The following is a 133877-nucleotide window of genomic DNA, read 5'->3' as shown; positions in this document are numbered from 1 at the left end:
CTCCGGCTGATTCGGGATCCCAGGGGTCTCCCAGCGAATGTCTGGCCCCGGGCTCAGGAAACAGGGCTCACGCCCCTTCTCTCCACAGTGGAGCGAGGCTGCAGCGTGAGCAACCCTGGCCTTGGGCCCCGAGATATTCAATTACGGCTCTAAATCCGGGCTAACCAATCCGGGAAGCCTTGAAACTCAGCCAGACCAGACTGACAAAGGCGGACTGGCAGAGCCGAGGCACTTGGGGCCCGCGGAAGCCCAGCCGAAAGGAAGGGGTTGGCCCGAGATGGGATGCGATCATCGGGTGGGGCCCTCGGTGCTTAGCGACGCGCTCTACCTTCCCCGTATAGCTTCGGGTGGAGCTGGCCCAGTCTGGTGCTGTGGGACCCAATCTACATTCAACGAGTTGGAGAACCACTCTCCTCTTTGAGAGCGCTCACCCAAATTCCCTGGGAATGTCAGCGCTGTAACGGCGGAGGAGGCAAGAGGGAGGGCCTCTGGCCACAGGCCCCGGCTCCCGGCTTTTCAAAACAGTGAACTTGAAAGGACTGGGATTCTGCCGCTTCTGTCCAGGCCCCTTTCACCTGAGGGGGATGCCATCACCGAGGGGCGGGGGTGGTGGAGGTGGGGGTGGAGGTGACGGGGAGGCGGTCCGTGTCCAGGCTGTGGGCGGGATCTCAGAGCTGGGGCTTGTCCCCAGCCATGGAAAATAAGTACCCTCGACAACTGTGATCAGAACGGACCGCACACATTAAACTTAGATTCCGCAAAGCTTGGTTCAGAAGAGAAAAAAAAAGTTTAGTTCACCCAGTAGGAGCCCGACCCCTTCCACCCTTCCTCTGCCACCTCCTGGCTGTGACTCTTAAATAGGGGCCGTCCTTCGAACGGTAGTCAAAAAACGGGGGTGGGAGTGGGTGGCAGGTGAGATTAGACGTGAAGAATGGGGAAATTTGGGACCAGGACTGGGTTCCAGGAAGGAATGGGAAGCCTTCCTCGACTCCACAGAGGGTGGCTGGGCGACGGGACAGAAACGCCGGCGCCCAGTTGGAGACTTGGAGGCGCAGTTTTATTCCGTATCTGACCATCCGTGGGTCCTCAGTGAGTTCTGGCCGCTCCGCGGAAGAGCTGAGCCCGGGAGGCTTTGTTGCCCTGGACGAACAATGTGCGGGGCAGACCGCTCTGTGCCCAGGCAAGGAAGACTTCGAAAATAGTTACACGAAGAAAAAATCAAATTCATTTTTGCTTTGCCCTACTGAGTACAGCTTACCTATTAAATGGTCCCAAGGGAGATTGTGCCCGGATTAAAATTGACTTCCTGGGTTTCCATCCAGTGCCTCCCCATAAAACTGGGTCTCCCCTCCTCCTCTTGGAAAAAAGTGACCCCTTCCCGGGGAATCCCAGCCCCCAGGCCTCCAATTAGTGTGCCTCGCACCTGCTACACTCACTGTTCACGAGTGGAGAATCACACCCGACGGGAACTGTAACTCAAAAGTCCCTAAGCTGCGTCGCGGGAGGCGGTGAGTGCAGAGCGGTACAGGCAGCTGTTTGGCACCCTGGGGCCGGCTGCCGCAGACTGGCCCGCAGCTCCTGACCCAGCCTGTTCCGGAGCAGAAAAGACCGTTCTAGGATAGGAGAGGGTAAAGGCGAATTTGAGATCCTGTAGAACAGGGGAAGGAGATGAGAAGTGAAGAACAGTGGCCTTGGCATTGGAAACCTAGATCACAGTGGGGTAAGGGAATAGGTGCGTTTGCAACTCAAGGCTCAAGGCTTTGGCAGTCTAGACAAGCAAAGCAAGGGGGTGCCAAGAAAAAAAAAAGGGGGGAATCGGGCCTTAAGCGCCCCCAGTGAGGCCAGCTAATTGTCAACTGTGGGCTTCCAGAGGCTTCCCCAGTGCCAGATACCTCCCCTGCAAGTGGCTCATGGTCCTCTTAGGCATTGCTTCCCGGCGCTTCCGAAAATCCGACCTGTTGTCTTCTGGAGAGCACTGATTGCGCCCTCTGTTGGTGGTTGGGACTCCAGACCTTGCTTGCCCTCCCAGAGTCCAGACTTGGAGCAGTGCCCCTGCAAAAAACCCTAGATGTTCAGCAGAAGGGGCGCCGGACCTGTAGATTTTCCCACAGTCTGAACAGCGTATTCTGCTTACGCAGAAAGGTACTCTCCTAATAATTTTGAAGCTGGCAGGAGTGACAGTCTGGGAGGAGGGGAATCTACACAGTGAATTTTTTTTGAAGTTGTACTATTTTTTCTTTGTTGCTGATTTTTAGCTTTGTTAGTTTGCAGAGCTGTGGCAAAAACTAATTCAGTTGTCTTCCTCTCTTAAAGTGTTGCTGTTGGCAACACACTGTGCCTCAGTATTATTAGTGAGAACTGTAAGAATAGTTACCCACCACGGAGGGGGATTATGAAGAGAAGATGAATTAATATTTATTTGGCTCTTACACTGTTAATCTTAAAAATGATTTTAAATATCATGAAACACAGTTGATTATAAGTGTTGATTTGGGGGGTGGGGGGCATTGAATAGATGGAGTATCAGTTCTACAAACTGGGTGAGGTTCCTGTTTGGTAAATACACTAAAAGACTGCAAAGTACATTTCTACCTGATGTGACATGTGAAGCCAGCTGCAGTTCACATTGAACACTTCAGAGCCAGTGCTTGACACTCTAAACATTTTTTTAAAAACTAAACTTTTGTTCCATTAACATTATGCCACGTATGTCCAAAGAAACTTGATGAACTATACGTATGTAATGTAAAAGACAACTTAGGTATCTTCTCTTTTACATTTTTATAAGAATTGGAATGATACTGTGTTATTCCAAAGACTGCCCAGAAAATATTTTAGAAATAGAATTTCCGGGGATGAAGGAGGTCAAAAAGTACAAACTTTTAGTAATAAAATAAGTCTTGGGGATATGATGTATAACATAGTGACTATAGTTGATAATACCTATTGCATATTTGAAAGTTGCTAAGAGAGAACATCTTAAAAGTTCTTATCACAAGAAAGAAAATTTTATAACTAAGCAAGGTCACAGATGTTACTAAACTAATGCTGATCATTTCCCAACATATACAAATGTCAAATCATTATGTTGTGTATCTGAAACTAATATAATCTTATGTGTTAATTATACATCAATTTCTAAAAAAGAAATAGAACTTCCGTTTTTAAATAGTCAAGTAGTTGGAGTTACAAAGAAATGTTTCCACAAAGAAGAATGCCTTTAAAAGGGGGCAAATTTGTTTTAAACCATGTTGTTTGAATCTTTTCTTAATGCTGTGTCAAAATGATTACAGATGTTTTCATATATCTAATAATCATTATCTGTTAAATCATATGATCATCTCAATAGATGCAGAAAAAGCATTTGACAAAGTTCAACATCCATTTATGATAAAAACTCTCAGTAATGTGGGTATAGAGGGAATGTACCTCAACATAATGAGGACCATTTATGGCAAGACCACAGCAAACATCATACTCAACAATGAAAAGCTGAAAGCTCTTTCTCTAAGATTAGGAATGAAACAAGGATGCCCACTCTCATCACTTTCATTCAACATAGTGTTGGAAATCATAGCCAGAGCAATTAGGCAAGAAAAGGAAATAAAGGCATCCAGATCATAAAAGAAGTAGAATCGTCACTATCTGCAGATGACATCGTATTATATGCAGAAAATCCTAGACGCCACAAAACAAACAAACAAACAAAAAGCCTGTTAAAACTAATCATAAAACAGTAAAGTTGCAGGATAAAAATCAATAATCTAATCTCATTTAAAATTGCATCAAAAGAATAAAAAACCTTGGAATAAATTTAACCAAGGAGGTGAAAAACCTTTACACTGACACCTATAAAATGTTAAAGAAATTGAAGAAAACACAAATACATAGAAAGATAGTCCATGCTCATGATTGAAAGAATTAATATTGTTAAAATGTCCCAAAAGTGATCTACAGATTCAGTGCACACTCTATTAAAATTCCAGTGGCAGTTTTTACAGAAATAGAATAAACAATCCTAAAATTTGTGTGGAACCACAAAAGACCCCAATAGCCAAAGCAATCTTGAGAAAGAAGAACAAAGCTGAAGGCATCACACTCCCTGATTTCAGACTGTATTACAAAGCTATAGTAATCAAAATAGTGTGGTATTGGTATAAAAACAGACATGTAGATCAACAGAACAGACAGAGAGCCCAGAAATAAACCCACACATATATGGTAAATTAATTTACAACAACGGAGTCAAGAATATACAATGGGGGAGGGGACAGTCTCTTCAACAAATGGTGCTGGGAAAACTGGACAGTAACATGCAAAAGAATGAAACTGGACCAGTATCTTATACTATACACTAAAAGTAACTCAAAATGGATTAAAGACTTGTGTGTAAGACCTGAAACCTTAGAACTTCTAGAAGAAAACAAAGGCGGTAAAGGTGTCAATACTACCCAATACTACCTGTGCAACCCACAGCTTCAGTGTGATCCCTATCAAAATCCCAATGACATTTTTTGCAGAACTAGAAAAATCCATCCTCAAATTCGTATGGAATCTCAAGGGACTCCAAATAGCCAAAACAATCTTGAAAAAGAACAAAAGTGGAGAAATCACACTTCCTGATTTCAAAACTTATTACAAAGCCACAGTAATCAAAATAGTGTGGCACAAGCACAAAGGCAGACACATAGAGAGCCCAGAAATAAACCCTCACACGTATGGCCAAATCATTTTTGACAACGGTGCTAAGACAAGCCAATGGGTAAAGGATATCTTTTCAATGAATAGTGCTGAGAAAAGTGGATAGCTTCATGAAAAAAAAATGCACTTGAAAACTTACCTAACATGATATACAAAAATAAACCAAAATGGATCAAAGACCCAAACATAACAGCTAAAACTATAAAATGCTTAGAAGAAAACATAGGGGGAAAATTTCACAGTATTGGCTTTGGCAACAATTTCTTGGATATGACACCAAAGGCAGAGGCAACAAAAGGAAACACAGAAAAATTGGACTTCATGAAACTTAAAAACTTTTGTGCATCAAAGGACATTATCAATGGAGTAAAAATGCTACCCATAGAATGGGAGAAAATGTTTGTGAATATCTGATATCATATACATGATAAAGAATTAATACTCAGAACATATAAAGGACTCCAAAAACTCAACAAAAAAGCAAACAACTTGATTAAAAATGGGCAAATGACTTGAATAGACGTTTCTCCAAAGAAGATATACAAATGGCCAATAAGCACATAAGAAGATGCCTAACATCTTTAATGATTAGGGAAATGCAAGTCAAAACCACAATGAGATGCCACTTCACAATCATTAAGATGGCTACTATCCCCCAAGAAGAAAGTAACACATATTGACAAGTCTTACATACTGCTGGTGGGAATATAAAATGGTGCAGGATAATAGAGTACAACTTAACAAGGAGATTATTTTCATAGATATGGGCAGCTTTAAAGAAACCTAAGAGGGCATGGTAAAGAATCTGGGGGATAGCAGCAGCAGTTAGGGCCTTCAGAGGCAAGGGGAATGAGCAGTTCCAGTTTCTGTAATTGTAGAAGAGAGCACCCAACTAGAACTGTAGCCTTCGTTAGAGGAATAAGATATTGCCAACCCACAGATGAGCAAGAAGGAATCCTGGGAAACAAACATCCCTACTTCACTCTTTTTGTGATCCCTAATTCAACTGATGTTTCCGAGAGGGTGAAAACAACCAGAAGCCAGAGTGCCCGGGAGCCCATTCAGGCTATCCAAAAAGGTTACCCTGCCAGGGCAGAGCAGGGTGAAAAACACTGAATAGTGGCAAATGCAGAATGTCCAGCATAGACTACCCACCGCTCGCTAAAAATTAATAGACTTTACAACCTTAGACTAATTTTAGGTTTGAGTAGAAAGTGCAGAGTTCCCATATCCCCATCATCACTTCCACTAATTTCCCCTCTTGTTAACATCTTGCATTAGTGTGGTACATTTATTTCAATATTAGTACATTATTATTAACCAAAGACCATAGTTTACATTAGGGTTCATTCTAGGTGTTGCATATTCTACAGGTTTTGACAAATATATAGTGCTATATATCTACCTCTCTATTATGTATATATGATATTATATATTGATATGTGTGTATATATATATAAAACAAACATATACATAAACAAATATATGGCATATATCATCCATTTCTCCCTCCCTTCTGAACACCTGGCAACCACTGACTTTTTGCAGTCTCAACAATTTTGCCTTTTCCAGAATGGTGTAGAGTTGGAATCATACAGTATTCAGCTTTTTCAGATTGGCTTCTTTCACTTGGCAATGTGCATTTAAGATTCCTCCATGTCTTTTCACGGCTTGATAACTCGTTTATTTTTGTCATTGAATGATATTCCATTGTCTGGATGTACCACAGTTTATTTATCCATTTGCCCATTGAAGGACATTTTGGTTGCTTCCAAGTTGGTAATTATGAATAAAGCTGCTGTAAACATTCATGTGCAGGATTTTGAGTGGACAGAAATTTCCCTCTTACTTGAGTAAACACTAAACACCATGGAGTATGATTGCTGGATAATGTGATAAGAGTATGTGCAGTTTTATGACACTGCCAGAGTGGCTGTACCACTCTGCATTCCCACCAGCAATGAATGAAGTGTGTTGTTCCATGTCCTCAACATCATTTGGTGTTGTCAGCATTTTGAATTACAGCCGTTCTAATAGATGTGTAGTGGTATCTCACTATTTTAATTTGCAATTACCTAATGATATATGGTGTGGAGCATATTTTCATGTGTTTATTTGCCATCTGTATATCTTCTTTGGTAAGATGTAAGGTGTCCAGATTTTTTGCCCATGTTTTAATTGTGTTTGTTTTCTTACCGTTGGGTTTTAAGAGTTTTTTGCACATTTGGGTTACCAATACTTTGTCAGATATGTGCTTTGCAAATGTTTTCTCCCAGGCTGTGGCTTGGCTTTCATTTTCTTAACAGTGTATTTCACAAAGCAGTTTTTCACAAATTCAAGTGCTTAGCAAACTCCAGACAGGATAAATACTGTATGAGATTGCTTATATGTGGAATTTTAAAAAACCCCAATTAGTGAATATAACATAAAAGAATCAGACTCACAGATATAGAGCACAGGCTAGTGGTTACCAGTGTGTGGTGGGGGGCAATGTAGGGATGGGGGAGTGGGAGGTACAAACTATCCGGGTGTACGATAGGCTCAAGGATGTATTATACAACCCCGGTAATAGAGCCAATATTTTGTGATAACTATGTGGAAAGTAACCTTTAAAAATTGTATAAATTAAGAAAAAATTAATAAAAGTAAAAATTTAGAAGTCTGTACAATGCTACTCTTTATGTAAAAAAGAAGATTAAATAATATTTATAACGTGTGTTTGTTTTTGTAAAAAGACACTCTGGAAGAATGAAACAGAAACCGTTAAGAATGGTTACTTGAAGGGGGAAGGAAGAAACTGATGGTGAAAATAAGATAAACATACTTGTCTGAATACCTTTTTTTAAAATCTCATTTTTACTTTTGAAGTTGTAAATGTTTTACATATTTTAAATAACTTTAATATAAAAAGAAAAATCAAAGTCTACAATTGAAAACTAAAGCATATGAACCTATTTATTTAGCATATTTTATGGTAAACATTATGGAAAATAATTATCTCAGGTGACTTGCATACAGTATTCTGTATATCCCTCATGGTAAATATTCTAAAGACTAAAAGAACAGCAAATAAATGTTCAACTTCATTTAGCAATTTTATTGTTAGTAGCGGTATTAAATATTGCAATTTTGAAACTATTTTACGTATATTTTAGGATAAAGCAAATAGATAAATATGTTAAGGTTATTAAGATGTTCAATTATCCTGATAAAATATATAAAATATAAAATCAAAGAAGTTAACAGAGAAAACTACAATGTGTAATTTGAATTGGAACACTGAAAGTATCTTAAAGCAGTGATACCTAATGGAGTTCTCCCAGCACCTAATGGAGAAATGGCTGATTCCATGTCTGGAACTTGGGAAAGAAGTAAAAACTAAGCCTAGAACATCTTTTGTGCCAGAAGCAAGAAAGTGGTCACAGACAACTTTGGGAGCATGTCAAAAAGACACGGGAGTCGGCTTAAAAGGACTCCTCCTGGACACATTTTGGTACAGTTTGAACATAAGAAGAATGACTGTAACTGACTGTAAAATACTAAATAGATAAAAACCCTGAATCTATAGTTTAGAAAAAAAGACTGTAATTTTGTACTGTTGTAGATTAATATACTACCACCTTACTGTGAGAACTGGTAATTAAATGGAAATAATTGAGAATTTATCATGGCTTTCTAGAAGGAATCCTACTTTCCCAGTTGATGAGGGAAAGCTCCTTTCTAGATAAATACTCCCTTATAAATGTAGGAGTGGAAAAAATAGAAAAGCACCATTTGTAACCCCTGATGAAATAACTTATTCAAGCAAAGATCACTACGGATGCCAATTATTAGGTGAAAGTTTTTGAGAACATTCACAGTGTCAAAGAACCATGCAGATGACTTCCTAACTGCAAAGGGGAACACTTTACCTTCACAGGGAAGATCGGACAGTATCCACCTTAACCAAGTGATTACACTCAGCCTCAGTGACTTCATATTACATGCATTCTGATGTAAAGCAATGTGAAGCATATGGCACTTTTGAAGAATTAGTCCCCATATTTGAAAACTAGAATCTAATTTTTTAATTAAAAAAAAAACAAGGGGCTAGAGGAACAAGTTAAATGACAGCAAAGAAATAATAAGACAGATTCAGAAGTTAGGATATTCTATAAGACAACTAGCCTAGTCACTTCAAAGAATCAATTCTATGAAGAAAAAAAGACTGGATTGTTCTGGATTAAAAACAAAAGGGGAGAGAGAAGGACATAACAACAAAAAGCAGTAGCAGTATGTGGATCTTGGTTAGTTTATTTAATGCTATAAAAGATATTTAACTTGGGAAAGCTTGACTATGTAGATAATATTAGGAATTATTAACTCATTAGACATGATATTGTGGTTGTGTAAGATATATATTGATGACTTAGGGATGAATGGTCATGATGCCTGCAACTCACTTTCAACTAGTTCAGGAGAAAAAAAAGTAAGTAGACAAATAGATGGATAGATAAGACAGGGACTAGTAAAGCAAATGTGGCAAAATGTTAGGATCTGTTGAATCCTTGTGTTGAGTCTTTGGGTGTTTATTGTCCCTTTTTTCAGTTTTCCTGTGTGTTAGACAATTTTCAAAACAAAATTTAGAATTTCCATATTTTTTTTTACACAGTAACAGAAGACATTCCAGGCAGCAGCTCATTAATATAATCTCTTCTTTGTTCTCCCGTGGAAACAAAAGATTCTCAATTATATTTCAGAAGGCACACTAAGAAACATATCCAAACTTTATTGTCTCTTTATTCAAGTTTGGTTTTAACATTTTATTAAAAATTCTTGAATTTGTAAATAGTAAAACACTGTAACTTACTACTGACACAAGAATGACAATGTACTAGCAATAAAATCAAAGTAGAAGCTAAACTATTTAGAAGCAGTAGCAACTCCAGAATTCAAATTTAAACAGGCAGTTGTAGAGTTTAGTAAGGCGCAAAGCAGCCGCTCAGCCTGCAGTGATGCTGCCCCACCGGCAGATGGCGCTGCAGAGCGTCTCAGGTGCAGCAGGTAGCCCATTTACCAATGGCTGTCGCGATCTCTTAATCAGCTTGAACTGATGAGTTCATATTATAATTTATTTTATTAATTATATTTACTGCTTATTGCAGTTACTCTTAACTACTTACTAACTGGTACAGAAGTGTTTAAACAACTGGTTGAGCTGTACCAGTGCAAACCGGCTGAATGTCAGCGCTGTTTCCTCCTATTACGGCAGAAGCCACGAGGCTCCTGCCGGAGGGTAATCCCTGCACTGGGACTGTCAGTGCCACCCCCGCCCGCTCTCCAGGGCTTGTTTCATCACTAGTCCCCACTTTGCACTCTCAACCTTTCCTCCTTCACTTAACCCTTCTTCCAAACAACATGTTAAAACGCTCAAAACTTTAAAAAAAATTCCTCATTTTTACATATTCTGCTCTCTACATCTTTCTCTTTGCAACACAACCACACTTCTTGAAAATTATATCCTTTTCTCCACTTCCTTCTTCCAAATTATTCCTCAATCTTTTGACATCCGGGACATCTGATCTCACCTATCCCATGAAACTGCTCCCGCTAAGATCAGCAAGGCTCCTTGTTACTAAATCCAGTGGACACTTCATTCTTGTCATCACTTCTCAGCAGCATTCCATGTGGCGCCCTTCCTTCCTCCTTCCCCTGGCTTTCATCGCACCATACTTCCTAGGTTTTATCCTGTCTGCTGGTTCCTCTTTCCCTGCCCTCATTTATATATCTTCTCCACATTCCTCAGCCCTCTTCTCTTCTCATGTTAAACACTCTCTGGTGGATGATCTCAGCTACTCTCCTCCCACCCACATGCTAATGATGCCCAAATCTGCAGCCACACCTCTTCCTTCAAGCCCCTGAATTCTGGTTTCCATTCCCTTCCCCTGGATCTCTGCAAAAGCCTCTGGTCTCTCTTCCTCTTTTCAAGCCAGTCTCCATACTGCAACCAAAATGATCTAAGGCACAAATCTCTCCTTCTTGGTCTTAGGCTTAAAATTTTTCAGCATTCCTCTGGATAAAGTCTTCATCTTTAGCATGGCTGACAAAGCCCAGTGAGAGGTGGCCCAGCCCTACTTCTCCAACTTCACCTTTCCTCACTTGTCTGCCCCAGCCATGCTGAATGAGTCTTGCCAAACTGTCCTGTGCTTGTTCCTTGACTTTTGCTGTCTCCTCTGTGAGTGAGCCTGGCTAACTCCTGCTCTATCTTCAGGCCTCAGCTTGGATCTCTGTTCCTCTCAGAGGCTTCCTCTAACTCACAAAGACTGGCCCCTGTTGAGTGTTCCCATAGCAATTCTTTACCACAGACCACTGATTTTTTTTCAGCCTCACATAACTTGCTACAGCATCACAGCTTCCAGACCTGTCCTCCATTCCTTCCTGACCAGCATCACAAGACCCTTCTACGTGGAGCCACCACTAGCCCACGGAACCTTGTTCCACCCTTTCTCATGGCACTTATCACACTTTTTTGGTAATTATCTATTTAATTGCTTCCATTTTTCAATAAATTGTGACCATTTCTGTATCACTAACCACTGAGCAGCAACTGGCAAAATAGTAATTGTTTTAATTGTTCGACAAATATTCGATTGTCTAATGAATCCCTGGGGTGATTACATTTCTATCTACTTAGTTACAACAGTTCAATAGATTCATGTAAAGTAATTCCTTTATAATTTACACAGTGCTATGGAATTATATTATTATTAGTGTCTGGCTATTCTATTCTTGGAGGGTAAGGTCTATTCCTTACTCAACTTTGTTTTGTCCCAGAACTCAGCATATCTGACATTGTCTTCAACCAATTTTGTTGATTGTATCAATGATAATAAGAAATAAAGAATTAGAGGCCCAGATAATTGAACTACTCTGGACCACACACAGCTACCTTGTCCCAGAACCAGGACTGGAACTCAGTCTAGAAAAAGGGAAGCTCAGAAGGAAGTTGCTCAGCATCTAAATGGAATTCCAGCATGAAAGAGAAGCACTAGTTTCTCTCCATCAAGAAACAGAAGCTGTGGGAACTCTCAGAGCCTGAGACCTCCATGGTCAAGTATCTCCACAGTGGATGTGGCCCAGGTAGAGGGGTGTGAGGACAGGGGTCCTGGGTATTTCATTGAGGAGAGACTGGCCTCAATTTCCTTTGTCTTTTAGTCAGTTTCAACCTCAGCCTCAGGCACTGGTTTTGGGTTATTGTTTATCCTACCAAATCTGTTGCTAAGATAGTTCTTTCCCAGTGTTACTTTCCTACAGAGTGAGTCACTGACAGGGACCTGAGAAGAATCATTTCCAGTCTAGCTCCCTGGGGATGTTAGGGTTACCTCCTTCCAGATCTTCAGTGTAAAAACCCACCTCCTCAGCGCCAGGCCTCAACTCTCATCCCCACTCCCAGATCTCCTAAATGCCCCTGGAGAAACTCAACAAGAGATAAAGACAAGCAAAGAGAAGCAGCACAGAGGCAAGGGTACAAATAAAATTCTGATTTTTCTCACTTTTCTCCACTTTTTGAGACACTCCCAACGTCCCCAGTAGCAGTGCTACCTCCAACAGCAGAGAAGTCCCCTGAGCTTCCCTGATCATCATGAATCCTCACAGGACACTGAGCTGGGGTTCCCTTTCTTCCATCAGAAGACACAGCCCTGCGGCTAAAAAGACTAAGATGGGAGACAGGTGGGTTTTTCTCTCCACTGAAACTTTTTTACAGCACATTTTTGACAATCTTCATGCACGTTCACATGCCAGTAGTATTTAAACTTTGCACTGGAGTGCAAATTCCCAGACTATGTCCTCACTGGGACCAATGACAGGGGAGCTGGAGGGAATGTGTGGCCCAAACATCTCAGCCTCTTTTGATCCTGGGGTGACAGGGTCTCTGCTGGAATTACAGACACTGGCTGGGGGCCCCAGAATCAAAGTGGGATGCTTGAGAATAAAGACAGGAAGCTGGCATCCTGCTTCTCCTCACCCCTACACCTAACGGCTAACCTATCAAACAACTTTTTGCTACTGCCCAACCCAGACGACACTGTGGCAGCCAATAAACCAAAGCCTATTCTCTCTCTTTTCTCCAAGAATTAAATCTAGGAGTTCAACTGCTTGCTTGACAACGGAGAAGTACAGTCAGGCCTAAGATACCCTGACTCATAAGAGAGCTGATCTCTGCTGAGATTTGCCTGACATGGCAAGACAGCTCAGACCCTGCACTGGGTCTCCCTGGCTCGTCCCAAGCCAGGGTAAGTGGGATTCAGGAGACCGGTTCTGTGTGCTTCCCTATGAATCTAGTACACCCTGAGTGTATACAGGCTTTTAAATAATGAAACTTAACACTTAAAGGGCTCCTGATCAAATCGTAAATGTGCACGCTACTTGTTTGCCAGTAATTAAGACTATTCGTGCACATTTAATTAACATTTTCACAAGCCTTTAGTCTTAATTAAATATTTCCATCAACAGGAGATTCTAGAATTATATTGCATGAGACCTAAGGATTTGGAGAACATTATACACCCTTCTTAATCCAACAAGTAGGGTGCCTGATAACGGGATCTTGATCATGGCCAGGCTGTCTATTCAGGTCAGGCATCTTTATATGTTCAGTGTGTAGCATAAGTCCAGACACACAGTCAGCCCTCAATAAATATTTGTTGACTTCGAATAAATCCTGTGAAAATCTCACTTGGAGACATCAGCTGTAACAACTCTTCACTGCTTCTTCTCCCAGAAGCTCCTGGTATAACCCAGGTCTGGCAGCAGGGGGCGCACTGGCTGCTGCTCCAGTCCCAGAGGGCCTGGCACAAACTCTCAAAGGGGGCTGGATTTAGAACAGGCCTCAAAAGCCTGAAGTGACCCCCAGCTTCCCCATGTTGATGATGGGGTTCCTAAGGTACAAGTAGGAGAGTGAGCAGAGGAAGCAGGTTTCAGACCTTAGAACCCACTGAATCAGCTCCTAAGAGAACACTTCCTTTGTAAAGAGAATGCTTGGAAAAAGAAGGGAGAAGAGCAGAGAAGCCTCCCACAGCTGCTTTCACCTCAGTCCATCTGGGGAAGGGGCTACAAAGCAGACAATCTTTATTCATAACTGGGGCGGCAGATGGGAGAGACCCCAGGTCAGTCCAAAAGCAAAGATATTAGGGGTGGGGGGAGGATGGAGCAGGACAAGGACTCAGCACTCATCCTCGCCCAGCAGGGCGTATGGGTTTCGGGCGGCCAGGCTGGACCCTGGAGCTGAGGTTGGGGTGTCCTCATCCCCTTCCCCCTCCTCATCCGCATCCCGGTCCTCCTCTCCCTCCTCCTCACAGGAGCTGCTCAGCTCTTCCTCTTCCTCCTCCTCCTCGTCACCTGCTGGCCCCACCCTGCCCTGCAAAACCACCAGCTCCATGGTCTCTGGATGGGACTCCCAGGTGCCTGGGGAACCAAAACAAGAAAAAGAATGGAGGAGAGTTTTGAGCAAGAAACTAACACCAGGAAAAGATGGGGAAGAGGCAAAGACTACGAATAACAATAACTTTTATAGCTGCTGGCATTCATCTGTTCACTCATTCATTCAGCCTCTCATGTGCTGGGCACCAAACAGAAGTTCTGCACACGTTAACTCCAGTCTCGACCCCCACCTTGCTGGGGGCAGCTACCACTCTGGTTTTGCAGATCAGGAAGTAGTCTCAGAGATGCTTAGTAACATCCAACTGGCCAATGGGTGCAGAATCCGGAATCCTCGCTCTGTGTGGCCACAAATCTCACACCCTTTTGCCTGCGCTAGAGCAGGGGCTGGGGAAGGACACTGGCTGACTGACCTTTCTGCTCGCTGTAGCCCGGCGGGTGAAAACACAGGCTGAGACGGCCATCCAATGCCAGCCGCAGGAGGCTGTTGGCCGCTCTGTACACATCATTTCGGGCCGCCTTGGCTGTCTTGTAACCACGTTTCTCTGCCCAAGCTGGAGAGAAAAAAGGATAATGGGGAGGGAAGCCCATCAACTGGGCCCAGTCACCATCACCCCACTACCCTAATACAGTCTTTCCAGTTTCCCCCAGAACATTCCAGGCCAAGATCTTGCTGGCCCTGAGACAGAAGTCTAGGGGTGAGTGGCCAGCCACCTGGTTGATGGCAGGACTTCTGCGGAGAGAGGGGAGGGGAGGGGAGAAGCCAGGCATACGGAACCCACCTTCACAGATGTCCCAGGCACACCAGGGGTGTTCTGCGGAGGGGTCCTCAGCCTCTGGATGGCGCAGGTGGAGCAGGGCCTGCACAGGGATTCGGGAGGCCAGGTAGCCCACGGCCGTGTATGGCTCCTGGATCTGGGCGATGGGGTAGATCCCCGCCAGGACCTGAGGGGAGACAAGAGCGCTCAGCACCTTCCTGGCCTCCAGGCTTCTCGCCACAGCTGCCCACTCTGCCCTCGTACCTGCAACTGCCTGGGCAGAAGGGAGGGGAAGGTGAGGCCTGGACAGTCACAGAGCTTCACGGAGGGGGTGAGGAAGTAGGTCTGAAAGTACCGGGTATGGCCCGGGGTTCTGGAGACGCTCACGACCTTCCGCCCCACCAGCCCGTTGATCAGCGAGGACTTGCCCACGTTGGGGAAACCTGAAGAAGACAAGGAAAATTAACATCTGACAGATCCTAACTTTGGGACAGGCAGGATGCAGTACTGTAGCTGAAGATGAAAGGGAAACCAGGGCGCAGGAGGAATAAAGGAAGCCGTATAACATTTCAAGTTACAGATCAGGCTGTGGACTCCCAGGGCCAAATCCTGGCCTCCCTGCTTAGCCAAGCTTTGTGACCTCAAGGCAATTTACTTAATTTTCTGAATCTCTGTTTTTGCATTTTACAGAGCGGATACCTCCAGCCTCAGAGTGGTCAGGGTGAAATGAGAAACTAATACAATTGTGTGGCTATGCCTGCGGTAGACTGAGTGCCCGATACCAGTGAGACACATGTCCCATGATTATCAAAACTTCTCCAAGAAGGAGACTGGAAGCCCAGGGGCTCACTGCACTCTCCTCATGACACCACCTTCATTCTGGCTGACTTCAGCATCTGCACAGATCTCCCGGGCAGCACTCTGGCCTCTCAGTGCCAGAATCTCCCTTCCAAAGGTTTGTCAACCCCACCTCTGTGCTCTGAGCCGGACCTGACACTTCACACTTTACAAACCTCAACTGCAAGCACCCCTCTCTCTGCCCTGACATCCATCTTTCCAGCTCTCTTATTCTGGTTCCTCCATTCCAATAAATCTGACCCTGACTAACACAGATACAGCATTCAATAATCAGCCCATGGCCTCTCTTCCCTTCTTACCCAACTTAGATTCCATGATCCAGCTGGACGGCCAGTCCCCTTAATAGACCTTCAACTCCCTGGCCCCGCCTCTCCCCTTTTTAGTCACCCGGCAAAACCCCAACCCTGTAAAATGCAATTCTGTCCACTCAGCACCTGCTCCCGGGCAGCTGACTAAGCCTGGGCAAAGATGCACCACGGTGCTGACTGTGCTGCGTTTACAACCAGCTCGAGTACAGCTGGCCCTCGGGATCCACAGGGAATTGGTTCCAGCAGCCCCTGAGGATACCAAAATCCATGGATGCTCAAGTCCCTTATATAAAATGGTGCAGTACAGTCGGCCCTCCGTACCCACGGGTTCCGTGACCGTGTCTCCTTTCAGAAGGGGAAGGGGAAACAACTCTCTTTTGACAACCCCTACCGGCCCTATCCCTCTGTTCCCTTTATAGTAAAACTCAAAGACTTATCTATTTTTTGTCACCACTTCTTCCTGCCATCTTTGTGACTATGAACTACAGCAGACGGTGCAGTTCTGCCATGTCGGTGCCGGTCTCTTGGGGCCACCCTAATCTATCTTTCTCTCCTCCACTTCCCTGAAACCACTGATCACCCTGCCCAGCTGCTGAGCAAGTCTGTTCTTATCTCACTCAACCCGTCAGCAACATTTGACACAGCTGAGCCCTCCCTGCCTCTCCAAATTTTTTATCACTTTTTAAAACTGAAGTATAGTTGATTTACAATACTGTGTTAGTTTCAGGTTTACAGCAAAGTGATTCAATTATATACATACATGTATGTATCTTTTTTCTTTTCCATTATAGTTTATTATAAAATACTGAATATAGTTCCCTACGCTATACAGTAAGTCCCTGTTGTTTTCCTCTCTAAACCTTTTTCATTTGACTTCTGGGACACTCCTGGCTTTGCCCTCCTTTGCCCAGCCTCTAAATGGCTTGGCCTTCTCTCCGCCTACCTCCTCTCCCATATCTCATCCAAGCCTCTGGCTTTAAATATCATTTATATTCACTAGTGGCTCCCCAAATTTAAATCTTGCCCGAATTCAAATCTCCAGTCCTCTCCCCTAAGCTCCAGGCTCCTATACCCACTGCCTGGTCAACATCTCCACTTGAGATATATAAAAAGAATCTCAGATTTAATTTCTGATTCCTTTCCCCAATCCCTCCAAACCTGCTCCTCTCCCAGTCTTCCTATCTCAGTATTCCCAGCTGCTCAGTACAAAACCCTGGAAGTCCTCCTTTATTCCTCACTTTCTCTTAGGCCCCAAGTGCAACCCATCAGCAACCTCGTTCTCTAACTTCAAAATATATTCTGATTCTGACCTGTCTCCCCACCTCCACCTCGACCACTCTGCTCTGAGCAAGTCTTCTTTCTCTCTAGTCTGGGACAGCCTCTGACCACACTCCCTCTGCTTCCTGTCCTGCCCAGCCCCACCATTCTCTTCTCAGCAGACACAGCAAACTTCTAAAACAAGAAATCAGATCCTGTCATTCCCCTGCTCAGAACTCACCACTGGCTTCTCATCAGACTTGGAATAAAATCCAAAACACCTTCTCATAGACCTTACATGATGTGGCCCCTGAGCTTTCTGACCTCATCCTCGATTCTCTTTCGGGGCTCCCATTCCCCAGTCCCCCTGGCACTCTGGCTAGCCCCACAATCACCAAGCTCGTTCCCACCTCAAGACCCCTTGGCCTGGAAGGAACTCTCCTCACGTCTCCAAATGGCCACTTCAGCTCAGCATCCAGGCTCTCCTCAGGGGGGCTTTCCCTGAGGACCTCTCCTGTCCCAGTCACTATTCCCTAAATACAGGATTTCAGATCACGCATCAATTTACTCCCAAGAAAACAAGCTCCGTGAGAGGAGGGACTTTTCTGTCATTTTCACAGCAACGTACTCCATCCCTAGAACAGCACCTGGTGCTGGGTAAGTATCTGTCCGATGGGTAAGTGAATGAGAGCTGGAGGGAAATCCAAACTCAGCGCTGCCTGGGCCACAGCAACGCTCTCCCCATTCCACCACCCTGAACCCAGACAGGTCAGTGCAGTGGCTACCGAGAGAGGCACAGGGGAGAGGCACAGGGCCCCTGTGTGGGAGAGCTGGGCTCAGACGCCAGGGGAGGCAAAGCTGGGGGGAAATGGCTGGAAAGGGGAGCCATCCGTCAGCAGTCAGGCAGGTTTTTGTCAAGACAAAAAGGAGACTGAAAGATAAGTCAGGAACATTTCCAAGGAGCTAAACTACTCTGCTTTCCCTAATTTCTCTTGGACTGGGCCTTTTTTTGGTTCCAATTATCACCTCGCTTACCACACCTTTGTCCAAGTCACTTCTCACCTGTCCTACCTCAAAAGAAAAGGGGCCCTGGCCCTAATTTTCTGTTCCTTTCTCCCCAACCAAGAGCACAGACAAAGCTCTTAATTAAGGGAAGATTCTCACAGACAGGAGACCTAAAGAGTTAAGACCCAGACAGAAGCTGATACTTGCTAAGCTCCTACTACAACTTAAGGATTACTCTACTCTGGACTAAGTACAGAACTGAAACAGTCACCATGTAAATCGCTTAGAATAATACCTGGTACACAGCAAGCATCATGTAAATGTTAAACTTTTAATAATTATTATTATTACTTTTATCATTGTTTGCCAAGTTTTGTTAGGCCCTCTGTATACTTCCTTCCAGTCCTCACATCCATTCTTTTAACTGAGCATCACTGTCCTCATTTTTTAAATCAAAGTCACTAGACTGAGAGTGGAGAAATAACTTGCTCGAGATCAACAAACTGAGAGAAGAGGTGGCATTTAACTCCACCATGCAGCAATCCTGCCACCACAGCATAAGACCCTGGAGCCTAACAGGACCTGACACCTGCCCTCTTTTCCAAATACTGAAATTCCGTGCCCCCAGAAGGCCGCCACACGTGGGCCACTGCTTCCTTACCCACACAGCCGATGGTCACCACCCCGTCCTTGTAGCGCTCTCGTGTGGGGCCTGTTGGCTCCATGGCTGAGTCAGTCTGCTGCTCCACCAGGACGGCCGGCCCGTCCTCCTCTTCCTCCTCCTCCCCGGAGCCATTGCCCCAGGTGGCCCCAGCCACATCCCGGGCAATCTTCTCCCGCCAGCTGCTCAGGTCCACTGCATAAGGAAGGAGAAGAAGGTTCTCTCCAGGGCCACTGTGTACAATGGCGCAGACCAGTGGTGCCCTCTGGAGTTGGACACCATGGCCGACTCTCCCCAGCCTTCACCTGACCCCACCGTGGAATCACGTGCATTTGAGTTTCTGACTCAAAAGAATGAAGGCAGCAAACCACTGGGGCTCCTGCCTACCCGCTGCCTCTCTTGTCCCACTAAGTCAGGCTGCTCTCTCTTCTGTCCTTCCCTGTGGTCTCTTGCCTGAGTCCAAAAGAGAGGGACTGACTCCGGGAAAGGTGAGCAAAGTGAACCAAGGCCTTCATCTCCCCCTGGGCCTCCGACAGCTCCCCTCTAAGGGGCACATACCTTTCCCGGCAGTGATGGCTTCACAGGCTCTCAGTAGCTGCTCTGGCCCCAGGGCCCGAGTCCATCCTCTCCCCCGCCTCCGACTCTTCTTCAAGACTGAGATCAGAGGGCACAAAAGCATAAGCACACCCCATGGGCTTTATGCACCCTCTCTGTCCTGCCACCCTCAGGCCCAAGATCAGGTTCCCCTTTGTCCCTGCCACCCACCTCTCCCACTCCCACATTGTCCTCTTCATTGCCCACTCACCGCTGCTAGGGTCCTGTGGGGTGCGAGGGTCCCGAGGAAAAGAGGTGAAAAGGACAATGTGGAGCTGGGGATAGTGTTGGTGGAAATAATGCTTCCAGGCAACCACAAGGGCTGGTGGGGCCAGATCCACCTTGTTCAGGACCAGCACCAGGGCCAGCCCAAGCTCTCCAGTCACATACTCATAAAGTGCTGGTGGGAAATTCACAACCTGGAACAGGGATGGTAAGAGGAGGGAGTGATAAGAGGTCAACCCAGGGTTCTCTGCCTCCAGCTCCCCATTCACCAGGCACAGCTTTGGAGATGAGACCCTGGTGGTAGCAGATCCTGGGGCAACAAGGACAAATCAGCCAAACTGAACTAGGAGGACAAGCTGGGGTAAGTAACACCTATGCATTGGTCTCTAGGGGCTTAGCACAGGGCCTAATTAGGGACGGAAATGAGCTAAAAACAAGATGAAGAAATAGTGACCCCTAGCACACTGGGGTGAAGGCTGGGATCACACACAGGGATGGGAGTTGGGATAGAAATTAATATCTATTTTCATATTTAGACAACTGTCTACATGTGTACGCAGGCATATGTACATGCAAGCCATGTGTGTGCGTGTTTGTATTGAGCAAGAGTGGCTGCGTAAGAAAGCATGTGTATGCATGCATGTCTAGGAGCACACAGGCGTGTATGTCATTAAGGCCCTCCAACCTAAATGTCTGCACAAACCTCAGACCTCCTTTTCTCCCACTGGAGAACAACAGCAAGTGGCAAAGCCAAGTTCACACAGGGGCTGTCCAGCAGCACAGTCTAGAGCCTTAACCACACCCTAGCATCCCAGCTGAGGCTGAGTTCTGTAGTGACCCATGTGGCAGGCCAGGGGGTTAAACCCCAGCTGTCTTCATAGAATCCCCTGGAGCTTGACACTAGGAGCTCTATTAGCTCTGAAGGGCTAGGAAACAGCCCACTCTTCCATCAAAAAAATATAGGAGAGTGGAGTCAATTGACCAGGAGAGGAGTGATAGGCTGTGACATGGATGAATAAAAATTGAGTTCTTGACTGAAGACATCAGCATGGGGTAGAGGAGACCAGAAAGGAAGAGATTACCTTTCTGGCTCCCAACTCCTGCCTCTGCCCTTTACCCATCAAGAATCTTCCTCCCTCCTCCCCTTCGCACACCCTCATCCCCAGGACTCACTGGATGTCGGATATCAGTAATTAGCAGAACAATGTCAGACATCTCTAACACTCGCCACAGCTGCCTCCATGTCTGAAAAGACAAGGTCAGAGGAAGAGAACCTGAGCTCAGAGTCACTCTCCCGCCTGACCCCAGACCAATTTGACCATGGGTCACCATGCCCCACTCCTGTCCCCACTGTATTCTCACCTCCAGATTGTGCTCGAAGTAGCTGAGCTTCTCAGAGGTGTAAGCCCCGTGAATCTTCCCAAGATACTCCTGGAAGCTCCTTTCCTCCTGGCTCATCAGTTGCTCCTTGGACATCTCATAGTTCCAAGGAGGACGTCGGGGAAAGTCCAGGACTAGGAAATCAAGAAAAAGCCCAAATAAGTCTGAGAATAGTTTCAGGACTCATAGGTGCATCCCAGACCCCTTCCTCCCAGTCAGCTCTTACTCTTCCAAACTCCTTCCCTCAGCCCATTGCCTGTCCCAAGCAACCTGGTGTTGGGCTCTCACTCACCGGAACCTGGCTGATAGACCTCCCGGATGTCCAGCTCCAGCAGCTCAGCACTGACAGGCTGCAGCACTTGCTCCCGGGCTGCTCTCTTTCTCCGCTCCACCTCCTCGCGGCTGTCTCGCTCAAAATGCAGCCGGTATCTAACAGGACGGGACCAGCAGGTAACTTCGCAAAGCTTTCTCTCCCGTTCAAGTCTCCCCTCTGAGTCAGCCCTCCCCCAAATCTCCTTCACGCGGTGGTAGGCCTTCCTCTAAGTTTCGCCATTCTGAAAGTCAAACTCTCTCCAGCCTCTCCGGAAGGGAAGACTGTGATCCGCTCCGGTGACCCAGCGGCCCGTGAAGAACCGCAGCATCCCAGTCCCACCATCTCCTGTTTCAAGCCTCCAACAGCAGGAGCCTGCTTTCCCCCAACGCTCTAACTTCCGGGTAGGCGGGGAAGCCCGGGACAGAGCCCCCCGCCCACTCTCACCGATTTGGGTCATAGCCTCGCGGCCCCAGCCCCTGGGAAGGCTGCTGGTTGAGCCTGCGGATGTGATGGGTCACAGACTCTCCATCTGAGGTGTCGGTCTGCTCCTCCCGCCGCTCCCGGCTCCCGCTGCGGCTGTTGGAACTGGATCGCAGCCCATCTTGAAGCCCTGCGGGGAGGAGTCGGTGACGCCAGTGCTGGCCAGCTCTCAGGGGCTATAAGACCCCTTTCCTCGGTCGGCCTGGCTCCTCCTCACATCACCTCACTTCTTTTGAAGCCGGGTCCTCCCAGCTACCCTACCCAAGACCCTCCCGGATGTGCGTGGAGGGAGGCATTCCTCCTCCAGGGATCTGCGGGGATGGCGCCCCATTCGAGCAGGAGGGATTCCCCTCCCCCAACTCTCCATCCTTCCCCACCCCTTCCAGAGGTAGTGGGCTGGGGTGAAGGAATCCCCTCCGCGGTCGCCCACGCGCGTCGGCGCGCGGCCACCACCCCCTCCTACGCCTCCCAGAGGTGAGGCGGGCACACCCCTCCTTCCAGATGTGCGGGAGTCCGAGCCCCGCCCCCTCCTCTAGCTCCCGCACTGACCTCGCTTCCGCTCCCGCTTGTCCTGCAACTGCTTCTTCTTCTGCTTGACGCTGAAAGGCTTCTTCCTCGGCATGGCCCGGACCAGTCACCTGGCCCGCCCTCCGCCGAGCTCCCGCCGCCTCAACTGACTCCCCCGGGGGCTGCCCCCGCCGCAAGGGCCCGGGACCCTGGAGGGGGCGGGGCCGTAAGGTGACGTCAGCGGGCGGGCCCAGCCGATGCGCCCCGGCGGCCGGGGTGCAAGGCAACCGAGAGGGAAATATAGTCACTTCCCTCTGAGAGCGAGGCGGGAGGATGATGCTGGGTGGGCTACCCGCACGTGAGAGCCAGTAGCACCGAGAGGGCGCAGCGGCGGCGAAGAAGAAGGCGCGCGTGGGAGGATCGGGCTAACTTCGTCACGGACGCTACCAACTCGCGTTCGGAGGAGGGGGGAAGCGTGTCATCACTACCTTGCGCGCTTGGGAGAAGCTACCACTCACCTGGAGGGGGCGGTGGAGCGGAGGGCGGGCCCTACCAACGTGGGGAGAAAGGGGCGTGGACCCGCAGAAGCTACTTTACCAACCCTCGCTGGACCTTAGAGGAAAGCCGCGACTGCGCGTCCGGCGAAGGAAGCCGAGGTGCTGGGCTACCCTGGCGGCAGGGTCAGAGGTCTTGAGGGGCGGATGGAGGTCTGGAGAGCCCTGGGCAACGCCCTGCGTGGACCGAAATTCCTTGTGAGGACGATGATAAGGAGCAGGTTTTCAGTTCATAAGTGCAAGCGCTGGTGAGGCGGGAAACCCAGGTGGGACAAGGATTTTTGGAGGGAGGTCATAGGGCACGAAGTTGTGCCTGCAGCTGTTACCATAGAAACCGGGGACCGGATGTGGCGATCTTAGGATGCGACAGCTCTCTCTTATCAGGCCTTCTGGCCCGAGAGCCTTTCAACTCTATGGCACACTATGAGGAGCCGGCTGTGGGGTTTTTTTCAGCGAGAAGAGAAGCGAGCAACTTTCTCAAAGCATTTATAGAAACGCGGCAAAGAAAACGTCTGAGATTGCCACCATGCCTGGCAGAGACCGAGGGAGGCGGCTGATTTGAGAACGAGCCGCACAAATGGTCCCCGCAGCCTTCCGGAAGTGAAATGGCGGGAGTCTCAGCCTCACTGTCCATCGCCCCCCCCGGAAGCGGAAACGGAATCCCAGCGTGCCCCTTCCTCACTGCCCTCCAAATCCCGCTGCAGCCATTGCCGCAACCACGATGCCGAAACGAAAGAAGCAGAATCAGCAGCAGCAGCAGCCGCAGCAACAGCCTCCACTACCAGAGCAGGAAGAGATTGGAGACGAGGAGGATGGGAGTCCCATCGGTGAGGAGCCCGGGAGGGGTGTGCACATGCCTGTCAGCCGGTCGAGTCATGGGGTTAGGGGCTGAAAAGGTGCGGGGGAGGGGACTCCAACGGAAGGAGGAAGGGCGCACGCGCTGGGGCGGGGGCGGGGGGAGGACTGTCTGGGATGGAGCATACTAAATGAGTTCTCTTACTTGACCCCTCAACTTCAAACTGGCCCCTAAACCTTTCTAAAGAAGGCAGGGAAGAAGATAAAGAGCTTGTGTGCGCAGCCACAAAACGACAAGGGAGAGGGTCAATAGAGAGGTTCCAGGTTGCAGTGACTGAGATGACAATTTGTGAACGGACTTTCACAGGGAAGGTGGAAGTGTAGTTTTCCTTAAACTACTCGGTGGCGGGGTGAGGGAGAAAGCTATCTGATTGGTCAGCAGTTAAAGAGAGGGATTAGATGGCCTCTGGAATCTCTTGGGATCTTTTGGTTAGCAACAATGTAATAGAAAAAGTTTGTAGTTACCCTTCCCTCCCTTGACTGAGTCTCCACTTTGCAAACCTTGAAGAGCTTTGCAGATAGGTGGGGTGAGAACTTGTAACACTGCTGAGAATATACCTGGCTTTACTGGTTAGATTAAGAAATGAGTAATAGAAAGAAACAGGATCATCAGTCCTTTAATCCATTCTGATGACCGTATTTTCATGTCTACTCTTAGGACCACCCAGCCTTCTGGGCCCTCCCCCCATGGCCAATGGAAAGCCTGGCGACCCCAAGTCAGGTGAGGAGGAAGGGGCCCTGATCCTTTGATTAGGTCCTGGAGAAGGGAGCAAGGGAGGGGCTAAAACCTAAAAAGGAATTAAAATTTAAAAATCAGGGATTTTGTACGTAAATGAATGGAGAGATGTTGTGTATTGATAGATTGGAATACTCATTGTTGTAAAAATGCCAGTTCTTCTCAAATTGATCTATAGATTCAGTGCACTCCCGGTTATAATCCCTACAATGTTTTGGTAAAAATAAACATTCTACATTATAATATGGAAATGCAAAGGATCAGAGTGAGACTGCAAAGACTGTCTTGAAATGGAAGGGCTTACCCTGAATGTCAAGACTTACTGTAAAGCCACAGCAGTTATGACGGTGTGATATTGGCACAACAATGGACATGTCAACAGAACAACATAAAGAGTTCAGTAACAGGCCCGCACATAAATGGCCACCTCGCTTATGATGAAAATGGAACTGAAATAGTGGTCTTTTCAGTAAATGATGCTGGATTAATTAGATATTTGTGGGGAAAAAAAGAGAAATTTGATGTCCTGTTCATACCATATATGAATGTCAATTCCAAGTGGACTGTAGATCTAAGTATAAAAGATAAAGAAATTATCCTAGAAAACAAATATATTTCATGATCTTAAAGTAGATTAGAGTTCTTAGACAAGAGACACACACACTAACCGTAAAGGAAAGATAGACTGAACTACATTAGAAAATATGAACTTCTGTTAATCAAATGACACTAGTAAGAAGTTAATAAGAAGCCCTAGTGTAGAAGAGACTTGCAATAAATATAGCCTTTAAATAAAGAGCTCAAATCTAGAATTTATAAAGAACTCACTGACAATGGGCAACTCTGGAACTCTCTGGAAAAATGGGCAAAAGACCAGAACAGCTACCTCATAAAAACTGAGATCTAAATAGCCAAAAACATGAACAAGAACTCAACATCATTAGTCGTCAAATAAATGCAAGATAAAAACACATAACTTTGAAACTGAACCCCTTGTATACTGTTGGTGGGATTGTAAAATGGTGCAACCACTATGGAAAACAGTATGGAGATTCTTCAAAAATTTAAAAACAGAACTACGATATAATCCAGCAATTCCACCTCTGGGTTTTTATTCAAAAGAGTGGAAAGCAGAATCTTGAAGAGGGATTTGCACACCCATGTTCTTAGCAGCACTACTCACCATAGAGATGGAGGCCAACCAAATGTCCATTGATGGATGAGTGGGTAACAAAATGTGATATAATCCTACAATGGAATATGAGTCAGCCCCCAAAAAGGAAGAAAGTCCTGTCATGTGCTACAGCACAGATGAACCTTGAGGCCATTATGCTAAGTGAAATGAGCCAGTCACAAAAAGGCAAGTACTGTATGGTTTCACTGATGTGAGGTATCTAAAGTAGTTAAAATCATAGAAGCAGGAAGTACAATGGTGGCTGCCAGGGGCTGGGTGAAGAGGGGAAAAGTGAGTTGTTTAGTAGCTATAAACTTCCAGTTTTGCAAGATGAAAAAGTTCTGGAGATGTGTTTCCCAACCATGTGAATCTACTTAATGCTATGGAGATGTACACTTCAAAATAGTTAAGGTGGCAAATTTTTCATTATGTGTTTTAACCACAATTAAAAAAAAAAACACTTTTCACGCCAGAATGACAAAAATGAAAAAGATCAACATTACCAAGTGTTGTCAAGGAACTACCAGTTGTATGGAACAACTGCTCGTGGGAGCATGAATTGGTACGACCACCACTTTGGGGGAAAAAAAGGTTTGACTTTCTTAAACTTGAGCATACACATACTCAAGGACCCAGTACTCCCTTTACTGTGTATACACTCAACAGAAATGCATATGTGAGTGTAACAAAAACATGTATAAAGATGTTCATAGCAGCATTTTTCATTATAGCCCCACACTGGAATCCACCCACATGTGCACCATCAGTAGAATGGATAAATAAGTTGTGTGTACACTCAATAGGATACTACACTGCAATGAAAATGAAGGAACTCCTGCTACAGGTGACCTGGGTGAATTTCATAAACACGATGTTGAGTGAAAGGAACCAGACGCAGGAAGAATGCACACTGTATGATTCCATTTATGCAGAGTTCAAAAACAGGCAAAAACTAACCTATGGTGCTAGAAGTCAGGATACTTGTTTCTTTTGGGGAAGAAGGTGGAATGGTAGGGAAGGAGGGCCGCAAGAGGGTAGGGCTTCTAAAGTGTTAATAAGGCTCTGTTCTTTCTCCAGCCTGTGTTAGTGGACACTCAGGTGTGTTTACTTTGGTGATAATTGAGTTGTGCACTTAAAATTGTGTATCTTTTTGTATGTATGTTGTACTTCAATAAAAAGTTTTTAAAAAAATATGAAGGCTTCATTATCTGAGTTTAGCTGGTCATTGATCACTTTTCCGTGTTCCTCTCTCTCTTTCTCTCTCTCTCTCCCTTTCCAGCTCTTCACAGAGGTCCTCCGGGATCAAGGGGACCAATAATCCCACCGCTGCTGAGTCTCCCACCTCCTCCCCGGGGCAGAGGTCCAATTCGGGGAGGCCTAGGCCCCAGGTCTGGCCCATACGGTCGTGGTTGGTGGGGAGTCAATGCTGAACCTCCTTTTCCTGGACCAGGCCATGGAGGTCCCTCCAGGGGAGGCTTTCACAAAGAGCAGAGAAACCCTCGAAGGCTCAAAAGCTGGTCTCTTATCAAGAATACCTGCCCACCCAAGGATGGACCCCAGGTTATGGAAGGTGAGGTCCATTTTCTTTATGCCTGCACACATTTACTAGCCATCACTCCCAGAGTGACCCAGTGCCCAGGATGCCCGTGACTCTTCTCCTCTGGGCTGTCCTTTGTCTTTTTGAAGTAGGAGTAGCCCTGAATGTTTTTTCTCCCAGGAGAAAGACTACCATTCCATAATATCTGGAAATGGTAATGAGTAGGAAATCTGTCTTCTCTGCTTTTTGTCACAATTTTTTTCTTCTCAGTAGCATTTTAAATTGCCTAATTTTCACTTGTTCACAGACAAATCCGACCGCCCTGTCTGCCGACACTTTGCCAAAAAGGGCCACTGTCGATACGAGGACCTCTGTGCCTTCTACCACCCAGGCGTCAATGGACCTCCTCTGTGAGATTGTGCCTTCCCATCCAGGCTGGAAGGAGCCCTCTGACCTAGCGGCCATACACTTCCCTGGGGCCCTGAGATGGCTACTGTGAGGTGGTTCCACTCACTACCCTCAGTCAGTGACGCCCACCCCCATCGCCACCTCCCCAACTTGGGGTCCAGAGTTGTTCCATCGCTGGTGCGCGGTGTGCACTCTTCTGATCCCGCTTCCAGAGACTCGTCTTCAGGACCCCATCTTCGTTCCATTCAACTGCCTCCTGGATCCTTTTCCCCCTCGCCGACTGACTGCGGAACAGGAAACCTCTTTGGTGCTGTTTCTTGTGCATCTGTCTGCCCAGCCCCCGGGATTGCCCTGGATTCCTGAGAGCCCTGGAGCAGTTTCCTGCCAATCCCTTCTTCTAGCTACTTGTTTGAAGTTCTTTTTACGTGACAGCCCCTACCCGCAATGTTGTCAGCTGCTCCGTGACACTCACCAGGTCATCTGACCTGGAGTCAAGTGTGAATGGCTTGTCCAGAGTTACTCCCCGAGAGGCCACTCTCCCTGCTTCTGGATTTCGTAGTTTCTGCGTCAGTAGCATGATCCCCACCGCTATGGTCTGTGATCACTGTGCTTTGTGAAACTGTGCATCCCCCGTAGCCTTTCTCGGTGTCTGTGGCATTTTTGTGACTTCCCAACACTAGAGTAAGTTTTTCTGCCAAAACAAGTGGGGCCGTCGGTGCCCTCTAGACTTCCCCACCTCCCAACATGGGAGAATTGTGAAACTTCACACAAGACTGCCTCCCTGGTCCTGCTCGTTCCTCTCCTGGTGTCGGTTTCTCTGGGTTTGACACAGGCCCGAGAGATGTCCTCCAAAGCCTCAGATGGGCCTACCCTGTCTCCTCTCCAGCCCGTTTTAGTTAAACTACTTCATTGTGAGGCCACCAGCCCTTTCGTTTGAATTCTGTGAATCTCCACCTGGCCTACCTGTGGGTGGAACTTGGATAGTACTGTCGCCCTCTTCCAACCTTCTTCCCCTGCATCCCTGGCACTGGTTGTTTTCTGTGAAAACGGCAGTGAACAGGCTCAGTTTTGAACTGTCCCTGAGGAAATGGGTCAGGAGTTGTGTGGGCAAGAGGGAGGGGTGAGAGCTGTCGGAGAACTGAGAATGAATTTTTTTTTAACATTTTTTACATTAGTAATAAACACAGTGGAAACAAACATTTTCTTTAATCCCTGTGTTCCAGTCATCTCTGGAAATGCAGATGAGGCTGTGCTTGGAGTCAGTTTATTCTTCATTGAGTTCGTATGCAGTGGTGATAGAAGTTTCTTCCAGTCTGAAGGAACCCATAGGGTCCCATTATCCTATGGGCATCAACTGGAGCAGGCTGCATTACGTTCAAGGGTGAAGTTTTGTTGGAGAAAGGCAAGGCCAGGTATCCATGGAGTAATTTTTAAACATTTTACCCGTGTTTATGGTTTGATGTTTATGGAGTGTTAACAACAAAGCAATATGTCGACAGATATTTGTAGAGCGCCAGTTGGCCAGGCAGTATGCCAGGCACCAGAGATAACAGAGCCAAAACCAGTGAATTTAAGATCTACAGTGGGAGGCATGTTCATCAAGAAATCACAACTTCATGTGAAGCACTTGTCCAAAGTGCAATGAAGAAGCAAGACCTGGTGGGAGAGTATGTAATAAAGGCAGTCTGGGAAGATGGCAATGGGGACAAACTGAGGACAAGCAGGAGGTGAGGTGGGAGAGCATCGTCCAGGCAGAGGTGTTAAGAGGACGTGGGAAGAGTGGGAGGTGAGGCAGGAGGAAGAGGACCTTGACCTCTCGGCCTTGCAGGATGTAAGGGTCTTTTGGAAGTGGCAGTTAGAAGGTTACTTGAGTAGCCTGAATGAGTCGTGCTGGTGGTGTCTTGGGTAGCAGAGTGGGGAGAAAAGTGGACATTTGGAAATAAGGGATCAAAATGAAAGTATTTTAGGTTTCTCTGGTTCATTCTGGCTTGCATAACCAAGTACCCATTTAAACAGAAAGGTATTAGGAGAAAACAGAATGCCTCTAATTGTTTTGGAATGGTTGAGTCTGAGCTGCCTTTTAAGACATTCAAGGAGAGCAATTAAGTAGTTGGGTATACAGGCTTGGTACTCAGATCAAACTGGAGACAGGGGAGGATATAGCTCAGTGGTAGAGTGCATGCTTAGCATGCATGAGGTCCTGGGTTCAATTCCCAGTACCTCCATTAAATAAATCGAATTACCTCCCCCCAGAACAAACATGAACTCCCTACAGAATTGTTACATTAAAAATAAAAAAACTGGAGACATAAAGCTGAGTTATCTGCATGTAGGTAGTGGTTGAAGCCATGAGCATGGATATATTCATTCACTCTAAATACTAAACACCTACTGTGCCCCTGTTTATATCAGCTTTAAGTTCAGTTGTAACAGAAACCAAAATAAGTCTTAAAGCAAGATAGACGTTTATTATTCAAGTCAAGAGGTCATACAACACTTCTGTGACAATCATGCCACCACAAGGTCCTCAGGTATTCAGAATGCCTCCTCCCCCCAGCCCTCAGCTCCATGATTCTTGGGGTCAGACCCTCCTAGTCACAGTCTGAAGTGAAGCTCTAGCTTGTTTATTTATCCTCCAAGCCTCAGGATGAAGGAAGGGCAGAGGAAATTACCAAACTAACCTACAGCTCATCAACATGTTACTGGCCATAACTTAGTCCTGTGGCCAATACCTAGCTGCCAGTGAGGCTTGAAAAGTACTCTTTATCAGGCAGCCACGTGTGAAGCAAACAATTGGCTTTTCAGTGCCAATGTGTAAAAACATTAGGGTAGGATGAAATCCTCAACCAGCACCTCCCTGCTAAACCTTGGGCATGCAATAAGAGAATAAGACAGTAAATGTGTCAATGCCCTCCAGCCAGAGACCAAACAGGAACCATCTATAGTTAAACAAAGGTGGGTCTGTCACCTGCAGAGATCTCATTAAGAGAGGATTAGGAATGATAGGATTATGGGTTTATGTTAGGTGATTTGGGGGAAGATTCAGGGAAATGGGGAATCTGGGTTTATAACCTGCAGAGATCTCATTAAGAGGGAGGGATGACAAGATTAGGGTTTGTGTTAGGTGATTTGGGGGAAGATTCAAGGAAGTGGGGAGTTGGTCTATATTGGGTGCTTACAGGCAGGGGGTGCATTTCTATGTACGTTTTAATAGTCATCCTTTGGTATCTATCATCCTTTGGAACTCCCTCATATGCCAAAATCCAAAGATGCTCAAGTCTCGTATATAAAATGGCATAGTATCTGCAGATAACCCACACACACGTTCTCTCCTATAATACTGAATACAATGTAAATGCTATGTAACTAGTTATAAATACAATGTAGATGCAAGGTAAATAGTTGCTGGTCTGCAGCAAATTTAAGTTTTGCATTTCGGAATTTTCTGGATATATTTTTTCCCCTAGCATTTCAATCCTAGGTTAGTTGAATCCGAAAATGTGGCAGCTGTAGATACGGAGTCTCATCCAGAGAGGAGGAATGAAACATGGCAAAAAAGCAGCCAGGACTCATTTTGGCTGAGAGGGACCTATTTAGCATTTATGTTTTGTTTAGTGACCTTGTTTTTTGTCTGCGCTTTGACAAGGTTATAGAATTTGTCTTAACCTCATCACAGTCACAGATTGGCCTTGTCTGACATTGGTGTTCTGTGAGGTTATGTTCAATGTGAGAACATCACAGCCTTGATGTGAGGGCCAGGTCAGCTCTTAGCAACACCAAGGCCTAACTGTTAGTGTCAGGCCAGTTCCCAGTTGTCAGGGGCTGTTCTTCCTCAAAGGTAAGCAAATGAATAATCACAGGTTGTGATTAGTGATATAAAGAACATAATGGGGCACTAGAGAGAGGATAATTGTTGGGGGCTACGTAAGATGTGGTTAGGATAGACCTCGCCAAGGAGTCTGTAGCTGAAATCACCTGAGGAGAGTGTCAAATGGGAAGACAAGAGGGCCTAAGAATTAGCCTAGAGGAAAGCTGATATTTAATGGCCAAAGGAAGAAAGACAAGGATGAGCCTGACAAGGAGACTAAGGCGGGATGGCTAGAGAGGCAGGGAGAGATCTTTAGAGTGTGGCATATTCTGGTTGCTAGCTCCATGCCGGGTACCATGCTAAGTTCTTCCCATTCACTGTCTTATTTAAGCCTTACATTCATCCAGTGAATACTCAGTGCCTATTCTGGGCCAGGCCCTGGGATGTATCAGTGAAAAAGACCAAATTCGGGCCCATATAGTGCTTCAGTCTATTGGGGATAATAGGCAATAAATTAGCTCTACCACTGGGCTCTATTACCCAGTAATATAATCTTAAGACATAAATGCTGTGAAGAAAAACAGTGAGGGAAGAGGCTAGAGAGTGACAGAAGGAAGAAAACAGGTCATTACTACAACAGATAGGGCTTTGAGGAGGTAATGTGAATAAAGGCAGAAATTAAATGAAGAGGCTATCATATGAATATCTGGAGGAAGTGCATTCCAGGCATAGGGAACAACAAGGGCAAAGGCCTTGAGGCAGGAATAAGTTTGAGAGGTTGAAGTAAAAATAGAAGGCCAGTGTGTCTAGCCAGTAGGAGATGAGATCAGAAAGTTCAACTAGAGATCTCGGAAAGGATGCCGGGTAAACAGTTGGATTCATGAGCCTGGAGTTTAGGGCAGAAGTTGGGATCAATAAGAGACATTTGGGAATCTTCACCAGTTATGGATGGTATTTAAAGGCATGAGACAAAGAAGAGTGTCAAAGATTGAGGCTGGAGGCACTTGAGCATTTAGACTTCAAGGGGGAGAAGTCAGGAAAGGAGAGAGAGGGAGCAGACAATGAGATGGAAAGCAAACCTGGAGAGAACTGTGCCCTTGAAGAAAGCAAAAAGGGGAGGGAGTGACCATCAGTCAAATGCTGCTGGGGAGTGAGTAGGATAAGGACAGAGAACTGGCCCCGAACTGTTAACCTTGGCAAGAGTGGATTCAGGCAATGGTAGGGACAAAAGCATAGACTAGTAGTTTAAGGAGAGAATGGCAGATAACAAGGCTATCGGGAACGCCTTGCTTACACACCTATTCAGTGGTAGAGTTAGAAGTGAACCCAAATCTTGATTGTGTTGGTGATTTAATGGCTGTATACATGTCAAAACTTATCAAAGTGTACACTTGGAAGTTTATTGCCTATTTGTGCAGTTTATCATATCTCAATTATACTTCAGAATAGCTGTTATCAAAAAAAGGGGGGAGTGAACCCAAGGTCCACCGCATCGTGATTTCTGTTGGGCTAGAGTTCCTCCTCGTTTTCAACTCTACACCTCAGGGTTTTGTGACACATCTGAACACTAAACCGACAAGGCCTCTTCCTGAGTTGGTGGACTCCGCCTTTCTGTCGCTAACCAGACGTAAGGGGCAGGCAGAAGGTAGCGTTCAGCTTGAAAAAAAAAAAAGGATGCCTTCACCCTTTCGAACTAGTCGGAAATTACTACGTTCAGTACTTAGTCACGGCATCGCGGAGTTCTCAGATCCTCATAAACTCTGCTGATGCGACCGGACTAGGCGGACTCCGGTCACGCCCCTTCATTGAAGGCCACGCCCCCACTGGCAGCAGGCACGCCCCCAAGATGACGGTGCGGCGCCCACGTGCACCGCCTGGGGGCGGGGTCAACTGCGTCTAGAGCCCGCCTGGTTCCGGGCCCCACGCTGCCGGAAGCGGAAATAGCACCCGGCGCAGCTTGAGTTGCAGTAACTGCCACCGCGATGCCGAAGGCGCCCAAACAACAGCCGCCGGAGCCCGAGTGGATCGGGGACGGAGAGAGCACGACCCCGACAGGTGAGGCTGGTAGGCAGGAAGGGAAGAAGAGACGAAAAAGAAGAGATGGAAGTGTCCGCGTGTTTTAGGAGAGAGTCACGGGGTGCGAGACTGACCCGGCCGTGCGGGGGCTACTGCGCATGCGTGCCAAGGACTGGGACGAGTTTTCCCTGGCCGGAGTGCTTTTGAGGTGCGGCCGAAAGGAAAGGTGCCGGGGTGTCGCGCACGAGCTTCAGTGAGCCTGGGCAAGAGTCTAGGAAGAGCATATGGTACGGAAGGAGAGATAGGGAGCAATGGAGTTGTTTTTTTGGAGGTACCGTGGTTTGAACCTAGGACCTCGCGCATGCTTAGCACACGCTCTACCACTGGGCTCTACCCCCACCCCAGTAAACACCTGTTTTTGACTGTGCAGTGTATCTATGGTGCTTTAGGAAGAGAAGGAAAAACTATGAAGGGCTCTACCCCCACCCCAGTAAACACCTGTTTTTGACTGTGCAGTGTATCTATGGTGCTTTAGGAAGAGAAGGAAAAACTATGAAGACATCCTCCCAGACTTGAAGGTACTTCAAGAGGGAGATAAAATGGACACAAATAAGCATAGCAGGTATACAGTGACTAATTTTACATATATTGGATGCCCACTGTATACCCGGTACTGTGCAGAAGAACTGGAAACTTAGAGATGAAAGATAAGCCTTGCTTATCTAGAAAGGGCAGGTCTAGTGGAGGGGACAGAGCACTAATTGGAGGCTGACCGAGTGCAATGAATGTGCTTGAGAATGTCAAGGAACTGGAGAAGAGAGGAGCAACATCTGCTCGGATAGGGTGGGGGTGTCATCCAAGCCTCCCAGGAATTTGTGATAGCTGAGTTCATTCTTGAAGGATCAGTATGAGTTAGCAAGGGGAAGAATATTCCAAGCAAGCAGAGGATGCAGTTAGTGCAGAAGTGGAGATGTAGTTGAGCCTGGCTGGTTCCCCGTATTTTGTGACTGGTGTGATGGTGTTTGAAAGATGTGCAGGAGACAGATGATGAAAGTCTTTATACACTATTCCAAGGAGCTTAATCCTAAAGACGGTAAGAAAGAGGACCCATTGAAGTGTATAAGAAATGATTAGGTAGGGAGACCATTTAGGAGGCTCTGGTAATGATCCAGGTGAGAATGGTAAGAGAGTAAGCGAAGGCAGTGAAGACTCAGAGTTATGAAGGAAGTGGCATTGACTAGAACTACATAAAGGGAGAGGAATTAAGGATGACACTCAACTCAGTGCTGTTAGTTGAAAGCAGTAGTAGGCTGTAGAGCGGGGAGCGGGAAGAGATAAGATCAGCTTTTGAATGCTGAGTTGGAGATTTCTGGGGAATTTCTAAGAGGAGATGGCAAGGAGAGTTCGGTGCTTGTGGAGAGAGCTCTAGACTAGAAGTAAAGACGCGGGTGAGTGTAGTTGAGGTGCTGAATACAGGGCAAGTGTAAGCGGATTGAAGCAAAAAGAGGTAGAGGGTGGGAACCCCAAAGAACCTCAACAGTTAATGGAAGAAAGGTGAGAAAGGAGGCTGAGATAAGACTGAGAAAGGCAAGCAGCCTCTTCTCCGAAACTGGAGGCAGATCAGCAGCAGCAGGATCCCTGATGTTAAGTAACAGCAGGAGAGGAGACTTAAAAGGATGAGAAGGTACGTAAGTGTCAGGGCGGAGATTGTAAGGTTGAGGAAAATGCTTTATTTGGTTTTGAACTTAGGAGCTGCTTAAGTGATATACTGAAAGGAGGAGTCATTAGAGGAGGAGAAGTGGAGGATACTTTAGCCACACTTACTCTTTTCCTGTTCCTTGGTGATAATCCTCTCTTACACTGGAACCTGTACACAGGCTTCTCTTCCTTTGGTCAGGTGGTGTGGTTGCCTTAGTCTTTGGAGAGAAATTAGTGTCTGAGTCACTTCTCAGTGTTGTCAGGGTGAGCTGACCATGTCATTCCTTTTTATGTACTACAGTGGATTCTCCCTCTTAATGGTTTTAGACTTAGGCTCCTTGTAATAGTGCATAAAGCCTTTCATTATTTCTGCTGCACGTCTTTTCAGTTCCATCATGCTAGTCACCCAATACAGGGACCAGATTTTGAAATGTGTTCAGGATGGAGGATGCAGATTAAGCAAAGACAGGTGTAAGCATACCTGAGAGTTAACCAAGGAGCAGGGAAAGACCAGTGTCCAGAACACAGGTATGAGTAAGGAAACAGAGGTACAGCAGAAAAGATAAGATGGGCCCTTTTAGTCTGTGAGGCCCTGAATTATAGGGATTTTCATTTGTTATCTCCAGTTTTAGGCATTGTAGATGCTCGGTGTCTGAATAAATGATTACTGTGGACTACATGGGATTCTGGTCTGAGAATACTTAATGTGGTAGATAGCAGAAGGCCTTTGTTTTGGCGATTTTGAGGGGGGGAATGATCACAGGAGTGCTTTTGGATAGAATTGGATAGCAGTGGATGGGTGGGATGGTTTGGGAGGTGAATGTGATAGTGGATCGGCTTGGGCATGATGAGAAATCACAAGGCTGCTGGCTGCCTCCCAGTCAAATGTGTGTGGGAGAGGGAGTTAGATATGGTCCCTTCTTCAGGGAAACAGGGGTGGACAGAATGGAGAAGCTGAAATTTGTTCAGTCAGTAAACTTCTGTCGACTTCCCACATTGCTCCCTGGGAACATGAGCTAAATGGTCCCTCTCTAGGATGGAAGACAGACACCCAGTTGAGTGTGACACAGTGCGATTTGTGCTTGAGGTGTGAGCAGAGCAAGTGCGCCACAGACCCAGATATTTATCGACTTACCAGAAAGCTCTGTTTCCATGGTCTGCAGGTCCCCAAAATGACACACCCAGACTGAATTCGTAATATTTTTGTTCTACCTTTCTCCCCCATAGATGGTAGGGGTGGGGAGAGGTCCTTCTCTTCCAGTATATCCTGAGTTAATAACTGGTACCACTAGCCCAGCTAATTCTGCCAGCTAAAAACATAGGAGTCGTCTCTAAATACCCCTTCTTACTGCCCACCTCTGCCGTCACTCTCTGGATTCTCCTTCTCTGCCTCCCACTGCCACCCTAGACCAAGCCACCATTGTCTGTCCTGTGGGGCAGTGCAAATGTCTAGGGAGTGATAGTTGAGCTAGGAAAACAGTAAAATGGGGTGGAGGCCACTGAGAGCTTGTTAGATGAGATCAGGCTGCTTTGGAATTTGCAGATCATCATTCACAACATCTGCTTAACCTTCTAGACAAAGTGGTGAAGAAAGGGAAGAAGGACAAGAAGACGAAAAAGACGGTAAGGCAATGAGGGGTGAGAGGTGACTATGGGTGTTTCTGAGCAGAAGGTGGCCCTATGAAGGCAGTGGGGGTCTGAGGGAGGGGAAGGGGTCGTGTCAGCAGAGCAAGCAAGGTGGGTCTGGAGTGGCAGGTCCCTGGGCTCATGTGAGGCAGCAAAGGGCTTGGTTGGTCTCTGAGCTGTGTTTACCCAGATCTTAACTCCCTTTGTAGTTCTTTGAAGAGCTGGCAGTAGAAGACAGACAGGCTGGGGAAGAAGAGAAGGTGCTCAAGGAGAAGGAGCAGCAGCAGCAGCAGCAGCAGCAGCAGCAGCAGGTACCAGTGTCCGGACCTACCAATCCACCCGGGCATCTTAGGTCCCCAACCCCTCCGCAGCCCACGTCAGTTGGCTGGGCTGATAGGGAACTCTCTCCAGGGCAGAAATACAGCAGCAGCCTGGCCTTCATTCTCTCATTCTGTTTTGCGTTCAGCAGCAAAAAAAGAAACGAGACACCCGAAAAGGCCGGCGGAAGAAGGATGTGGATGACGATGGAGAAGAGAAGGAGCTCATGGAGCGTCTTAAGAAGCTCTCAGTGCCGGCCAGTGACGAGGAGGATGAGGGTAAATGCCCTGAGGGAAATGGGTACTGGAATCCCTGAGTCATGAAGGGTCACAGACTTCATTCCTTGCTCTTGAAGTTGGATTAGATAGAGGAGCTGGATGTAATTCTCTTTCCTGTCTCATCTTCTCCCTTGTTGTTTCAGTACCTGCCCCGGTTCCCCGAGGAGGGAAGAAAACCAAGGTAAGCCATCTATCTGTATGGTAGACAGAGACTCCAGGCGTGCAGCCTTGACCATCCTGCTGACTTCTCCGGCCCTTTCATTCTCCAGGGTGGTAATGTTTTTGCAGCCCTGATTCAGGATCAGAGTGAGGAAGAGGAGGAGGAAGAAAAACATCCTCCTAAGCCGGCCAAGCCAGAGAAGAATCGGATCAATAAGGTGAAAGCGGTGGCTCTGCCGGTCACTCCCACCCCAGGTGGCACCTTCTAGCCACCGTGTGGTCATTCCCTGCCTGCTTTTCCTGCTTTTAAACTAGCTCTCCTAGGTCTGCCTTGCTTATACTGTCAAAATCAGCTTTTTAAAATACTTTTCATCACTGAGAAATCTACAGTGGTGCTTTCAAACTCAGAATCTAAAACAAAAGCCTTCAAGTCTTTGCTCTTCCACTTGGACCCCTCAGCAGGGTTACAGGACTCTTCATATACCTTTCAGATCAGCCTGATCACATCTTGGCATCCAGTTTGACTGTGTGTTGAAGCCTTTGTTCTTTATGGTGTCTCTTCCCTTTTCCCTAGAATGCCTTGTCCAAGCCCATGTCCATTAACTCTTCTCGAGATTCACCCTCTCCAGGAAACCTCCAGTGTTAGGGCTGCCCGCTCACGTGGCTCACTTGACTAACTCACAGTTCCCTAAGCTGTGCTGATACTCTCTAGTCGTCTGTTCCCTATCTAGTCTCCAGCTGGAGGCTAGCGTTTCTCTGGGTCTCATTTTCTCCCTGGCAGACTCAGTATCGTTAACTACTACTCCTAGACTCCATAGAAATGCCTGTTAAGCTACAGGCTCGCAGATTAATTTGTGTCTGTGTCTTCCCCAGGCTGTATCTCAGGAACAACAGCCAGGGCTCAAGAGCAGAAAGGGAAAGGAGGAGAAGTCAAAGGGGAAGGCCAAGGTAAGGGAGTACTGGCAGGAGGAGGGTCTGGGTCTTAGGAATCAGAGCATTTCATCAGACCTGCTGTATTTTCCCGAATAGCCTCGAAATAAATTTGCTGCTCTCGACAATGAGGAGGAGGAGGATGAAGAGGAAATAACAAAAGAAAAGGAGCCTCCCGGGCAAGAGAAGGAGAAGGCCAAGAAGGCAGAGCAAGTGTGTATTTTGGTGTCAGGGGAAGGTGGGCTGGGGGACTCGGGCTCTGTGGCCCTTGGGATGGGGCAGGATCTGGGGGTGCACCTACTGTCCAGAGCAGGGGTTGGCAAATTTCTATAAATGGCCACATAGTAAATATTTTTGACTTTTTAGGCTACATACCGTCTCTGGTGCATATTCTTCTTTTACGTTTTTGGAGAAACCCTTCAAAAATGTAAAAACTATTCTTAGCTCAAGGGCCATAATTTGCAACTCCTGATCCAGAAAGAAAAGGACCTGGGCCTTTGCCTCAGACAGTCTGGGTTCTGGCTCTGCCACTCACCGACTGTGTGACCTTGAGTGCATCCTTCTACCTCCTTGGGTCTCAGTTATCTCATCTGTGTGAACTAGTGATCTCTGAGCTCCCCTGTACTGCTAGCACTTGCCAGTTCTGTGATTTTGCTGGATTTCTCAGTGGATGTATATTAGGGCTTCCAAGTCTTTTTTTGGAGGTTACCATTTAGGCCACAGAAACTCATCTGATACATGAGGAAAAAGAGCCTGTTCCAGTTATTCTCCCTTCAGTTACATTGTATTGGCCATTTCACGTTGTTACCTGTCATACACACACACATACATACACACTGATCTCGTCTGTCTTGTATGTTTCCTGGGGGCAGAAATGGAGAATAAAGAGTGGCAAGGAGACCAGGGTGGGTATGAGGATGAGAGTGGGTCTGCCAAGATATTTCAGGACTCTGGGTGGAAAAAGACAGCTGGCTGTGGAACTGGGGGTAGATGATGTGAAGTCTGAGTTCTGGAAGGGATCCCTTGTGTTTTACTATCCCTGGTTCTCACAGGGCTCCGAGGAAGAAGGAGAAGAAGAGGAGGAAGGGGAGTCCAAGGCTGATGATCCCTACGCTCACCTTAGCAAGAAAGAGAAGAAAAAGCTGAAGAAACAGGTGAGACCTTGGGTTCTTAGTGATTAAAGGTAGGAGAATTTGATTTTTTTTTTTAAATTGTAATGCTTCAGGTAAGGGACGGGTGAATTAGGGGACAAGAAGAGAGCTTTGGGTGCTCCTTCAAGTAAAACAGTTGGAGTAAGGAAAGGATTATGTTCTGTGAGTCTTGGCTTGGTGTCTGATGACACAGGGCTGTATCATGGTGATGGGATACTGGCAGACAGTGGCCTCAAAAGTGATTTTTTCCCTTTCTTCTCAGATGGAGTATGAGCGCCAGGTGGCTTCATTAAAAGCAGCCAATGCTGCTGAAAATGACTTCTCTGTGTCGCAAGCAGAGGTATCCTCCCGCCAGGCTATGTTAGAAAATGCATCTGACATCAAGGTAGGTTCTGAGGGGGCCCCTCCTGCCAGTTGGCCCAGGAACCTGCCACTTCTCTCCCCTTTGCCTGAGTGGCTGTGGCAGCCGAGGAAGTGGGTATGGGAAGAAAGCTTGGAAGTGTTTTCCATACCTTAAGTTCTGCCAGCTTGAGGGAGAAGATAGTTCCCTTCCCTTGGAGGGAAATAGGGTGGGGCAGGCTGGACCGACTTAGGGTTTGGAGACTCCTGCTAGAGGCAGTGCTTGGGACCGGTGTGGTGAGAGGAGGGGTATTATGCTGGCAGTCAGGGTTTGTCGGAGGCTCCCCTGCAGGAAGAAAGCTGCAGTTGCTGTGTGGAAGGGAGAGTTCTCATGTGCTCCTTCCTTCCCTGACCACTGCAGCTGGAGAAGTTCAGCATCTCAGCCCATGGCAAGGAGCTATTCGTCAACGCTGACCTGTACATTGTCGCTGGCCGCCGTTACGGGCTGGTGGGACCCAATGGGTGAGGAGAGGTGGGGCAGGGGATACGTGAAGAGAAGGGCTGGAAGGAGAGGTAGACCTCCTTCGGGTCTCTGGTGGCCTGGTCCTGAAAGCTGTCATTCCCCAGCAAGGGCAAGACCACCCTCCTGAAGCACATCGCCAACCGAGCCCTGAGCATCCCTCCCAACATCGATGTGCTGCTGTGCGAGCAGGGTGAGCCCTGGTGGGAAGGCGGTGAAACCCAGGGGCTTGACAAGGGGCTGCTGGGGTAAATGAGCCAAACAAGGCTAGAAGAAACCATGGTTGTGGAGTTGGAAAGGTTACGCGGAGAGACTGGGAACTGGGAAACAGGTGCTAAAGAAGTTGGGAGAAGAGAGGAGAGACTGGAACGGGTTTTATTCAGGACAAGAGTGGAGAGCCAGGCAGGGCCAGGCAAAGCAGAAGGGAAGAGGGAATAGGAGCCTTGGCCCTCGAGATGCCCTGACTCCTCCCCCGGCCCCCAGAGGTGGTAGCGGATGAGACACCAGCTGTGCAGGCTGTTCTTCGAGCTGACACCAAGCGGCTGAAGCTGCTGGAAGAGGAGCGGCGGCTTCAGGGACAGCTGGAGCAGGGTGATGACATGGCTGCCGAGAGGCTGGAAAAGGTAGAGGAGATGGCGCAGGGGACACGGCTGAGACTGGGGTCCCGGGACTTCCAAACATGTGTCCTCTTCCCCTTCCTCCCAGGTCTATGAGGAGTTGCGGGCTACTGGGGCGGCTGCTGCAGAGGCCAAAGCCCGCCGGATCCTGGCTGGTCTGGGCTTCGACCCTGAAATGCAGAATCGGCCCACACAGAAGTTCTCGGGGGGCTGGCGCATGCGTGTCTCCCTGGCCAGGTGGGCTTCCCTCTTCACCATCCTCCCTTCCAGCCTTCATCCACCAGGGTCCTTCCCTTTCTGTTCTTCCAAGGCCGTAAGGAGGTTCAAGGCCAACTTCTCTCTCCTTCATCATCCACGTTGTCAGACTCAGGGATTTTCCCTCTACCTGGGAGTATATTCTCAACTGTCTCCCAAAGGGGAACTGCTCTAAGAGGCTGGGAAGGAGTGGTCGTGGTCTCAGGCTCCACTCAGCAGAGGCTTGTCTGGGCACTCTGAGCAAGGACCTTCCTCATCCACGTTGTCAGACTCAGGGATTTTCCCTCTACCTGGGAGTATATTCTCAACTGTCTCCCAAAGGGGAACTGCTCTAAGAGGCTGGGAAGGAGTGGTCGTGGTCTCAGGCTCCACTCAGCAGAGGCTTGTCTGGGCACTCTGAGCAAGGACCTTCCTCCCCCTAACCCCACAGTCTGCTGCCCCACCCTCTAGGGCACTGTTCATGGAGCCCACGCTGCTGATGTTGGACGAGCCCACCAACCACCTGGACCTCAATGCTGTTATTTGGCTCAACAAGTGAGTTGCCCTTGATTACAGTCTTTGCATCTTTGGTTCCCATCCTGCCCTTGACAGCTCTCATACCAGCTTTCCTTCTTTTCTTGCCCCTGTCGTCTGTCTCGTTTCCCTAACTTAATCCTAATTTAGCCACTGTAACATTTCCACACTCTTCTCTAAATCCCAGCTACCTCCAGGGCTGGCGGAAGACGCTGCTCATCGTCTCCCATGACCAGGGCTTCTTGGATGATGTCTGCACCGACATCATCCATCTCGATGCCCAGCGGCTCCATTACTATAGGGGCAATTACAGTAAGTGGGGTTGTGTGCGGACCTGGTGGGAGGAAAGGGATGGTGCCTTGAGAAAGGCCTGAGAGGGAGGGCCCATAGGGACGCGGTGATAAGCTGAACCTTTCAGAATTCTAGACAGTGACGCCCACCCCCCTTGTCCCTCGTCCTAGTTCTCCCTCTGCTGGGGAGAGGGACAGCCATTGATGCCCGTCCTCCCTGTTGCCCCAGTGACCTTCAAGAAGATGTACCAGCAGAAGCAGAAGGAACTGCTGAAGCAGTATGAGAAGCAGGAGAAAAAGCTGAAGGAGCTGAAGGCGGGCGGCAAGTCCACCAAGCAGGCGGTGAGCGCCTGGGTCTTCCGGGCGGGGGCCCTCCTGAGGAGGAGGCCGAGGGAGCGGGCCTCTGGGGCCCGGCCTGCCTTTCGAGGCGCTCCCTTCCCCTTCCTCCCCAGGAAAAGCAAACAAAGGAGGCGCTGACGAGAAAGCAGCAGAAGTGTCGGCGGAAAAACCAGGATGAGGAGTCACAGGAGGCCCCCGAGCTCCTGAAGCGCCCCAAGGAGTACACCGTGCGCTTCACCTTCCCGGACCCGCCGCCGCTCAGCCCGCCGGTGCTGGGCCTGCACGGTGAGCCGCCGCCGCCGCCGCCGCCCCCCGCCCCCGCCGGCCTCGCGGGCTCTGAGGGGAAAGTGAAAGGCTGCTCCTGCTTTCTCAGGTGTGACGTTCGGCTATGAGGGGCAGAAGCCGCTCTTTAAGAATCTGGATTTTGGCATCGACATGGACTCGAGGAGTGAGTTGGCGGGGGAGGTTCAGGCCGCAGAGCGGGAGCCCCGGGGACCTCAGCCCTCTGACCGCCTGTCTCCCCCACCTGCCCGGCAGTCTGCATCGTGGGCCCTAACGGCGTGGGGAAGAGCACCCTGCTGCTGCTGCTGACCGGCAAGCTGATGCCCGTGAGTCCCGCGGCGGGAGTGTGGCCGCTCCCCGGAGGCTGGACTCGGGGAGCCCCCTCCACCACGTGAGGGGTGGTTCATTTCCTTAAGGGGTGCGGCAGAGGCAAGCAGTTCAGATCAGCCAGAGAAGAGCCAGGACGGTTGGGGCCAGTGCAGGGGCTCCCTACACCCCACCACATGTGTTTTGGTCACACAAGAAATGCATGTCCATTCCAGAAGTGTTAGAAGTTACGTAAGCCAGGGAAAAATGTGGAGGTAACCGCTGTTAACTTTGGTGGCTTGCTTTCTCCTTTTTCCTTTACAAGTTTATATATTTATTTTAAACAAAAGTGGCTACTATGTGAATTGTTTTTTAGCCAGCTTTTTCCAGATGATACACATCATTTTTCCACATTGGTAATTGTGTGGGTGAATTCATTTTTTATGGATCTATATAATTTCTTTGATATCAGTCATTTAGAGTATTTCTGATTTTCCACTAAAGGACAATAGTGCAGCAAATAGTCTTACTGTATCTGTTCATGAACTTAGTTTTTCCTTATAATAAATTCCTTAGAATTGCTTTGGGGACTTTGGTGGTGTATGTGGTGCTTAGGCAGGTTGTAGCTGTCTACACCCTCCAGAAAAGTGTTGAGAGGGCCTGCAGAGAGCAGCTGCTCAGAAAGGTGTTCCTGCATCCTCACACACAGTGTCCCTCCCTCCCCATCCGAGGTGGAACCCTGAAAACGTGCAGTTCCTGAGTCTCACAGGAAGGGTGGGAGGGGGTGGTTCTTTGGTGGTGGTCAGTCTCTCCTGGTTCTCAATCTCTGCCTTTTGTTTCCCCTTCTTTATTCTCTTGCTTCTGATTTCCTGGGCGTGTCTTTGTCGCATTAGGAAGAACACCCATGTCCCCTTTTTCACCTGGCTTGTTCCCAGCCCAATCCTGGGATTTGTCTCCCGTTCAGAAAAGCTGGGGCCAGAGCTGCAGCACCCTTCCCTTCTCCTTATCTTCCCACTTGCTTTTTCCTTGCAGACTCGTGGGGAAATGAGAAAGAACCACCGCCTGGTGAGTTGGCTTTGGGAATTAGGGAGTCAGAGGCTGACAGAGGAAGTGTGACTTTGACTGACCACCCCCTTCTTGTCTCGGGCAGAAAATCGGCTTCTTCAACCAGCAGTATGCGGAGCAGCTGCGCATGGAGGAGACGCCCACGGAGTACCTGCAGCGGGGCTTCAACCTGCCCTACCAGGATGCCCGCAAGTGCCTGGGCCGCTTTGGCCTTGAGAGTCACGCCCACACCATCCAGATCTGCAAACTCTCTGGTACCAGGGGTCCCTCCTTAATGTTCATATCTGTAGGCTGCACTCAGAGGCAGGAGGGAAGAGGAGCCAGGACTCGGGGGACCTCAGCGCTCACACAGACACACATTCGGGGTTTACCTGCAGAGGTGTCAAATGGTAAAAGGGGCGACGGGTCTCCTTTTCCTTTGCTGCAGGCGGGCAGAAGGCCCGGGTTGTGTTTGCGGAGCTGGCCTGTCGGGAGCCCGATGTCCTCATCTTGGTGAGTGAGCAGAACTGTGGGGCGGGGTGAGGGTGTCAGACAGGAGAGGGAGGAGTCGGAACGCTCAGTCATGGGATGCCGCCTCCTCGTAGGACGAGCCCACCAATAACCTGGACATCGAGTCTATCGACGCCCTGGGGGAGGCCATCAATGAGTACAAGGGTGGTAAGTCAGCACAGGGCGCGCCCTCCTCCTCCTCCCCTTGGGGACCAGCTGTGGTGTCCTTTGGTCAGGACTCCCTCGCCTCAGCTTCTCATTCCCCTCTTCCTCCTTTCTTCCTGCCCTCCTTCCTCACCCTCGTTCTTCAAAGCTGTGATCGTCGTCAGCCATGATGCACGACTCATCACCGAAACCAACTGCCAGCTGTGGGTGGTGGAGGAGCAGAGTGTCAGCCAGATCGACGGTGACTTCGAAGATTACAAGCGGGAGGTGTTGGAGGCCCTGGGTGAAGTCATGGTCAGCCGACCCCGGGAGTGAGCTCCCCGTCTTGGAAGTCCCCTCGCCTCCCTGGCTCTCCTCGGAAGCCTGCCTCTGACCCAGCGGCCACTCGGGCACATGAAGAAGGAGCGTGATCTTGATGTGACCAGGATACCACTTTGACTGCTTCTTTTTCTCTGAAAGACTTGTCTGTTCTTCTCTTCAGATAACTGAGCTGGCCTTGGCCTTGAACTCCTTCTGTACAGACAGAGGTGACCTTCGTTACCATGGGGTTCCATCCAGCCAGGCTTACGTGGCCAGTTGTCTAAGACTCTGTCCTCACTCAGAAGCCTGTCTCTGGTCCACCTCAAAGCTTCAGGCCCCACTGCCACCCCGGTCTGTGAGTGGTGCTGCTCTTTTCTGGTGGATTCAATGCTGACTTAACTGATAAACTGCTGTTGCCGCTCAGAGCCAGAGGGAAGTTCTGAGGCCTGTGCTGTGACCCAGGATTTGGTGCCTGCAGCCTCTAGTCTGGCTGGGGACTTGGGGGCAGGAAAGGAATGCTGCTGAACTCAAATCTCCCTTTACAAGAGGGAGAAATAAAGGAAAGGAGTTGCCGCCACCCTGTCACTGTTTGGAGATTCATGGGACCTGACACTGTTCTTAGTCTGGATTTGCTTTATTCAGTTTTCTGGCAGCATTTAGTACCCCCTCTCCCCACCAGGACGGGAGGCTGTGACCCGCAGTCTCCCGCCTTGGACACTTGGGTTTCTCACTGTCCGAATTCTGCCCTGTGGTCAGGGAGCAGAGTGCTGATCCCCCTAGAAGTTACTATATCAGCCAACATGTACAGCCCCGTGGGGTGTGAAGAAGGGAAAAGACAAGGTCTGCCTTCATGAGTAGTCTAGCTAGAGAAGACTTGGAAGATGAGATGAGTGTATAATGTGATGTGACTAAGGGCCGAATGTGTGGTGCTCTCGGTGTTAAGTGGCCACGCATTCACAGAAGGAAAGATGATCCAGAACTTGGTTATTTGGTGGGATCGCTTGAGGGTGGACCCTGAAAAATAATGAGGATTTGAATAATGAGGAAGAGGGAGCCATTTTTGGAACCTAGGGAGAGAACAGATCTAAGCCTTGGAAGGAAGAGAAGACTGGGAGTTGAGAGAGCATGGCTGGTGTGGCTGCTTATTAGAGCAGGGTCGGAGGGCAGGGGTTGGGAAGTCACACCCCAGTGGCAAGTGGTTGGTGGTGATATTTGGGTAGTGATGGGTGAGGTGGACCAGAAAAACTTGTAGGATGGGCACCCTAATTTGTGCTGATGAGGTAGTAAATCCTGAATTAGGACAAGGGAGAGGGATGGAAAGGAGAGGACAAGTGGGAAGGGCCAGGTGTGGGAGCTGGAGAGAGAATAATCAGATGCTTCCAATTCTAGGGAGACTATCAGGAACCATTCAAGACTTACTGAGTTGGGACATCAAATTTGGAGAAATTATTTTCTGGCCAGATAACACCAGATGTCGAGTACGAGGTTTATATCGAAAGTGAAGGTTTGATGTGGAGATAGTTGTAGAGGCACTGTTGGGTATATTAGAAATAAAGGGATGCCCCTCTTACAGAATTTGAGGGAAAAAAATCAGGGTCTTGTGCCAAGTAAGAATTAATCTCCTCCATTCCATGAAATAGGTCTGTCATTGAGTAGTGGGAGCGGGCTTGAAGCCCACTGTTAATGGTGTGGCCTCGGACTCAGCCTCTTGGTACCTGTTTCCTCATCTGTAACAGGAAGGTGATAAAAAGTACCTACCTCATGAGGTTATTAAGGGATTAGACATGTAATTATTTGTGAAGTGCTTCTTTTTTTTTTAAACTTTTGTTGCCATGTATTTCATGTTACACTTTACACTTGGCACTGAAAATTCTCAGTTCACTAGTCTAGATGAGATGATATATAAAATATATAGGAATGTTATAAAATGAATACCAGAATTTCACATTTCAAGTTTTTGATCGCTAGCTTCACTAGATACTTCAGGTGCTCCAAAATAACTTCTCTCCATGTACACAAATTTTATTTCTTCTCTCACTGTGTATAGTTATAGACCGAGATAGGGGCAAAAGGATGCCGCTTCTCCAAAAAGAGCAGCATGGAAATGGGATGCAAAAGGAAAAAAACAACACATTTACATGGTTATTGAAAAATGGGGTTTCACTAACAAATATTTTTATTCATGAACAACCTTTATCATCCATGAATCATGCAGTAATGTCATACATAATGAGCAGCATAGAAATGTTTTTAGAAGTGAGTGAGTCTTGTTCACACCTTCCTAATGAGGAAACAGTCTCAGAGACGCTAACCTGGTCGTGGTCTCCCTGCCTGAGGGGGTGTTCCCGGGGCGGTGGCCCTTGTTTTCTGACTCTAGAGCCCTGGGCATTCTCCCTCCTCTGTAGAAAGTGGGCAAGAAGGATGTTTGAGGGCAGTGGTTCCCAAAGTGCTGGACCTGCAGCAGCAGCAGCATCGCCTGGAGTTTGTTACAAGAGCAAAGACAGGAACTGAGGGGTGCCTCTGGAGCACACCAAAGGGAACGGGGTCCTCGGAGAGAAACGGTGGAGGGATGGCTCCTCAAAGGAAGTAACAGTGAAAGCCGAGGCGCGGAGGTGAAGAAGGAACCAACTAGATGAGCGGGAAAGAAGAGCCTTGGTGGAAGGGACCAGATGTGCAAAGGCTCAGAAGCTGGAAGGAGCTTGACTAGGACAAGGAACATGGCCTGAGCTTAGAGCTTAAGCAGGGGCTGGGACACATGGCCTTATAAACCTTGGTAGGGACTTGGGATGTTGTTCTAGGAGCAATAGGAGGCCATCGGTGTTTACCCAGGAGTGTGAATTGACCTGGTTTTCTTTTTTTTTTTTAACTTTTTTTTAATGAGTTATAGTCATTTTACAATGTTGTGTCAAACTCCAGCGTAGAGCAGTTTCTCAGTTATACAGGAACATACATATATTCATTGTCACATTTTTTTTCACTGAGCTACCACAAGATCTTGTATATATTTCCCTGTGCTATACAGTATAATCTTGTTTATCTATTCTACATATGCCTATCAGTATCTACAAATTTTGAACTCCCAGTCTATCCCTCCCACCCCTCTCCCCTGACCTGGTTTTCATTTTGGCAAAATTGCTTTGGCTGCTGCACAAAGAATGGTGGGTATGGGGAGACAGAGGGGATGGCAGGAGAGGAGTTAGATACTCCCTCGGGAAAGAAGAGATACCCTCCTGCCTCTAAGAAAGGGAGAGATAATGTAGACTCTGCTCTTTTCAGGTGAAGAGAAGGGGAAATTGTGCTCACATTGGATGGGGTTCATTTTCTCAGGAGGTTTGGTGCCAGAGAATCAAGAAGAGTTAGGAAGTTTGCCAAGCACCAGTGAGTATATTGAGTCAGTGCTAATAATTTGTAGTGGGCCAAGATGGTAGGATTTCATGATTTTTTAGTGTTAGGTTACTGTCTGGGAGCAGAAGTGGGAGAAATAGAATAATGGTGATTCAGAACTGGAGATGGAACTGGTGAGCTTGGGGAGGGGTTGACAGAATGTCGAGAGTTGGAAGGGTATTTGGGGAGCAGGGAGTGGAAATGGGATAAGAAAGGAAGAACAGACCAGCTGAAATGGAGGTTCCTGCAGGATTTGGTGAAGAAACAGAATGGGTCAGTGGGTTGGTGAAATGGATGAGATGCTCAACCTGTCTCTCTCCCTGCCAAAAAGAAAAGAAAAAAAAAATCGTAAGTAACAGTAACTTTGGATTTTCATAGAGAATTTGAAAGAAAAATGGCTGAACATGTGTTAAAGCAGAAAAAAAGTAAGCTCTCTCGACAGGTTCTTGTGGCCTGTTGTAGGAGATGGAGAGATGGTGAGAAGCAGGCAACGGATGGAACCAGAAGGAAAGAAACGCAAGTTAAAGAATTTTTCATTTTTTCCCAATAGAGCCGGCTACTTCATTGCTACTTCACTTCTTAGCTTGGCCCTTAGATTATGTCCTCTTCTTGGGTTCTCTTCGAGTGCAAAGAGCAGAGTAGGCTAAGTGACTGAACACCCTCTTTTCTGAGAAGGGGCAAAGTTGGAGGATAAAATTAACCCTGACGATTTTACTTCTTGTGGGGCTTGTGAAATTTAGGAAGTTGCTGCCCTCTTGTGGCCAATCCTGGAAACAGCCAAGAAACGCGTTCTAGAGCAGTGTTTCCCAGATCACCACCACCTGGGAACCTGATAGAACTGCAAAATCTCAGAATTCATCCCAGGCCTACTGAATCAGGAAATTTGCTGAATCCCACCCCCGGTCTGCCCTTTAACAAACCCTTCAGATGATTCTGATGAACGCTATTCTCAGCCCCCGCCCCAACATCCCCATTCTCCCTTTCCCTCCAAAATGTAATTTCCAATTACAAGAATAGCAGAACTTCCTATTTGTTCATCCTCTCCAACCATGTTCTGGCCTCCAAAACCTGTCTTCCCCAGGAAACCGCCTCCATCAATAAGCTCTCAGTACCTGTCCTTAAGATCTAAAAATCATCTTGAGCCTCCATCTCCGAGCAGCAGGCCCATCGCTCTACTCTGCAGAGCCACTTTTTCAGGGAACAGCAGTCTACACTCTCCCCTTTCTTGTTTCTCCACTGGAGCTGCTTTTAAAAGGAACCACCTTTTTTTCCTTCCTTCCTTCCTTGCTTCCCTCCCTCCCCAGAAACTGCTCTTGGGTTTCTCCTTCACCCACTCCCTGTGCTCCTCCCTTCTACCCACCCTCACTTAAATTCCTCCCCTAAGCTGCTCTGCAAGGCCAGTAGGGTCGGCTAGAATGGATGTGCCTGCACCTCCAGCAAACTCTGAGCTCTGCGACCCCCAACATCCCACCACCCGGGGTCCACCCTGCACCCTATGGTATCTTATATTGGAGTACTCCTCCGGTATTCCACTTCATACCAGCAAAGGATTGGAAACCACATTCCTAAAGGTTTGTATTAATGGATCTTCAAAGACAGCTGATAATGGCTGGATTTTTAACAAAAAGTCCAAACACACCAAGGATTAAATAAGCTGCTTCTCTTTCCACTGTTTATTATTAATGTACAAAATATACAAAACCAAAAGAAAAAGAAAATACTCATCCTCAAATCCATTGTGGCTCTAACCCAAGACCCTGCACAAAACCCAACCAATCCACTGTTTTCATAGAAAACAACTGATGCCGAGACAGGTGAAGGAGAGGGCTGGGAGAGGGGAAGTCATTTTAGCGAATCCCCAGGAGGATTCAGAGGTGGCTGACAGGGCGAGGGAGCTGGAGGCCTCACACTGACGGGTTCCAGGTGGGGGCCAGGAGCGCACTAGCTCCCGGAGGCAGTGCATGTAGTGTGACTGTCAGGCCCAGCATGCCGGGCTTCAGTTGATGAAAAGCTGGTCTCACTGAAGTGTTTTACAAAGTTTCCATAATGAGCTGTAGGCTAGGGTGGACGACCACCAATGGCCTCACCTACGCCTGCTAAAACTTCCACTGGACGAGGCGTGAATTTGCCGTCATTGAACCTAGCAGACCCACGACGGGTGTTCACAGATTGCAGTCTGTCTTGAGGAAAAACTCAGAATGTAAAGCCTGTGTCGGGGAGGAGTGGGGATGATGTGTGTTCCAGAACTCAAATCCAGCCTGATTGAGCCCTCTCAGTGCAGTGGGATATCCAATACCCCGTGTACCATCTCCCCACCCCAAGAGGAATAATGAACTTGGCTGGGGTGATTTCATAAGTGCAGCTGATGCCGTGTTGGAGTTCTCTGTGCACGTGGAGGACCCACACTAGTAGAGCAGAGGTGTTCTCCCCGATAACCAGCTTTAGGTTCTCAGGCACGAAGGGGAAGACTGGAAAGGGGCTTGGGGTACAGGGCAAATCTCCTCAAAAAGTGAAGCCAACTGGGTCTCCTCTTCAGCAGTCCAGGGTACAGGATGTGTCCAGTCTCTCCTCCCCAGACTGGAGGAGAGTATGTACAGCGATGCGCACCAGTGATCAGAAAACCCCCAGGAACCCAGGCAGGTGGGCACTGAGGGGGCCGGCTCCTCCACAGCTGGGGAAAGGGGGAAATGGGCCTCACAGAAGCCATAAAAGGGTGGAAGGAGCAAGGCTGCAGTCCACAGGGGGTGTGGGTGGGCAGGTGGGCAGTCTCTAGGGCAGGGGGGGCCCATTGACACCCGGGTGGTAGAAGGCACAGTTGTTTTCATAGCGGCAGTTGCCTTTCATCATGAAATGTCGACAAACGGGTCGGTTTGACATGTCTGTGGGAACAAGGGTGGAATAGTTAAGATAGGAAAGGGCTAAGAGGTCAATGTCACCCTCACCCCACCAGTCCAAGGCATCTTGAGACCTAGTCTTGGGGACTTGAGGGGAGGGCAAAAGGAAGGAACTGCCATGCATGCTGGGAACTGGGACCAAGGTGACCTTATGTTCTGCCTGGCACACCCAGGGTAGTGATGCTCCCCAGAAGCTTGTGTGGGACACCAAAAGCAGTATAGGGGACAGGGAGCATACTCACCTCCTCCGTGGCTGTGGCCTCCATCATGCCCTCGGTGGCCCCCTCCTCCATGGCCAGGGCCATCATGGCCACGGTGCTCATGAGGGGGTGGCCCTCGGTGGTCGTGGCCTCGGTGACCAGGGACATCGTGAGGCCGATGGCCATGGGGCCCTCCATGTCCAGGGCCTTCATGGGGCCGATGTCCACCACTTCCACCCATGCCACCGCCAGGGCCTTCATGGGGGCGATGGCCACTGCCACCGCCCATGCCACCGCCAGGGCCTTCGTGGGGGCGATGTCCCCCACCCCCACCCATACTACCACCAGGGCCTTCATGGGGGCGATGCCCACCGCCCATGCCACTGCCAGGGCCCTCATGGGGACGATGTCCACTGCCACTGTTCATGCCCCCACCAGGGCCTTCATGGGGACGATGCCCTCCGCCTCCAACCATGCCTCCACCAGGGCCCCCTCGTCCATTTGGGGGTCCTCCTCCGGAGCGACCTCCTCTGGCCCCTCGGAATGGAGGAGGGGGAGGAGGAGGTTCATTTCCTCCTCGGCCACCACGGCCTCTATGGTATGGTCCAGGACCAGGTCCTGGACCCCCCCGCATCGGGCCACCCCGCATGGGGTCGCCTGGGCCATCCCAGAAGGGATCGCCCCCCCGGGGAGGGGGTGGGGGACCCAGGAGACGTGGACCCACTGGCCCACCAGGGCCCCCAGGGCCTCCGTGGGGACCTATTGGGGAAAAAAAAGGAGAGAGTATCAGCCACCTGTTCCAGCTGGGGACTGCCACCTCCCACCCTAAGCCATCTCCCAGCTTTTGGTCGATCCTGTACTATTTATTACCAGGTCGAAATTAAGCAGATAAGCCCACTGCAACCTCTCAGTCACCACCTACCTGGCATAGGTCCCCCGGGTCCAGGGGGGAAGTGCTGCATGCCTTTGGGGCCCCCCGGGCCTCCTGGTGGGAAACCATTGGCTATCGGACCAGGGCCTAAGAGTCCATGTGGCACTGTTAACAAAAAAAGGAGTGAAGTGGTCAGCAAGAGGATTCGAGAAAGGCAGCATGACGCCTCCCTGCTCAGGTGTGCCCAGCGGACCCCCTCAGACCAACCTGGCAGAGCTGGGCTCTCTGTCCATCTTCCCCTCCCACGGCTTGCCGCCTAGCGCCAATACCCCTGCTTCCCCCAATTCCACCGCAGGCTTCCTCTCCCAGGCCCCGGGGCTGGCCCTGGTGATTACCCAGCATCTGCTTGATCTTGTCTGAGTAGTCCGGCTGCTTCAGCAGTTCCTCTGAGGGATGACTGTTAGGGCTACCCTGTAAGGCAAGGTCATTAGGGAGTAAGGTAAACAGAGAACAAGGGTAACAACTAGCAGAGAACGGGGAGCCCAAAGAGGAAGAAGTGAGAAGGAGAGGAGGATGGAGGTGAAAAAAAATGGAGATGGCGGAAAAGAGGAAGGTGGCTGGTACCATGATGGAGGTGAGGATCTCCTGGACGTTGATGCCTCCTCCTCCAGGACCCTGGGGACTCTTCCCAGCACCCATGCTTCCCATAAGATTGGCCAGAACAGGAGGCAACTTGGAACCACCTGCCCCATCAGGTGAGCCACCAGCGCCCCCAGGCTCCAAGGTCTCAACATAGGGGGTCTCATCCATGGAACACTCCTGAAAGAACAGGAGAATAATCAGGACCAACTGAAAGAATAAAGAGAGTCTCACATCAGAGGCATTAAAATCACCACATAGTGCTCACTCACCTCATCCAGGGGAATGAGTTTTGGGGGGACAGGCTCGTAGGGCTCAGGATCAGGCTCATGAGGACTGTTAGGACAGCCGCAGGCAAAAGAAAAAAGAATGACAGGTGATTTATTCAAGCCCTCAACTTACAACCTAATCTCCCCCACTTCCTAATTACTCCAGGGCACATTCCCCTCACGGGCTCAATGCCCCCAGGAGTGAACCCCATTTTTGCTTACCTTTCCTTGTTCAGGAAGAGCTCCTGAAGGATCCCCTTCTCCCGCTCAGCCTGGATGTACCGCTCCTGGCTGTTGCTTCCAGGGGTGACGAGCGGCGAGGGCAGAACCAGGGGCCGGGGGCACACCCAGGGCACCTTCTCCTCCATGTTGTCATGGCTTAGACGCCGGGCCGTCTCAAACGCATGCCGGTCTGACAGTATCTCTCGCTTAGCCGCCTCCCCGAAGTCCTTGATCTTGTTCACATTCACTGGGCAAGGAGAAAAGGCAAGAGGGAAAGTAAGACCACCCACGCCCCTTTCAACTCTCCATACCCCACCTATTACACAGGAAACTCGAACTCTAACCTCGCTCAGTTTCGTCCAGTTCAAAATAGAAATACTCTCTCAGTCTGCCCTCCTCAGGCCACGTCACAGTTTTCCTCTTCCTGCCTTTCCGGGTCAGCTGGCTGGGATCTCCAGGACTCTCCACTGGCTTTGCATCCAGAGGTCCTGGCTCCAAAGAGGCTGTGAGCAAGAGAGGTTTCAGCCCAGATTCTTCCTTTCAGAAAACCCCCAAACCTGAACCAGTTTCTAGGCTCACCCGTATCCATGAGCTCTGGGACCTCAACAGGGGGGACCGGGGTCCCTGGACGTTCTGTGTCCATAGCCTCACAAGGAGGCGCTGGCTCTGGGGAAGAAGGTTTGGCTGTGCTGGGTTCTGTGCTCGTTTTCCCTTCAAAAGGGCTCGGCTATCATGAAAGAAAAAGAAGTTAATGAGCAGACAGGAAAGCCAGGGTCGAGGCAAGGCAACTAGTCCAGGGTCATAGGCAGGCTCTGCCAACAGTTCCCACAAAGACTCTGTCTCTAACTAGGCTCCACCACCACCCGTCTACATCTGAGACACAACTCCCGTCCCCGCCAAGTGCTCCTGGCGGCTGGGCCCCTCCTTCATCTGTACGTTTCCTACCTGGTCACTGGCACCTGCCCTCCCAGCACCCATACCTTGGCAGCCGTGGGTGACAGCACCTTCTTCTTCTTCTTAATTTTGATGCCTGGAACAGGGGCTGAATTGAGCGCATCCAGAAAGCCCAGGCCCTCCATGGCTACAAAAGGGAAAAGCATAAAGTGAAATCATCAGACCTCCTCCCTCATCCTATTCCTCTAGACAAAGTCTGGGCAGAAAATGGGCTAGCAGAGACCCTGCCTCAATTCTGGGCACAGTAAGCTCAGGGGACCAGGAAGCATGTGTGGGAGGATTCACACAAGCTATTCGAGTCGTTACTCGAGCTCTCTTTTAAAGGCAGGCAAGCCATGGCTTTGGATGTGAATTGGAGCTTCAGGTCACTGACAAAGCCAGCCTCCCTGAACACGGCAGCTGAGCCTGCCAGCTGGGAGTGCCCCAGCCGGTCACCAGAGAGCAGACCTCCCTACTTCATCTCTAAAGTTACTCCTAGTAATCCTATGGACTCCTATGAAGGGAGGTCCGGAGGTACAAACACTGAAGGACACCAAAAAAATCACATGAAAATGGAGAACATTTCATTCCCATGAAAAGAGTCTGCTCCCCCCACTGGAGACTCACGCTGTGGTGGGATGATTTTCACTTTAATCTCTTTGGTGGCATTGGGTGTCGTGTTGAGTGGCTTGTATTTCTTCTCTGCAGGGGGGGCTGCATCTCCTGGGGTGGCGGCGGAACTACAGGACAGGGAACTGTCAGCGACATCTGACTCGCCCCCCCCCCCACATCCGCAGACATGGCCCCCTCAGAAGCCCAGAATGGCGACCATACCTCTGACGCTTGAGGGGGATGGGCTTGAGGTTGTATTTGTCAGAAACCACCACCGCACTGGCGTTCTTCTTCACGGGCACCAGAGACGGGGTCTCCAGCTCCAGGCCTGGGAGAAAGACATGGTGTTGGGGCCGGACTCACTCTGCACTCTTTGGACTTTTCCTCCCGTGATCTTCATCTAGCCTTAAAAACCTCGACAATTCACCCACTAGTCTTCCCACTTCTCCAGATTTACGGTACCAGTAAGTCCAACTATTCCACACCAAGGCCAGGGCGAGCACCGACCCACAGACCCTCGGCGACCAGACCCAGCCTTACCGGTGGAACGGAACTTGGCGTGACTGGGCGCCGTGGTTCGGAGAGACTTGGGCTTCTCTCGCTTCTTCTCCGGGGCCTCCTCAGCCCGGGTCTCAGCCTTCACCTCAGTCAGCGGTCGCTCAGGAGGGGTCGTTCGATTCTTCCCCTCTTCTTTCCGTTTCTTCTTATCTTTCTCTGTTGTGGAGAAACAGAGCAGAAAAGGATTTTATTCAGGTAAAGAGAAAGACTGTCAGAGGTAAAGTAGGCTGGAGGCATGCAAGGCCACATCCCAGTGGGGAAGAAAGAAAAAGGAGGGCTAAAGGACCAAGTTGCTCACCCGCAGGCTGGGTGCTACTCTGGGAGCGGATGACAGCCATCCAGTCGCTGACAAGGACTGAGGCCAATTTCCGGAGCTCTGTAGGTGAGAAAAAGGGGAAAGGCCTAAATAATTTATTATTCTTCCAGTCATCGAAAATAGACATGTTGGAAAATACACCGTGAAAATCTGTGTAATGGAAAAAGGAACCCAGACTTTTAAGAACATGAGATAAGCTCAAAGTCCAAACTCTTAAAAATAAAACACTGAATCACAGAACTGTCCTCTACTCAGACAACTTTCAACCCTGATGCCATCACAACACTAGGGGGGCAAAAAGAACGAACATTTATTAAAATATGTTGTAAAAACTACATTAGCTACTTTACATATCTCTCGTGTAATTCTTACTACAAGCTGAAGATATTTAATCTCCCTTTACAGACACAGAAGCATGGAGATGAGAGTCACAAAACTAGAAGGTGGCAGAATGAACCTAGTGCCTACGCCCTTCCCCTAACTGCTTACTGAAAGAATAGAAACTAAAATCAGAGAAAGGCAGACGGGGTTCAAGCATCTGAAGGACTACTAGATTTAAAAAGAAACTCTATTATTCTATGTTGTCCTAAAGGCAAATGACGCAAAATTTCAAAGAGGCAGATTTAGATCCTCTTTAAAAAAGATTTTTCCAGGTTATAAGGTTATAGGTTATCCTACAAATTATTATTAAAGATGCTCTGAGGTGTCACAAAAATAGTTAAGTGCTTCATTATATAAAAGGACCTAAAAGCTGAGAAGTAATACAACTAAAAGAATGGGAAGCTAGGGAATGTTCTTCACTTAACCAGTACTGAGTTACAGCAAAATCAGGATCCTTTATTTTGGAAAATATTCCCAGTGTTTTCTCCTCCAGCTAAAGGAACTGCAGATAGGCTTGCCCAGGCCTGGATGCTCCCTCCACACCAAACGGCCAAAGCTTCGTTCCGAAGGGACCCCGCACCCCACTCCCTTCTGACAGAGAGCAAGCCTGTATTCTGATTAGGGGTTCAGCTCAGCTACAGTACTGCTCACTTGTGGGAAACTAGTGTCTTGTGCTCCTGGTTTATACCTTGGGTATAAAATCTTTGGGTTAATTCTTGGGTATAAACCCTTTCCTTCTCTAAAGAAAAGCCTGTGACTTCCTGGAGCCAGGCTTTGCCTTCAAGCCAGAACTGTATAGCCCTTGCCAGCAGCTCCAAAACTCTGTCTTAGAAAAGAAAACAATCTGTTGCTATTGAAGCTACGGCGTCCTCCAGGGGTCAGGGTTCTGCCCACGCCCTCCACCAGGGTGTTGCCTGGTAGAACTAGCATACCTGTTGTTAGGAAAATAGGTATTGGGGTTCCCAGAACAGAAGTAAACGATGACAAGACATCCTAGATGACTCGGTTTCCCCCAGAGAATTTTAAGTGTACGCCTTTTACACCAAGAGGTCTGGAGAATCAGCCTCCAGTTAAAGTATGGTCCTTTCTCTTACATTCAACAGTACAGACACGGACAAGTCCCATTCAGAATTGAGAACAGCAAAGGGGATAGGTTAGAGGAACTAAATTTTTAAAAGAAAGAGAAAGGCAAGGTCAGGTAGAAAGAGGAAGGCAGGAGTGAAGGAATAATCCCAGGATGGGGAGAGAAACAAAGGTAACTGACTGGAAGTGACTGAAGAAGGCGCAGGACAGAGAGGAAAGGACTGGCCCTACCTTCATCCTCACTCGACTTGCTCAGCTGCTTCACCAGTTTGGCTGTGTTGTTCTACAAGACACGGGGAGAGGGAGGAAGGTCAGTGCCAGGGGAGAGCCAGCCCTCGCAGAGCTAACAACCCTCCCAGGCTCATTCACAGTCTCTTCACAGTCCCGTAACACTGACAGTCTTTACCTCTTACAAAGCCTAAGGGGACACATTCTTACTCCTTAAAACAACCCAGTTAGGTAGGTTACTCCCATTTTTCAGATGAAAACATTGAAGCTCAGATATGTGAACTGCCCCACATCCCATACCTATTAAAGGAGATAAATTCAAACCCAATCTTCTGATTTCAAATTCCTCCTTTTTTCTACCATTCCACCTCACAGGCCCAAGATTGTAGCCACATGAAAGTTGGTATGAGATTTTCATCTTTTAGGTTAAACCAAAAAGGAAGAACCAGGACTGCAAAGGCTGAAGGTACCTGCTTGAGATGATCAACAGTGAGTGGCAGGTGCTGCAGGGTCAGCAGAATTTGCTGCAAGAGGGGAATGTTGTTGGTTGTCTTTGAATACGTCAGCCAATTGTTAAGCAGCTTGTAACCACCAACATCAATAAACCTGCAGGCAGGCAGGGAGGAGGATCTGTAATGCCCTTCTGGGGTCTTAGGAGTACACCCCCACACTCCAAGTCCCCCCACGATGACCCAGGAACCCAGTGCCTCACCTCCCCCACCTTCCAAGTACATCCTCCCATCCCAGCCACCCAGGGCCCCACTTACTTGACCAGTATTTCTGGTGAACGGGTCTGCAGGAGAATGTTCAAGTAAGTGCATCGACTCACCATCTTTCGTGCTTCCTTCATCAGACTATAAGAGATGAAGTAAGGTCAGAAATGAAGCAGCCGGAGAGCATCTCTTCTCTGAGCAGAAGAGCCTCTAATCTGTGGGAGTGCCTGAAGGTCCCTGACGATTTGGGCCTTCACTACAGAGTAGGAGGGTCACACAGGTCCCAGGAGGATGGGTTGGATCGGGAGTGACACAGAAACCCACAGAAGGATGGAAGACAACCAAGGAGATGGACTGAAGTCTGCTATCTGGGGAGATAAGCATCACTGCTTCCCTGACACCCAGGAAACAAGCCCTACCCTTCAATCACTGCCTCTCTGTATTCTGATCAGGCCTGCCTTAGTCATGTGCCTCTCCTGGAAAACTTGAGGAGCCCTGAAGGAAACTGACATCTGGGGGCATGTAGTGACCCAAAACTTTTGTCACCTGGCTCCCCTGCTTCCTTTCTTCCCTGGGAACCATTGATCTCCAAATATCCAGATCCCATTATGGCCAGGGGCGGAGGGATCAACTAGTTTTAAAATAATTGAGTTTTTTCTGTTTTTTCTTATCAGTCACGGGGGGGGAAAGAGGGGTGGGAAGGGATAAATTGGGAGTTCAAGATCTGCAGTTACACATTACTATATATAAATAAACAAGCTTCTACTGTATAGTACAGGGAACTATATTCAATATCTTATAACCTATAATGAAAAAGAACGTGAATATGTATATATATATGTATATGTATGACTAAAACATTATGCTGTACATAAGAAGTTGACACAACATTGTAAACTGACTATACTTCAATTAAAAAAATAAAATTAAATATAAAATAAAATAATTGATTTGAATCCTATTCCACTGACACTCCCTTTCCTCCCAAGGAACTGAGCTCACTGCTGTCTGCCTTAATTACAGTCATATTACAACATACAAGATCCTCTACTCACAGTGAATTCAAAGGGCACACTCACCTGAAGATCTTCGAAATCCCATCCACACTCTTGACTTCCCCATCTCGGTTAAGGAAGCTATCCAGGCCCTTGAGAAGCTCTTTGGGGTCTATGGGACCCGAACCCATGATCAAGGCTTCTAAGATGAAAGGACAAAACAAACCCACAGATTAATGGGTGGCAAGGACAGTTCCAGCTGCCCTCTAATAAAGCGCATCTCTACATCTGTCAGATTACTAGTGACTGATTATTCAACCTATATTCCACTACACACACCATTTTCTAGGAAAAATCCACAAACCACTGTCACTCCTAAGAAAACAGCCCTGGCAAGGGAAGGCTGGTGTTAAACACGACGGAAGGGGAAGACAACTAGGTGGGAGGACTGAGGCAGCCTCTTCTCTCACACCTAGCTACAGCCTTCCTAGGAGCCCAACTTCACTAGGCTGTATCAGGGCTAAGATCCACATTCCCAAAACAGATGCTCAACTCTCCAAGGCATTTTTGCTTATTAGGTCCTGTTTCTCCTTAGCTGCTGATGAATCTGCCTTAAAGAAAAAAAAAAACTATAGCTCGATAAGAGTTGGGCCAATCGTGAGTGCTTGGGCTAAGTGTCTTCTAAGAGTCAATTCCTTTCTATCTTAGTCCATAGTCAATCCCCACAAGTGGCAGGATATGTCCTGCTTGCACCCGAGTCAATTGGCTAAAGATGTAGGAGAAAGAGAAGGAAACAAAACTCGAAAACAGAACCCCTCCCCAATGTGAGTTACGGCATAGTTCCCAGAAAGAGACAAATGGATGCAAAGAAAATCAAGTAGGTCCTCCTAAGCCCTGAATAGAATGTCACTCATTACAAACACTGCACAAGTTTTCACTCTTTCAAAGTTAAGGGTAAGACTGGTTTATGGTTTCAAAAGCAAAGATGTAAATCTGACCCCTATCCCAGACCTAAATCACACCACCACCCAAGATCCCCAAGGAAAGCCTGAAATTAATAATCATGGAACCAAAAAGAATGAACAGATAAAACCAGAAGCTGGGAAAATGCCATTAAATTTTAAGTAGCTACTTTAGCCCAGGTTAGGAGTTAATTAAAAGCTAAACACAGCTGTTACAGGACAGAGACATGTGACGCAATGTCTAGGACAAAACCCAAGTTCAAGACAGGTAATTAGAATCAATATGGTTCTGATTAGGATTTTTATCCACAATGCCTCTGAACAGTGGCTTCTAGGAAGCAGAAAAGAAAGCCAGCTTAGTAATATCGACCTTTGGGAAATAAGATGCACACTGGGCAGGAAGGAGGCAAGGGGTAAAGAGCCCCCTTCACCCCACATCTAGCACAGAAATAACAGGCCTGAGCCCAGCAGAAGGGTGGGAAAAGCAGTGTTTTACAAAGATGACTGTATTTTCTGCAGAAAAGGAAACAGGTTTCTTACAAGATCGTGTCAATTACTTCTATCTGTTCTCAAACCAAAAGAGAAAAACAAGCATACCAATCTCAGCCTTTTAATCATCCCAACAAGGTCAATACACTTCTACATTCACAGGTCCTAACAGCCCAGGGAAGAGGAGGTGGGGGGAGGGGAGGGAGGAAACTGGGTTCGTGGGCTGAATGCTGAGAGGTGAGCAAACGTGAGTTAACTGTGCTGTTGCTGCTGCCCTGGAATCTCCACGAGCACAGGCAGAACCTGAGGTCAGAGGAAAAAACATTCAAGTCAAATACCAGAAAATGAGAAGTCCATGGGCCAAATCCACTTAAATGAGGTGACTCTTTCAAAGAGACAGACTTGGGGATAAAGGAATTTGCCCCCTGTAGTAAGACACCATAAAGAGAGAACAAAGGGATACATAAAACAGATTTCCCACCTGCTGCAGACTGGAAAAGCAATGAACAAATCCAGAGGAACAACATATATCACCAGCAACCAAAATATATGCAATGTGACAAAAAGCCTTCAATTAAACTAACTTCACTTCAAACCAGTGCCCCCTAAATACAGCTGGCCCCACAGAGCTGAATTACAGCACCTTGGAGAAGTCCCTCTTGCATATCCACCTACCAGTTAAGCCAGCAGGCCTGCTACCCCTACTTCCTTCAGAAACAAAAACTGTCCCTTGAGCTCAAATGTTCCTTTGCTTAACAGGGTGGGAGATGAGAGAACCATTTTTAGAGAGAAAAGAAACCAGCGAGTACTTAGCTAAACTCGGTCCAGTGCCTTCTGCTGGGAATGGGACCCAGGGACAACTTTTTAATTCCCATTCACAGCAAACCAGAATAAAAGACATTAATAGTCGAGGGAAGCTCGCAGACAAAGAAATGTTAAATATTCATTTTCCACTACATTCCTATTATTTATATTCTGTAAATATAATTAACAAAACTAAATTTTGTCTCATGAGCACCAATCATGGGGTAAAACACTACTGGGTTTCCTCATGATGGCTTTCCTCCAGTGCAGTTTTCACGCCTTTAAAATTAAGGACCCCAAGTGTCTTACAACCTAATTTCCTTATTCTGAAGTCAGTACATTTGGAAAGAAGTTCCAAAGCACTCAAGTGGAAAGGAATGAAGAGCCCAAATTCCTGGCACAGGCCCACAGCAGAAAAGGCAAATGAGCTGACCAGGGAGGGAGGGGCAGTGACCAAGTGTCTGGAGCCTGGAAGGAAAGCTTGAGGAAGCTTTCTGGATCCAAAACAATCCAAGGCATGGTATGTTTTAACTTCCTTGAAGGAAGAACGTACAGAAGCTGGGGGCTGAGGTGGGGAGGAACATTTTTTCCACTTTGTCCTAAGCTGGACTCTCCTTAGGGAGGATGCTGCCAGCAGAGACGTGCACTGACAGAAGGCACGGGTGGGGGGGGGGATCTTCTACCTCTCCTATCAGAGAGAAAATTAAGTCCAGAGGTGACACCAACTCCTGCCTCCAACATGAATTTGACTTGAGGGTTATTCAATTAAATAAGATGAAAAATGCCTAGCTTAACCAGTTATTCCATACCCATCACCAATGAAACAGAACTGAACTGGTTCAGGACAAAAACTCTATACAAGTTTAAAAACAATCACAAGAGTCTTCTAACAAGAGGGAGGAGCCAAAGTTTACCTTAACTTACAGGCCTTGGCACATCTGGAAATGAAATGCTTTGTAACTACCCCCTTATGTTCCCCTCCCTCTCCTCAGTAATTGAAGCACTTCCTACACCAACTCAACAGTGGTTTGAATTATGTCTCTCAGGTGATTCACAAGCCCCCATCCCTCAAAATCATTCTCAAAACCTGATAAGCAGATGCCCTCCCCCAAAGATTATTTGCCTTCCAATAAGGGTGTAAAATCCACTCCCCCCCCCCCGCCCCCCCACCCCCCACCATAGGACAGGATCCCAGGATAGAACTCTGGCCACAAACTACAAGGATCAGGTTCTCCGAGGTTCTCTGGATGGATGTGGTTTCCCTAGAAGACCTTTGTTCCCATCTCCCATGTTAAAGTAGATCTTCTTTATTAATCCCCTGCTCACTAGAAATCAGGAACCCCAGTGGGTAGAATGTTCAGCTCCCAAGGAAGGTATGCTGCGAAGGCACAGGGCAAACTGCTTAAAAGATAAAAAACTTGTGGTCAATAGGACATGTGGAAGATTCCCTCCCAACCAATCCAGAAGCTTAAGTAATTTGAAAATCTGGACCCAGTAGAAAACTAGCCCTGAAGTCTCCCCAAGTCCCCACAGAACAGCTGCACAAAATGGCTTTCCAATTCTGCCCAGAATTGCTATGCTTCAGGGCAGGACTTTAAAAAATGAAAAGTACCTGGAGTCTAATTAAGATGTGACTTTGAGAAAATTGGAGGAAGAAAGGTAAGAAAGGGACAGGACACCCAAAACCACCCTCAGGTAGGGCATGGCTCTCGAACATGCACCAACTGCTACAGCACTGTACAAGTTGAAAAACGAAGAGAACATTATTTTCCCATTGTCTTTAAGAAATTTCTTTTAGAAGGGAAGGAAAAGAAATTCAAAAAGGGTGACTCTTTGGAAAAAAGAAATGAAGGTCGTGAAATGTAATACTAGAAAGGTTTTGCTTACCAGAAACCGTAGCTTGATTCCCCCTGCCTCGAGTTTACAACTGCCGCCTCCTTTCCTAAAGTCACTTCTCATCCTAGTACCAATGTACAGGAGCTAAGCAACTGGAGAACGTGATACAGCACTGCACACAAAGAGGTGACCCCCAAAGCCAGAGGCGGGAATAAGGGCGATTTAGAAGAAAGTCCTCAAGTACCCACTCTCCGCCAGTCTCATTATACAAACTGCAGGAGGCCCAAGGACTGGTTCCTGAACAGAAATGGCACAGTTCACTGTCGTTAGGCCCCAGTTGTCTATTCCAGTTACTCTTTCACAAGCTCTTGTGTCTTTCCCCAGTTATCTTCCAACACACACAGACGGACACACACTCACACACACACTCCACCCAAAAGCTTCCAGCCTTAAAGTACAGCTGTTTCACTGGTTTTCCACCCCTGGCAACTGAAGCGGGAAAACTTCCAAGCAGTTGTGATGAATGAAAGGTGAAAATTAAAGTAACAGGCTCTGGATTGTTACACATAAAAACTAGAGGTGCCCAAGGAGACGGACAGCTTCAAGACCTAATTCCTATAAGCTTTTTTCCTTTTAAGATAAAGGTTGTAAAAGACTGTAAAGAAAATAAGGAAAATGGCTTTTCCTGTCTAGCAGCAGCGTGCACAGGGAGTCCAGAAGGCATCTGCTCAGGGGTGGAGTTTCAAGAGGGTGGAGAGGAAGAAAGCTGATTACATCACCTTTCAATGCTGCTCCTCCCCCTTGACCAAGTTTCTAGGGCGGCCCTAAGCTCCGGATGGCAAAAGGGGGAGAAAAACAACAAAGAAGCAGGGACGCCATTTTGTAATGGAGAAGAGGACTCCAACTTACAAAGCTATCCTCTGCCGGTAACTTTCTACATTAAGAAAAATCCCTTTTTAGTAAAACAAAAACAAAAACAAAACAAAAACCAGACCCCGATCTTGAATCGTCTTTGATCTACTTTGAATCAGTAAGAGCCGTTGTGAAAATAAAAGCAATTAAAATATTAAAAAGAACAATTTTCTGCGGCTAAGAACTGAATTTGCAATCGAGGTTCAATCTGCTACCATCGACCACCCCCATCCTCCCTATAAAGGGAAAGGGGGAGGACTTGGACCCCTCTCAACAAATAGGGTTGAGGTGGGAGGACAGGAAAAAAATGGGTCAAGACACAACCTGCAACGCCGCTTGGAAGACAAAGGACAAAGAAAGTCGCCATATTGAAGCAGGGAAGAAAAAAATTCCTTTTAACGACACAAATCTTTTAGAAAGCTAGCATTCAATTGCACTAAATGGCTTTTAAAATTATACTCCTGAATTCCACATTTCCCCAAACTTTCCACCCTCTACTTAACTGTATTTCCCCCCACCAAAAAGTATCAAGTTAAAATGTTAATCACTTCTTTTGCTTTTAAATAACCTATGCAATCTGCAACAATTACAAGACATTTTTTACCTCCCCAACTAGTATTATCTTGTATGTATTGGCACTAAGATTATATTTTGCCCTGAATTAAGTGTCTTGCAATCTTTATTCCTAGATTGCCACCTATATTAACCACACAAATATATCCCAAGCAAATTACATTAAAATTGAGAGGAGTTAACAATCATTTAAAAGTCATAGCCAACTACTATTTCTCTGCCCATTTCCTTACCCTGCAATCTTTATGTACAGATTGCTTATTACTCTGGCAAATTGAAAGGTGCCCTGCTTGTCTCACACACAAAGAAGTGGGACTTCTGGGCCACAAGATCCACCATCTTTTGTATGTGAGCTCATTAACCCTTTTGAAGACTGCTAACAAGAGGAAGGTAGCCGTTCCTCCTTATAATAAGCAAACACTTATGGCTTTGGCAGTCTGGAAAATTGACTGGATTACCAAGGGTTAACCATCAAAATCCTAACTTGCTGGCCCTCCCTCCACCCTCTCCTCGTCTGCACCAGGGCAGGGAAGAGGTAGGTGGTAGGGGAGAGAACACCACTGTTTAGACCCAAAGGCCCTTTTTAATGGAGATCAAGTGACCGGATTGGTCCTTCTCCAGTTCTCTATTTGTTCTATGGTCTCATTTCTTCCTCTCATTATTTTTGGTTTCACAACGGGAAACGTTGATTTCTTGTTGCAAGGCTGGTTTTTGAAAATTCGACACTTACTATCCAATTTTTTTGCGACGTCAGCACCTCGGGCTCAGGGGGGGAGGGGGTTAAAATTTTGGAGAAAAAAAATAAAACAACCAACCAGGACCCAAAACTCAATTATTTGGGGGGCCTCATTGGATCAAAAAGTCTCTTTAAAAAAATAAAGGCCAACTCAGTATTCATTTCTCCCCCCACCCAACTCCATTTAGGGAGGGGGGGTCGTAGAAAAAAAAGTTCTGAGTGGATTCAAAAAAGTAAACGCTGGATGAGTGAATTTGGGTGGGTTTGGGAAGGGTGGGTGGTTGATTATTTTTGAAGTTATGTGGTGACGGTCCTTCGGCCACAGATTTCAAGTCCCAAGCAGCGTGGGCTGGTGGGGTGGACAAGATAGGTGGGAAGGGGCAGAAGACACAAGTGGTTGGGCTGGTGGCTGCTGTTTTCCCTTTCCCCCCTCAGGATCCTTTCAAGGGCTTAGATGTTGCTGCGGCTTGTTTCTTTTTTCCTCGTGGCCGGCCTGTCTTTCTCCGAGAAAATTCAAACCTGGGATGAAAGAACACAAAGGAGAAAGATATAATCAGCACGGGTTGCTCTTAACACCCAGAAGTACCACTTCTGTTGTTCCCAAACACCTCCACGTCCCACCCCGAACACAGCCGCTTTATACAAGTCATGGCTCTTAGCTGAGCCCATGTCTAACCCGTCTCCTAGGCCAACTCTCGGAGCAAAATTTTACCCTCTAACCGACAAAATACCGAAACTTACCTCTAAACGAACCCCAGAATGGCGGCTGTCCGCTCGGGCGGAGTCTTTTATACCCGGACGCCGCCCAACGCGCCCAAACGTGCTAGTGAAACGCCCTTGTCGAGAGACGTTGTGCGCGAGGCGTGAATTCATTGGTCAACCAGAAAGACAACTCGCCAGCTAATTGGCTACCCTGCCTTCCCCTTCGCTCAGCCCCTTCCCCCATGCACCTTCTTCCGCCTCCTTCCTGGCCCCCCAAAGCGTGCGCGTGACCGGCGGTCTAGCACCTCCCTTTCCTCTGCTTCCACCACTTCCGCCTTCGAGAACAGTTCTCACCCTGGGTTGGTAGAATCGGACGGGCGCATGCGCAGTGAGAAGATCTCGGTCAAAATCGAGTTCAAAATTGCATAAAATACAAACTCTAAGAATGGGATCTAAGAGTCGTAGTGACTGGTTCAGAGAAAACGTAATTTTGAGGCCGAATTCGATTGTGACGCAGTTTAAATTGGCTTCTCCCTCTGCCCGCCCCCCCTTCACGCTTCCGTCCTGACGCAGATGCGCAGCCGCCCTCCGCACTGCAGGCCCGTCCTTGGCCCTACCCTAGGCAGCTTCCTGGCGCATGCGCAGTCGCTTCTCCGGCCTTTTCCTGCTTTGTGCGTACGTCAGGATGGCTGCCTCGGTATTGAACGTGTTCCTGAGGCGCCTTCCTAGCATTTCGCCCTTCAGAGGTGCCTACGGAGTTCAGGTAACTCCTTGGAGCACATTTTGTAATACCCCAAACTTAGTTGTGCCTTTTCTAGGTCGTCGCTGCACTGCTGGGAATCCAGGAGCGGAAACCTTCCCAAGTGCTTACGCCTTGGCTGTCAAGGCAACGCTGTGCTTCCACCACCCTCCCCAGTCCTCTCTCATTTCTCAATACGCGCATTTCCTAATCTCAAGTGAAGGGCAGAGACAGGGTAGGATGGCATTCGCTTCCCAAGTCTCTATCTTGGCTGAATGATTAGGCGATGGAACGAGCTCCTTGATCCTGCGCAACCAACTCTAAATTATACAGATGGTGTCTAAATCTGCGATGCCCAGGAGTGTCCTTGGATTGAGGAATGCTAACTTCTGCCAGCCCTGCTATCTCCCAGTGAAGCCAAGATACATTTTCACAACCTGGGGACCAGTTTCTCGACCCTTTTTTTAATCTCAGTCAATTCCTTATCAGAGCATACATGAGAGTTTTAACTTTGTATTGTTTCCCTCCAGCCTCACGTACTCACCACCCTGGAGGTTCTTGGTAGGGCAGGTTCTTGGTGGGGCAGGGTGAGATGGAAAGGCTTGTCCAGCTGCCACTCCCTAAAGTGGGACTGAAGAGTGGTGGCAGGGGTCATCACAGAGTTAATTACAGGCCTGGTAGCGTTAGGACTCAACGTTTCTATGGAATGTTGACCTTCAACTTTTTATAAGGCTGGGTAACTCAGTGATTCAGGTTTGGACTGACTTGGAGACTCACCTATCCTTTGCATCCCCTTGCTGCCACACATCTTAACCCCAAGAAGGCAGACATTTTCCTTTTCTTCCACAAGCCTCAGTTCATCCTAGAAAGCATAAGTACGTCATGTGTCAGGTTTTTTAGCTGTCTTCTCAAATAAGTTTGCTTCCCAGTCATCTATCCTAGTTACAACGTTACCTTTTTTTTTTTCAGGATACAGATGGAGGTAGGGAGAGTGCTGGTTGATATCACTTTAATCCCCCCAAAATGCTACCTTCCAAATATATTCCATAAACAGTAGGTGTGCATTCCCCTTCTCCTTGAAGTGTAGGCAAACAAAACAGGTCATGTCCTTGAACTCATTGTCTTATTCCCCACCTCCTTTTATAGGTTCTGCTCCAGACTCTTTGCACCAAAGCCCCGGCTGAGGACGATTCTTTGCCCCCAGTATCCGTGTCCCCTTATAAGGATGAACCGTGGAAATATCTGGACTCAGAAGGTAGTTAGAAATGGGGAAGGGGAGGGTCAGGTGAGATCTGAAACAAGTGGACGGAGACACCGCCACCAGCCCCACCCAGGATTAATTTGGGTGGTCTTTCATTTCAGAATACCAGAACCGCTATGGTTCTCGCCCCGTCTGGGCTGACTACCGTCGCAACCACAAAGGTGGAGTACCCCCACAGCGGACTCGAAAGATGTGTATTGTGAGTCTCTGAGAGTGGCATACAGATGGGATGTGGAGTGGGCCTGGAGGTCATAATGAAAGTGGCAGCAGCACGTTTTCTGACAGGGCTTTGAACATCTTCACTTGGCAGTTTCTTCTCTCCACAGCGTGGAAATAAAGTTGCTGGGAATCCCTGCCCCATCTGCCGGGATCAGAAGTTGCATGTTGACTTTAGGGTAAGGAAAATCTTTTCTCCAGGATAAAGACTTGGAACCTTTTTTCAGTGCTAAAGAGATTACCTTAGGTGCCCCACTGTTCATATCCTGGTGCCCCGAAAGTCCATTTTGTATCCTCTTTCTAGCAGTATAAAAACATTCCGCCTTCCAGCCTTTTGTCCTCTACTGTGGATTGTACTAAAAAGCGTCATCCTTTGCCTGTGAAATTTACAGTCTAAATTGGCAAGCAAGAGAAATGCCCGTTTCTAATGGGAGAGCAATGCCCCAAAATTCATTTATATCCATACCAGTTATTAGCAAGTAGATTAGACTAGTTTTTTTCCTGAGGTTTTCTTTATTTTGTTGTGTTGATGTTTGGTGGCATGTGGAGACTTGTGGCCGGAGAGCAGATAATGAAGCAAGGTATAGACCAGTTATTTTTTCAAAAAACCTTCATGGTGAGGACTGCCTTTAGAACCTAACCCTTGCAGAATGGACTTCTATGTGAGTCTCAGTAACAGAATGTAGGAGGTGCATGTGAAATGGTTGAAAGGTCAGGAAAGGGGAAAAGTTTGCAACAATGTGTTCAGTAAAGGGAAGGGGCTAAAACTGGGACATGAGGGGAGCACTGGGAGAAACACAGAGGGGTCAGGGTCCTCGTATGGATGTGCAGGGATTGTGTACTGTCAGTCTCTAAATATCTTACTGCCTTTTCTTTTCTGTCTCATGTTTCTACAGAATGTCAAGCTCTTGGAACAGTTCGTCTGCGCCCACACGGGTATCATCTTCCATGCTCCATATACAGGTTAGCCCCTCGTCACCAGAGTAGCTTTTCCTTGCAGCGCTTCTTATATTTACTTTGTAAGTCAGACAATGGGTATTTGGTTGCTCTTGCTAGTGGCATAGAAACGTGATGGTACCTTTTAGAAATCTTGGTCTAATGGGGATACTCATGCTAAAACAGTTACATGTGGACAAAAGATACAGGCAGTACCAACATAAGCAAACTAAGTGTAGCTTTTAAAGACAAACGGTGGTGATTGTTTTCTTTCTATAGGGTCTCTTCACTTTTACAGACGACTTTATCGTAAATTGATTGTCACATAAGTTCTTTTATACGATTGACAATTAAATCAGATTCCCCAAATCTGGGGTTGTAAGCTTACTAATTCAAGATTACATCTATTCTCTCATGGCCACAGGCCATGTTTGGCTCACTGACATGTCCGTTTATTTTCATTTTGTCTACAACTGCTTCCAGGCCACAATGGCCAGGTCGAGGAGCTGAGACAGACTGTAACATATACCTAAAATATATGCCACAGTGCCAACAGTATATGGTCCTATACAGAAACATTTTTTCAACCCTAGCTCTAAAGCAAGATAAATTTGCAAAGAAAAATCAGAATCCACCTTTTTGGGGGTAGTAGCTTGATAAGTGGAGTTTGGTTTATCAAGGAATTTTATAGCCAAGCTGTAAAAGGCTGAAGGGACTGCTTTGCTACTTTCTCAGATCGACTTTCCCAGATCTGAAATCCTTTCTTCCTTTATTGAATCTTTCTCTGTGGCTTGTCCAACTCAACCTTTTAACTAACCACACTTGCCCTTTGAATCCCTGTCTTAAAGCCTTTACCATTAACTGGCTTCTCTACAGTGGCTAAACCCTCCTAAGTCTTCATCCTGGTTCTCAGAGAGAGAAGGGTCTTCCCACTGGGCAGATGGGGAAACTGAGGACCATATGGAAGGGCCAGGGGAATGGGGGTCACTGGGTAGAGCCAGGTCTTCCAAGTCCAATCCTCTATCACCCTATAGAAGCACTTGTGATCCTTATTTACTGGGACTTATAAAATGAGCCCCAAATTATTTTTTTTCTCTGCACAGGGGTCTGTATGAGGCAACACAAGAATTTGACCAAGGCCATCCAGAAAGCCAGAGATTGTGGTGAGCATGAAAAGGGGCCCAGGGCAGTTTGTTAGGCATGAGGAAAGTGATTTAGGGCTGGAGGGTGGATATAAATGCTCCCACTTATCTGAGAAGGTAGCACCCGATACGTTCTTCTCAAGAATTTCTTCTTTTGTTACTCCGTCCCTTGTTCCCTCTCCTGAATCTCTTACTTCATCATTGTCCTGTCCCCTTGTTCCTCCAGTGCCACGACCAGATTATAGGAGGAACTTTGTATAAATTTCTGACCCTGGACTCCATGACACCTTTGCACAAATTAGGAAAAGGTACCCCTCCGTTAGGGCAGATGCAGTGTCATAGCCCTGATGGAGGTCCAGACCACCTGGCAGGCAAGAACCCAGGCAGCGTGTCAGCCCACACTTGCCCCTTGGCTAGTTGCCTTTGTGCATCAGAACACATGCATCAGTGTGCCAGTGGCTCTGACTGTTTTCTCCCTCCTTGGCTTTCTCTCTTTTGAAAAAATCCCCCAGGTCTCCTCAGGTACCACATTCCCCAGGTTGAACCTCGGGACCTTGACTTCAGTACCTCTCATGGAGCTGTGAGTGCTACTCCGCCAGCCCCAACTCTGGTTTCAGGTGACCCCTGGTACCCATGGTACAGCTGGAAACAGCCATCAGAGAGAGAGCTGTCCCGCCTTCGCCGGCTCTACCAGGGCCACCTCCGAGAAGCAAGTGGCCCTCCACCTGAGTCAATGCCCAAAGTGCCCCTTACAGCCCCAGCTGAAGCATCCTCCACTGAGCAGGCTGGCCCCCAGAGTGCTTTGTAGGCGCTGTAGACTGAGATGGGAGCTGGAGGGGGGGGGAGGTCCCTAATACAATATTTCACCCTGAAGAGTTGTGTCTACTCTGTGGCCAACAGCAGGCCCAGAGCCAGAGAAAGAAAATGATTGTTGGTGAAAGAGATAAAATACATCTGAGGCTGAGGGAGGGCAGTACAGAAGTATATGGGGAACCCCAGGCCCTCTATATTGTAAATAGATGGGCTAGCCATTCCGTTGCTGTTTCATACCTGTGCCAGCTGAGTTTTTCCACAATAAAGCTGTACCTTGTCTCTGGACTGAATTTCAGATGAATGCTTTGGGAGCGGGGCAGTGGATGCTTCCGTGGGAAAAGGAATGGTCAGGCTTGAGCCAGGTCTGCCAGTGGATGCTTGGGACCAGATGCCACCTGGATGAACAGTTGTGCCATTCTATCATGATCACTGTGGCCCCTTGTACCTGGTGCACCGTGTCCCCATCATCCCCAGCTGTTCACTGAGGGGCTAAAGGGTTGGAGAATAAGACACTAGGCCAAAGAAAAATGCGTTGCCATGGCTCCCACTGTCGTGGGAGGCAGGAATGGGGTGAGTGGCATTGCTGTGTGACAGCTGGTTTGGCAAGAAGAACGGGGGTCTCCGGGGTCAGCTGCCAGGACCTGGCGGGGGGGCGGGGCGACCCCTTAGGGATCCGCGGGCGCGGCAGGGGAAATATTGCGAAGGGCGGGGCGGAGTGGCGAGGGAGGAGCGGAAGTGACGTCGCGCGGGGCGGGTACGGCCGCGCACAATGGGCCATGGAGTTCCCGTTCGATGTGGACGCGCTGCTCCCGGAGCGGATCACGGTGCTGGACCAACACCTACGGCCCCCGGCCCGCCGACCCGGAACCACAACGCCGGCCCGGTGACATCTCAAGCCCGCCCCACGGCCCTTCTTTCCCGGTTCCTCTCGAAACCTGGTCCAGGCACCACGCCCCCTTCTCATTGACTAGTGACCGCTCCTTTTACGGTCCTGGCTCCCCTTTTTGGTGACCTTTGATCCTAGTTCTAGTGGGGATGATGGGTTTGATTCTGTGACCTTTCACTCCTTGGCCCAGTATGTGGTCCCAACCAAAGGATGTGGTTGACCTCCCCTTCCTGCTTCTCCACGATAACCTCATGGGAGGAGGGAGTGTACCACACTGAAAGGAGGTGTGTCAAAAGTTGGGGTGCCAAAAGAGTAGGGTGGGAAATCCAACTGGAAGACTCCAAGGTAAAGGCAGAGAGCCTGAAGTACTGAACTGGGATTGGGGTTATGGCCCAGGTTCCCAAGGAATGACTGCCCAGCACACTTTCGTACAGTGAGTATCTGACTCTTTGTCTCCTCTCTTTCTGTAGTGTTGACCTGCAGCAGCAAATTATGACTATTGTAGATGAACTGGGCAAGGCTTCTGCTAAGGTACTGGAGAGTTTACACGGGGTAAAGGGGAGGCCTGTCTGGGGACAGTTGGTAAGGGAGGCCTGGTTCCTCTGGGAGGGACTTGTAGAAAGTCTGTGTTTAAATTCCCGGCAGGCCCAGCATCTTCCTGCTCCCATCACCAGTGCATCAAGGATGCAGAGTAACCGCCACGTTATGTATGTACTGAAAGATACTTCAGCTCGACCGTGAGTGCCAAATGCTCTTCCGCCTTGTACTTAATTCCTCCCTCCTCCAGCCCCTCTCTCTTTTCTGACTCTACCTCTTCCAGATAACTGCTCATTACTGTTCATTATTTTCTTTTCCTACAGGGCAGGAAAAGGAGCCATTGTTGGCTTCCTTAAAGTTGGATACAAGAAACTCTTTGTACTGGTGAGTGTTACTGAAAACTGAGAGTTAATCTGCCTTGGTTCCTGAGAACAAAAGTACTGAAGGTTGGAAGGTGACAGCAATGTCTGGATCCTAAAAGATATTTGTTGTTCCTTTACCTTTTAGGATGATCGTGAGGCTCACAATGAGGTAGAACCACTGTGCATCTTGGACTTTTACATCCACGAGTCACTTCAGCGCCACGGCCATGGGCGAGAACTCTTCCAGTATATGCTACAGGTATCGCTCATCTCTTCACCAGTTCATGCAAAATGGAGAGCAAAGGCCCCTTGTCCTGAGTCCTCCTGGAGGCCCTGCCTTCCACCCTCCCGCCCCCTCAGGCGACTGGGTTCCTGTTGGCATGCTTTGCCCACACCTCCTCCTCCCCTGAGTCTCCTGTTCCCTGCAGAAGGAGCGAGTTGAACCACACCAACTGGCCATTGACCGACCTTCACAGAAGCTGTTGAAGTTCTTGAATAAACACTACAATCTGGAGACCACAGTCCCACAGGTTAGAGGTTTCAGAGAATAGGTCCCCACTGAGCATTCCCATTTACTATGTTTCTTATTTGAGGGCAAACAAGTGGCATCTTCCGAGCACTCCTTATTCTCCACCATATAGGATTCTTTATACGTGTGTATGTGTTTGTGGTACCATCTTTTATCCTGCAGCTGTTTCACTCTCATCTTTTTTGATTCTTCATCATGGGCTGTTTTGTACATATAAAATTATGTTTGTGCCCCAAACACAGCCAGCTCATTTTCATCTTGTTTTCACCCAGGCCATTACTTAGTCAACCAACATTTATTAAGGGCTCAGAATAATACACATTCCCTGTCCTCAGGGAGATTCGGCCAGTTTAGGGGAAAGGTGGTTTGTTTATAAGCAGATGCAGTAGAATGTTGCTAATGCTATACATCCATTCAACATATATTTGTTGAGCACCTGGCACTGATCTGGGCTCTAGGAATACTTTACTCAATAGAACAAGTAAGCGTCTCTGTCCTTATGGATGGAGCTTCTATTCTAGTTGGGGAGACAAACAAACATAATAAGCCAGTATATACTATGGTTGATGATAAGTGCTCTAGGAGAATGAGAGCAAGTTAGAGGGCTTGGGAGGGCCACGGTGAGGGTAGGAGTGTGGGGGATTGCAGATTTAAATGGGATTAGTGGGAAAGGCCTCACTGAGAAAGTGTCACTTGGGCAATAACTTAAAGAGGTGAGAATAAAAGCCAAGTAATATCTGGAGAGGGAGCATCCCAGGTAGAGAGAATGGCTAGTACAAAGGCCATAAGGTGGGAGTGTTCCTGGAAAATTGGCTGGTGTGGCCAGAGCAGCGTGAGTGAGTGGGTGCGATCAGAGCAGGAGCAGGGGAGGAAAGAAACTTAGGGCCCTATAGGCTACTGCAGAGACTTTGGCTTTTACTCTTAAGTGAAAAAAGGAAAGCCATCATAGGTGTTTGAGCAGAGGGGTAATATGATGTAATTGACTTTTAACCAGATCACTTTGCCTGTTAAGAATAGACAGTAGGGGAGGTAAGGGTACAAGCAAGCAGACCCAGTTAGGAAGCAGCCATCCTGATGAAAAATGGTGGTGGCTCAGACCAAAATGGTAGCAGTAAAGGTGGTAAGGAGTGGTCAAATTGTAAGTATTTTGAAGTTAAAGCAAATAAGATTTCTTGATAGACTGTGGAGAAAGAGAGAGAGAGAGAGTTAAGAATGATCCTAAAGTTGTTGGCCTGAGCACTTGGAAGGATGGAGTTGCATTAACTGAGATGGTAGGTGGAGCAGCTTTTGGGGGCAGTAGTAGGAGTCCATCTTGAATATGTTAATCAGAGATGCCTGTGATGAGTCCAGGTTGAGTAGACAGCAGGGTACTTCCCTGGAGTTCAGAGAAGAGGTTTGGGGCAGAGAGTTTTCAGCACACATAGGTAGGGTATTGAAAAGGGTGAGACAGGATGAGATTGCCACAGAATGAGTATCAATAGAGAAGTGATCCAAGGACGTGAGCCCTTGGGCACTCTTTTAAGAAATCGGGGGAGTTCGAAGTTTGTTGATACTGACAGGCATATGTAGAATAGATAAACAATATTATACTGCATAGCACAGGGAAATATATACAAGATCTTGTGGTAGCTCACAGGGGAAAAGAATGCGACAATGAATATATGGATGTTCATGTATAACTGAAAAATTGTGCTCTACACTGGAAATTGACACAACATTGTAAACTGACTATAACTCAATAAAAAAAAAATGTTAAAAAAAAATTAGGGAAGAAAAGAACCAGCAAATGCCACCAAGGAGTGGCTTGTGAAGTAGATACAAACTTACAAGTGACCTGCAAGGCCAGTGAAGAAAATGTTTCCAGGAGAAAGGAATGGCTTACCAAGTCACATACGGCTGGTCAGTGAGGTAAGAAGAGGTCTGAGAAGGGACTGTTGAACTTATTTGCCCGAGGCCACTGGTCATCCTGACGAGTGGTTTCAGTGCAGTGGTGGGTGGAAGCCTGGATGAAGTGGGTTTAGGAGATTGAGAAGCTTGGGACTGGAGACAGCAAGAATAGGCCACTCTTTTAAATGCTGGTTTAAGGCAAACAGAAATAAAGCAAGAGCTAGAGGGGAATGTAGATCAAGAGAGGGTTGATTCTTTTCAGTTGCATAAGAATGAACAGCATAAGAATGACTCAGTAGAGAGAAAAGCTGACAATATCAGAGAAGGTGGGGGAGAATTGCTGAAGCAGTGTCATTGAGTGGGCTTGGGATTGGGTTGACAAGTGAGCCTTGGATAGGAGCACAGACAGTTAATCCATTATAATGTGATTTGATTGATGTGCTTACAGACGAGGCATAAGGAGATGGTGGTGCGTGTTCCATTGGCTAAAGAAAGGCTTGATTTAAGCTTAATCTTGAAAGGTGAGTGTTGTCAGGCAGATAGAAATGGGCAGGCTAAAGTGCTTTCCATGTAGGAACCAGCATGAGCCAAGTCAGGGGGGTATTAATCTACCTTTCAGGGCAATGCAAGCAGTTTTGTGTGGCTGGAGTGCTGGGCATATGCTTGTTGGGGAGGATGAAGGTAGATTGATAGACGTCCCAGCAGATTCAACACAGGAGATAGACGGGGTCTCCTTGGAATGTCCTCCCAGAATAGGACATAATTTTTCCATTAAGAGGCAGCAGAGAGCAACAGAAGGAACACAGTAACTGGCATCAAATGCATTGCCCAGGTAACATGTAAAAGCAGGGCAGTTTAGAGTGTAAATAATAATGACTGATGTTTCATGAGCTCTGTGTGGTATCTGCATACATCATCTCTGTTAATTCCTTGTACATTTCTTTGCGGTAGTTGCTATTATTGACCCCATTTTTAGATTTCTGTAGATTGGTGACTTGACTAAGTGCACACAGCTAATAAGTGTTAGAACTTAAATTTGAACCCATAGCCCACTTGAATGACTACACTGTATTTCTGGTTGAAATGCCACAGCTAGAATCATGAGTCTGGGGCTTCAGGCCCATTTCTGCCACTTGCAGCCACTTGGCTTTGGGCAGGCCATGTCTCCACGCGTATATATTTCCAGTTCTCTTGGGTATATACCTAAGAATAGAATTGCTGGGTGCTGTGGTAATTCTGTGTTTAACTTTTTGGGGAACTGAGAAACTTTTTCCACAATGCACATTTTACATCTCCATCAGCAATGTATGAGGGCTTCAGAACCTCGACATCCTCACCAAGATTTGTTTGTTTGTTTTTTTCTTTGTATAACAGCATTAATAATGGTTGTGAAGTTGTTCTTTTTGTGGTTTTGGTTTGCATTTCCCTAATGACTAATGATGTTGAGCATCTTTTCAAGTGCTTAATTGGCCATTTGTATATCTTCTTTGGAGAGACATTTGTTCAAGTCCTGTGCCCATTTTTAAATTGTGGTTTTTGTCTGTTCTTGAGTTGGAAGAGTTCTTAATATAGTCTAGATACAATACACTTACCAGATGGGTGATTTGTAAATATTTTCTCCTGTTTTGTGAGTTTTCTTTTCATTATCTTGTTAGTGCCTTTTGAAGCACAAAAGTTTTTACTTTGGATGAAGTCCAATTTATTTATTTTATATTACTTGTGCTTTTGGTGTCATATTTCAGAAACCATGCCCAAGATCATCAAGACTTTCCCTAGTGTTGCTTTCTAAGAGTTTCATAGTGTTAACTCTTACATTTAGGTCTTTGATCTATTTTTAGTTATTTTTTGGTGTGTGGTGGAGGTAGAAGTCCAAATTCAATGTCTTGCATGTAGATATCCAGTTGTCTAAGCACCAGCTGTTGAAGAGACTATACTTTCCCTATTGAATGGTTTTGGCACCCTTCTTGCAGATCAGTTGACCATAGACACATTGGACTGTATTTATTTATTTTTGGACTCTATTTATTCCATTGGTCTATATGTCTATCCTATGTCTCTACCATACTGTTTTGATTACTGTAGCTTTGTAGTAAGTTTTTAAATCAGAAAATATGAATCCTCCGATTATGGTATTCTTTCTCAAGATTATTTTGGCTATTCAAGGTCCTTCGCAATTCAACTTCAGGATCAGCCTGTCAGGGTCTGAGTTTTTGCCTGTCTGTCCACAGGGACAGGAAGACTGGTTTTTGTTCCTCCCACTGTGGCTTTTCCAGCACAGGGCTCTGTACCCAGGTGTGTGCAAAGTGGCTAAATGGACAACTGTATTTTGCTTGTTTCGTCTTACAGGTGAACAACTTTGTGATCTTCGAAGGCTTCTTTGCGCATCAGCATCGTAAGTTCTCTCGCCTTGTGCGTATTGGTCAAACACTTGGGGTGAGGGAAAAGAAAAAAGTGGATTCTTGCTCCCACCGGTCCCTCACTGAGGGGCACCGCCGCTTCCTTCCTCACAGGGCCCCCTGCTACCTCTCTGAGGGCATCTCGACACTCTCGTGCTGCTGCGGTCGATCTTATGCCCGCTGGTAAAGCTGCATTGAACGGGTGGATCTGTAGTGCGGTGATGTCCATGGGGAGCACAGTGCGATCTGTGGACAATTTGGGAAAATTCTAAAGCAACCCAAGTCTCCAGCAATCAGTACCCGTTTCCTTTGCCTTCATGGGAGCTCAGTGCATCTTATACTTGGCAAGACTTTTAACTAAGCAAGTTCATTGGGGGCCTGCTTGACAGTTGATAACCCATGTCATGTTCCTTTGTAAGCCCCTCAGGCTTCTGTCAGCCAGACAGGCAGGAACGTGCAGTCAGCCCCTCCGTTTCCAGTCATAGAAGAGTGACATGAAGGGTCCAAAGTTTAAATAATTACGTTTAGAAGGTAACACTCAGAATTTATAACATTTCCAACCAAATAATGAAATTGATCTAGAGAAACCAAACCTAGGAGGTACCGAAATGCTGCTAGGTTCCCCCCTCCATCCTCCCACACACACCCTCCCTGCCTGGCTGTGCCCCACTCCTTCCTCCTCCTCAAGATGGAGGGACACAGCCTTCTGCTGGCTGTGCCCTGCCTGTTTACGCAGAAGGGCCCCTTTCCTACAGACTAGCTCTCACCTCCTCTGTAGTCAGGGAAGGGAATAACCACCACTGCTGTTACCACTGGTTTTCGTCTACCAGTGTCGGGCATGGAGAGGCAGTTCATATCCATGACCTGCTTTGATTTCCAAGGCTCCCCCATCTAGCTCCTGCTGACCAAAGGCTGTGAGCGGGAGAGAGAGCCAACCAGGACGGTGAGGACTCAGGTCCACAGGGGTGGGACCCTAAAACTTAAGTGGATCCACTGGGAAGTCTCTCATTTGCCACACATGATGAAGAAAGACTCTCTTGAGAGGGAAAGAGAGGGGCAAGCAGAGAAATGAGGTGACAGGCTGAGCTTAGACAATCCATTAGCCTCCCATTTACACTGGTCACTCCTTTCCAGATGTCTGTGTTTCTTCCTCATCCTTTTATTTTTTCCTAATAAAACTTAAATCTCTTCCCATCTTTGTACCTAAAGGAGAGGTTCTGCCCCACCCCAACCTCCCCTGACCTCTTCAGAGCAACTTCTGATTAATCAAGGGCTTTGTCCATCTCATCTAGAGGGACCTGGGGTCCTCGTTGGCCCAGCTGGGACCATTCCACTGCCCCAGAATCCCAGGGGGGCCTGACAGCACCCACTGACAGTAAGAGCTCACCTCCCCTGGCTGTCCTTCCCCTGCATCTCCCAGGCCCCAGAGTCTCCCCCGATCTCTCCGTCCTAACTGCATTTGGCCTCCTCCTTCTGGTTCTCCTCAAAAGTACTCCAGCATTCCCCCCAAATCCCCTTTCGGTGTGATGGCACTGCCCTAGAGCTGCTGTCTGCGGTGGAGCTGAACTCTCCTTTCCCAGGAGGAACTGTGGTGTTGGGGAACAGGTTCGGGGTCGTGGGGGCAGTAGCTGGGAGGAGGGGTGCAAAGGATGTCTCCTGATGCTTGTCTTGCCTGTGTCCTCTCCACTGCCAGCTCCAGCGAGGAAGCTGCCACCCAAGAGAGCAGAGGGAGACATAAAGCCATACTCTTCTAGTGACCGAGAGTGTAAGACCGGGATAGGGTGTCTGGGCCTGGGGGGGGCCTTCGCCCAGGGGAAGGATTCATTCTCTCGAAAGGCTCTGATTTCTCTTTTTTCCTCCCCTAATCTTTTGCCTTCATGACCCTCTTCCCTTTCCCTTTTCTTCTCCCTCTCTCCCTCTCTCTCTCGCTCTTTTTTCTCCATCTCCCAGTTCTGAAGGTAGCAGTGGAACCTCCTTGGCCCCTAAACCGGGCCCCTCGCCGTGCAACGCCTCCAGCCCACCCACCCCCTCGCTCCAGCAGCCTGGGAAACTCACCAGAACGGGGTCCCCTCCGCCCCTTTGTGCCAGAGCAGGAGCTGCTGCGTTCCCTGCGTCTCTGCCCCCCACACCCCACCGCCCGCCTGCTGCTCGCCACAGACCCCGGGGGCAGCCCGGCCCAACGTCGCCGCACCAGGTAATAGGAGCCACAGGGTTAGGGAACCTCACGATTGTTAGGGTTAGGGTTAGGGTTAGGGCAATTTCAATCCATCAGAGACCTGAAGCAATAGGACAGGAGGATTGGAGAGTCCTGAAACCTTTCGAGAAGAATATATTAGAAAGTATGTGGGCGTGGCCTGGAACTTACAGTGAAGGTGCAGAATAGGACTGTCTGGGGTCTGGGAACCCTGGTTTAAGTGCGAGTTGGGAGGAAGGGTCAGAAGAAGCCAGATCCATTGGGCAGGGGGAACTGAGCCTCTAAGATTGGGGAAATCGTGGTTTGGCGCTTGCTGGGAGGGGGCAATATCTCTGGCACAGTTTCGGGAGCCACAGCCCCAGGTCAGCGTCTTGTGTGGCAGGAGCTCATCCTGGCAGGCAGAGAGTGGGCCTCTCCTTAATTCTCTCCCCGGCTTTCTCTTCACCTCTGACCTCTTTCTGTTTTTCTCTCTCCCCCATTTTCCCTCTCCCCTTCTCCTGTCCATAACATCCTTCCACAGCTCCCTTCCCCGCTCTGATGAGAGTCGATACTGACAGACAACTAACCCCTCCCCTCCCTGGGGTACCTGGTGAGGGCAGAGACCCCTCTCCCTGAGAACCCCGAATGTGCTCTCCCATGCCTCCCCAGCATCTAGAGGAACCTGACAGCCCTTAGGATTCCCTCTTCCCCTTCCTTAGACAACTGGGTTGTTAGGGTCCCAGATGGCCTAATACTTTGTAGATTTTCTTACCATAGAAAGCACTCTTTCTCTCCTAACTTGGGCTCTGAACACCCTCCCACGGACAGCCTGATTCGCTGCCAGACCTCTTGGTTGGGCGGCTCATACTAATTATCCAGAGAAGCACACTCTTGCTCTTGCTTGCTGTCAGATTCTAGAACACCATGGAAGGTCCAAGGGCCGCCTCTGCCAAGGAAACCTTTTAAAGAGTCTTGTCCATGGAATAAATCCCACAGTCCCTCTACACTGTCTGCTGGTAGCTCTAATACTGCTCTCTCCTGCCGACCACACCTACCCTGTCGGCCTGCTGAGCAACCAGTGAATGAGCTCTGCTTCAGAGCAGTGCAGTCGAGCAGGACAGGGACTTCCCAGCTCCCCAGAAGGATCCACTCAGCATTGCCAAACTCTTCATTTCCACGTTTCATGTATGTCTATGTCAGGGAACCCCCGAGCTGATGTCTGTTTTGGGGCTCTAAAGACTCACCACACTTCTACAGACACCACCATTTCCCCACATCCAGGTTCTGTGAGGGAGTTTGTTTCTTGGCAGTAGATCCAGCAAGCACCCTAGTTCACTGTTAGTCAAGTTTCAGAAGCTAAGCCTGAGTTTCAAGGATCTATGAGCTCCTGGAATAACCTCTCACATCCCTCCCTCCCCAGTAGCTAGATGCTGATAGATTCCTGTCTTGTGAGATTGTCTTGAGATGATGGGGGAACTCTTCCTCTGGCCTTCCTTTTTTCTTTCCTCAATAGCAAGAACCTTTGTCCCTGCTCTGTACCCAGGGAATGGAACATCCTCCCCACTCCCTGCCCTCTGAATGTGTGCTAGATCAGGTGCCCCTACTGTGTTCCCCAAAATCCTTGGGAGCAGGATCTCCCTCTCTTCCGACTCACTCCTTTTTCTTCTCCCTCTCAGTGTTGTCTGAATAAAGTGTGAATTCGTTTGTGTTTTTTAAATGGACATTTTCAATGAAAAAAACTACAAAAAAAAAAAACCTTAAGGTCTCAGCCTCATTTGTGCGTCACCCCTTATCTTCCTAGGATCTGAAGACCTCTGTCCCTCTCTCTTCCTCACCTCTGAGATCTGCAGATCTTCCAGCAAGGAGTCTTAGAGCTCCCCTTGCAGGATCTGGTGTCTGCCCGTCCCCATCTTCATTGCTGGATCTTCTGCAGATTCTGTCTCCACTCATGTAGTCACTGGATCCATCCGTGTAGGCTTCTATACCTACTCCTCTATCTCTCCAGAAACCTCCAACTCTCCCTAGTAACTTCTACCCTTCACCCAAGGCCAACTCTTGTTGAGATGTCAAGATTCCCCAACATCTCTGGGATCCACTAATTGCATCCTGATAACAATCCCCTAATTGTTCCCCAGATTCCTCTTCCTGCTCTGATTTCCTCAAGTCTCCCCCACTAAACCCTTGGATCTCTCTCTCAAGACAATCCTTTTCCTCCTAAATTCAGCCTTGCCATTCCTGATTTCCCTCTGGCTGGGGTATCCTATAGTTAAGGTAACCATGTTTTCCAAACCAAACATCAGAGCACCTGGTCCAACAAAAAAAAAATTTTGTTTCCCTGTATGTGAATCTGTTTATATGACATGATTTGGATCACAGTTTGCCTTACTTTTAACATATTACCTCAACTAGAAAGAGTAAAGCAGCAAATCAGGACTGCTGCAGAAAATCTTGGGGTATAAAGTGAGCTCCCTTTCCTTTTCTGGGACACAACTTAGATTAAAACCCCATAGGAATGACAACTACCACCCCCCCACCCCCACCCCCTGCCTTGTTCCTGTGCTATTCCTTTTATTCCACTCCTCTGAGTCCTCCATACCCACTCTTCTTTCCTCCTGAAGCCTCTTCCCCATCATCTCACATTTCTTCTACAGGGGCACTCCCCCAGGGCTGGTAGCCCAAAGCTGCTACTACAGCCGCCATGGGCGGTTGAATTCCTCATCCCCCAATACAGGTAAGTTATTCATCCTTCCTTCCCCTCAAATCAAGTAGGCCATATTCACTACCTACTCCAGCCTCCCCGTACACATGCCTGGTATTTCCACAGGCAACCAAGAACAGAAGCAGGGGGAACAGGAAACAGAGAATAGGTGAGGTCTAAGCCCCTCCCCTACCAGCCTCCCACCACCTCTGACTCCTTTCCTAACATCACTCTCAGCTACTTCCTTCTCATAAATCTCACTCTCAACTAGACACCAGCTCCTCCCACAAAGCCTCTTTCCCATTGGTTCAACACTGGTGCTTCCCTTTGGCATTCTCTGAAGGGTTTCAAGTTTGGACATAGCACTAATGGTTCCAGCCTCATACCCCATCATATGTCCTCCTCTACAAAGGAGCCAGACAGACCTTGAAGAAGCTGTGATCTTTGTTCTCTCTTTGGTACCCCTATAACCCATTCTTAATCTCCCTCCCACCTACTAGGTCTACCAGTGAGGAGCAGGTCTTGTCACAGGATGGGTCTGGGGAGGAAGCCATGCACACAGTTCCTCCACAGGCCTCGGCCCCACCAGCCCAGTCCTGGACAGTGGGTGGGGACATGTTCAACGCCAGGTTCATTCGAAACTTGCAGGAACGTCGCAGCACCAGGCCTTGGTGACCGCAGCACCCCTCACACCTTCAAAGTCAGTATTATTTCTCTCACTGCAGGACATGACCAAGGCTGCCCTCGTATTAAATGTATTCATTCATTCATTCATTCATTCGACAGGCTTTCTTATCCGTGCCAAGTCATTTGTATCTTATTTTTAACCAGAGCAATAAAGTATTTATTTTTATCACGAGAGTTTCTGAGAAACGTGATTGTCATTATTTCATTTCCACCCCTCACTCGGTGCAGCCGGTTGAGCCCCATCGTCCGTCCCTTTTACGCCAGCGCCACAAGTGAGCCGAGCGCAAGGCCGCTTATTTACTGCGCAAGCGCTCTGAGGCAGCCGCCCGTCCGGCGAGCGCAGGCGCACTTACTGCAGAACCAGCGCCTCATCACCTCCCTGGAACCCGCCGCAGTGCGCAAGCGCGCAACATCCCCGTTTCCCTGCCCTCAGTCCCTCACCCCCCCTCCTTTCCCCTTCAAGAAGCCGGCTCCGGGGCGCGCTCACCCCTGTGAGGAGGCCGGAGGCCGGACACCGGAGGCGCTCTCTCCACTCCCGGAAGATCATGTACCAGCCCAGCCGGGGGGCGGCCCGGCGTTTGGGCCCCTGCCTCCGTGCCTACCAGGCTCGTCCCCAGGTGAGAGCAGAGGGGAAGCGGGAGGGGAGGAGAGGGGGCGGGGAGAGACCCTCCTCAGAGCCGGCGCGTGGGGCGGAGCGCGCGCTCGGTCCGCGCAGGCGCAATGACTCCCACCGCGCCTTCCCACCTGTGCGGGGCGGCGCGTGGAGGGGCCAGGGGTCTCGGGGATCCGAGGGCGGGGCTGCCAGCCCTGGCGCACACTGGAGGTCGGTTCTCCCGGGTCTCGGGGGGCAGGCGGGATTGAAGCTGGGGCGGCGAGGCGCGGCCTCATTTCGCCCGCGTCTCCGCGGTTACCTGTGCCTGGAGGTGATTTGAAGGGCAGGGGGCGGAGTGATTCACGGCGCGGCCCGGGAGCCTACCAGACCGACCTGCAGGCCGCACTCTGCAGCCCGCGCATCTTGCACCCGGATAGCGGTCCCGGCGGGAAGGCCGGCCCAGGTGGACCCGTTTCGGGCCCCTGCGCCCGGGCGGGCAAGATGGCCACGCCCCCGGCGGAGACGGCGCCTCGGGGACACCGTCGGGGACCGAGGTACCCGTGCGGCCCGCCCGCCTTCCCGATTATGAAACCCCTCGGGGGGTTCCTTGGGAACGCAGGGACTCGGGCCAGGTCTGACTTTGGGTGACCTCCCCCTCATCGAAGTGTCAGTAAACCAGGGGAATGAGGTCCAGCCTTTAACGGTCTCCTGGGCTTTTACGTGTCATTAGAGGGAGCCCAAGTAATAAGCTTGCATTTATATACTGCTTTACAGGCCGCAAAGTTTTATTTACATTTATTATCTCATATAGTCCTCATAATAACTCAGTGTGGCCTCATCGTCCTCGTTTATAGGGGGACATTTATGGGAAACTCAGGCTTAGGGAATTAGAGTGCCTAAGGCTACATGATCGAATCGGAACTCAAGTCTCCTAGTTCCGGTTGGATGTTCTTTTCTCCATACAACTGCCTTACACACTTACTCGTGTAATTGTGGTGCAGGCCGCATCATTTCCTCCACTGTACGATAAAAGCTGTTATTCACTCATTTGTTCATTCTTCAAATATGTATTATGATTCTTGCTATAAGAGAGGCAGACCTGCCCCTAAACAGTGTTGGAATCTTAAATCTAAAGGTATTTGCTAATGTTTTGGGGAAGATACTTGTACTTACGTCACAGGAGAGTATTTCCTCCTGTTTTAAGTAGGGATGGAGGTGAATTTTTCCTCTAGTAATTCCATCTCTCTCAAGAGGAGCAGGAGGGATTGGAAGCAGGTTAATGGGCAGTTTGGATGGCGGGACATGAGGCAGCTGGATTCTTAACTTTTTTGCTTTTGTTCCTTCTTAGGACCAGCTTTCTCCACGGCCTCTACCATTCCCACCCCTTTGGTCCCTCTCCACAGCAACCACTTCTCCACCTTTGCCTCTTCTTTGGTCTCCCCCACCCCCATGCCTTCCCAACCGGCTGCTTCCCAGAGCTCCCCCACTACCTGTCCCTCAGGTCCAAGCCCTCACCTCACCATGGGTGGTTCTACCCCCAGGAATGGGGGAGGAGGGACCAGGACCTGAATTACATAGTGGCTGTTTAGATGGGCTTCGGAGCCTATTTGAGGGACCTCCCTGGCCCTGTCCTGGGGCTTTGATACCTTTCCAAGCCCCTGGGACTGCCCACCCTTCCCCTGCCACTCCATCAGGAGATCCGAGTATGGAGGAGCACTTAGCTGTCATGTATGAGAGACTGAGACAAGAGGTAAGGCAGTTCAAAAGTCTTTGCCAAAATGGGAAGAGATGGAGGTGATTCTTAAAAATAGGGAGTTAGTCAACTGGATTCTTTCTTGGAGCCACGATGGAGTGACACGCATAGAAATATAAACATTTCTCAAGGAAAAGATGCTTCTCAGTTTGAATTAGGGAAGTTAAAAACATGGGAGGAGATAACGTTTCACTCAGAGAGGAATAAGGAGACACTAAATACAGAAAACTGAGAAATAGGGTCATCTTTTCTTTTCTCCTGGTCTCATGTCTTCTTCTTTCACCTAGCTTCCCAATCTCTTCCTTCACTCCCACGACTACACTCTCTACTCATCGGATGTGGAATTCATCAATGAGATCCTGAACATACGTACCAAGTGAGAATCCAGGAACGGGTAGGGCCTTGGGGAGGAAGAGGACCCAATGCTGTTTTCACTTATTAGAGAAGGTTCTAGGCTGCTTCTCATAAGTGTTCCCCATTCTTCCAACTAAGGCCAGTTTGGTTTTTTGATTCTGCCATCATGAGATTTCTTTCCCATCCCTTCTTCCTAGGGGCCGGACATGGTATATTCTGTCACTGACCCTCTGCCGCTTCCTGGCCTGGAACTATTTTGCGCAACTTCGGCTGGAGGTTCTACAGCTGACCCGCCACCCTGAGAACTGGACCCTGCAAGCCCGCTGGCGGCTTGTGGGGCTGCCCATCCATCTGCTTTTTCTGCGTTTCTATAAGCGTGATAAGGAAGAACTTTACCGGTAAGAAAAGTGAGAAAGGAAACACACTAAAATCAATTTCCTAATCTGACCCTTTTAGGAATCTATGGTCTGGTCCCCTAAACAATCCTCCATCTCCCCTGACTTGACTGCAGGCTCCTTGAGGGCAGGATCTTGTTTTAAGTCTACTTAAATATAACAAAAATAGGGACTCTGAGTATATTAGGAGGCTTCTGAACTCAGTTTTTTCAAGTACATTACTTGGCACATAAATACTAAAATACTTACTGAGCAGATGAAAATTCCTGTCTCATAAGTTGTGCCTCACACCTTAGGTAAAGTGCTTAGTAAATTTCTGGCACAGAGTCGAATCCCAAGAAATTCTTAGGCTCAGCCCAAACCAGTGGTTCCCAGACTTTGTTGCACAGTGGAATCATCTGAGGATCTTTAAAGAAAATTTGGTGCCAGACATTGTGATTTAATTGGGCCAGGGTGTAACCTGGCTTCAGAAATTTTAAAGGACCCCCAGGTGGTCTAATATGTAGCAAAGTTTAGGACCTACTAAACAGATGCTTGAATTAAACCTTGTCCCTGGGTAAGCCTCTCTTCTCTTCATCAGGACCTATGATGCCTATTCCACCTTCTACCTGAATTCCAATGGCCTCATTTGTCGCCATCGCCTAGACAAAGTGAGTCCCAGGGCTGGAAAGGGGTGGGATGACAGGGTAGAACATCCTACCAACCAGCATTAAGCTTTCTCCCTGCAGCTGATGCCTTCACACTCACCCCCAACGCCTGTGAAGAAGCTGCTAGTGGGAGCCCTGGTGGCTCTGGGGCTGTCGGAACCAGAACCCAACTTACAACTGTGTTCCAAGGACTGACCCAGGAACTGGGGTGGAGGCAGCAGTTAAAGAGTTCGCTACGCACAAGAGGAGGAGGTGGAGCCGGCCAAGAACCTCAGGAGCCAGCTTCCCCGACTCTTCTCGCTCCTCCTTTCCTGTCCATCTCATGCTGTGTAAAGCTGCTGTGTAATTTAATTTGTAAATAATAAAATCTAAGTGAATATGTGAGATCGAATTTCCATGTCACTTTCTCTGAATCTCAAAAGTCCCCTGTAGCTTTATTCCAAAAATATTTTTATTAATAGATATTAAATAATGTACAGAAAGAAAAGGAGCTGGTGTTAGGTTCTGTTTATGTCCCTTCCCCTCTACCCTAGCTCTTCTCGTGTCTTGCCTATTTTTTTGGGCATTTTCTTGGCATGGGGATCTTCTAGCTCCTTGGCCTTGTAATAGTGGGGAGCCACCTCCAGAAGCCAACTGCTTTCAATCTCCAATACCTAGAAGGGGAGAGAAGAAAATCAACAGGGTTCCCTTTTATCCAACCTAGATTCTGATGTGTGTGTGATTTAAAAAAAAAAATTTCTCTCCTTTCCCATTTGACTGGGAAAAGGAGCAGGGGCAGGGGAAAGGGAACCTGTCTCAAATACTCTACATCCCAAGGGCAGACACACCTCTACATTCTATTCAAGATCACAGGTAAGCTATCCCTGAACTAAAGCCTGAACATAAAGACTACACTCAGAGCCCTCATCTGCCTTGTTCACCATTACCACTCAAAACACCCAGACGATGGGCATTCCCATACTTAGTAATGAATACAGTTTTCAGATCTTAAATGATGCTGAGACAGCTGTTAGAACGGATGCCTTTCTATTTTATCCTACCTTAAACCAATTGTGCGTCCCTGTCTCTGCCAGTCCCAGCAGTGTGAATCTGGGTTTTTAGCTCTTCAGGATACCATCTCCCACACGATCCACTTGCCTGGGCAAAGCAAGGTCCCCTCACCTGTCTCATGAACTCCTTGGTGGTCAAGACAAGTTCGTGGTAGAGCAGCCAGCGTGGCTGTTCCTCAAAGAGGGAAGAATTGGGATGAATGAACACCGTCTGCTGCTGTTTCACTGTGCGGTAGCCGCTACGAGTCAGCCGTGCTGTGTGGTAAAAGTAGCCGGCAGTGATGGCCTAAGGAGCGGGGAGGAAGGAAAGTCAACGGGAAAGGCAGGCACCCAGGGACCGTCAGCACTCACTGCCTTCTTAGTTCAGGCTCTGGGAGAACCAGAAAGGTAATGCGTGCTCGAAGAAGCACTGGGAAGGAATCTTTGGTGTCTGGGGAAGAGAGTACAGGAGAGCACACCTGCCACAGGGGAGGGGGTCACGTTCCTAGGCAGGGGACTGCCACTGGCCCCAGAGGAGAAGCTTGCTCCTCGGGAGATGCTGGGTGGACAGCAGCAGACGAAAGAGACGCTGACCTTGCGGACACGGATATAGTCCCCCTGGCAGGAACTGAGGCCAACTTCCACGCGTTCCAGGAGCCCCTCCAGCTGTTCCCGCACATCCCGGGCTCGGCGCATCGATCTAAACTGTACAAAGTTCTCATAGCACCACTGGGAAGAGTAACCACTCTCAGCCCACTGCGAACAGGGTTGAAAAAGAGCATGGGGTGGGGATGGGGGATGTTGAGTATACAGCAGGATCAGAGTCCCGCATGTTCCCCTCATTCCCACTCACCCAAGCCCAGTGACCTGTGTATAAACATTCAGCAGAACCAGGTGGTCCCCACCAGGGAGGAAGAAGTTGACACGAGCATTGTCGGCATGGACAACCTTGTCCTTGGGTCGGTAGAAAATGGAGTTGTTGACAGAGAGCATGGCGGCCACTGTCAGGATCTCCTCCGAACAGCCGTACCTGGAGCAGGAAGGCAGGTTGGCATAAATAAGCAGCACTAGGAGCTCCTGGATTTTGGAGCCCAGGCGGCAAGAGACAGAGTGGGAAAGTGATCGCTGGGTGACGGAGGTCCTCACGTGGGGACTACAGGTTGGGCTAATGGCTACAAATTGGTTGGTGGCAGAGATGGGGTCAAGGAGGTGAGGGCTATAGATGAAACAGTAACAAGACAGATATCCACGGAGGCAGAGGCAGGAAAGTACAGGGGATCCCGGAGGGTTCTGCAGTTAAGGTGTGCATGACAGTACCCCCTTTAAGTTCATGTAATGACCTTTAACCTCAACCATGGGCAGAAGAATGGCATTGAAAGGTGGCCCTCCACAGCTACATCTACATGTTCCAGTCTGAAACCTTAGGAACGAGTAAGTCCCCAAACCAGCCCTCACTCAGCACTCCCCAGATGGAAAATCTTCCACTTGCCTTCATGCCCCCAAATTTTCTACGTGCTTATCAATTTGACCCATTTGATATTATAACCAAAGACTGGACAGTAACTGGCTGACCCTGGTGGGCCTTAAAAGGGGCAATGAGAATTCTCTAATAACTTGTTATTTGGTAAAGAATAACGTGATGGAGAGAAAAAGAGCAAAGATGGCCCCAGAGACAGAAGGAGGCGTGGCCCGTGTGTGTGCTGGGGGCCCAGCTGAAGCAGGGGGCTTACTTCTCAGAGGCCAGGATCATTTTAGACAGCATGGGGTCCACCGGCAGTTCTGCCATCTTTCGACCAGACTGAGAAGAAGAGGGAGAGTTGAGACCAGTCCTCCCTCAGGCGTCCCTCCACCCCTCAAGGGGCCACCCCACCTTCCTCCTGCCCCTGGCCCAGCCCGCTGCCCTCCCACCTCACCGTGGTGAGCTCCCCAAGGTGGTTGAGGGCTCCCAGTGCATACAGCTGCTCCAAAGCCAGCAGCAGGGTCTCATACGGCGGAGGGTCCAAGAAATCAAAGTGCATTAGGTCATGGATCCCTGGAGAAAGACATGGGAGGTAGAACTGGGTCCCGTCACAAAGACCAATGACTCCAGCCCCACCTGGCAGGACTGGGGGTCCCAGTCACCTAAGCTCTTGAGCAGCAACACGACATTGCCGAGGCTGGTCCTCTGGATCTCAGGCACCGTGGTTTCCTCCAGCTCGTGCTGATAGGCCCAGGCGGTATACAGGCGGAAGCACTTCCCTGCAGCCACCCGACCTGCCCGACCAGCTCGCTGATTGGCTGAGGCCTGGCAAGAAAGGATGATTTGTCAGGCTGGCTGATAATTTGGTGAAGGAGAACAGAAAGGGCAGTGTTTCTGACAGAAATCTGGGAGAGTGACCGCTAATCCCCCTTGCCATTCCCCCCCTCCCCCACTGGAGGCCCCACTTGAGCCCAGGCCAACCTTGCTGCAGGGTGTGACAGTGAGTGATTCCATGCCCGTGCGCGGGTTGTAGCTCTTCTGCTTACAGAACCCCGGATCCAGCACGTAAATGATGCCCTCAATGGTGAGAGAGGTCTCGGCGATATTCGTTGCCACAACCACCTGAGTGAGAGGATGTGGGGTCACCCAGAAACCCCTCCTCAATCTAGTCATCCAGAAAAAGCAATCCTTTTTCTTTTGAGGGGGGGTTCGGGGGTTTTGTCAGAGGTGGGAGCTGGGGATGGCGGGGGTCAGGTTCCTGCCGCATCTTCCCCACTGTCACTTTCACATTCACCTTCACATGTTACTTCCTGAAATAGCCTCCTGACAAGTCTCCCTGCTTCCACTCCTAGCCCTGGGCACAAGGCATCCAGGATGGTCCTTCTAAGATGTGGCCTGTCACATCACCCTCCCCCACATTCTTCAGTGGCTTCCCATCCTACCTGAGAATCATATCCAAGCCCCTCCAGGCCCAGGCTACCTTTCTGGTCTCATCTCCCAGCACCCAGGCTGCTCACTCCACCCCACCCACTGCGCCCACTGCCGAGTGCATGCCTCACACCCACCCTCCCCATGAGCTGTTCCCTCTACTTGGTGTGCTCTTCTCCTGGATGTCAGCCTGGCACCCTCCCTCACCTGGTTCAGGCCTCAGCTTCACTCTCACCTTATCAGAGATGGGGAGGCCTCCCCTATACCCTAAGGATAGTACCTTCCTGACACTCCTCCCCCATCTCCCAGGAGTCTGAATCCATCTTCCTGTGCCCCACTGTATCTCTTCAGAGTCTGTCACAAATTGATATTATGTATTTAAGTGTCCATTGTCTCCTAACTTGCATTACACTAAACTCTGTGAGGCTAGGGACTTGTCCATCACTGCATCCCCACCCCTAGAACAGTATCTGAAATGGGGGAGGAACTCTTTAAATATTTGCTGAACAAAAGTAACATCTTTGTTCAAAATCCTTTGACAACCACTCACTGGTCTAAAGTCCACACTCTTTCACCTGCCATCAAAGGCCCTCTCTAATCTCAGTCCAAAGTTGTTTTCAGCCTGTCTCCCACTTCTTCCCCATGTGAAGCCTTCTAGATTATTCTGACCTCAAACACACCTTAAGTCTTCCTCTAATATTCCCCTACCATCTTCCCTAAAGGTCCAGATCAACTCCCATCTCCTGGTGCACCAAGGGCCTCTCTTCTCCCCTGAGTCTCATGCTCAATTTCTGGATCGTGCATTTGGCTGCCTCTCGGGTCCTGCCATAGTCACCCTCTCTCTCCAGCTCTGGAGGCGAGGGACTGACTGCCACCGGCCTCGCAGCTGCAGCAGCGCCCAGGACGCACTTTGCAGAGGGCAGGGAGACTTTCCTTTCCACTACTAGTTGGGTGAACTATAGGGGGAAGGACACAGGTCTCTCCCACTGACCTTCCGTGCCCCAGGGGGCGTGGGCTGGAAGATCCGCGCCTGCATGTCGGAAGGCAGGTTGGCATAAATAGGCAGCACCAGGAGCTCCCGGATTTTGGAGCCCAGGCGGCGACAGCGATCCTGGAGCATCTCACAGGCAGCCTCGATCTCCTCCTGGATTTGGGGTGAGGAGACCAGCAGGGGTCCCAGAGTCATAGGAGGCCAGCAGGGGTCCCAGAGTCATAGGAGGCCAATCAGCCAGCCCTATCCTCCCATGGAATACATACATCACATCCCCTACCCCTACGTCACACACCTGTCCTGTCAGGAACACCAGGATATCCCCAGGGGGCTGGGTCACGTGGATCTGCAGCACAGACACCACACAGGCTTCCAGGTAGTCCGCCTCCGGAGCCTGGGGAGGAGGAGGTGGGGTCACATGAAGGTCATCTGCTCAGGCAAACCTCTTCCTCTCCTCCCAGCTCGACACACACTGTACCCTAGTTCCCCTTTGGCCTCTCCAGCCCACTCTTCCCTCCTTGGGACAGCCTCCTCCAAAGGCTCCAGCCCTGCCACCTTTACACTGAAGCCCATCCTCCCTGAGGGGTACCTTGGTATAGAAGATGTCAACCGGAAACCTGCGGCCAGGGATTCGGAAGACGGGGGCGTCATCGAAGAAAGTGGAAAAGCGGGCAGTGTCCAGTGTGGCCGAAGCCACCAGGACCTTGAGCTCAGGTCGGAACCGAGCAACATCCTTGATTAACCCAAAGAGAATGTCTGTGTGCAGCGTCCGTTCATGAGCCTCATCCACCATCACCACACTGGGGGAGGAACGGGGACAGCAGTGAGGGGGAGCCGGCCAATGCAGGAGTGGATGTGGGGCCCCGGATGAGAACAGATGGAAGCAAAGAGTCCAAGGGTGAATGTGGGAAGAGGAGGGCTCCAAAGAGAAGCCAATCATCCCAGTTAAGCCAGACCAATAGCAAGTTAGAGAAGGCCAGGGCCCCCTGATCTGCAGCCTCTCCCAGCCTGGGCAAACAGCAGCCAAGATCTGGAGGCTAGAAGTGGAAGCCAGAAAATAGTCAGACATCTGCTCTGGATCAGAGTCAAGAGCCTGTTAAGCATCAGCAGAAGTAAGGATTTCTGTTTTAAAGGAATAAACAGTAAGGTAAGGTCTCTTTGAATTCAGAGGGTTGGCCCCCAGGCTGGCTGGGAGGGTACTGACAGACCTGAGCCACCATGATTTGAACAGCCCAGGAGCTCCCAGCACCCTGCAGGATGGCTGCCGCGCATCCCTGCTGGCCCTGCCACCTCTTCCTGGAGAGAGGGGCCTGGTGAGCCCTCCCACCCCAACCTTAGAGGACTCTGCAGGCTTCTGGGTCTCCTCGTAACTTAGCTGTGTCTGTGCCACCTTCTTTCTCCTTGCTCTAGTCTTTGGACTTCCTGGCCAGCCCACAGGAGCTCACCCCTGATCTTAACCCTTCGAGCCTAACCCTGATCGAGATGGTGAAGTCCTCAGCCGTTTCACAAGCAGGCTGGCTTGATGGGAAAACCCCACAGCCTGAACACTCTTGCACTGGCTGGCCTGCCATGGGTTCTCAGAGGTTTTTGCAAGGGCTGTGAAGGACGAAATCATATCTGTCCCATTGTTTCACTGTGATCCTCTAGGACCGGAAATCCACAGCCTCCTAAGAGCTGAAAAGGCACACAGTACTCAGCTGGCCTGATGCCACCCTCCATTCCATACATGAATCACTTTGCCTCACAACTCAGGCTCATCCACCCCTGCTTGGCCAAAGCCAGCACTGAGAACTCACCACTAACAGGCCAAGCCACTACAAGATACGGGCCAGAGGCTCGAGAGCCAGGGTGCGAGTACTCTGACAGCCCCTGCAACCTCTGCCACTCTATAGCTTCTTGTACTGAGCTGAAATCCTCCCCCTCTAACCTCTCCCATGGCTCCTAGCTGGGCTCTGGGGTCACATAAAGCAAGTCTGGTCCCTTTTTCCATATAACAGCCCTCCGCATATTAAGAGGGAACCAGAGTGTCTGAATTTCCCCCATGAAGCTGAACAGTCTAAGTTTCACATGGCTTCTCAAGTCCCCACAGCACGCCTCTACCATCCTGGTTGTTTCCTGAACTCTGGGAACAACAGGGGACAGAGGGAGAGGTTCTCTCTGCAGCCCCTTCTACCCTCCAGCCCCTTCTCAGTTCCAGGACTGTTAGAACGATAGAGATTCAAGAACTGGCGGATGAATCAGAAGAGAAGATAATGATCATATTGGCCAGGTGGGACAAAAGGAGAGAAAAGCCAGAGATTAAAGGAGATCAAGGCAGGCACAGCTGGGAGGAGGGCTGTGGACCCGAAAGAGGCCAAGGTGGGCAGTTCTCCCTCCTGTGGGAGGGGAGGGGGAGCTCTGCATATACCTGTAACTCGCAAGGTCAGGCTCAGAGAGGAACTCCCGGAGAAGCATCCCGTCTGTCATGTACCGCAGCACAGTTCGCTCTGATGTGCAGTCCTCAAAGCGGATACTGTAACCAACCTGTCAAGGGGGCCATTAGTGAGCAAGACTGGGTGGGTGCTCCCTCAAGGGAGAGGACAAGGGTGAGCACCTGGACCACTGTAGGGGGCCCGGAGGGCAGCGTGAGCTGAGTTCCAGACCCTAGGGGTTCCTCTCACCCCTCAGTCCCTACAGATCTCACCTCATTCCCAAGCTTCACCCCCATCTCCCGGGCCACTCGGGCAGCCACGCTCATGGCAGCCACTCTCCGGGGCTGGGTGCAGGCAATCTTCATACCCTTCTGTGTGTAACCCTGCAGGACAAGGAGAGAGAAGAGGTTTTCCCTTTACTAACATGCCCCTGGAGCCCAGGACAATTTAGAGAAGTTGGAAATGTGGGCCAGGGCAGGGGGAACAGAGGAACAGATAGAAGCTAAAAATCTGACAAGAAGGACAAATGACAGAATGGCAGACCTAGGGGGTCCTCACCCAGCCCTGGCAGTCCTAGACCTTTGGGTCATCAAATTCAGGGCTCTGTGAGATCTGAGATGGAGAAGGACCGACCAGCGGGGGCAGACCCGGAAGCAACAGGAACAAAGGAAGGTAAAAAAGCAGGAAAACAACACTTTTCATTCCTTGTTCCTTGGCCCTGCACAAGAGCGGAGGCTGAACTGGTGGTGTATAGGGTCCACATTCATACCCATATGCCACCATCTAGATGTCTGCACTTCCTTCTAACATGAATGTACTGGACACAGTGGCAGAAAATGAGAACATATGAAAAGGGTGTGGTCCTTCTTCTCAAGAACCTCACCATTTGGCCGAAAAGACTAAAGGACTGAAGTGGACACAGTAAGTGACTACAGGTGCCACAGAAAAGAGCTCTGACAGGACTGTGCTTCTCGATGCCAACTGCAGGGTGTGGCCGCCCTACCTCCTCAAAGAGGTACTGTGGGATCTGGGTGGTCTTGCCCGAGCCTGTCTCGCCTTCAATGATGAGGACCTGATGATTAGCAATAGCGGCCACGAGCTCCTCGCGGAATGGGAACACCGGGAGGCTGCGGCGGACGGCCTGGATGGACTCCTTCTGCTGGGCCTGGGTTGGAGCGGGTGGAGCTGATGGCTCCTAAGAGGGAGGAAGAGGGCCGTGAGCTTCGAGGCCAGCTCCCTGCCCACCTCAGGCCATCCCAGAGATCCCCCTCTCACCTCATCACCCTGGAGCTGAGTGGCCCGGACAAACTCGATGGTCTCCTCTTCCTCCAGCACCAGCTGATACTTGGGCTCCTGGGAGGCAGCATCTCGGGCCCCAAACTTCAAGGACGCTGCCCCCAGCCGGGCCTCCTCCCAGCGCCGCTGTTCCTCCCCGGGGGCGCCGGACTCCTCCTCCACCAGATCCGCGGCTCGCGCTGGCTGTGCAGAGAGGGGGCTGTGAAGATGGAAGCTGCCCTCTCCGCCCAGCGTCCCCTTCCCAGTCACCACCCTACCCACAGCAAAAGGCAAGACAAGGAAGGGGCCAGCCAAGGCACCACCCAGGTCCTTGAAGCCTTCCCTTCCCTCTGCCTGGGGACTGGGAATGAAGTGGTGATCCCCTGGCTTCACCTGTCCTCGGGTCTCCTCAGGCATGTGGTAGCGATTGGTGGCCTCCAGCTTCTCCTGCTCCCCAGCTGCCCGGTACTCCCGGGCCAGATCCCGCACACGTCGCTTGTATTTGAGCTCCCGCCGCTCATGTCGGCTCAGCTCCACATCCCCAAAGAGGAACTCCTCGTCCGCCAGCTCGGCCTCCAGGTCCTCCAGCTTCTCGCGTTCCCGCTTGGCCAGGTACTCTCGGCGGGACTTCTTCCTCAGCTCGGGGACCTGGGACAGCACGGGGCATCAGAGCCTCATCTTGCTGGAAGGGCAACCTCTTCCCTACACACCCCCAAGATTGACAATGTCCCTGACAGGCCAGCACAAGAACCTAAAGATGTGTCCTCACCTACCTTCCCTCTGCTCTGAGCACCCCGATCAACAACAGGCCCAACGCTGGGCCTCTTTGAAAGACACACGCTGACCCCACATGCTGCCTTCCAGCAGCAGGATCCAGCTGGACCATCCTTCTGGGCAGCCTCACCATGTTTGCCAATATAGACACGAGGACGATTATGTGCATATGTTATATTCTACTCTTACTATATTATTCCACCGAGTAGAAAAGGGAAAACAAAACAGCTGAGACCAGCATCTGGCAGCAAAGGCCTCAAACTGAAAACAACTGAGGCAACTGGAAACCAGTGGATGGGCCAACAATACCAGTATGTAATCTTCTGCCCCAGTGAGATGCTCCTTGGTCTTGAACTGAATGACTAGTTTGGGGGAAAGGGAAAAATAAATTATATATGAAAGGATGGAAGTACAGCATCACGGAGTGGTTCTGGGAGGCAAAATGTAACCAGGGATGTTTAGCTCTGGGACTAACCTCTCCCCCTCAGACAATGGGTCATTTGGCTTATACACGTTTCCTTTCAATACAGGCCTTCAGGACACACTGTGGATGACAGAAGATGGGCCACATCATTCAGACCCTTCTCGACTCTAACCATGACCCCTCCCACTGTGGCAACGTGATCGTCCTTGTGATCAAGAACAGCTCCTACTAGAGGAACAAAACCCCATTGCTGCCCTACTGCTGGGGGTCCTCATTCTATTTAATTGCTTGGCTTTTCTTGTTTGTTCTATGAAGATTTAAAATAGAGTTTATGCTCATAACCTAGCCTGAGTACCACAATTAAAGACTGCTTTGGCCTAATGTAGGAAGCAGATAAACAAATACCTTTTTAAAATATGGGCAAAAAATCAGGACAGTTTGAGCATCAAAAAGAATAGTGATATGAAATTGTAAAATCATGAGAAATAAAAATCCACGAGTCCAGAGTGACACATATACATACAAACAAAGAATAAGGAAAAAAATCTTGTCACCAGTGAGGTGACTGTTACACCAGATTCTTTACTCTGAAAATTAGTAATTAAAAGGAAACAACTAAACATTTGCCCTCCCTTTTAAGAAGAAATTGTAGCTCATTCCTTGTGGTGGAGGAAAAGATCTTCTTAATGTAAAAAAGGCTAGTCAACAAATGCAGGAGGAGTGTCAGAATCCCCAAATCACCATTTTGCAATCTGCCATGAAATAACGGATTCAAGAAAGATTAGCAATGGTTGCTAAAAACCATCAGCTGAAAGGCTGTTGGAGGAAGGATACTTGCACTAACAGATACACAACTGGACAGGATGCCCCTAGTGTGAAGTGTACATCACTACCCAAGAGGTGTTCCTGCTTAATCTGAGTCTAAGCCAAGTGGTAGACCCAATTTCCACTTTAAAGGAAGCACAGGGAACAGAACTTAACACCATAAGATAAGGATCAGGTAAATCCAGAAAGTAGGACATGGTATAAGAAGAGAAAGAAAGAAAGAAAGGGAGAGGAAAAATGAAACAAACAAACTTAAGAGACCTAACAACCAAAAGCAATGCATAAACCTTGAATGGATTCTAGCTTGGAAAAGGCAGTTATTAAAAACATTTGGGGGTAACTGGGGAAATTTTATTGTAGGCAGGTTCTTAGTTAATACATGAAACATTACCGTTTACCTTCTTGGGTGTGGTTTTAGGGAACATCTTTATTCTTATGAGGTACATGCTGATGGGATAAAAATGCTATGATGTCTAAAACATTTCAATGGTTCAAAAAGAAAAAAGCCTTCATTTACACAGACACTGCAAATATTAGCAATTTGTGAATCTGAAGTCTGGATAAGTGTTCAAAATGCTATTTTTCAACTTTCCTATTTGTTTGAAAGTTTTCATAATTGAAAAAGAAGAAAAAAATTAAATTCAGGAAAGTAAAAATACTACACCAGCACTGAGAGATGTCTCAGAAGTCCCTGACCACAGTCACTTTGTGGTGTGTGACCTGAGATGGACTGGTCAGGAGAGACCTGAAGACCACTAGGCCATTTTTAGGACACCAAGAGTCTAAAAATTCTTTTAGGAAATCTAAGTGTGACTTACTTGGGAAGAGCAGGCCTTTGGAAAACTTCAGCCCTACCTAAACTCACCCTATAACAAGTCCAGTTCATGAATTACAAGGGCTCTGTCCCTATCTAGTGAGAAGACCAACTCAAGAAATCAGAGGGAAACTACAAGGCCCCATGGTGGGTAGAGGGATTAGGTGGAAGGAAGGTATTTGGAGATCGTGTGCTCAAGCTGAGTAGTCAGCACATCCCTGGGCAATGGGACTCCTGCTTGCCCCTGTCCTCCAGCCACCCCCTTGAATCTTCCAGCTGCCTTTTGAGTACATCTCTTTAAGTCTTGGGAACAGGGAAGCTCACACTTTCCTCATTGACACAGTGTAATCTGTGTCAATGAGGAAAGGAGTCAAAGGAGGATCTCCTCCAGAGACCCAACACCCCACCAGCATCCCCACCACACTTCCTTTGCATCCTTTCTCCCTCCCTCTAACCACTCCATCAGAAAGTCTTTCCTTTTATCTTCTGATCTTGGTTTCCTGGGCCCTGGTACTCACCATGGCTTTCCGGTCTTCCTCGGCCATCTTGAGGCGCTTCTGAGCCTCTTCATAAGCCTAAGAGAAGAAAGCAAGAGTGGAGGGGTGTGAGGCCCAAAGTCCCCACACCCCACAGCCATTCCCTTTCTAGAATCACAAGGATCATTCAGACATTCCCTGGCACAAAGAAGTGTCCCTCTTCACTGAGCAATCTCCATGGCTACAGGGCCAGCAGAGAGTCCCCTCAGCCAGAGACCCAAAGAGATGGACAGACCATAGAGGCAGCCCCTTGTCTTCCCAGAGATCATGATGTCTGCAAACACACCCAACCTCAGATGGGATGCGGGGGTCTTCCTGGGCATTTATGGAATGGGCTGCTCCTATGTAGGCACCTTCTTGTCTGACCGCTCCAGGACATTGCGTGTCCGATCCTTGTCCCGCTGCCGAACTCGCTCGGCAAAGGCATCGCGTTCCTCCAGGTCCTGAAGACGTTCTCGCTCTGTCCGCTCCCATTCGTCCTCCGACTCTGGCTTCTCCGTCTGCTGTTTACTCCCCCTGCAGCCCAGCCCAGAGGATTAACTAAGGGCATCAGAGGCTTACCGTCCCATCATCCACCTGTCCCATCATCCACCTACCCCGTCCTCTCTCTCCCTACTCCTGATTTACCCTGCCTTCCTCTTTCCTTTCTCAGAAACCTCTTCCTCCTCCTCTTCTTCCTCCTCCTCCTGACGTTTCTTCCTCAAGTGTTTCCGTTTTTTCCGCTTCTTCTGCAGATTGCTCCCAGTCCTGCCTATGGTCTCCTCACTGCTCTCCTCACTGTCCTCCAGCAATCTATAAGATCGGTTCTTCTCCAGCAGGGCTCGGGCCTCTCGCTCAGCTGCCCGAGCTGGTTTTTCCACCACTGCCTTCCGTGGGACCTGACAGAAGAGAAGATATGGGGATGTGAACAATTCCTGATCTCTGCCCACCTACTCTGCCCTGTTCCTAATTCAAAGAATAACTTGCTGTTAAGCCGGCATTCATTCTCTCTTCCCCATGGCTTCAAAGCCTGTCCCATGCTCCTTTTGCAAGGTACAAAGGATACTGGAAAAGAGAAAAAAATTCATGCCCTCACGAAGTTTATACATTCTTAAACCCAATTCTCAACTGTTCAGCCTCTGTTCTTCCCAATGATAAAGTCATTCCTACACATGGACTGACAAGGATTATTTTGGCAGAGGCCTGTCATGGACCTGGCATTGTACCAGACTCCAGGGATACACTGGTGAACAGATGAACCTAAAGTCCCTACCCTCATGTCACTTACGTTCTAACCTCATCTCTCATCAAGCACTAATGGGATGGCCACACCAGGTTATCTGCCATCCTCTACACAAGCTCAGCACTTTCATTCTTACTGTATAGTTTCTGAGCACCTGGTCTGCAAGGTGCACTTAGGTGGCAAGAATACAAAGATGAGAAATACACAGTTCTGTCCTACGGGAGCTCACCTTTATATTTTCCTCTTTCCCCCTTCCTTATTTGACAAATTCCAGAGACTTTTGGGTCTGCCTTTCCTTTTCACGACCCGCACTCCTTCTGCCCTCCCACAGCTTCCCACTTTCCATCTCTTCTATAGCCTCACTATTCAAAGTGTGGTCTGTAGACCATCAGCGCCACCGGGAAACTTGTTAGATCTGCTAGAAATGAAGAAACGAAGATTCTATCCCAGATTTAACTGAATCGCAATCTGCATTTTAACAAAGGCCCTGGATGAATCCCATACATGTTAAAGTTTGAGAAACACTACTCGATAGCGCTTAATCCGACACACAAGCCCTTCTCAATCTTTTCCAATGAGCTGGACGTCCAGGCCGTAGGCGATAACGGACATAGAATAAATGCTTGTGAACTGAGCTTACTTAATTCTCCGATGGACAGTTAGCTTAACCTCACCTAGACAAATAACCTGGGGCCCCCTTCCCTGCTCCACCCCATCTCCCGCCGCTCCCAGGCCGGGCCCCGCCCCTCCCAGCACCTTATTCCAGAGTCTCAGGGCGAAGTCCCGGGCCGGCCCACTGAGGTCCAGGGTATCGGTGTCTCGCAGGCGCTGCACGAACTCCTCGGCCGAGGCGCAGCGCTGCGCGGTACCGATTAGGAATTGGGCCACGTGCCGCTCGCTCAGCCCCAGTACCGAGTGCAGCTCGTCCTGCACCCAGCGCTCCAGCCCCGCCGGCGTCGCCATGGCGACCCACACTCCCTATTCCCGGCCCTGAAAGTGTCTCAAGCAGCCACGGTGACGGCCAGGAGCGCCGGAGGCCTGGAGCTCCGGGCCGGAGCCTCCACTCTGCAAAGGAACTGTCTTAGGACCTGGAGGTTCCGTTTCCAACAGCCCAAAGCAATCTTTCCGGACCGCGGAGGCCGGAAGCAGCCGCACTTTCCCGGCCTAAGCACTACGGTGGCCGAGAGAGTTCAAATGTCACGAAATCGTACGCGAATTTTCATTTTCTCTCCTACCGAATCTCTCTGTCGTCCCCTATTGGTCATTCATGGGTGTTTCACTCACTCATTTCATTCAACAAATGCTGAGCACCTAATCCATGCTAAGAACAGTTTTAGTCCCTGGGGATGTAGCAAAAAAAACAAATCAGAAACAAATCCCTTGCCGAATTTACAGTGGTTTGGGGAGGAAGGAAGACAAGATGCATAATAAATAAAACATGTAAGTTCTGTGGAGCCCAAAACAATGCAAAATGTGTCACTGTGTGTTGTGGGTAGGGGTTCTATTTAAAACTAGAAGATCAAGTCCATGTTTATTACAGATTAGCCTGTGCTGATTAGGAGTGACGTTTGCTAAGACTGGTACCTTCCACAGAAGTGAATACAGGTTAGGCTTAAACGAGGACTCCAGGCAGGAAGAAACTTGGGATCTGGAGGATAAAAAAAATGCCTTCTTGCTGTCTCCGAAAGTTTTTTTAACAGGTCTCCAAACTAAGGAATGTGCAAACTGAATTCTGCATTTTTTTGCTAACATATTAAGAAATTGACTGGTGGCTTCTTAATTCTAAATAAGCAGAGTTTGTTGCTTGACTGCTCTCTGACCTCTGATCTTGCTTTACGCTTTTATGTTAATTGGATTTATCAGATACTACTGTTGGGAAACAAAGCATTTATTATTCTAATTAACAGTCACAGGTAGCTCCACATCATTGACTTCTTGGATGCACTGTTTTCTGTTTCTGAAATGGACTGTGGGCACCCCTGGCACCTCAGAGCTTCCTGCCTCTGCTTTCCTGAATCATATCTGATTAGGATCTTTACCTAATTAGCTAATATAAGTATTGTTTCCTTCCACAGCCTCTCTGAAGTGGCTCATTCTCTTGATACCTTGCTTGTTCCTTTGCTAGTTCCCTTGCTAGTATGCTAAAGACCTTTGATATATGTTTAAGATCAATTTGTATAATACATGATATTTTTAATAAAAGGGGAACTCTCCTCTGACTAGATTGAGAAGAGCATCTTCTAATAGTAGAAGGACTGCAAGTATTCAACCATGACCTTACTAGCATGGAGAACTGAAAAAATGAACTGATAAGTAAAATAAAGATCTTCCACGTTTGTAGAAGATAGAAACGTACTGAAATGGGAAAACCTCTTAATGTCAACGATACTTGGGCCACAAAGCCATGAATTTTCGATGGTTCTTAAAATTTTGAGAATATAAAACGTATTGTCTAGCAGAGACTTTTTTTGGAAACTGCACTTCTGTACATACACCATATTTTGCAGTAATTTCAGGTTAATTATTTATGGTCCCGAGTCTTGGAGTAAAAGCCCCTGGATTAGCCAGTGTCACACACTCTCTGGCTGCTTGGATTGTACTAGGCTTCTGAATACCAGAATCCTTCAATTCAGAGTATCCTTTGCTTCCAAATTTTTAGCTGCTTTTCAATTATTCACTCATTTATTCAGTCATTCATTCTTGAAAGAATACTGTGTGTCTCCTACATGCCAGGCATGGGGATACTGCAGTGAACACAATGGACATAGTCTGCCCTTGTAGTACTACCCGTCTCATGGATACTTCAACTGCCCTTCCCCCAAACCAGTCCTTCAACTAGCCCTTTGAGAAACTGGTGCAGGGCTCTCCCAGAGCCCTTAATACATGTCAGTGCTGAGTTCCTGGTTCATCCCCATCATTTTCCCCTCCCACAGCCATGGCCACTTCCTCTTCATGCCCAGTAAGAAAATGGGAGAGGCTTGGAATGAGAAACCCAGAGCCCTGCCCCCCCACCCCAACATGCATTTTATCTACAGAAGGAGAAGCAGCAGGAGAGTCGGAGAGAGCTCCATTTTATTATGGAAAGTTAAAAAACAAACAAACAAACAAAAAGCACAGGCAATTGAGAAGGAAGAGGAAATGGGGGAAGAGAGTTGAAGTGCCTCATTTCTCACCCTGCACCCTCGCAATTCAATTCAGTTGTGAACCACTCGGAGGAATAGAATTAAATAACTAGAAGGGGTACAGAGTTAAGGTTCCCAGCCTTCCCTCTTGGGGAAAACTGAGACACAGTAATACTGAGCAAAAGTGGAGGAAGCCATACCCCCAGGTCACTCCCAATGAGGTGAATGCAGGGGACAGGGGAGAGGATTCCACGCCAACAGGCAAGTAGGCGTAGCTTGTAAACCTGGGACTTTGGCAGGTGGGGCCGGGAACTCTGGGAACTGGTGGGTTTGTAAACCAGAGTGTGGTCAAGAGAGGAGGCAGGAGCTGTAAACAAAGGGGTAGTGACCTAAGGAGCAGGAAGGAGAGGTGCCTGTAAATGGAGTAGGGGCCAGGTCTCCCAGGGAGATGGGTGCTTAAATCCTGAGAGCCCCCAGGGGGTGGTGGGGAGTCAGAAAGGCTGTAAGGAGAGTATACCCTGCCCATGGAGATGGAGGAGGTACTCCATCTCCACCCCCAGTGAGCTCTGTGCTCCTCTCCAGGACTTCATGGAGATCTGGGATCTTGCATAACCTGGGATATACCAGCATGTCTGATGAGGGTGGAAACTGAGCAGTTGCCTTTGCCCCCAGAAAAAGGATGAGGAAAGCAAGTTGGAGGATGTTGGTTGCCCTTCCCTGCCAGGCTCATTTTCAGGGTCTGTCTGCTCTGAATCTTCTGGGCTCCAGAATCTTCAGTTCTGAGGAGGGAGGTATATCCTTGTGTCAGAAAAGGGTCACCTCCGGCAGGACTCATCTGTGGAGAGGAGGCAATAAGCATAGAGAGTGAGTGAGGGTCCCAGCCTCCCGCCTCTCCCACCCACTCCCCAAACCGAAGGCCAGTTGGCACGTAGGAAATCTTCTGATAGCTTCCACATCCTGAGTGCTTGTTACTATCAGTAATCAGCCATCACTCACTTAGCCTGGATGCTGTGCCAGCCATTCTCGTAACTTGTTTCATCTTACAGTAATCCCAGGAGAGGTTAAGTGACTGGATCTCCACCCATAGTTCCTACTTGCTTTACAAGAATTACTTAACCCTCTTAACAACTGCAGGAGATAGTTGTTGAGTCCTGGCTTTAAAGTATAGACACCCCATGTGCACTTTGCTTTCCAGGACCTCAGTTTTCCCATCAGTTAAAGGAGCGAGTTGGGATAGAATCCCTTCCAAGCACCAACGTTAATCCTCCCCTTCCCTCCTGGACCGCAGTGTCCACTCTGAACACCAGGGGGCGCCTTCGGGCCGGCGGAGCCTGAGCTCACCCACTATCAGCGCCTTGGTGCGCAGCCCGCCCTGGAGTTCTGGCTGCAGCAGTAGCAGCTCCTCCTCATCTTCTTCGTCGTCGGGTTGGGCCACTGGGGGGCTGGGGGCACTGGGGGCCTCAGGCTCCGGGCCTAGCTCCTCCAGCACTGAACTCTCGGAGGGGTATTGGTACGTGGTCTCCAGTGCTGTCTCACTGAAGGAGATCTTGAGCTGAAGGTGGGAAGAAAATGGGGAGGAGGCAAGGTCAGACTGGAAAAGACTGCAGGGTAACACGTGCAGGATGGGGAGTAGGGGTTAGATTTGGGCACTTCGCTGACTCTGCCCTCCCCAGCCAATTCTGGAAGACAGTTTTCCTTTCAGTACCCACACTCCAATCTCAGATTTTCCCTCTTCAATCATATCATTTCAAAAACATTGACTTTGGCCTGAAGCTTTGGCAGGGGCCTGGGTGGCAGAAGTAACACAGGACCAAGGTTCCCACTCATTAGAGTGTGGGAGGCAGAAGGGCAAAAAGAAATTAAAAGACCTGGAGATAAGTCCTTTGATCAGAACTGAGTCTTTGGGCACCCTGGGAGCCACCAGGATGGCTACCCAGAGGAGGTGAGATTTGAGCTGGCTAGGCAGCAGAAAAGAGCTGGCTGGGGAGGGAGTCCCAGACAAAAGCAGACAGGCACCTTGGTTTCCATACCCTCAGCCCCTGGTTGTTCCAGGAAAATGGGGGACCCTGGACACCAGCCCCTCCCACTCCCCTCACTCCTCTCCTCCAGCTGGAGTAGACCCACAGTTCAGGCTCTTGGGTTTGGGAGGGGAGAAGAGACCAACAGAAAAGCCCAGAGGAAACGAGACTCTCCCCCAACACACAGGAGATGAGCCCCTGAGTCCCTGAAAGGTGCAGATGGGGGAGGTGACAGGGACAGAGAGGAAAGTCCAGGCAAACATGGGAGGTGGGTGGAGAGTGCACCAGAAGGGACATGTAGACAGAGGCAAACGACCAGAGAGGGATCTGGAAGGGAAGAAAATACTGTGTCAAGAGCAGGCGAGCCCCAGCTGTTCTCACTACCTTTTTACCCTTCCCCTTTGTCCTCCTAAGAAGCTCAGGGGGAAGGGGCAGGGTGAGATTAACTCTGGGAGCCAAAGCGATTAAGGAGACAAACAGGAGGATTCCATGTGAACTGCTCAGAAAGGTCCAGGTGATCTACTCAGGCCTTCTCTGGAGTCTGTCTGGGGAACTGGATACTGAAGCCCTGCATCCATGAGTCTCTGCATGGGCTGGGGTATGAGGAGAGAGAAGCCAGGACTGTGGCTGGACAGGTGGTTACTAACACCTGGGTCCCCATGGGAAGCCAGAACTCAGAGACTATGTGTCACTCCCTGGGGCCAAACCCTGCACTGGCCCCCATTTCACTGGGAGCAAAAGCCAGAGTCTGACCAAGGCCAACAGGGTGCTCCCAATGTGCCTCTCCCCCTCATCTTTTGGGCATCCTCTTGCACTCCAGCCACACTGAATGATTTCCTCCAGCCCCACCAAGGGCACTCCTACCTCTGGGCCTTTGCACTGGCTGTTCCCTCTGCCTGGGACACTCTTCCCCCAAATATCACAGGTCCCTCTCTGGATGATGCTATTATAAAGTTGGTATAGTTGCTCCTCCTACCTCCTGGCCCTCTAGGTTCCACTTATACCTGTTCTAATTTTCCCCCCCAATAACCACTGACCATCTTCTAACCTACCAGAGAATTTACTTATCCTTGCCTTTGCTGTCAATAGAAGCATGGAAGTTGCTACAATGGGTAAGGAAGGGTTCTTGCAGACCACAGATGAGGTCCCAACAGAAGACCAACACTGGGGGGGGACCACTGGGGGTGGGGTAGTCCATCCTGTACACACTCAACCCCTAGTCTGTGTCTGTGGAACAGCTGTGGTAGCATTGAGTGACAGGAAACTTACCCCTGACGTCCCAACTTCTCAAAAGGGACCACTTCTGGTTCTCTTGCAGACAGATTTACTCAAACTTCTGGGAACCCATTTCTGTTTTCTTTTCATATCCACTTTTGGGATAACAAGCACCCTAGTTTATGGTCCATGCTGGAAAAGGGTCCATTTCATCTGCTCTCCATCCATGTTTTTTTCTTTCCCCCGACCCTGACCCCGCTTCTCTCCTCACCACCCCTAGCTTCTGACTGGGCTTCTCAGGAATGCACAGCCCGCATGGGCGTGGGGGGGGGGGGTACAGAGTGGGGTGACTCACTCACTCCTCTCTCATCAGCTATATAAGGTCACAAGGGGGCTGGAGAGGGGAGGGGCTGGTCTCCCAGCCAGAGGGGCCTCTAGGGACGGGCACCAGCCACGGCCCAACCCCTGGGCTCCAGTGGCAGGGCTGGGATCTCTCCCCCAGTAGCACCGATACATTGCATGGAATTAGCCTGCAAACAGGAGTTTTTAGGGAAGGAGGGGTGGTGTTGGGTGGCGGGTCCTCCTATCCCTGATCCAGTGGGTGGAGACAGGACATGCTAGTCCCTGAAGAGCAGGGTACTGGGAGAGCAGAGCCAGCCTGAGAGGGCTGAGGGGAAGGGGTCTGGTCCTAGAGAAGTCAGTGCTGCTTCTTCCCCACCCCCACCCCGAGCGGCTGCTTCCTGATTCTCTCACCACATCCTGAGCACAGTTCTGGCAGCCCTATGGCCCCGTGTTCGCCACTCAGGCCCACCAGCCTTCCGGCCCCCACCCCAGGTTTCCTGTTTGGGCGATCTGCTTCCGGCTCCCCTGCTCCCTGACCTAGGTATGGTCAACATCACAGGTCCTGCCCTGCACTCAGACAGTCCCTGCGCTTTGGGCCCCAGACTTCATGCCTCAGCCTTCTTGTTCCTCTCCAGAGACACAAGCCAACCTCTACAGTAGGAAGTGACTTTTCTGAACACCCCCCGCTGGCTTTTCCAGACCTACTTCCTTGCATCTGCCCAGCCAGAAGGGGAAGGAGCTTGTAGCAGCTCAGGAGAGACTCAGGGACCATGGCTCGGGGATGGGGGCTTAAGCTTCACGTGAAGGTGAATTGGGGAGTCAAGTGATCCCCGAGCTTTGGCCCCTGTGCTTTCCCACTGACACTGAAGACACAAAAAACAAATCAGGATGTCACAGGTGGGATGGGAACTGGAAACGAGGAAGAACTTCCCAGTCTCTGGGGTGATGCATTAGATGCAGGAACCTCTCTTTCCTTGGAGATATTCAAGCTGAAAACTGGTGTGGGGAAGGAGTTTGGCCAGGGTCTGGGGAAGAAGTCGGCCTGGCCATTCCCACTTCCCTGCATGGCCTCTTTCCAGTTTAACCTCTGACCCTCTGCTGGCCTCAGCCCCCACCCTTGTCCCTAGCTCCCATTGTACTCCCTGCTATCAGGGCAGTGCCTCCCAATTCACTTCTCTTTCTACCCCAAGGGGAGGGAGAGGCCAGAGTAGCAGGAAGAGGGGAAAACCAACTGCTGAGCCAGTTCTGGGGAGGGAGGGGAAGCCCAGGGAGGAAGGACAGAGAGGGAGGTGTGGGGGGCATTTTGGAAGAGGAGAAGGCTTTTCTTGTCCCAAGAGAGAAGGGAGCACTGTCTGAAGCAGTGGCCCAGCTGGGGGTGTGCAACCTTGAGGTCACCCACTTCAAATGGCCTCTGTGTGTGTCTCTCCCGTGGGGCAGACTGGGGGTTCAAAAGCCTTCTCTCTGCTCTTTGGCCAGCCCTGTTCCACTCCCCTACCCCCTTTATCCTAGGATGTCCCCACTCCGCTCTGCTCCCCCCTCCCCCCCCAGTTCCCTGGGACTGGGAGACATTCCTCCACTCTCTTCTCCCTGCCATTTCTCCCTAGAACCCCAAAGCTATCCCCTGTCCCCTGCCCCAGTTTCCTGCCCAATGTTCTCTCCCTGTAAGGCTGGAAGTGCTCTCATCCTGAGGACCCTGCCCTCATAGACTCCAGGCTGTGGCCTCAGCTCAGGTCTCCTACCAGATGGGCTGGGTTGGGTGACAGACTCAGGAATGGAAAGAATGGGGGGCGGGGGTACTCAGAGCCTAAGGGAAGGGAGAGTGAGCAGCCTGGGCACACCCTGAAAGAGACACACCCAGGACAGTGCTGGATTACCGGGCAGGATCCTTGGGCTTGGAAATGAATGGAAAAGCAGGGCTACAAGAAGGAAGGGTGTGTGTGCAGGGGAGGAAGGGTGGTGGCAGAAATGACCAAGAAAGAATAGATGGAGACAAGAATACAGGGCTATAAAAAAGAGAGAGAGACAGGCGTTCACGGAGAACTGACGCATGGGCTTCTAAGAAGTCTGGCTTGGCTGCTCCCTACCTGTTTGTGGTGCCTTTCAGGGGACCCCTTGACAAGGCAGCTGCGGCTGAGGCGGAGGTAGCCCCCCAGAACCAAGATCTCCTCGGCTGTCGGGTACCGCTTCTTCCCAGCCCCGGGGACTGCAGCATCAGCTGTGGCTGGGGTGGCCGGAGTGGCAGGGGCTGCAGGGGGCACGGACCGCCGGGGGTTGACCGTGAAGGTGTGTCCGCTGCGGCGGGGGGGCCCCACCCCTGGCCCTGCCTTCACCCCATAGAACAGCCGGCTCATGAGGGGATCCCCAGGGGACTGGGGGGCAGGTGGGGCTGGGGGTGGGGGAGACAGAGGGGCCGCTGGTGGGAGCCGGAGTTCCACTGCTTCCTCTTCCTGCTGTCTAGAGCCTCCAGTCCCAGCGTCCTCTGGTGGGAGGGGGAAGGGCACAGAACAGCGGTTCTGCAGGGCGCTCAGAGGCCTGCCCTGAGCCTCCGCCTCCTCCTTCTCAGCCTCTGCTTCTCCAGCCTCTGTACTGAGAGGCCCCTGGTGCTTCTCGGCAGACTCTGGACGGTCTGATTTCTGAGTCTCTGTGTCCCTGGGTGTCCATTCCCGAACTTTCCCAGAGTTCAGGGTCCATTTCCACCCTTCTGTCAGCCTCAAGCCCCTCTCGCCATCCTCCTCAGGGCTGGGTCTCTGCTCTTTTGCTTCCACTCCTCCAGAGCTGCTGTCTGGAGCTTCCCTTGTCAGAGTCTCTGACGACCCTGTAATCTCTGCTGGGACCATCTTTGGAATTCGCCTCTCTTCTTTTCTCCCACATTCCTCCAAGGAGTCTTTTCTTTCTTCTCCTGAGCTCAGCCTCCTCTCTGATGCCTCCAGTTGTACCAAACTCTGTTCCTGAGACTCTCCGGAGTCAGGCCACCATTTATGGGCCTCTGTCAGGCCAAATTTCTGGTTGTCACACTCTGCTGGACTCAGTCTACTTTCCACTACCTCTTTTCTCCTGGGGCTTTGTTCCTGAGGCTCTGCCAGTCTCAGACTCCGCTCTGGAGTTTCTCCAGGGCTCAGCCTCCATTTCCGCACCTCTGACAGTCTGGAGCTCCTATCTCCAGCCTCTCCTGGGCTTGGCCTCCAGTCTCGAGACTCCAAAGGCCTGGGGCTTGACTCTCGAGCTCCCCCTATCCCCAGCCTCCGATCTCTTGCCTCCCTGGGACTGAGCCATTCTTCCCTTGACTCTCTTCCCTTGGGGCTCTGATCCCGCATCTCCCCAGGGCTGGGTCTCCGCTCCCGGGCCTCCAAAGGCCCAGACCGTCTCTCCGCAAGTAGCTCTTCACTCCGCTGCTGCTGCTGCTGGCGCTCCTGCCGAATAAATCGGTTCTGGTGCACTGGTCCAATGGCCTCCAAGAGGACGGCAGACTCATCTGGGTCTGGAGGTCCAGCCTCCATAGTCCCAGGAGTAGGGCTAGGCTCCCCAGGAGACAGACCAAGCTTGGCCCGGCGGCGCTCCAGGAGTCCCCGCTTCCAGGCTGGCATCTGGGACAGCCGGTCTCGCTCTGCCTTCTCCCGGCCACGAACGACTGCCTCCTCCTGCCGGCGCCGGGCTAGCAGCTGTAGCTTCCAGTCCGGGATGGTGGCCATGGTCGCCTTGGGGAGGATGGGGGAGCGCTGGGGGCAGAGAACAGGAAGGAGAGGCTCCAGAGAGGCCCAGGTGGTGAGAATGGGGGTGGGAGGAAAGGAAGTGGACCGGAGAGATGGGACACAGAGTAGGGCAGAGGAGCTGAGAGTGAGAACAGAGGGAAAGGGGGAGAAGAGGGAGGGCAGAGAAAGGGGGAAGCTGAGACAGTGAAGAACAAAGTAAAAGCCAAGTTGATGGGGGGGGGTGATTTGAGAGGAAGAATGGAGAAATTCAGGGCAAAGAGGCAGAGTCAGATTTGTCAGTACAGGTTAATGGGTATCAGAGACAGTCCCGAGGATGTGAGAAGAGAGCAAAACGAAAGAAGTTGGCGTGAGGGAGAAGAGAGTAAAGGGAAGCTGGGAGTGAGGCGGACAGGGTCCAGGCGACGTTGCCTCACCGCTGTTCCAGGAGAGGTAAGAGTGGGAAGAGAGGTCAGGGAATCCCGCCGGAGAGGGGGCAGTGGGACCTGAGGGGGTGTCGGGGAGGTGGGAGGGCGGAGAGTGGAGAGGTCTAGGGGAGAAGGGGTAATCAGGGGGCAGAGGGGGTAGGGAGCTCCGCGGCTGCAGCCCCGCGCGTCTCAGCGCGGGCCCAGGAGGTCCGGGCTCCCCTTCCAGCCTCGCTCGGGCCACGCCTCTCCGGCCCCCCACCCTCCCCCCCTCCGCCCCGCACTCCGCCCCGAGGCGGGTCAGGGGAAATACCCTCCTCTGGGGACTTTCGGAACCCGGGTGTCTGAGCTGCCAGCACGTTCCCAGAACTCTGGCGTCCACCCCCACCCGGTCCCGTCACCACCGCCTGCCTCCCCCAGCTGTGCCCCGGTATCCAGGCGTGCGCCCCAGGCGTGCGGAGAACCCGCTCCACGCCTGTTTTCTCCGGAGCTGGCCAGTCCTGGGCCCAGGTCTCGGCTCTCCTGGAACCCTGACATAGCCGGCCATTCCCACCCTGCTCTGACCACACAGACAAGCAATCTCGGCACAAAGAGGAGACAGCCCAAGGTCCGGGCTGGGAACGGGAGAGGGTATGGGAGAGGAGACACCCCCTTTCCAGGTCTGAAGCCCCTCAGTCAACTCACATGCCGCGGGGCTCCCAGGGGAGGGGGTGCGGAGGAGTCTGGCGTCCGGAGAGAGGAGGAGAGAGGAAGAGGAGGAGAGAGGGATCGAGGGAGATCCGGAGACAGGAGGGAGGGGAGGAGGGAGGGAGAGGAGGAGGGAAAGAGGGAGCTGAGGAGGAGGGACAGAGGCAGAGACCTGGGGGCCGGGCAGGGGGCGGCGACCGCTTTGTCTGAGGACAATGGGGAGAGGGATGGGGGCGCGAGGCGGAGCCGGACGAGGGGGCGGAGCCTCGCTCCCTCCTAGCCCGCGTGGGACTCAGCGCCGGCACTCCTCTTTTCCCGCCGCTACCGGCAGCTCTCAGCTATCTGTCCCCAGGGCCTCTCACCCAGCTCCCGCCCAGTAGCCCTGGATAACCCAGGTGTCCAGACCCCCGCCCCCAGCTCGCTGACCCAGGGCGGCGGCCCGTGACTCAGGCCCCTCGAGGGACTTGGGGAGGAAGCAGCAGCTGCTCCAAGCCAGACCCGCCCTTCCCATCTCCTGCCGCTCCTCCCCCACGCTTTTGCCTCCCCGGCCAGTCTTTGTTACTCTAGGGGGCCTGGGCAGCCGCCGGGCTGTAGGGGGCCCTTGGGGAGGGGGCGGCGGCAGGAGCGGCGCTCGTAAGCCAATGGCTTCGGAAGCTCGCTCCCTTACCCGAGCCGCTGCCCCACTCTTCAGCTTCAATATGTCTCCCGTGGGTTCCCAGGTCTGCAGCCGGGAAATTGGGGGATTTGGAGGAAGAGGGGCTGGACGCTACGGGAAGGTGGGAGTGGGTCCGCGGGGAGTGGCCGCCGCCCAGCGGTCGCCAGAGGGCGCGGCGGATGCCCAGACTCGAGTTTGGCTCGCCTGTCCTTCCGATCAGCCCCGCAGCTTGAAAGACACCGACAGACTGCATGCCAGAAGTAGAAAAAACAGGCTGAATTTTATTTTCCTGTAGCGCGTGTTTCTCGGGAGAGCAGGGAGCCCTTAGTCAACCGAATTAAGAGCGAGAGAATCCGATCAGCTAGGTTCAAGGATGGAGCCCAGGGGTGGGGCATACGGAGCTGAAAAGGCCAGAGAGGGGGAGCCTCGCTCCCCCTGAGCCCGCAAGGTGTGGAGCCTGGAGGGGTAGTCAAACTTGCAGGCCTTGGTCCCGCTCCTAGGAGGGCGAGCAAGACGTTGGAGAAGAGGATCCCTGAGGCACAGGCCAGTTACAGTGCCAGGGGAGTGGTCAGGCCCCACCCTTCTCCTTACGAGGAGGTGGTTAATGGAAGGTCAAGCCCTAACACATAAAGTCTCCACTCCTTCCTGGCTGATGAGAAGTGGACCTTGGAGTACAATGGCCGAAACTCAGAATTTAGGAAATGGAGCCGGGCCCAAGGAGTAGAGGCTCAAGCAGGGGAAGGGATGTTTCCTTCAGTCCATGGATTTGGGCCTCTGGTCTGAAGTAGCCAGGGCCTGGATGCTAAGGGATTTGGAATTGGAGGGGGAGAGGAAGTACTGGACTTGGAACTTCAGTACATCAGCTCCTCACTCGGCCTCCCCCTCCTGGGGCCGGGAGAGCAGGTGGAGTTTTCTTTGCAGCTGGGCCCGGAGATAGCGGAGGTCTTGCTGGTCAAGTCCGTGAGCCAGGCCCAGGTAGAGGGTAAGGAGGAGAGCAAGGAGGAGCCGGTCAGTGCCCAGGGTGGGCACCACCCATAGCACTGTCAGCAGCTCTACACACACTGGGTGGCGCAGGTGGGAGAAGAGTCTCAGGGCTCGGGGAGACTTCAGGGCTAGAGGCTCGCCCAGTCCCAGCACATGGTAGTACACCTAGGAGAGGGAGAACGGCTTAGAAGCGGAGTCAAGCCCTTGTCGCAACTTAGCTGCCTCTTTCCTCCCCTTCCAGCCACCCTCCTTCTTTAACTCAGGCCCAGGAACCACCCTTCTGAGACTTGGGCCCCTGACCCTTATCTCAGGTCCATGAACCCTCCCTAGGCCCAGGTGGCCATGGTTTCTGGCCTTTGAGGGAGGGCTGAGGGGAGACGAAAGCAAGAGGCAGGTGGAAGAGTATGGGAGGAGGAGGGACATCCTTGGAAAGGAAAAAGGTGTTCTAGATAGGATCAGAAGTCTCAGGTAGGTATCTGGGAGCATCACCTGTTTGAGGCCCATGAGCTCTGCGTAGTCAAAGACGAGAAGGATGCTGAAGATGAGGAGCCAGGAAATGACGTGGAGCACAAAGCAGAGGAGGGGCACCCAGGTGGCCCATGGCTCAGCCCGAGCTTCCCACAACACAGGGCCCCTGGGCACGGGCTCCCAGTACCGCATCACCAGCTGAAGAAGGATGAGGGGCTGAGTATCCCAGCAGCCCATCCTCTTGAGAGACCTAGACCCAGAGGCTGCCCCCACCCCAGGCTGGCCTGCTGCTCTCCCCACCTCTACCATGAGCATATTCACCATGTGGAGGGTGCTGGGTGGGGTCCCAAGGATGTAAGGATGACCTGTCTCTAGTCTGAGGACTTACAGAATGAATGAGAAAAACCAGAAAGGTACACAAAGTAGCCTATGCCAACCATCCCTCTGAGAAGACAGATGAATGCTGAGAAGACTTCTCTTAAGACCTAGGGAAGTGGCTGTGAAGAAAGGATAGGGCTGAAGAGGCTTTAACAAGGGGACAGATCTTAAGCAGGACAACATGAACAAAGTTGCAAAGGTGAGAATGCACATATTATGCGCAGGGAGTGACAAGCAGTACATCCTTCTTGATAAAAAGTAGGGTCTGTGCTGTGGAGGAATGGAAGCTGAGATTACACTCCTGAACACCCTCAATTCTCCTCCTAAACTCGAATTTAATCAGAAGCCTAAAGTCTTTGCCTCTCCAATCAACGGCATCCTTCCCACAGGCTGTTTCCCTTGGGGACTGAGCTGCCAGGGCTTCATACCTGCAAGGCCAAGGCAGTGCATGCCACATACAGTGACCTCTGAAGGACCCCAAAGTATCGGGACATCCATGCCTTCACTGTCTCAGTTGCCATGAGGCTGTGCTGCCCCACAAATAGTAGTAGGAGCCCCAGATCCCAAGCCAGGGGAACAAGGATGCTTTGGTCCTGCAGGGCAGCCAGCCATCCCTGGCGGGCATCTAGTGGGAGTTGGAGAAAGGGACAAAAGATCAAAACAATGGGAAGCACTCCCTACCCTTATCTCCCCTTGGTGCTCCAGGCTCTAGCCCTTAATGCTTTCAAGAGCCTTAAGGCTTCCTCTCTAGGCTTTGCTCACCTCACTTTTTTTTTTGTTTTTGTATTTTCCTTTAAAAAAATTTGTTTTTTGGCGGGAGGAGGTAATGGAGATTGAACCCAGGACCTCCTGCATGCTGAACACTATTGCTTGAGCTATACCCTCCCCCCTCCACCTTATTTTCCTATTCAGTTTCTTCCCTCTTCCCAGGCCACCTTCAGAGCTGGGGGAGAGGATTCATGTTGGGTAGTCACGTAAGGCAGGGCTAGAGGGGCCACTATTGGATTGCCCCTCGTTTTGGTTCTCCAAATGCTCCCTCTTTTTAACATTCTCCTCTCCATAGTCCTCTCTACAAAGCACTTTCCTTAGAATACTCTGCTCATCGCCCTTTCCCTCCCCCACTCCTCACTCTACCGCCTCTCCAAACCGCTAATCCCTGAGTTCCTAATTTAGCCCTCTGGTCTTCCCTGAGGCTTCTCCGTGGCTTTCCTGGTTCTAGTTCCCTCTCCTAGACTTCCCCTGTCATTTGTCTCTAAGCCCCGCCCTCGCTCCCTCTCTCCGGCTCCACCTCCCTACTCCAGAACTCATCCTCGGTCCCTCCTGCTCACCGGGACCACCAGACTCCGGGATCCCTCCAAGAAGCGGCCGAAGGGAGGTAAAGCGCACGAACTCTACTCCGGTGCCAAAGGCCAGGATGAAAGAGGCGAGGGCAGCAGGGACGAGCAGCAGAGCAGGGGCCATGGCGAGAAACACAGGGGTGGGGAAAGGGGCGGGTTTGGGATTCCCGCGTCCGCAGGCCCCGCCCCGGCCGCGCCCCCCGCCTGGATCTCTGCCCCGTAGGGCGGGGCTCCTGCGCGCCGACGTCCGGGCTTCCGGCCTGCAGCGCGGGACTCTCACCAGGCTGTAGAGCAGATTCTCGGGTGCTTGTCCCGAGCCTGCGATCTCCGCGTCACAGAAAGGAACGTTAGAATCCCAAGTGAGAGGTGAAAAGGGCAGCGGCTGTGCAGTCACTCACGTGGGTTGAATCGCAGTTCGGCTAGTTTTCACATCTAAAATGAAGACAGTTTCTTGCAGGGTTCTTGCAGCAACACAGCATTATGAACCCCCTTTCCTTTAACAGGCTTGACGAAAAAGCATCTAGTAAGAGGTTACAAAGCCTCAGTTAACACTTTAATAATAAACGGTGAAGAATACAAACTTGTGGTTGCCAAGGGGGCGGGGGTGGGAAGGGACAGACTGGGATTTCAAAATCTGTAGATAGTGACAGGCATATGCAGAATAGATAAACAAGATTATACTGTATAGCACAGGGAAATATATACAAGATCTTGTGATAGCTCACAGCGAAAAAAAAATCTGACAATGAATATATGTATGTTCGTGTATTACTGAAAAATTGTGCTCTACACTGGAATTTGACACAACATTGTAAAATGACTATAACTCAATAAAAAAAAGTTTAAAAAGAATAATAAACGATGAGAGAACCTGACCCTAACCCTAACCCTGTTGACCTAAGCTGAAAAACTCAAACCTCTGAATCACCTATTACATCTTGTTAGATTAAAAAGAGTTAATGACTCTTTTACCACAAATTAATGCTTATTCTGTAATTTATTATAAAGTTGAGTTGCTGCCTCTCCATTTGCTAAGGGCAGAGAACTTACCTGTAACACCAAAAGATTTGTTCCTATAATGCCAAAGCTGTTGATTTGTAACCATGAGACTAACAATATATTAAAGTATTTGTGATAGAAAATTTTATAATTGTAAACTTTGTAGTAGGTTAATTTTATCCAAGCTTGTGATAATTAACTACCTATGACTTTAGTCTTCAACCTCATTAGTTTGACTCCACTTATTAGTCAGAAACCACTAAGATCTTTTGTCTGAAAATTTGTCCTACAGCCCTGTTTGTAATACAGACTAACATCTAAAAATCAAAATAAAAGTAAAGTTTTTCTCCATCAGAATTAAAGATCATGTAGCTAAGGACCTAGTCACAGTAGCTATGACCATAGTAGGGACCTTAGACATAGTTAGGCTGATTTCCTCAGCTAATAGATAGAAGAAATATAGTCCTAAAGAGATCAAGAAAATTTCCCAAGATAAGGAGCTGCTGGTCCTGCAGGCTCAGGGACCACAAAATTACCAAATAGCATCCCATAGGCTCTACATTCCTTTTCCTCGCTCCCAGAGGCTCAGTACTCCCATTGTCCTCTGAATTAACATTGTTGTACATTGTACCAAACATCATGTTTTCCCTCCTGATTCACTCTCCATCCTTTCTGCCTCAGGAAGTTTACCCGAATGGGCTGCATCAATGAAAATCAAAGCATTTGAGGGAACCCTTTCTACATAACTGTTTCCTCCTCTCAACCTTTGGGGTTTACAGGTGGTCACAACAGAGCTGTGGCTACTAGGGTGCTGCAAGATTCTTTGTGATTTCTGTACACTCTGCCTACTTCTCATTTTCACTTTATTAAACTCTCCCCAAATTATCCTAATATGACTGTGCCATCATTTCCTGTTAGGATCCTGACTGATAAAGAGACATTTATTACACAATGTGCTACGAGCTTTAGGATTTGTTGGAAGTGTAAGAAAAGATCTCTATTCTCAAGAAACTTAAATTGGAGCCAGTTTAAATTTAAACTGGTATCCCTCATGAAGTAGGCATGCACATGCATGCAAAGTGGGGCTGGAGAGACAGCAGGTGCTATAAAGAATCCAGTGGAAGGGGGTGGATATAGCTCAGTGGTAGAGAGCATGCCTATCATGCACATGGTCTCCAGTGGACCTCAAGGACATGGGACATGGACAGTATGAGGCTTTGAGTTGAGCAAGGGGACTAATATTTGGGTCCTACCATGTGCCACACTCACAATGGCTGTGCTTAATATATGAGACTAGGTGTGTTTAAAAGCCAGCAGTGTTTGGCAAAGCTCATGCTATTTCTACTCCACCAACGTTTTCCAAACTTAAGTATAAGTTACTTACAGTAAAGTACACAAAACTAATCAATATTTTTTTAAATTGAAGTGAAATTCACATAACATGAAACGAACCCATTCATAATGTGTGCAAGTACCACCTCTATCCAGTTCCAAAGCATTTTCTCTTCACCCCAAAATAAAACCCTCTATCCCTTAAGCAGTCACTCCCCATTTTCCCTCCCCCACTGCCCCTGGCAACCACCAATCTACTCTGTCTTTATGGATTTACCTATTCTGGGTAGTTCCTATAAGTGGAAGCATAAAATTTGACCTTTTTCATCTGGCTTTTCACTTAGCATAACACTTTTGAGGTTCATCCTCAAAACACTGCAGCACAAATAGTACTTCATCCCCTTTTATGTCTGAATAATATTCCATCATATAGCTATGCCACAATTTATCCATTCTTCTAGTGATAAACGTTTGTGTTGTTTCCATCTTTCCACTCTTATGAAAGTATTGATATGAACATTCGTCTACAAGTATTTCAACATCTGTTTTAACTTTTGGGTATACACCTATGAGTATATAGAATTGCTGAGTCACATGGTAATACTATGTTTAACTTTTTGAGAAACGGTCGAACTGCTTCCCACAGCAGATGAGCCATTTTACATTCCCAACAGCAATGTATCTGGGTTCCAATTTCCCTACATCCTTGTAATCAACCAACTTTTAAAATTTACAAAATAAAATTTCACTATACCATAAGGCACAGAGTGAAATTTATTTATCACAGAGGTTAAGCCCAAGCTCTAACTTTATAAATCCTGGGAAAGCAGGCCAAAAGAAAAGAAAAAGTGCAGAGATTTGCTCAGCGTCAAAGCTAAAGGGCACTTCTAACCAGATGGGGCAAGGAGAGAGGAAAATATTTTAGTAGTGTTCGATAACTCCACCCTCAAATTTACTCATTCCAAACATCCCTTTAAGTTCCTGACACTAAAATTGTTCCCACTATCTTCTGCAGGGTATGTGTATGAATACCAGTAAGAAAAGAAGAGAAATAAATGGCTTCCAAACAGGAGGCAGGATACTGTGCGTGTCATAGAGCAGTAAGTACATCAGTACAGCTAAACAGGAGCAGCCACTTAAGATATCTGAGCATGGCACTGGCCTCATTTAAGAAAATCTGTGGCTCCTAATCTCTCTATCTTTCTTTATCCATAAGCTTTTTCGGCCCCACCCATGTTCAGAGACAAATCAGATCAGTACACTCCAATTTTTTCTAAAGCCCTAAGTTCTCTCTTCCAAATATTTTTAACACCTCATTTGGTGGTCTGGGAGGGACAAGGGTACTTGGGGCGGAGGTTTCAGATGGATGACATTTTCAAAGTGGAGAGGGTAAAGGCCTCTGGCTTGGCTTCCTGCTTCAGTACTCCTGTCAGCAGGAACTCAGGTGAGAGGATGGGCAGCCCAACCCGAAATGGAATGGAACATCGAGGAAAGTCCTTGGAGCATGTGATCACCACTCTCTGAGGCTGGAGAGAGACAAAGAGTGAAAACAGAAAGTCAGGAGTGAAAAAGAACCCTAGAAATAGGTTTGGGCCCACTCGTCTGTCTTAGCAGCACTAAAAGAGGACCTCCTGGTATGAAGTCATATGAAGCACACGATCTATGAAGAACTCTTAGCAGAAAAGTTGAACTTGAACTTGTTCAAGCTTTTAAAGTTAACTACCATTGACAGGAAATACAGAAGACAGAAGAAGAAGAAGATAATAAATGATACAACAAGAGAGCAAATAGAAAAATCCAGACTATGGAACATCCTAAAGGACAACTGACCTAGTTTCCGCAGGAAATCAAAGGCATCAAAAAAGGCTGGGTGCGTTGGGGGGATGCTCTAGAGTAAAAGCCAATCAAGAGATACAACAATTGTGACGATATATGGACCTTGTGTGAATCCTGACTTGAACTGTAAAAAGACATTTTCAGACACCTAGAGAAATCTGATTAATGTGTTATGACAAAGTGACCAAGAAACAATTGTTACTTTTGTTATTGACCAATAATGGCACTGTGATTATGTCAGAGAATGTACATATTTCCTGGAGATGTATATTTTAAGTGTGTAGAAGGAAATAATATGATGTTTGCACTTTCCTTTAAAATACTTCAGCAACAAAAATGAAAGAAGAAAAAAAAAGGATACATAGAGCAAATGTAGCCAAATCTAAATTAACCTGTCGAATCTAAGTGTATGGAGGTTTGCTGCCTTATTCCCCCTCCCTTTGTGTATCCTTGAAAAAAAATTTAAATACAAAATAAAGATAAGTCCATTTGGCATCAGCAGACTTCTTTCCTCTTTTCTATCCCTTTCTGTCCCATAGGTCTTCCCCCACCCTCTGGCTACATTGTGTCCATCTGTACCTCCATTCTTCCTCCAACCTGTTCCCATTCCAGCCCCTCTTAACAGCCACCTCACCACATCTGAACACCCCACCCCTACCTTATAGGACCGGGGCATGCTGGGTAGGAAGGTGCCTCCACAGCAGCTGATGATCTCGCCCATCTGCAGGGGTGGTGGCTGGACTCCTGGGGTCACGTGAATCTCATAGCCCTAGGGAAGACAATGGTGGAGACAGCAGATGATACGAGAGGCTGGGGAGCCTTGGGAAATGTCTGGATGGAGGGCTGAAGCATGGCGTAGAAGACAGCCTCTCACCTCCAGCAGCCTGCGCTCCTGAGCTCGGCTCAGGGCCTCCCGGAGGCTGAAGCCAAAGTTCTTCTCCTGCTCGGGATCAGTCACCACATACTCATCTGGGGGCAAGAAGCAACCTGCCTTGCGGGACTAAGGACGGAATAGTCAGCATCAAAGCTCAGCCTGGCTCATCACCCAGCTCTTCTGTCTAGCATTTACAGGGCGCTCACGAAATGTCTTTTGAATTAAACCTCACTAACCTCATCTTCCTGTACGCACACTCCTCCCACTGCTTTCTAGAGCCCTATGTGAGCAGTCTTCTCCGGTCACTATCTCTATGGGTGGGTCCATCATCATCTCCTGGCCTCTCACCTGGTGCAGCCAGTCCAGGGAGAGGATGGGGATGCCCCGCCCCAAGGCGCACAGGAACTTAACAGTCCGACGGATCCGATCAGTCACCAGGTGGGAAGCCTCAGCCACTGAGCTGGCCAGACTGCCCCCCAGGGCCAGCACTGCCCGCTCTCCACGAGCATCCACCACGCCTGTGAAGAGCACCTGTGAAGCGGGTCAGCCTGAGCAGGTCACAGCAACCAGTGTCTCAGCGCCCATCTCCCAAATCCCCTCGGTCTCCTCCCACCCTCCCTCATCTCCCATGAAGCCTCAGGGCCCCGGTCTCCTACTTTGGGGGCTGTGGGCTCTTGGTTAGGTTTGGTCCGTCGGAGGCTGCGGCTCTGTGTTCCTGGGGGCTCCTCCTCCGCCTGGCCTCTCTTTCTCTTGACTGCTCCTGGCATCACTACATCCTGGGATTGAGAGGGAACTTGGTGGGAATTTCTGAGTCCCCAAGCCCTTTCCTAGCATCATGGCCCCTGCCCTCTCCTCACCTCTTCCTTGCCCAGCCTCGTTGCAGTATTTTCTTCTTCTGTGAAGAATGCCGTCTTCTGGGGCACTTCTCCCCTTCGGAGCCGTTTTTGAAGTGGGGGTGAATCCGAAGTAGCTAAAGGCCTCTTGCGGTTTTGAGAGGCCTTAGGCTGGGGCTCTGGGGTGAAGCCAGATCTACCTGCTGCCTCCCCCTTTTGGATCTGGGGAGCAGGAGGGGGCACCTCAGGAAGCTGGGCAAAGGTAGGCTCAGGAATGGTGCTAACGGACTCTGCTGCTCTCCCTGCTCCTCGTCTTTGGTTCCTCGAGGACCGGGAGTTAGGTTCAGGGGGTGTAGTGCAGGGCTCATGAACAGTGGGAGCTGGGAGAGACCCATGCTTCCTGGTGGCCCTCGGCCTCCTGCTGCAATTGGCTTGAGGGATAGGCTTAGGGGGAACGGGCTGTTCTGTGGGTTCAGGAGACTGGAATTCAGGGGTGGTAGAAACTGGCACAGCACTTACTGTAGAAGACCTTAGTGTCCTGCTCTGACCACCCTGAGCTATTACCTTAGGGGTGACAGGCTGGTCTATGAGGGAGGGAGGTTCGAGGTCATGGGCTGTGGGTTCAACTGGTTGGGATGTCTTGACAGAGGACCTACGTATCCTGCCCCGAGTGGCCTGAGATGGAGGCTCGGGGGTGAGACACTGGTCTTTAGAGGTGGAAGGCTGGGGCTCAGAGGTTGTGGGAACAACTGGTTCAGGGGTCTTGACAGAAGACCTACATGTCTTGCTCTGAGTGGCCCCAGATGTGGGCTCAGGGGCAACAGGCTGGTCTGTGGGGACAGAATGCTGGCGCTCAGGGACTGTGGGGACACGTGGTTCAGGAGTCTTGGGAGAAGACCTGTGTGTTCTGTCTCGACTGGCTCGAGATGTGGGTTTGGGGGTTACAGGCTGGTCTGTGGAAGTGGAAGGCTGGGGCTCAGAAGCTGTGGGGACAACTGGTTCAGGGGTTTTGACAGAAGACCTATGTGTCCTGCCCCGAGTAGCCCTAGATGTGAGCTCAGGGGTAACAGGCTGGTCTGTGGGGGCAGAAGGCCGAGACTCGGGGGCTATGGGGACAACTGGTTCAGGGGTTTTGACAGAGAACCTATGTGTCCTGCCCCGAGTAGCTCTAGATATGAGCTCAGGGATGACAGGGTGGTCTGTGGGGGTGGAAGGCTGAGGTTCAGGTGTTGTGGGAACAACTGATTCAGAAGTCTTGACAGAAGAACAATATGTCCTGCCTCGACCGGCCCGAGATGTGGATTTGGGGGTGACAAGCTGGTCTGCAGAAGTAGAAGGCTGGGGCTCAGGGGCTGTGGGGACAACTGGGTCAGAAGTCTTGACAGAAGTCCTGTGTGCCCTGCCCCGAGTGGCCCTAGATGTGAGCTCAGGGGCAACAGGTTGGTCTGTGGGGGTGGAAGCCTGGAGTTCAGGGGTTATGGGGACAATTGGTTCGGAAGTCTTGACAGAGGACCTATGTGTCCTGCCCCGAGTGGCCCGAAGTGTGGGCTTAAGGGTGACAGACTGGTCTGTGGAGGTGGAAGGCTGGAGCTCAGGGGCTGTGGGGACAACTGATACAGGGGTCATTTCCAAGGACCTCTGTGTCCTGCTCCGAGTGACCCTAGATGTGGGCTCAGCCCTGACAGGCTGGTCTGTGGGAGTGGTAGAGTGGGGCTCACAGGGTAGAGAAGAAACTGGAGAGGACCCCTGGGGCCTGATTTTGGGGTTTGGGTAGGGAGGGTCCAGCTCTGAGGAAAGGGAAGTCCCTAGTGCTTCCTGACCCTCATTCTGCCTGGTCCTGGGAATGGGCAGTTCTAAAGGAGGAGGAGAGGGAGAAGGGAGAGACTGAGGTGCAGGAGGCTTTTGGCTCTGAGAGATGAGGGGGCTGTGGAGAAAGGCTGAGGCTTCATGTACTTCAGGAGGCAAACAAGCTTCTGGGGAATCCTGATCACCCTAGGGAGAAACAGAAGCCAGTGAGGGAGGAAAAGGCGGAAAGGAGAGAGAAAGGACTTGGATACTATTCTTTTTATTTACTTATTTTTATGGAGGTACTGGAGAGAGAACCCAGGACCTCGTGCATGCTAAGCACGCACTCTACCACTCAGCTCTACCCTCCCCACCCCCAATCCTATTCCTGATACTTGTTTCCCGTTAGAGGGTGCTCAGTGGCATTTTTCTTTCTGTCTGGGACCCCTCCTCCATTAGACCAGGGACTTCCTGGGGAGGAAGCAGCCCTCTTTCCTGAAGACGTCTCCCCAGGATGCCAGTATAGTGTTCTCTGAGTATGAATGATGGTAATAAAGAAGACAGTTGGGAGAAAGAGGGAAGAGACCCGAAGATAGGAACCTTCTTTTTGAGTCAGGTAGAGGGAGACAGAACTTGGGAAACAGATATGGAGAACAACAGGTGTCAAGGTAAACAGATAGAAATCAACTAAGGAGCAGTGAAAATGGAAGGAAAGTGAGAATGGGGGGAAGGGTGGATGAAAGCAAGGTCAGGCAAGGAGCAGTGGAGGGAATAGTGAGATGACTTGTGGGGTGGGGTGGGGGTAGAGAAAGCAGTTCTCACCCTGGAAGCTTTCTCAGCAGGTGGCATCTTGCAGTTCAACTGGCCTAGACAAAGGTAAAGACACACAGCTGAAGTCTCAGCAGTCAGTCACTCAGGGGCTGATTATCATGAGGACTGTGAGCCACCTTGGCTCCCCTCTACCTTCACTTACCTCTCTGCTGCCTCCTGGGGTTCACTGGGGCTCCCCTTCCTCCACCTGACTGGCTCCCAGAAGCTACTGGTGCTGAAGCAAGTCCCTGAAGGTCCCTCAACCCCACTCCAGGTTCTGGTGTCAGACTGGAGGCCTGGCCTTTCTGGTCCTGGCCCCCCTTCTCTGCCTTCCATCTTTGTGGGTTTCTCTCCAGTATCACTTTGAGTACCTTTACTTCTAACCCACCTGCCTCATGTTCTCTCTCTGACCCTTCTTTCTCTGCTTCTCTTTCATTTACTTCTCTTGCAAGAATTTGCTGCTCTGCCTCTTTCTCTTGTATTTCCTTGGGTGTCTCAATTTCTACCTTCAAATTCTTCATATCCCTTTCAGTACTTGCACTTTTCACTTTGTTGTCAGACTCTTGTCTCTGAGCATCTCTAGCTAACACCTGTTTTTGTTCTCTGTCCTGTATCCCCCTGGTTAATTCTTCCTCTCCCACTGCATCTTCCCTCTCTCCCTCTGATGGCAGTTTCTTGGTTTCCCTCTCCAATGGCCCTGTCTCAGGGGTCACCCTCTCTGCTGTTTCTCTTGGTGTACCCATGTCTTTCTCCACAGTCTGCATCCCTCTGCCCTGCATCCCCAGTGGGCTCTCTGGATGTTGCTCTGGCAGTGCTGCCCCAGGTGGAGAAGGACAAGATCTTTGGGCCTCAAGGTGGGTGGCAATGGGCTGGGTCACAGAAGCCTCAGACTCTCTTGGACAGAATGGCTGTGTAGCCAAGACCTCCCATGGCTCATCCAGGGCACCTGGAAGCAAATTCAGAGAGAGAGAGGGATGTAGGTTGAAAAGGTGGTAGCTTGAGAAGAGATTAAGATAAATTCATGCATAATACATTTAAATGGGTTAGTAAAGGAAAGCTGGAATAAGGAAGATAATCAACATTTAATGTTTGTCTCAAAAAGTGACACCATACCTTCATGTAAAAGCTCTCTCAGGCAGGTGGGTATAGCTCGGTGTTACAGCGCATGCTTAGCATGCACGAGGTCCTGGGATCAATCCCCAGTACCTCCATTAAAAAATAAAAAAAGCTCTTTCAGTAACCTCTTAAAAAATGATGCTAGGCTGGTGGCTCTATGGGTCTGACTTAATACGGCATTTTTTTCTTTTTCTGATGAGATGAAGAAATATCAGCTAAATGTCAAAGAATATGAAAGAAATGCACAGAGGGACAAAACAGGAGGTCAAGTTAGGGGCACAGAGGAGCGGAGAGTTTCTTATACCTGTGGCCTGGAAGCTGCAACGGGAAGGGCCAGGCTCCTGGGGCAGAGTAAACAGGAAGGCCTGGGTGGGTTCATCCTCCATGCTGGGGACTGCTGCACAAGAAAGCCTGGTCTGAGCACTGCTCCTCCACCTACCTCTGGATCCCGTTCCCAGTCTCCCGCCCTGCCCGCTCTGGCTTTCACACCCTTCAGGGACCACCAGTCTAATCCCCCGGCTCCTGCTTGTACCAGTACCTATGCAGCATAGATGCCCTCACCTTTCAGGCTTGGGTTCTCTCTCTCCACAAAGCACTGGGTAGCTTGTAGGTCCAGGTCTTCAGAATCTGGTCGGGAGGAACACAGGATAGATAATTTAAAAATCATATCTCATCTTAATGTCTAACATTTTCTTTACTGTTCAGAACAAGAACAACTCCTCAGCCCTGACCCCCATACAGTGGGTTAAATCTTTGTGTCAAAATTCTTATACTGAAACCTAATTCCCAATGTGATGATATTAGGAGGTGGGGCCTTCTTCGGGAGGTGATTAGGTCATGAGGATGAAGCCCTCACGAATGGGATTAGAGCCCTTCTGAAAGAGACCCCAGAGAGCTCCCTTGTGCCCTCTGCCATGTGAGGACACAGTGAGAAAGTGGCTGCTTGTGAACAAAGGGCAGGGCCTCACCGAACACTGAATCTGCTAGTGTCTTGATCTTGGATTTCCCCGACTTTAGAACTGTGAGGGAAAATTTCTGTTTTTTCATAAACTACTCAGTCTACAGTATCTTGTTATAGCAGCTTGAATGGACTAAGACACCACATAAGCATTCTTTACTTTAGGTGTCAAGGGAGGAAGGCAGGCCAGCACTTACCATCATGGTTGTCTCCAGAGTTCATGGTCCTGTCCACATGTGGTTCTCTCTCCCTTTCTGGGGGGGGCTGGGCTCTCTCTCTTTGTGACTGAGTGGGTTCCCCTGGAGTGCCTGTGTCCAGCACCAGATCTGCTAAGTTCTCCCTTGAGACAGAGTGAAGGCCTGGCTCCGCTTGTGACCCATCCTGGGCCCCAGCTTTAAGAGCTCTGTCCTGTTCAAGAACGGCTGAAGCCCACTCTGTCCCAGCATCCCTTTCTGCCAGCAGCTGGCTCTTGCTTACATCTGCCACCACGGAGGCTGCTAAGGAGGTATCTTCCTCCACATCTGGTTCACAGCCTCCAGCTGGAAGAGGCTGGGCTTCCTCTAGATGCACCACAGGCAGCTTTGCTGGGCCTCCTTCTGCTTCCACATCTGTTTGACCTGTCCACGCCACAGGTACCTGATGCTTGTCCAGAAGTATAACCGCTGGCCCTGGTGGGACTTCTTCCTCCACTTGTGGGTTGATGCCCACTGAAGCAGAGGCCTGGCTTCTCTCCAGATGGACCCCAGGGGAGCTCTTATCTTCCTCTGCCTCTATGTCACTGCCCCTGAGAGAAGGTTGGCTCTTTTCTGAATGTGTCTTGTCTGTGTGACCCTTGGGAACAGTTCCTATCTTTTCCAGTGGGAGCCCCTCTTCCTCCACGTCTGTGTCACTGTCTCTCCCTGCAGAGGCTTGGCTTGGCTCCAAAAGGACCACAGGCTGGGCCCTGTCCGCTTCTGTGCCCGAACCTCTGTTCCACATGACAGCCTGGCTCTCTCTCAGACGGGCCAGAGTCAGCGCCGCTGAGACTTCTTCCTCATCATCTGTGTCGCCGTCGATCACCATGGAGCCTTGGCTTCTCTCCAGAGGACCCGTCAGGCGGGCCTCCCTTTCCTCTATATCTGTATCACTACCAGCCGGGCTGTCCTGCAGACGTGCCTCATCAGGTGCCCGGGGATGCTCTGTACCAACTTCGTGGAAGATTTGCCTCTTCTTCACAGGAACTACGGCTGGGGTGGCAGGGATCCCCTCTTCTTCCTCATCAGTATCACTGTCTATGAAGCCAGAAGGCTGGGCCCTTTCGGAATGGACCACAGCAGGCCGTCCTGGAGGCCTGCTCTCATCGTCCACATCTGTGTCACTGTCCTCCTCAGCAGGCTGGCTCCTCTCCAGAATCACTCCGACTGGAACCACACCATTCCTTGCACCCGGCTTGACCTCTGTGTCCTGGTTCCTCTCCCTCGATGAACATTGATCCTTTTCAAGCTGGATTTCAGTTGTGACAGGTTTCAGTGGTTCTGTCTCTGCAGCAGGCCCTCTTCCGGCAGCAGAGGAGGCCTCCCCTGATCCTCGTTGTTGACTTTCTTTGTCACCTGTGTCACTGTTCAGATGGAAGGCAAAAGGTGGCCCTGGGCCATCCGGGGCAGGGGAAGGCCCCTCTTCATCGCTGTGAAGAGAAGAGAAAGAGTCTAGAGAATCTACCTCCCAAGATAGGATACCTCACTCAACTGGGAGCTCCTGGAAGGCAGACACGAGGTGCTATTTGCTTTTCTATCTCCAACAATTAGTTCTCTGCTTGGCACATCAGAGGTGCTCAATAAAAATTCAGCTGAGTGAAAGGGTATGTGGGGCTCCCCAGCTTCAAATTTCATGGTCACTGGCTCTCATAAGATCTCGTAAGAATTTTCCAACCCCTGCCTCCTCGTCCTTTCGAAGGCTCCAATGTCTGGCCTTTGGCACTCACCTCTCTGGAACTACTGTTGCCAAAGAGAAGGTCCTTGGTTCTTTCACCACACGCCTTTCAGGAGAATCTTTCAGGAGCAGAAAGGAATAAGTTGACAGTTTCATACTCACCATGCCCATCTCCTCACCAGCCCTCCCAATACACTAACTTACCAACATCCTCCTCAGAGTCCTCAGCCAACAGAAGTCTGTGGGGTTGAGTTCCTCTCTGTACCCTGGGTGTCTCCTCTACAATTAGAGGGCCCCGGGAGACATAAGGTGGAAGGACATCCAAACGATGGTATTGGCAGGCCAAGTCGGCAAAGAGAATAATCTCCCGGTCCCTCAAACGATGACTCACCCCGGGGCCCAGGACCTTAGGAGGCCTTAGGATTTGAGTACCATTGAGGCTCCCACAATCCCGAAGGACCGGTGCCTTGTCCCAGGCCAAGATTTCAATCACTGCATGTTGTTTGGAGATGGATGAAAAGGGCAGGGACACGGAGCATTCAGGCATTCGGCCTACCACGTTCTTCCCAAGGTATAGTGGGAAATCTAAAATTTAAAGAGGTAGAAACTAACACAACACTGTAAATCAACCATACTTCAATTTAAAAAAAAAGAATTAGAGAGGTAGAAAGGTTCTAAGTCCAGAGTCCTGGCCTGCTATTAGGAAAATGTTCCTGTAAAGTACCCCACTACTCACTCAAGGTCCCCACATGCATTAGAAAAATAAAAAGCCCTAGGATATCTAGGTAATAAACAGTACACGTAACGTGTTATTTATAGTCAATCTCCCTTGCCGTCCACACTGGATTATTTTCTATTTTGGTAAAATATACATAAAATTTACCATTTAACCGCTTTTTTTTTTCATTTAACCACTTTTAAGTATTTGGTTCAGTGACATTAAGTACATTCACGTTGTTGTGCAAAACATCACCACCATCCATTTCCAGACCTCACTGGATTTTTATTTGAATCCCTTCACCCTCTCCCACCAAAGTAAAATCACCCTCATTGAGTCCAGGGCCTGGAGCAATCAACTCAGTCAGCCCTCTCTTTTCCATTCCCAAGAAAACATTTTTTCAGATCTCCTTGAGCCATATGTAAGCTTGCAACCCTCCAATTACTTCCCCATAGAAATAAGAGGCCTATACCAGTATTTCAGCACCCAATGCCCCTGACCTTTTTCTGGTCCATAGGAACTACTGAAGATACGCAATTGCCCTAGGGGCTCCAAGCTACACCCCAAAGATTCACTGGGTCTCTCTTCGACTTCCTCCTCTTCTTCAACATCCCAGTTAACAACCTGGGTGTCCTCCATGATCTGGGAAGAAAACACATTATTATCCTCTCGGTCAATGGTTCACACACACAGCCTCAGAGAGGAGACTGATGCACAGGATAAACCTGGACAGTTACAGAGGCTGACACTCCTCTTTCTGCCAACCATTCTGTTGTTATCCATCTAAGTATTTAAAAAAATATCTTTGTGCACAGGATAAGAACTATTACAGGGTCCCGAGTACACAAAGATATCCAAAACATGTTTATTTATAGACAAATGTTGTGAGAAACAATGCTTAGCCTTAATATATTTAACACACTGATAGTTCTCATTCTGTTTTTCTATTCTCTATTTTTTAAATGCCAACTTGCAAACCAGTAAATTGACTTCGCTATCCACTATGGGGTTGCAAGCCAATCTGAAAAAACTATTTTAAAGGGAACTAACTTTTGTCAAGTATCAATTATGTATCAGGCATTGAGGCAGGCATTTAGGAAACTAAGACTAAAAATATTAAATCATTTGTCCAGGAGAACATAGCAGCTATGTGAAAAGAGTTGAAATAAATGTGTTCCTGGTTGCAAAGCCCATACTTTTTACACTTTATCAGACCAGCTCAGTGTGATCAGACTAAACTGCAAAGAATCATAACAATGAACAGGTAGAGAGGCTTGCTAGGTGTCAAGCATTGTTCTAACTACTTTATATTGGCTGACTAATTTAATCGTCACAAGAAACCTGTGAAGTATTATTATTTTTTATTTCTTAAATGAAGTCGTAGTATAGATGGATTAAGGTACTTGTTCAAGGTCACCCAGATAATGTCTCTCCTCTGTTTAATATTCTTTGATGGCTCTCCATGCCCAGAAGGATAAAGTAAAACCTAAACTCCTTAACAATATTCTCCACCATCAGAACCTCATGTCCTGAAATGTATGCCCCAGCCCCACCTCACCCAAGCCTATGGTTCAGCCACACGGATCTTCTCCCCAATCTCTGAACACACTGTCCCCATTGTCCCTCACATCTGCGGGCCTTAGCCAGTTCCTTGGCCCTCTGATCCTAGTTTTCTGGTTCACCTCCTACCCACACTTTACTGTCAAATGTCACTTCCTCAGCAAAGCCTTGCCTAGAGTCTTCTATGCTTTCTAGTGTTACTGATGCATCCTAAGTGTTGCACGGTGGTCAATGGACTTGTACTTATCCTAACAGTTTTCACCATAGTGTAGCTATACTTTCCATTTCTGCCTCACGAACCCCCTTGAGAAACGGACCAGCAGAACTGTGTCTTTTTCCCAAGGGTCCATCATATTTATTTAACAGTAGTTACTGCGCACCTGGTACTGTTATAAGTATTCGGTATATATTCATGAACCAACCGTAAAATTAACCTTGCCCCCCTGATGAAAGAACGAATGAGATGAAAACTCAAAACAGTATGGGTGCGAATCACTTAAAAAGATGTTACCCTAAAGGGAAAATGTTGACAGGTACAGAAAGTAGGACGCCTCCATGGAGACAGTATTAACTCCATTCTTATAACTGGCTAACTCAGCTGGCGTCCACGACCCTCGGCTCCAATCCAATGGGCCACCATCTTTGATCTCCATCCCACGGGTTCCCTCCTGGCCCAACGTCTCCCTGTGTCTTCACACCTAAACTCAGGGAGGGGCCTCAAGTAAGGATGAGTATTATAATCCCAGAGGCAAATTTCCAAGTCTCCTCCACCCAGTCGTACCCGAGGCACGCCCCTCCCGCCCTTCGGGAGAACCAAGATGGCACCCGGGGAGCCATGGGCGAGGCCCCCCAGAACTCACCTACTTTCAGTCCCCGCGCGCGCCACCAGTAACGGCCGCGACCGGGGTGGCGCGAGTGCCTGAGCGGGGAGGGGGCCGATTTGCTATTGGCTCCTGCCGCTGTCTTTCACAGCCCGGCTGCACGCCTACAGATCCAGCCGCCAATGCAGAGGCACAGGCAAAGCCCCGCCCCCGCCCTGCCCCCTTACGGCTCAAAGGGCGCTTCTCCCCGGACACTGAGATCGGTTGGGTGAGGCGGTAATCCCAGGCTGCCGAAGGCGCACAGCATAGCGCACCTTGATTGGGCAGCTCCAAAGGACAACCCACCGCCGCTTCCCCACCCACCGCCCACTTCCCGCGCAGATTTCCAAATCGCGACCACAGAGTCGGGCTGCCAGGGGCAGATAGAGGGGCTTAGCCTAGTTGCCGCCCGATCCATCTAGTGCGGCTAGAGCGTCCTTCCTCGGTCCTCCCAGGCATGGTGTCCGCTGACTCACGAGAAATGAAAATGGGTTGCGGGTTGCAGTCGTGGCTGAAGGCTGCAGTTTGGAGATTAGACCGTAGGCGTGGCGCTTGAGTATTCATTGCAATAGAAGTTCATTTCCTTTTGATTTGGCTCGTTTAGAAGTCATGTCATATTCTCCCTGAGACTACAGTCCTGATGGACATCTTGAGGTCATTTTCTTTAAGATCTCTAGGCGAACCGATAGAACTATTTTGCTAACCCATCCTAAATGACCGAGATCTTTGAAAGGTTGAAGGATGATAAAACCATTTATTTCATTAAACTTCATACTAAGACAAGAAGAGAATAGTAACAATTTGACAAAATTTAGGAAGACTTTTTGCTTTTATTATCTCACTTCATTCTGACTAGAACAAGCAAATAGGAATAGGTTTTACAGAAAGAACTGGAGCTCTGCGAAGTTAAATGACTTGCCTAGGTACCTAGAGCTAAGGTAGAGACAAATTGAAACAAGTTCTCTATAAATTCTGAACTCTCTCCACTACCACAAAATATGTAACTTTCATTGTGATCATGCACTAAAACATATTCTATTTCAAGTGAGTAGAGGGGTCTTACACAACTTGATGTTCTTTTATTTAGAAGATGACTGAGAAACGTATGTTGAATTCACTGTGAATTAACAATGATGACCTTGATACCACATGTCCTTTATCATAATGCTTACCACACTCTATTGTTTATACACTTGACACAAAATTGCAAGATCCTGGAGGACAGGAAGCTAATTCTTAATCATTTTTGTATCCCTTGCTCCTGGTTTGGTGGACACTTAGTATCTCAAGTGAATTAATCCTCAAGAAGAAGCATGATGCTAAGATTTGAGCTCATCCAAGTTTCTCCCCTCATGCCCCCATCCCTTTTATTTCAATCCTGAGGATCTTGGACGGTTGCAATGGTCAGCCACCTAGTCAATGAATTCAGTGATTCCATCAAAGTGCCTAGAGACGCAGGCTGGAAGACACTGAAATTCTATCAGGCATCTCACCCTATACTTCTCTGCTTGACAAGAGACAACGTGTTAAACGCTGCTCTAAGGCCCAGATCCCCTACATGGACCGAAACTTCGGGTATATCAGTTTCTCTAAACCATTCAATTTATTCTTTGAACAGATCCTCCGCACAATTACATCTCTGTCCTGAAAAGCCCTTGGCTGCAATTTTGTTTCTTTCTAAACATTATCATTAGGAAACTCCCAAGGAAATGGCAGGAGGGCAGTCCCCTCCTTCCTGCTGAGATATCTGGGGGAGCAGCGGCTTACTGAAGTTCATGTCTTGGGTCACCAAAGGACCAGCTGTTAGCAGAACAGGGTGCCGCATTTCTCCCCAGTTTTCGCTGAGCTAAGCAATTCTGTCTTTCCCCAGAGCTACCGCAGCGGGGAGCTTTCAGGGCGTGCCCCATTCCACCTTCCAAAGCCTGGCACCCCAGGGTTCCCAATTCCTGCATCCCGAAAACTACTCTTTTTACACCAAAACACTCAGGCATAGAGGAAAAAACTCTTGCGCAATGTCATTTTTCTTGAAAAGACCCAAATACCTAAAACCCCAAACCCAGTACCCACCCATTCGTCCTTTCATTTTCCAGCGTGGACAACAATAGAGGACTACAACTCCCAGGGAAGACTGCGCTCGTCCACCCCGAGCAGGGACCAATGGACGTCTGATACATGACCGGCAAGGACTAATCAGGACCAGCCTCGGTGAGGCTTTGTCTCCCCACAGCGGCGCGGGGCGCGTTCTCCCGCCTCCTGGCCCCGGCGCACGCGCGCCCC

The 133877-nt window shown here is 49.3% G+C and overlaps 12 protein-coding genes across 38 annotated transcripts in view; 6 read left to right on the top strand and 6 right to left on the bottom strand.

Annotated features, from left to right (window-relative positions):
* Positions 1-13792: 13792 nt before the first annotated feature.
* On the bottom strand, positions 13793-23156 carry GNL1 (G protein nucleolar 1 (putative)). Its single transcript, XM_006215280.4, has 13 exons — positions 23066-23156; positions 22507-22673; positions 21922-22087; positions 21457-21593; positions 21147-21298; positions 20958-21029; positions 19771-19978; positions 19524-19619; positions 18966-19160; positions 15141-15319; positions 14901-15063; positions 14532-14672; positions 13793-14145 (listed from the first exon to the last, which is right to left on the bottom strand). The coding sequence occupies exons 2-13, from the start codon at positions 22577-22579 to the stop codon at positions 13904-13906; spliced, it is 1824 nt and encodes a 607-aa protein (XP_006215342.1). The 5' UTR covers positions 22580-22673; positions 23066-23156; the 3' UTR covers positions 13793-13903.
* A 556-nt stretch (positions 23157-23712) lies between these two features.
* PRR3 (proline rich 3) lies at positions 23713-28937 on the top strand. 2 transcript variants are annotated; one of them, XM_006215281.4, is made up of 4 exons: positions 23713-23845; positions 24532-24594; positions 27063-27353; positions 27628-28937. In XM_006215281.4, the coding sequence occupies exons 1-4, from the start codon at positions 23740-23742 to the stop codon at positions 27732-27734; spliced, it is 567 nt and encodes a 188-aa protein (XP_006215343.1). In that variant the 5' UTR covers positions 23713-23739; the 3' UTR covers positions 27735-28937. The 2 variants fall into 2 exon arrangements, with proteins under 2 accessions (XP_006215343.1, XP_006215344.1); XM_006215282.4 differs by lacking the exon at positions 24532-24594.
* Positions 28938-33443: 4506 nt separating this feature from the next.
* On the top strand, positions 33444-45769 carry ABCF1 (ATP binding cassette subfamily F member 1). 3 transcript variants are annotated; one of them, XM_072945431.1, is made up of 25 exons: positions 33444-33591; positions 36827-36873; positions 37086-37187; positions 37346-37472; positions 37616-37653; positions 37742-37849; positions 38505-38579; positions 38661-38774; positions 39614-39715; positions 39975-40097; positions 40473-40573; positions 40679-40764; positions 41055-41194; positions 41277-41425; positions 41894-41977; positions 42144-42268; positions 42476-42588; positions 42699-42870; positions 42959-43033; positions 43123-43193; positions 44206-44238; positions 44324-44492; positions 44666-44730; positions 44823-44895; positions 45041-45769. In XM_072945431.1, the coding sequence occupies exons 1-25, from the start codon at positions 33519-33521 to the stop codon at positions 45205-45207; spliced, it is 2532 nt and encodes an 843-aa protein (XP_072801532.1). In that variant the 5' UTR covers positions 33444-33518; the 3' UTR covers positions 45208-45769. The 3 variants fall into 3 exon arrangements, with proteins under 3 accessions (XP_072801532.1, XP_072801530.1, XP_072801529.1); XM_072945429.1 differs by having other exon boundaries at positions 37343-37472; XM_072945428.1 differs by having other exon boundaries at positions 37340-37472.
* Positions 45770-50221: 4452 nt separating this feature from the next.
* PPP1R10 (protein phosphatase 1 regulatory subunit 10) lies at positions 50222-72196 on the bottom strand. Of its 5 annotated transcripts, XM_031688281.2 has the most exons (21): positions 71849-72196; positions 68021-68105; positions 65797-66321; positions 59575-59692; positions 58550-58636; positions 58253-58388; positions 57786-57837; positions 56073-56150; positions 55757-55930; positions 55439-55544; positions 55232-55344; positions 54652-54752; positions 54251-54398; positions 54016-54174; positions 53672-53918; positions 53453-53516; positions 53166-53360; positions 52937-53012; positions 52593-52706; positions 51713-52429; positions 50222-51455 (listed from the first exon to the last, which is right to left on the bottom strand). In XM_031688281.2, the coding sequence occupies exons 4-21, from the start codon at positions 59679-59681 to the stop codon at positions 51346-51348; spliced, it is 2784 nt and encodes a 927-aa protein (XP_031544141.1). In that variant the 5' UTR covers positions 59682-59692; positions 65797-66321; positions 68021-68105; positions 71849-72196; the 3' UTR covers positions 50222-51345. The 5 variants fall into 5 exon arrangements, with proteins under 5 accessions (XP_031544141.1, XP_072801521.1, XP_072801519.1 ...); XM_072945420.1 differs by lacking the exons at positions 68021-68105; positions 71849-72196 and adding an exon at positions 67784-67874; XM_072945418.1 differs by lacking the exons at positions 68021-68105; positions 71849-72196 and adding an exon at positions 67788-67874.
* On the top strand, positions 67022-71896 carry MRPS18B (mitochondrial ribosomal protein S18B). 2 transcript variants are annotated; one of them, XM_006215284.4, is made up of 7 exons: positions 67022-67267; positions 68390-68498; positions 68606-68703; positions 68831-68899; positions 69617-69683; positions 70760-70819; positions 71311-71896. In XM_006215284.4, exons 1-7 carry the CDS (start codon positions 67142-67144, stop codon positions 71604-71606), a joined length of 825 nt encoding a protein of 274 aa, XP_006215346.2. In that variant the 5' UTR covers positions 67022-67141; the 3' UTR covers positions 71607-71896. The 2 variants fall into 2 exon arrangements, with proteins under 2 accessions (XP_006215346.2, XP_072801528.1); XM_072945427.1 differs by having other exon boundaries at positions 67081-67267; positions 71416-71896.
* A 68-nt stretch (positions 72197-72264) lies between the features above and the next one.
* Positions 72265-83943, top strand: ATAT1 (alpha tubulin acetyltransferase 1). Of its 6 annotated transcripts, none has more exons than XM_006215285.4 (13): positions 72267-72494; positions 72968-73028; positions 73143-73234; positions 73358-73418; positions 73542-73655; positions 73825-73926; positions 78159-78204; positions 78323-78391; positions 79902-79973; positions 80159-80402; positions 83033-83112; positions 83206-83248; positions 83580-83943. In XM_006215285.4, exons 1-13 carry the CDS (start codon positions 72388-72390, stop codon positions 83752-83754), a joined length of 1266 nt encoding a protein of 421 aa, XP_006215347.1. In that variant the 5' UTR covers positions 72267-72387; the 3' UTR covers positions 83755-83943. The 6 variants fall into 6 exon arrangements, with proteins under 6 accessions (XP_006215350.1, XP_031544152.1, XP_006215349.1 ...); XM_006215286.4 differs by lacking the exon at positions 72267-72494 and adding an exon at positions 72610-72781 and having other exon boundaries at positions 83580-83849; XM_031688292.2 differs by lacking the exons at positions 83033-83112; positions 83206-83248 and having other exon boundaries at positions 72266-72494.
* Positions 83944-84088: 145 nt separating this feature from the next.
* Positions 84089-87891, top strand: C20H6orf136 (chromosome 20 C6orf136 homolog). 6 transcript variants are annotated; one of them, XM_072945423.1, is made up of 6 exons: positions 84089-84383; positions 85707-86108; positions 86399-86487; positions 86663-86863; positions 87441-87510; positions 87575-87699. In XM_072945423.1, the coding sequence occupies exons 1-6, from the start codon at positions 84312-84314 to the stop codon at positions 87590-87592; spliced, it is 852 nt and encodes a 283-aa protein (XP_072801524.1). In that variant the 5' UTR covers positions 84089-84311; the 3' UTR covers positions 87593-87699. The 6 variants fall into 6 exon arrangements, with proteins under 6 accessions (XP_072801524.1, XP_006215352.2, XP_072801527.1 ...); XM_006215290.4 differs by having other exon boundaries at positions 84095-84383; positions 87589-87891; XM_072945426.1 differs by having other exon boundaries at positions 84102-84383; positions 86053-86108; positions 87589-87891.
* A 45-nt stretch (positions 87892-87936) lies between these two features.
* On the bottom strand, positions 87937-101851 carry DHX16 (DEAH-box helicase 16). Of its 3 annotated transcripts, XM_006215289.3 has the most exons (20): positions 101451-101851; positions 100100-100350; positions 99826-99988; positions 99455-99511; positions 96493-96747; positions 96100-96303; positions 95828-96019; positions 95097-95207; positions 94821-94936; positions 93003-93213; positions 92709-92807; positions 92414-92566; positions 90976-91116; positions 90657-90819; positions 90449-90567; positions 90266-90333; positions 89403-89565; positions 89130-89291; positions 88669-88842; positions 87937-88160 (listed from the first exon to the last, which is right to left on the bottom strand). In XM_006215289.3, exons 1-20 carry the CDS (start codon positions 101655-101657, stop codon positions 88032-88034), a joined length of 3138 nt encoding a protein of 1045 aa, XP_006215351.1. In that variant the 5' UTR covers positions 101658-101851; the 3' UTR covers positions 87937-88031. The 3 variants fall into 3 exon arrangements, with proteins under 3 accessions (XP_006215351.1, XP_015104196.1, XP_015104197.1); XM_015248710.3 differs by having other exon boundaries at positions 96100-96747; XM_015248711.3 differs by lacking the exon at positions 87937-88160 and having other exon boundaries at positions 88673-88842; positions 89130-89240; positions 89389-89565.
* A 1898-nt stretch (positions 101852-103749) lies between these two features.
* On the bottom strand, positions 103750-112310 carry PPP1R18 (protein phosphatase 1 regulatory subunit 18). Its single transcript, XM_072945417.1, has 4 exons — positions 112187-112310; positions 109476-111107; positions 105158-105368; positions 103750-104651 (listed from the first exon to the last, which is right to left on the bottom strand). Exons 2-4 carry the CDS (start codon positions 111078-111080, stop codon positions 104632-104634), a joined length of 1836 nt encoding a protein of 611 aa, XP_072801518.1. The 5' UTR covers positions 111081-111107; positions 112187-112310; the 3' UTR covers positions 103750-104631.
* Positions 112311-113105: 795 nt separating this feature from the next.
* On the bottom strand, positions 113106-116285 carry NRM (nurim). Of its 2 annotated transcripts, XM_006215293.4 has the most exons (4): positions 116003-116284; positions 115103-115299; positions 114318-114494; positions 113106-113993 (listed from the first exon to the last, which is right to left on the bottom strand). In XM_006215293.4, the coding sequence occupies exons 1-4, from the start codon at positions 116133-116135 to the stop codon at positions 113712-113714; spliced, it is 789 nt and encodes a 262-aa protein (XP_006215355.1). In that variant the 5' UTR covers positions 116136-116284; the 3' UTR covers positions 113106-113711. The 2 variants fall into 2 exon arrangements, with proteins under 2 accessions (XP_006215355.1, XP_031544172.1); XM_031688312.2 differs by lacking the exons at positions 114318-114494; positions 115103-115299 and having other exon boundaries at positions 116003-116285.
* Positions 116286-119098: 2813 nt separating this feature from the next.
* Positions 119099-131755, bottom strand: MDC1 (mediator of DNA damage checkpoint 1). Of its 6 annotated transcripts, none has more exons than XM_031688278.2 (15): positions 131601-131755; positions 129681-129822; positions 128667-129047; positions 128515-128581; positions 126752-128217; positions 126158-126223; positions 125901-125993; positions 124644-125426; positions 124493-124536; positions 121910-123877; positions 121709-121828; positions 121401-121583; positions 121053-121178; positions 120837-120947; positions 119099-119868 (listed from the first exon to the last, which is right to left on the bottom strand). In XM_031688278.2, the coding sequence occupies exons 2-15, from the start codon at positions 129817-129819 to the stop codon at positions 119701-119703; spliced, it is 5715 nt and encodes a 1904-aa protein (XP_031544138.2). In that variant the 5' UTR covers positions 129820-129822; positions 131601-131755; the 3' UTR covers positions 119099-119700. The 6 variants fall into 6 exon arrangements, with proteins under 6 accessions (XP_031544138.2, XP_072801514.1, XP_072801515.1 ...); XM_072945413.1 differs by lacking the exon at positions 131601-131755 and adding an exon at positions 131522-131584; XM_072945414.1 differs by lacking the exon at positions 131601-131755 and adding an exon at positions 131439-131499.
* A 2048-nt stretch (positions 131756-133803) lies between these two features.
* Positions 133804-133877, top strand: part of TUBB (tubulin beta class I) — a 3709-nt gene continuing 3635 nt past the window's right edge. The window contains exon 1 of the mRNA XM_006215295.4: positions 133804-133877. This exon is cut by the window's right edge and continues 266 nt beyond it. The gene's annotated coding sequence lies outside the window, so the exon portion shown is untranslated.

Source organism: Vicugna pacos, chromosome 20, assembly GCF_048564905.1.
Source record: "Vicugna pacos chromosome 20, VicPac4, whole genome shotgun sequence".
Taxonomy (NCBI): Eukaryota; Metazoa; Chordata; class Mammalia; order Artiodactyla; family Camelidae; genus Vicugna; species Vicugna pacos.
Note: the sequence above shows the minus strand (reverse complement) of the source record. Positions and strands in the feature narration are given on the sequence as shown.

What these genes read in the sequence shown, in the direction of transcription:
- PRR3 (XM_006215281.4), top strand. Translation starts at nt 23,740, where the DNA reads ATGCCGAAACGAAAGAAGCAGAATCAGCAGCAGCAGCAGCCGCAGCAA. An exon ending in GCCTGGCGACCCCAAGTCAG is followed by an intron (nt 24,595 to 27,062) that starts GTGAGGAGGAAG and finishes CTCCCTTTCCAG; the next exon opens with CTCTTCACAGAGGTCCTCCG. An exon ending in TGGACCCCAGGTTATGGAAG is followed by an intron (nt 27,354 to 27,627) that starts GTGAGGTCCATT and finishes ACTTGTTCACAG; the next exon opens with ACAAATCCGACCGCCCTGTC.
- PPP1R18 (XM_072945417.1), bottom strand. Translation starts at nt 111,080, where the DNA reads ATGGCCACCATCCCGGACTGGAAGCTACAGCTGCTAGCCCGGCGCCGG. An exon ending in CTGAAAGGCACCACAAACAG is followed by an intron (nt 105,369 to 109,475) that starts GTAGGGAGCAGC and finishes TCCCACCTTCAG; the next exon opens with CTCAAGATCTCCTTCAGTGA. An exon ending in CACCAAGGCGCTGATAGTGG is followed by an intron (nt 104,652 to 105,157) that starts GTGAGCTCAGGC and finishes TCCTCTCCACAG; the next exon opens with ATGAGTCCTGCCGGAGGTGA.
- MRPS18B (XM_006215284.4), top strand. Translation starts at nt 67,142, where the DNA reads ATGCGCAGTCGCTTCTCCGGCCTTTTCCTGCTTTGTGCGTACGTCAGG. An exon ending in CTTCCATGCTCCATATACAG is followed by an intron (nt 69,684 to 70,759) that starts GTTAGCCCCTCG and finishes TTCTCTGCACAG; the next exon opens with GGGTCTGTATGAGGCAACAC. An exon ending in CCAGAAAGCCAGAGATTGTG is followed by an intron (nt 70,820 to 71,310) that starts GTGAGCATGAAA and finishes AAAATCCCCCAG; the next exon opens with GTCTCCTCAGGTACCACATT.
- GNL1 (XM_006215280.4), bottom strand. Translation starts at nt 22,579, where the DNA reads ATGCCGAGGAAGAAGCCTTTCAGCGTCAAGCAGAAGAAGAAGCAGTTG. An exon ending in CGAGGCTATGACCCAAATCG is followed by an intron (nt 21,594 to 21,921) that starts GTGAGAGTGGGC and finishes CCGTCCTGTTAG; the next exon opens with ATACCGGCTGCATTTTGAGC. An exon ending in CCCACAGGACCCTAGCAGCG is followed by an intron (nt 19,620 to 19,770) that starts GTGAGTGGGCAA and finishes CTCTGATCTCAG; the next exon opens with TCTTGAAGAAGAGTCGGAGG.
- DHX16 (XM_015248710.3), bottom strand. Translation starts at nt 101,657, where the DNA reads ATGGCGACGCCGGCGGGGCTGGAGCGCTGGGTGCAGGACGAGCTGCAC. An exon ending in CTGTCACACCCTGCAGCAAG is followed by an intron (nt 90,820 to 90,975) that starts GTTGGCCTGGGC and finishes CTTTCTTGCCAG; the next exon opens with GCCTCAGCCAATCAGCGAGC. An exon ending in GTTGCTGCTCAAGAGCTTAG is followed by an intron (nt 90,568 to 90,656) that starts GTGACTGGGACC and finishes GTCTTTCTCCAG; the next exon opens with GGATCCATGACCTAATGCAC.
- MDC1 (XM_072945411.1), bottom strand. Translation starts at nt 131,317, where the DNA reads ATGGAGTTAATACTGTCTCCATGGAGGCGTCCTACTTTCTGTACCTGT. An exon ending in CCCCAGGAGGCAGCAGAGAG is followed by an intron (nt 124,537 to 124,643) that starts GTAAGTGAAGGT and finishes ACCTTTGTCTAG; the next exon opens with GCCAGTTGAACTGCAAGATG. An exon ending in CGAGGCTGGGCAAGGAAGAG is followed by an intron (nt 121,829 to 121,909) that starts GTGAGGAGAGGG and finishes TCTCAATCCCAG; the next exon opens with GATGTAGTGATGCCAGGAGC.
- NRM (XM_006215293.4), bottom strand. Translation starts at nt 116,135, where the DNA reads ATGGCCCCTGCTCTGCTGCTCGTCCCTGCTGCCCTCGCCTCTTTCATC. An exon ending in CCCGGAGTCTGGTGGTCCCG is followed by an intron (nt 115,300 to 116,002) that starts GTGAGCAGGAGG and finishes AACTCCCACTAG; the next exon opens with ATGCCCGCCAGGGATGGCTG. An exon ending in GCACTGCCTTGGCCTTGCAG is followed by an intron (nt 114,495 to 115,102) that starts GTATGAAGCCCT and finishes ATCCTTCTTCAG; the next exon opens with CTGGTGATGCGGTACTGGGA.
- ATAT1 (XM_006215285.4), top strand. Translation starts at nt 72,388, where the DNA reads ATGGAGTTCCCGTTCGATGTGGACGCGCTGCTCCCGGAGCGGATCACG. An exon ending in CTCTTCTAGTGACCGAGAGT is followed by an intron (nt 79,974 to 80,158) that starts GTAAGACCGGGA and finishes TCCATCTCCCAG; the next exon opens with TTCTGAAGGTAGCAGTGGAA. An exon ending in TTCCTCATCCCCCAATACAG is followed by an intron (nt 83,113 to 83,205) that starts GTAAGTTATTCA and finishes GTATTTCCACAG; the next exon opens with GCAACCAAGAACAGAAGCAG.
- PPP1R10 (XM_031688281.2), bottom strand. Translation starts at nt 59,681, where the DNA reads ATGGGTTCGGGTCCCATAGACCCCAAAGAGCTTCTCAAGGGCCTGGAT. An exon ending in GAAAATCATCCCACCACAGC is followed by an intron (nt 54,753 to 55,231) that starts GTGAGTCTCCAG and finishes TCCCTTTTGTAG; the next exon opens with CCATGGAGGGCCTGGGCTTT. An exon ending in CAAGATCAAGCAGATGCTGG is followed by an intron (nt 52,707 to 52,936) that starts GTAATCACCAGG and finishes TTTTGTTAACAG; the next exon opens with TGCCACATGGACTCTTAGGC.
- C20H6orf136 (XM_006215290.4), top strand. Translation starts at nt 84,312, where the DNA reads ATGTACCAGCCCAGCCGGGGGGCGGCCCGGCGTTTGGGCCCCTGCCTC. An exon ending in ATCCTGAACATACGTACCAA is followed by an intron (nt 86,488 to 86,662) that starts GTGAGAATCCAG and finishes CCTTCTTCCTAG; the next exon opens with GGGCCGGACATGGTATATTC. An exon ending in GATAAGGAAGAACTTTACCG is followed by an intron (nt 86,864 to 87,440) that starts GTAAGAAAAGTG and finishes TCTCTTCATCAG; the next exon opens with GACCTATGATGCCTATTCCA.
- ABCF1 (XM_072945428.1), top strand. Translation starts at nt 33,519, where the DNA reads ATGCCGAAGGCGCCCAAACAACAGCCGCCGGAGCCCGAGTGGATCGGG. An exon ending in GGGCTGGTGGGACCCAATGG is followed by an intron (nt 40,574 to 40,678) that starts GTGAGGAGAGGT and finishes GTCATTCCCCAG; the next exon opens with CAAGGGCAAGACCACCCTCC. An exon ending in GCAAGTCCACCAAGCAGGCG is followed by an intron (nt 42,589 to 42,698) that starts GTGAGCGCCTGG and finishes CTTCCTCCCCAG; the next exon opens with GAAAAGCAAACAAAGGAGGC.